The 132,471-nt window shown below is 41.3% G+C and overlaps 1 protein-coding gene, 1 long non-coding RNA gene and 1 pseudogene across 4 annotated transcripts; 2 read left to right on the top strand and 1 right to left on the bottom strand.

Annotated features, from left to right (window-relative positions):
* The first annotated feature begins 62,470 nt into the window (after nt 1-62,470).
* LOC100453506 (WD repeat-containing protein 82-like) lies at nt 62,471-70,760 on the top strand (annotated as a pseudogene).
* Nucleotides 70,761-72,431: 1,671 nt separating this feature from the next.
* On the bottom strand, nt 72,432-96,830 carry CDC7 (cell division cycle 7). 3 transcript variants are annotated; one of them, XM_003775644.5, is made up of 11 exons: nt 96,708-96,830; nt 90,300-90,383; nt 89,841-89,976; nt 86,533-86,626; nt 86,300-86,442; nt 84,913-85,162; nt 84,177-84,272; nt 83,217-83,395; nt 82,338-82,420; nt 77,912-78,061; nt 72,432-74,156 (listed from the first exon to the last, which is right to left on the bottom strand). In XM_003775644.5, the coding sequence occupies exons 1-11, from the start codon at nt 96,820-96,822 to the stop codon at nt 73,762-73,764; spliced, it is 1,725 nt and encodes a 574-aa protein (XP_003775692.2). In that variant the 5' UTR covers nt 96,823-96,830; the 3' UTR covers nt 72,432-73,761. The 3 variants fall into 3 exon arrangements, with proteins under 3 accessions (XP_003775692.2, XP_054387259.1, XP_054387266.1); XM_054531284.2 differs by lacking the exon at nt 84,177-84,272; XM_054531291.2 differs by lacking the exon at nt 77,912-78,061.
* An 867-nt stretch (nt 96,831-97,697) lies between these two features.
* LOC129050002 (uncharacterized) lies at nt 97,698-109,660 on the top strand. The gene is made up of 3 exons (XR_008513488.1): nt 97,698-97,931; nt 107,466-107,599; nt 109,366-109,660. It is a non-coding gene; the product is annotated as an uncharacterized LOC129050002 (long non-coding RNA).
* Nucleotides 109,661-132,471: the final 22,811 nt, after the last annotated feature.

Here is a 132,471-nt window from a genome sequence, read left to right on the forward strand (position 1 = left end):
TTTGAGGGGTTCGAGAAGTCAGTGGAGGAAGTCACTGCAGATGTGGTAGAAATAGCAAAAGAACTGGAGTTAGAAGCAGAGCCTGAAGGTGTGACTGAATTCCTGCAATCTCATGATCATAGTTGAACAGATGAGAAGTTACTTCTTAGGGATGAGTAAAAAAGTGATTTCTTGAGATAGAACCTATTCCTGTTGAAGATGGCATGAACATTGTTAAAATGAGAACAAAAAATTTAGAATATTCTATCAACTTAGTTGATAAAACAGTGGCAGGGTTTGAGAGGATTGACCCCAATTTTGAAAGAAGTTCTACTGTGAGTAAAATGCTATCAAACAGCATCTAATGCTGCAGGGAAGATGTTCATGAAAGGAAGAGTCAATAGATGTGGGAAACTTCATTTTTATCTTTAAGAAATTGCCACAGCCACTCCAACTTTCAGCAACCACTCCCCTGATGAGTCAGCAGCCATCAACACTGAGGCAAGACACTCCACCAGCAAAAAGATGATAACTTGCTGAAGGCTTGGGTGACTGTTAGCATTTTTCAGCAATAAAGTATTTTAAAATTAAGATACATACATTTTTTAAGACATAATGCTATCGTACACTTAGTAGACTACATTATAGAGTAAACCTAACTTTTATATGCTCTGCGAAACCAAAAAACTTCATGTGACTTATCTTTTTTTGTGATATTCGCTTTGTCCTGGTGGCAACTGAACTCTGCATATCTCTGAGGTGTGCCTGTATTGTAATTTTTAATTTTAGCTATTCTGTGTGTGGTGGAATGTCATTGTGGCCTTAACTTGCATTTCCTTAATGACTAATGATATCGAGCATCTTTTCATGTGTTTATTTGCCATCTTTATATCTCTTGGTGAAGGATCTGTTCAAATCCACTGAAGTGACATGATCACAGTTCCATGTTAGGAGATTATCCTGGCAGTGGTGCCCTGCCTTGATACTCAAGCTATCGAATGAGGACCGACAGCATCTGCATCTCCTAGGGGCTTGGTAAAAATGCAGCACTTTGGCCTCATCCCAGTCCAGTCCAATCAGACTCAGCATTTGAACAAGATCCCCAGGTGATTTGTGTGCATGTTAAACTTTGAGAAGCACTGGTGTTCAGAAGAAATTAGAGGAGAGGGGAAAAATGTAAGGGACAAATTTAGGAAGCTATTGCCATATGGAGAACTTAGGAAGGCTGAACAGTTAGAAGGCAAAGGAAGTAAGAATCCACACATCTACTGGCGCAGTCTGGAAAGTTGGCTTAGGGTTTGAGTCCCTATATGTTCCCTTACTTGTGTCCTGCTGCTGGATAAAGGCCCATGTGGTAACAAAAAGGGTCTTTGGAGGAAATCCCATTACCTAGAACAGCAGACACATCTGTCCAGGCCTCTAGTTACAACCTGAGGGATGGTAGTGTGGGGAGGCTTGTGGGGTCCCCAAGGCAGGACAGGGATAGGATTCCGTTTAATCAATTACTTTAGCCAATACTGGCAGTGCCTCTGACACCATGCTGGATACACATGAGTAAGGTCCAGCCCTCAGATGAAAGTCATGATCTAGTGGAAGAGACAGAGAGACGTAATTACAATTCAAAGGATCAGTGTCATAGCAGAGATCTCTCTCTCTCTCTTTCTCTAAAATACTGTATAAGCCCAGAACTTAGAGAAGGGGCAGAGGGATTCAGAAAAAAGTTAAGAGTTGACTTCGGTTTTAGAATTTTAATAATAGCTAACATTGATGGAGCACCATCATGGAGCTATGTGCCAGACCCGTATTTTAGATTACACATTACTATGTTTATTCCTCACAATGGCCTTCTGAGATAGGAACTGTTGTTAGCCCCATTTTACAGAAAAGGTAACCATGGGCACGCCCCAGGCCTCTTAGCTAGATTCTCACTCAGTCTGTCTGGCACCAATGTTTGCATTCTTAACTGAGCTTGCACTGTGAGCCAGGGGTGTCCGAGAGAACCCCAGGAAGAACAGATGGAGAAACCAGTGTCCATGGCCCAAGGAGCTCCCAGACCTTGCCTCTGCCCCTTCACCCAGAGTGACTGAAGAGAATGACAGATGTCTAGGCAAAGCCTTCAAGCTGCCTGGGGGAGGTCAGGCATTGCCGGGGGCACCTGGCTGTCTTGTTTGCTGCTGAGCAGCCTTCGGTCAAGCTTCCGTGGTCAGCCTTTGCTCCGGCCACTGCCTTTCTCTGCAAGCAGAGCTGGACAGTGTCAAAGCTTGGCTCTCCTTCGATCTCACATAACTGTGGATTTCTCCTCTATCTAAGGAGATAAAGCCAAAGACAGGGTTTTGCTATTTCTCAGCCGCCTCTGACAGCATAGAGGTCTGTACATTGTAAAGATTTCCAAAAAGGAACTCTGTTATGGTTTTTAGAAGTAAACCTGGAGATCAGGGTAGACATGCCCCTCAGCATGCCTTTGTAAAGGCCTCTTGCCACCCCCACAACTGCCACCCCTGCTCCCGACATGTCAGTTGGACTTTGTAAGCTCCTTGAGTTCAAGGACATGTATGCACTTTACATTCTTCTTGCAGTGCCTTTGCACTGTGCCTACCCAAGGGAGGCGCTCCAGAAGTGTTGGTTGTGCCGACACCTCAGGAGGCTGAAGCATGGGGAGTTTGTGCCTCACAGGAGTGAGGAGCACAGCCTCTGGATCTAGGTTGCCAGGCTGATCCTGTCCCAGCCCCTTAACAGCTGTGTGACATTAAGCAAGTTGCTTAAACTCTCTGGGCCTTAGATTTTCCTCTGGAAGACGGAGATAATTGTTCCTCTTTCCTACAAATGTTGTGAGGTTTAAGTGAGTTATAAATACTGCTGGTCCCGACTTAAAATATTTTGGCTCTGTGATGGTGCAAAAGTGACACTCATTCAGTAGAAACTGAACTTTAAATTCTGAATTTTTGATTTTTAATGATTATAAAATTTTTATTTTAATGATTATAAAAGATGCTTTGTATTCCATAATTGTGCCCAATTGTAGGCTAATGTAAGTATTCTGAGCATGTTTAAGGTAGGCTAGGCTAAGCTGTGATGTCAGTAGGTTAGGTGTACATGCATTTTTGACTTACTACAGGTTTATTGGAACACCCCATTGTAGGTCCCAGCCTGTAAAGTGCTTAGAAGAGTATCTAACCCATATTAAGCACAATGTAATGATTAGCATACTAGAAGAGAGCAGTTTTTGGAATCAGACCTGGATTGGACTGGGTTAGAATCCCAGTCCCAGCCCCCTCTAGCTATGACCTTGGGCAAGTTACTGAGCCTCTCTAAGTGTCAGCTTCCACATCTGAAAAATGGGGATGATAACACCTTCATTGGAGGATGAGGGAGAGGAGGAGAAGCAGTAACAAGGCCAGGCGCGGTGACTCACACCTATAATCCCGGCACTTTGGAAGGCCGAGGCAGGCAGATCACTTGAAGCCAGGAGTTCGAGACCAGCCTGGCCAACATGGTAAAACCCGTTTCTACTAAAAATACCAAATATATTAGCTAGGCATGGTAGTGGATGCCTGTAGTCCCAGCTACTCAGGAGGCTGAGGCAGGAGAATTGCTTGAATCGTGAGGCAGAGGCTGTAGTGAGCCGAGGTCGCACCACTGCACTACAGCCTGGGAGACAGAGGAAGACTCTGTCCCCCATCCCACCCCCCAACTCCACTCCCCAAAAAAGGCAGTAACAAAAGTAAAAGGCTGGCCTGGTGCCTGCTCAGAGTAAGACTGCTGTAGTCATATGGTTTCTTGATTCACTTGTCCACCTGATCTGAGGGGAAGGCAGACATGGCTGCTCTTTGGTTGACCTGATAAGGTGCCTTCACCCCATCTAGGGCAAGTGGAAGTCATGGGCAATTGGAGGTCAAAGGCAACAGGACAGCTGAGTTATGTTCATGGTGAACCTAACACTTAAAAAGGCAGAACCAGCAAGATGAATTCAATAGGCGCGCTGAGGTAAGACAGCAAAATGGCCCCAGTTCAGAAAGCAAACACTAGAAAATGTGGTGGCTGCAGGGGCCGAGGACAGGGACGCAGAACTGGAGCCACCTCCAAGCCGTGGTTACCCAGAACCTCTGTATTTCTGCCCTCGGCAATCTGCCTGCAGCCTGGGTCTCTGTCTCATTTCATAGCTCACTACCTGTTTCTAGGTATTTCAAGCTCTGTACAGATGAGTCTGTGCCATTTGGTGTTGCTGGGACTGGAGTTCTCAGTAAACCTTGCTGACAGATAATGTGCAACATCAGAGTACTTCCAGCAAACCTTGGGTCAAGAACAGGGAGGGGGAGGAGAGATGAAGAGCAAACATCCACAGAAGATCAGTGGAGAAATCCTGACTCTTAGTAGAACTCCTGTACAGGGTGGCCAAGGACACGGTCTTCTGAGTTTCTTCGAAGGTGGCCTTGGGTGGATGGTCTCAGGAAGCTTTTTATCACCTCTGTCTTCTGATGCATCTTCAATGTGACCATGGCAGTGGGGCCCCTCCCATCCCTTTGAGTACAGCCTTCGGGAGCTCCTGGGGAGGAGGTGCATGGAAGGTGGGCAAGGGTTGACACTAGAGAGGTAGGGAGCACCGGATCACAAGGGCTTTGGCTGCAGAGCCAAGGAATCCAAATCGCATTGTGTAAGCAACAGGCAGCCAGTGAGGGACTTTAATCAGGGAAGCAGAATTATTTGATGGGTGTTTCAGAAACTTTGTTCTCCACTGTGTGGAAGATAAGCATCTTGGGAAGATAAAGGAAATACTGTCTAATTTTTTTTTAATGTACTATATTTTCCAAGTGAAGCCTACATCACTGTTATCACTTTCCTCTAGTTACGTATTTTTATTGATGCAATCTCTTTAAAAGGTCAAGGAAAACTTTATTATCTTAAGCCTTTGATGATGCCCTAGTTTGTCCTTTCCCCGCCATGTAAAGTAGGGCACAGAGAAATCAGGCAACTTTCCCAAACTCCTGCAGTGGGTTTTTAGCACAGCCAGAAAGGACTTCACAGAGTCTGGATTCTCAGAACTGTGCTCAAATTAGATCCTGCTGCAATCCACCCACACAACCAGGTTTGCACTTACCTCCTAAAAAGTTACTTTCAACTTCGAAAAAGAGAATATCCAGGTTTTCGAAACCTGCCTGAGATTGAGTTCCATGTTAGATTTTTGCAGAACACTGCCTTAGTTTTCTTCTGCAATACCAGCCTTGAATCATGAATGTTTCTCAGTGGTTTTCCTGCCAGTCCCTTCACTGTATTCCAAGTGTAAACACAGTGTCAATGTTGACCTCTAGCCCGGCGGGGCTACCAGGCCCAAAAGAACCTCACCTCGGGAAATGTGAAGGGGGGGTCAACACTGGATAGAGAAGTCAATATTGCCTGCCTTCTAATGTTTCCAATGCGCCTCTTCCTTTGCTGCAGAAACTTGCCTCAGACTTTTGCATGAGTCAGCAGTTTCTTCTAATTGGCTGGGGTTGTGGTGGCTGCTCCGCAGCCCATCCCACTGTACTATGTCTCTAGACCACACCTGGCAGGAAGGGACTGTGTGCAGAAAGGACATTCAGATGTTCATGAGGCTGCATTTATAGTGCACTATGAATTTCATGTAAGTTCTTCTGCAATTTGAAGTCGAAAGTGGTGCACTATATATCACTGCAATTTATTTCAAATTCTATCTATGCTATTCCCAAATGCAACATAAATGCATTGCTGTCCTTTGTACAAACGACTTCCAAATGGTACTGTGACAAACAGGTATGTTTCCACATAGTTTTGCTCTTTTCAAAATACTGCATAGTACTTTGATTCTGGTCCATGTCTGACACACTTACCCTTGAGTCTTCTAAGGAAAAACCAACAGCAGGTGAAAAACCCTAGATCACTCAAGAAAACAAAATTCGAGCTTTTAAAATTCCATATTGTTGGACTCAATTGGACTTTGGGCTCTGGGGAATGAACAATGGCTTTGTCCATAAATGTACGTTTCCAAAGAAAAGTATGGCAGGCTTCAAGGGAATCAAGCCAGCAGACAAGTTAGGACTTTTACAAATAAAATAGAAAATATAAATCTTGTGCTTTTTAAGCATCTACTCGTAAGATATTTTCAGCCAGAGAGTAAAAGCACGCATTTTCTAGCAAGGATGCCTTACAAACCTGTCTCTGCAAACAGGTGTAAGCATGCATGTAAAAGGAGGGGGTGGCCACTTTATTGTCCCTCAGAGAATAAAGTGTTGTTCCAACAGGATACAACACTCACCTTGCTCTGAACAAAGCCCTGAGTGGAGTCTGTGCTGTATTTCACTGTGACACCATCTGGCCCCTATTCTTGAAGCTCTACATCCTCATTTTCTCTCAATGAAGCACTAACTCAGAACAAGCTTGTGCTTATAAGAAGACTTGCATCCAGCTCAGTCTTCCGTGGAAAGGGATGGCAAATAGTGACCATGGCTGGCAAAAATCCACACAGGAGAAAGACCTCCGCGTGTGCCTTTCAGAAGTCTGAGGTGTCCGGTCTATATTGTGCTACAAGCCTCTCCTCCACCTTTCTTGATTTTTAAAAAATCCTGGGCGGGCACGGTGGTTCACGCCTGTAATGTCAGCACTCTGGGAGGCCTAGGCGGTGGATCACAAGATCAGGAGATGAAGACCATCCTGGCCAACATGGTGAAACTCCATCTCTACCAGAAATACAAAAATTAGCTTGGCATGGTTGCCTGTGCCTGTAATCCAGCTACTCGGGAGGCTGAGGCAGGAGAATCCCTTGAACCTGGGAGGCAGAGGTTGCAGTGAGCCGAGATCGTGTCACTGCACTCCAGCCAGGCGATAGAGCGAGACTCCAAAAAAAAAAAAAAATCTCACCGGTCTTCTTTGTATTCCCAGTCATTTGTGTGTTCTATTTCACTGTGTGATGCGTTTCTATCATTCAAGGATAATTTCAGAGCTTCATTTAATTTTTGTCCTCTACCCCCAAGTCCAAATGGGGACCCCAAAACACAATGACCATCCATTATTATACCAAGGAGTTCAGGAAACGCTGAGAATAATGTCCCTCAGGGTTGCTTTCTAGAATTAGCATTTAACTGTGAGCCTGAATTTCTTCCTTTTGCCACAAGGAAAAAACAATCCACTGGAGAAATTGTGTTACTGATGAAACTGAAACAAGAGCATAAAGTCAAATGTCTTCCACAAATCTTCCAGCTGGGAAAAATGAGAGCAGCTTCCCTAAAAAGGGATAAGATTCAAGAGAATTGTGTTATCATCCTGAGCCATGTTTACAAGATTCAAGCTTAGGGGAGCACAGTGCTATCAGGACAAAACTAGCTTGCTAATCTTGTTTTCAAATGTATTTGGAAAAGTCAACTAAAGTTGAAACTAAAAATCTCCGGCTGGAAGAGTTTTTTTTAAAAAAGGTCTAAGCCTATTTGCCCAAATTCCCAAGTTAATATTTAGTATTTATTAAAATGTGAAATTGTGACATTTAAAAAGCCACATAATTAGTTTAAGCCAGGCTTGATTTGTCTTTACCAACTTTCCTCCTACATTATATCAATAATTACATGTACTGCTTTTTTTCCCACTTATAAGCATTTTTTCATGTTATAGTCTTCATAATTATCTTTTCATTTGTACCTTAATATTTGAACCACTAAATGCACCATAAATACATTTATCATTCCTCTTTTGTTTTTTTAGGTTGCTTCCAATTTTTCACATTGTAAATAATACTGCAATCAGCATTTTGAGTACTTTAGTTATATTTCAGCATTTGAATTACTTCGTTAGGATAGATCTCCAGAAGTAGAAATAATGAGTTAAATAGTATGTACATTTTTATGCCCCTGGATAGTTTGCTAAATTGTTTTTCCAAGGAATTATACCAAGTTACTTACTCATTAGCAATGAATGAGAAGCTTGTTCTCACCAGCACTGGGTATTAATATGTAAAATGTGTTCATTAATTTAACAGGAAAATAATGTATTTACCTGGAAGCTTTAAAATTTTTAAGTAGGCAAATATGTCCACCTTCTCCTCTGAGCTTTCTTAACTTGCTTGAGACTTATTAAGTTGTCCCTTCTCCCATCAAGAGCATTGGATTTGCAAGTATGTGGGAGGGCAGGATCCCCCTGGCCTAGGACACACTCTCCGGCAACTCCACCAAAACATCTGGAAGTGGGTCCTGGCTCCAGGGAATTCCCATGTGCAGCCAAGCCTGAGAACCTCTGGCATAGAAGGTAGGGATTCAGGCAGTGGGAAGATAAAGGCAACAGTTTCCCTTTAAGGAAGTTTGAAGGAAGGCAGAGATATGATGGAAGTTTGAAGGAAGGCAGAGATATGATGGAAGTTTGAAGGAGTAACGGTCAAAGAAAGGTACTCTTAAAAATAAAATACATGGGCTGGGTGCGGTGGCTCACACCTGTAATCCCAGCACTTTGGGAGGCTGAGGTGGGTGGATCACCTGAGGTCAGGAGTTCGAGACCAGCCTGCCCAACATGGCGAAACCCCATCTCTGCTGAAAATACAAAATATTAGTCAGGCTTGATGATGGGTACCTGTAATCCCAGCTACGCAGGAGGCTGAGGCAGGAGAATCGCTTGAACCTGGCAGGTGGAGGTTGCAGTGAGCCAAGATCGTGCCACTGCACTCCAGCCCGGGCAACAACAGCAAAACTCTGTCTCAAAAAAAAAAATAAATAAATAAAATAAATGACCTCAATATGTTTGAAGGCAGAGGGAAAGATTCTTTGGAAAGCAAGAGAATAAAGTAAGAGAAAGAAAAATGAAGAAAACAGGAATGAGGGAGAGGAGTTGGGCCAATGTCCCAGGGAGAGGGGTGAGCATGGGAAAGGGAAAATCATTTCTGCTTAGATGTGTGAAGGAAAGAATATGGGTGAAAACGCAAGGACGTTTTGAGGTATAGGAGTTTGCATGGGTTGGCCTTGATCTCAGGGCAGTGGAAATTATGTGGAATACCGACGGTGGAGAAGGGGAGAAGAGGAAGTAAAAGGATAGTTTACTAAAAGTAGTCAATTTATCAACTGGTCAACAGCACTCTTCCAGAAAGCCTCCATTGAGAAATGGACAACAATCTAATGACTAAAATTGGGGTTGGACATGATTAGCTGTCACTTACTCACATTATCCTTCCAAGTCTATCATGGTGGCCTGGCTGTATACATTGTATGAGGCAGGGCTCAATCAGAAAAGTGGAATCATCATGCATGAAACAGAGTAAGAGAATTTTTTTAAAATGTGGATTAGGCCTTAAGCAATTGTGGGTCCTGATGGAGACATCAATGCCAGACTGTTGTCTCTGCATCTGGTGTTGGGACTGAAGTTGCTGTAGGCCAGAGGGAAAGGAGAACTGAATGTGCAATGAGGGACAGCAATTAAGAACAAGTGGTACTCCCATCTGTTTCACCATCTCCAGCCTTGAGGATGTGGGTGACTTGCAGAAACAGCTGGTACCTTTTATCACAGGTGCACACATACCCGGCCCCGGACTCGGAGGGGCTGAAGGAGGGAACTGGCAGGAGCTGGAGTCCCACGCTAACAAGGTAGGCTAGGAGATACTTAACAACGTTCATGAGCTGCCACGGTACCTGGTACCTATACCCGCCTTCCGAACACAAAAATGGCTGCTGCCTCAACTTTGCCTTCCAAATCTCACTTGCAGAACTGTAGAGGAAAGGGAATTCTGAGATTTGGCTTCATTGTGGTCCAGTTGACACCTTACAAAGCCACCACACTGTTTGAAAACAGTCTGTGTTTGAAGACTGTATTTGACTGTTGGAAAACAGTGTCTATTTTCAAAAGTGCTTTGAAGTAGCCAGACGCGGTGGCTCATGCCTGTAATCCCAGCACTTTGGGAGGCCAAGGTGGGCGGCTTACCTGAGGTCGGGAGTTCGAGACCAGCCTGACCAACATGGAGAAACCCCGTCTCTACTAAAAATACAAAATTAGCCTGGCATGGTGGCGCATGCCTGTAATCCCAGCTACTCAGGAGGCTGAGGCAGAAGAATCGCTTGAACCCGGGAGGCGGAAGTTGCAGTGAGCCAAGATCGCACCACTGCACTCCAGCCTGGGCAACAAGAGTGAAAAACTCTGTCTCAAAAAAAAAAAAAAAAAAAAAGTGCTTTGAAGCACTCTACAGACTCATGCAAGAATCCAGCACATCAAGTAGGCTGCAAGCAATGGTTGAGTTTTATAAGAGGAGAAATGTCAGCCCAAAGGCTCCAGTTTGGGCCCAAAGTCACATCTTGTATTCCTGTTGGAATGATGGCATTTAAAACTAGTTTTCTGGTCCTATAAACGAGAACAGAGACTCCCTCTCTCTGTTGGTGGTGTGCTTAGGGAGGAAACTCCCTATGCCACTGTTTCATAACTGTCACCACAGCAAGAAGTTTGGGGCAAAATAGCCCCCAGAATTTTTGGAAAGGTAGCCCTAACTGAGCTTTTCCTTGTCTCAGCACACCCTCACAACTTAGACGTGACTGGGGATTGGGAATCATTTCCACAGCCAGCGCTGCAAACAGTGCCTGGTATGAGTAATTAACTCTCACGTGGGGGCAGCTCGCTGTGAATTTGAAGACTCTGCAATGTCCCAGATCCTCATAAAGCAGCTCAAATATTTGCCGTCCAATAAAGCATGGCTGAAATAACACAGTCTCCTTGTTGCAGGTTTTGGGAATGTAGCTTCAGCTAGACCCTGGGGCTCTGTGGCTTCCGTCCTCTCCTGGAGAGGTGACCAGCTGAGGAGTCAGGCCCCCTTGGCTCCGAGGAACGGGGAACATCTGCTGTGGCATGTGCCCTGCCTGCTTCATCTCTCACCTGGCTTTAAACACACAGGGAATCAACACCAAGCTAGAAGCTAGACAGCAGGCCCTCCTCCCTGTGTTTAAGCTCACACAGCCTCATCTGATGCTGTGCAGAGGGCTAGTGTCAATCAGACTCAGACCCTCATTTAGTTTTCCTGCGCATGTGTGATGAAGCCAAACCATTTACTAGGACCTGGGTTTGAAGGATTTTGGAAAACATTCTTGGAACCTTGAAAGGCTGGCTTCCCAAAGAGTCTCTCAACCCCTCTCTTCTTTTTCTTTCTTCTGTGGTTTCCTTTTCCTTCTTCCCCTTCGTCTTTTTCTCTGCCCTTTGTTCTCACTCCAGAAACACATAACCAAACATTTACTGGGATCATGCCCGTGATGTAGGTAGGGGACAGGAGAATGGAAGGCACTGTGCCTGCCTTCAGGGGACCGACTGGTCAGCATGGGGGGAACACGGGGCGGTGAAGGCATAAGAGAGGGCAGATGTCAGTTGAGCCAAGTCTTGAAGAAAAGGTAAGAATTACCGGTGGTCTCCTCTGTGCTTCGGTTGTCATTTATCTGCCCCAACACCCTCCTTTCATACCCTTTGCCATCCACTAGGCTCTCACTGGAGAAAGAACCTGGCAGCCAACAGTAAACTCTGACATCTTCTTATGGCCATCTCTGGGCTCATCTCCTGGGTAAAGAAATCACTCTCGAATGCAAACCGTCCTAACTTCCTGACTCTCCAGAAGTACCCAAAGTAAAGTTTCAAACACCCCATCACCAGCCCACTTTTCATTAGAGCTGGCAAGTCCTCTCAGCTATGGTGGCCACTTAACATTTCTGCAATTCTCTTAGAACACGAACAGACTTTCAAATCTCTTTCCTGTTGTTCCCAGTGTTCCTGGCTGCTATGGTAGATTTTGCTGTTGCCTCTATTTTCACTCATGCCCCAGCCACACCAAAGCTTGTAAGGGGACCAGAAACAGTTTTAAACATAATTTGGCTTCCAGCCTAGAGCCGAATTTATCATCCATTCTTTCCCTGGCATCACACTTGTCCTGCCAACCTCTGGTGCCTGGCTCAACTATAGCCTGAAAGAGTTAACAGCCAAGAAGCCAGAACCAACTCTTAAGGGAGGAGCTTTAGAATGCTGACATGGCAGTCACCAGATCTGCAAAATGGTATTCAGCAAAGTGTGAGATTGTTATGAGACCAAATGCTAAACTTAATATATGAGACCTTGACACTAGGTACCAGATAGATCTGCTTTCAGGTCCACTTTTTGCAGAATCCTTAGGAGCAGCATGTCATCTACCCACATTGCTTTACAAATGCTGCATCTGGAGTCAAGAAGGCAATCTGAGGGGTTTGGAGGTTGCTGTCTGCCTGGTGATCAGAATGCTACCCTTATGTCGTATAGCAAATCAGAGGGAGGTCATTGGACCGCATCACCTGCGTCTCCTGGGAGCTTGTTAGAAATGCTGAATCTTGGGCTCACACTTGACCTGCAGAAACAGAATCTGCATGTTGACAAGATCACCAGGTGATCTGTATGCACCTTACTGTTTGAGGAGCTCTGCTATAGAGTTTTACGGCAACAAAACACTTTTACGTACATAAAATCCTCCTCTGAGGAAGGCAGAGGAAACTGAGGATTTGAGAAGGTGAGTGATTCTTTCAGGTCACGTGGTTGGCGCCAGACATTTCTTAACTCCTATTTATTTGGCGCTCTTTCCACTGAACCACTTTGCCTCCTGCCAACAGTCAGGAGAGAATGACAGTGGCCACGGAGGCTTTCATTGAGCTCTCACCACACGCCACACATTGTTCTGATTAAGTTATTTAATATCACTGGATCTATGAGGTGGGGGTCTTTATTTTTCTCATTTTTCTATTAGGTAAGTGGTGAAGCACCAGAATCAACTAGTGTATTCCAGACTCCATTTAGGTTGCCCACACTGAAAGTTGAATTTTGAATTTCCCAGTAGTAACTGGGAAGCAGTAAGGAAACAAGGGAATAAACAGAAACCTAGCTGTGTGACACTGGGCATGCCACATCACCCCACGTTACTTATCCAAGAAATGAGGTTGAACTGGATGATCTTTAAGGCAATTTCCAGCACTGACATTTTAGCATTCTAAATATTTCTAAATCCTTTGCTTGATATCTACTGATGGCTTTTCTTCTGAGCATCTTTGATTTAGGATCAGAAACTGTCAACCAAGGCCAGAGGATGGGGGAAGGAGATTGGAGGCAGAGGCACATTTCACATGAATGGGACAGATGACAAGCCCCAGGACCACATCCTGCACCTGCCTGCCGGCCAGCCACAACCCAGTCTACTGTGTGGCATCGTGGGATAACTCCCAATACGGCTGTCCTGCAGAAGTTTATGAGACTAATTTAACACCAGTCCTTGCAGCTGCACCACACCCAGTTCAGCTGGCAAGAGGATGCTTTTAAAGAAGAAAAGGTGATCAGGCCTGGAGTGTTTCCCACAAGCCCCACGTCACAGAATGAGTTAACTGCCAATGAATCAGAAACATATGGTGCTCAACAAGCTTCTCTCAGATTACGCACTGTTTAATAATCTAGGGAATCGTTATTTGTCAAAACAGTTGGAACTTGTTACCAAATGCAGGACCTCTGAGACCCAATTTGAAATGTATTGTCAAACACACCACAGTCTCCAGGGCCAGATTAACGCATCTTAGCTCCATCCATGGGAGATTATTTTCCGAGTGTACCATTTGGTGATTGTAACTCAGAATGGGGTCTGACGAGAACTGAGGTTTAAAAGACACCTGACCAATTATGCCTAAGTAAATATAGCTTAAAACAAATCACAAGTAAGCACTACTTTAGCCACAGTGCAAAAGAACACACACTTGCTGCTTCTATTTTCAGAAAATTAATGAACGATTTTAGTTATGGCAAAACAACCCTGCAGAACAAGGGTCAGTTTGCTCTTTAATCAAGAAGCTTTGCCAAATATTTACTAAAATAGGGCAGACTCCTTGTAAAAGTATAAATAGTTTTGTTTCTTATTTAAAATAAAAAGGTCTCTAGCACCTTATATGGTCTGATCCTTTGATAGCACTCAAGTGTTTCTATAGTAGGATTTCCATTGTGGTCTCTGCTAAGGAAAAAAGAAACAAAATTGCAGCACGAGGTCAGAGAAAAATGATGCTTCCCATAAAAATCCAATCGAAATGGCAGAGTAAACTGTGAGGAATGTTGTCTCATAGGATAAAGCATGTGGGGATGCTGTATTCAGACTCAGTGAGGACCAGGATTCCCGTGGCCGACTCATGATTCATCCCTTCACCTTCTTCCCCACTTCCTGATAGCCCCAGATTCTGTGTCTCTCCCCAGTGTGGTCCGGGGGATGAGCTCCATGCTCAGCTCCAGGGGCAAGTTCTGCTTAAGCCAACAATGGGAGTCCCCTGATTGGTTTAGGAACAGGCATGTGACCCAGTTCTGCCCCATGAAAAGTAGGAAGTCTGCTGTGGGGAGGTTTTGGGAAACAGTTTCTTGCTCCTAAGAAAGAGGAACAGGAAGAGACAGATCTTCTTCTTACAGGTGTTGCCATGTTTGGATATGATGCTCCAGAGTGGCAGCCATGTTGTTTTCAGGTGACGGTAAACCTGACACACTGTTGGGCAAGATGAGGAGAATCAGTGAGAGACGGAACATAGCCCTGACACATCACATCTGGAGCCCACCTGCCTTTGGATTTCCCGTTATGTGAAACAATACACTTCCTTGTTGCTTAAATCAGTTTGAGTTGGTATTTCCAGTATTTGCTGCCCAAAGGATCCAAACAGATCTACTATAGCTTTCAAATTCACATACCACAGACTAGCCACCCCCCTTTTCCATTACTGTCCTGAAAACTTTGCCTCACCCATTGTTTTGCCAAAAGTCTTCTGAAAGGGTAAAATTTCCCCAGATACCATAACATAATGCTATAGATTAATCAATATGTCTACATGGCGATCCTCAACTGATTACAACTAATTTCATTGTCATTTCTCAAGACAGGCAAATCAGAGTGGTTTTCTAAAGGGCCCTTTCTATAGTAAAAATAACACTGGGTCAGTCACACGTTCATTTCCAGGACTGGTTGAGTGGATCCATCCACCTTCTCTCATGGATACCCCTTGTGACAAAGCTGAGAATGTCAAGACAGCTGATGGGACTCAGGTTAGACAACAGAGGGTCTGAAACAGCAAATCTTACCGGTTCAACCAAGAGCCAAGGGAGTTGACATAAAAAACAGACACATTCTATATTTTGCAATCAGAATGTCTTTTTTTTCTTTTTATAACCTTCATCAGAGATTTTTATATACGCACATTCCAAAATGGAATAATGCAGCAAAGAGTCAAGGGGAATTCTAAAAGCATTCTCTGCCTACATCTGATGAATGAAAGGGTTGGATTTTTCATCTTTATTTATTTGGCCTCAATGTTCAGCTTTCTTGTATCTACAAAGACCTAATTTAGCACACTTCAAATCCCTTGAGGGAGGTAGTTATTGAATGTGCTACCAGCTCTAAGAAGGAGAGCTGGATGCTTTACTCCATGAGGGCCTCTGGCACTTAGATTACAGATTGGAGGAATGGTGGGTAATTCCCAATCAAAACTGAATCTGAAAATTATTTTTAAGACCACTTAACATGCTATTTATCTTCTTAACAAATTTTAAGTATACATTACTGTTGACTAGAGCTTACTCATGTTGCCAGCTGAAACTTTATATCTATTGATTACTAGCTCTCCATTTACCCCTCTCCCACTAGTCCCTGGTAACCACTATTCCGGTCTTTGATTTTATGAATTTGACTATTTTAGATACTTCATACAAGTGGAACCATGCAGTATTTATCTTTCTGTGTCTGGCTTATTACATTTAGCATAATGTCCTCAAGGTCTATCCATATGGTCACACAGTACAGAATTTCCTTCATTTTAAAGGCTGGATAGTATTCCATTGTATAAATATATCACATTTTAAAAAATCCATTCATCTGTCAATGGACATTTAAGTAGTTTCCTTGTCTTAGCTATTGTGATTAGTGCTGCAGTGAACACAAGAATGCTAATATACCTTAGAGATCCTCATTTCAATTCTTCTGGATATATACCCACAAATGGTATTGCTGGATCCTACGGTGGTTGTATTTTTAAATTTTTGAGGAACTTCCATGCTGTTTTCCATGGCAGCTGCATCATTTTGCATTCTTGCAAACAATGTATAAGGGTTCCAATTTCCTCACATCCTCACCAACACTTGTTGTCTTTTTTTTTTTTTTTGATAATAGCCATCCTAATAGGTGTAAGGTGATTTCTCATTGTGATTTTGACCTGCAGTTCTCTGATTATAGTGATGATAAGCTTTTTTTCATATTCCTATTAGCCATTAGTATTTCTTTTTTGGAGAAATGTCTGTTCAAGTCCTTAGCCACTTTTTAAATTGGCTTCTCAGTTTTCTTGCTATTGAGTTGTTTGAGTTCCTTATGTATTTTGGAGATTAATCCCTTGTCAGATAATGGCTTACATATATTTTCTCCCATTCCGTAGGTTGTCTTTTCACTCTGTTGATTGTTTCCTTTCCTGTGCAGAAGATTTTCTGTTTGATGTAGTCCCACTTGTTTATTTTTGTTGCCTGTGCTTTTGGTGTCATATTCATTCCCAAAACCAAGATCACAAAGCTTTTCCCTTGTGTTTCCTGATAAGAATTACACAGTTTCAGATCTTATGCTTAGAAATGTTTTTTGCTGGATGCTAGAATGCTAATCTTTGCTCCTATATTCACTCAAAATTATAAAATGAAAAAGAGGTTGTGAGAATCTGAGCAAAATTCACAAATTATAAATCAAATGTCAGTTATACTTTCTATATTCATGCATTCCTATAATGGCAAGAATATCTCTGGTTGCACTGACATTTTGGCACACATCATCATGCTCTTCAAAGACTGTAAACTGTGGTGTGACCTCTGTTCAGAAAGAATTACTGCCCTATAAACTTATAGAGGCACTGAGAGTCTTTTACTTTCTCTTCTTTGGAAAGGTGCAGTGTGTTCCTTGCAGACATTGCTCTGAGTAGTATGTTGCACAGACTCAAACACTGTACCTTTTTAACACTCACAGCTTGAACCCAGATTCACAACCTTTGGGACTCCTTCCTTTGATATGAAATCCAGCCACAAGGCTCATGAACTATTAACACAGGCCTTTATCTGTTGCACTTGTTACAATTCGAGCAGAAAGAAACTCACTGCAATACTATTATGGGACAATGGGCTTCAGTGATAATAATCCAGGGCACACCTCAGTTTGCAAAATGCTCTTCCTTATGTTATCTCATGTCAGCCTCCCAAGAATCCTGATGGGATTTTATAGACAGGAAAAACAGAGACGAAATCAAAAGGCTCAAAGTACTTGACCAAGTTCAGAGGCAGAAGAAGAGCTAGCACTTGAGCCTAGCTTTCTTACTCCAACTCCAGTGTTTCTTCCATGATAATATTTTGTCTTGATGAAGGTGGCATGAGGGCAGTGTTATGTGATGGTTAAGAGCACAGTAGTTCTGGGTTCAAATTCCAGTTCTGCTACTTATCAGCCAGGTGAACTGGGGAAACTTGCTAAGCCTCAGGGCCCTGCCTTGGTTTTCCCACCTATAAAATAGAAATAATAACATGTACACCATTGGGTTTTGGAGCTTAATGCATTAATGCAAGAAGAGCACTAAGCATAGTGCTTCACACAAAGTGCAGTACTCAGCAAGTCCTCAATGAATAATAGCTCTTAAAAAACCAAAGGGAAGTGAGCCTTGGTTGAACACTTTGCATGTGAATCCCATTTCTCTGGGTTTTCACTGTTATTGACTGTTAGTCAAAGGTGTCCTGTGAGCTCCAGTTTCCTGTTTGGCCAAATGAAGGCAATGGGACTTGATAAGAACAGTCACAAGAACCCCTCTATCTGGCCTCCATTTTTAACACTGGCTCTCCATTGTCTGTGGGGTGTTTGTGTTCACCCTAGGTGTCTGGGGAGAAAGGAGGCAGAAGGGAGTGAAGGACCCTGGTATCAAATTTACCACCTTTCCCTTCATGTTAACACTCCCTGCCGCACCCAGCCAAGATGTTTACAGGGCAGGAGATTAAGATGCAAAGGAAAGTGGTGACGCCTGGGAACGGCCTTGGCTGTTTTGGAAAATACGCACCAACACACAGACACAGCTGCTATTGACTTCAAAGACATAATGATTCTAGGATGGCAACATTATGATTTGGTAGTTAGATCTCGTAAATTTACGTCATTTGTTTAAAGCACTACAGGGCACAAACAAGTAGAGTAAACTGCAATAGTCACATCACCTGACAAAAGTAATCATAAGATGAGAAGGCCAGCACCAAGGAGAGACTGTTTCTTATTACTACACTAAATGAACTGGACAATTCAACTGGGAATGTTTACTTTGTGTCATACAAGCCACTCTAACCAAGGCCCAGGGGATGGAGGAAGTTCCAGAGAGGCATGGTCCTCTCTCCAACCCTTTTGAAGTTGACCAACTATTTGCTGGAATGCGCCACACAAAAAGAAAACAAACAAGAATTAGTACAGATTCCAGTGCAGCATTAAAAATGATTCTTCAAGAGTGTCAATGCTCCCTAGGGCTGTACTTGGCCAAGGGGATCAAGCGCCCAAAGTTCTAGCTCTTTACAGTCAATGCTTACTTTCCCTCTTCCAATAGCTCAGGCCCTAGAATGGAGTCTAGGACCCAACCCCTGACTCCCCATCTCCTCCCCATGAGTTCACCCTTGGAACCCAGGGTGTACTTTCCCAAAAGCCGACCTTGGTTTGGACCCTCTCGACCCTCAGAGTTCTAGTAACGTGAAGCCCTGCGTAACTCCTGTATGGGAGGGCAGCGTTGTAAAGCCTTGAAATGTTTCTGTTACCTCCCTCCCCTGGGCAATGAGTGCCCATGGCCTTTAAGACACTTAAGTAAAAAGGAGCAAAGAAGGACCACTCGAACGAGTCTACTCAGAATGCAGATTTATTCCAAGGCAGTTTACTGTCCTTCCTAGATGGAGCACTGCTTGACCACTTTTAAACACATAGCCTTGATAAAACAAATGTCAAGTTCTGCCTAACCAGTTCTGCCCACTGTATTAAAAATACTGGACACTTATGGTCTCTTTTTGTTGGTATGAGTTAATAGATTTTTGTCTTCAGTAATGTTTCAGGAAGTCTGGTCTGTTGACTGCTTTAGAATCACCTGAGATGCTTGTGAAAATGCAGAATCCTGGACCCCATCTCTGGCCTAATAAAGCAAAGTTTCTGGGAATGGGCCAAGAAATGAGCATCCCACGTGATTCTGATGCACACCAGAGCTTGTGCTGATCAATGAGAAGTCACCTTGTCTGGCATTTACTCCTTCAGTTCATGAATATGTATTGAGCACCTATGATGTGTCAGGCATGGTTCTAAGCTCTGGGAATACAGCAGGAAATAAAGTAGGCACTGCCAGAGGAAGCTTACCTTCTAGAGGGGAACACAAACAAATAAATACATAAATGAGCCTATTTTAATGCCACCTAGTAGTATCAGGGGAAGACGACAAGGGCAAGGGGATAGAGAGTAGAGGTGTTATTTTTAGCTAAGGCAATGGGGAAGGCCTTTCTGAAAAGGCATTTGATTTGAGCAGAGCCCTGAATGCAGTGAGGGTGCAAGCCAGCAGATAACTGAAGAAGGAGTGTTCCAGGCAAAGGGAACAGCAGGTGTAAAGGCCCCAAGACAGAAAGGATGCTGGGCATGTTCGAGGAACAGTGAAGAGAGAAATGAAGCTAGGGCAGAGGGAGTGACGGGGACAGGAGTGGAAGGACTTGTGATCAGAGAGGTTGGGGAGGGGTGCAGGTCATGAAACGATTTGAGGACTTTGCTTTTACTTTGGGTATGATGGGAAGCCACTGTGTGTTCTGGACAGGACAGTGACATGCCCTGCCTCTGGGTTTGAAAGGGCTCTTCTAGCTGCTGCTTCTGTCTCTATCTAAATCTTCTCTCTAGGTGTTCCCAGCCAGTTCTATGGCTATTAAGTGAAGAACTGATTGAGGGGAACAAGAGTAACTTCTAGTCACACTCGTACATCTATCATTCATAGTATTCTTCTGTGTGTCAGGCGTTTAAATAAATCACCATCTCATTTAATTCTATGAGATAGGCACAGGATTAGCACCCCTATTTTATTGATGAGGAAATTCAAGCTCACAGAGATTATACAACTTGAAATGTGATGGAAGTGGGTTTTCTAACTTAGGCTGCTGATTTTAACCAATGTGCCCCACTGCCTCCCCTGATAGAACCACTGAGCTTTGCTGCACCTGCATGGGCAAAACGAAGCATAACAATTGTGAAGATTTAACAAAGAAAAGAAAAGGGGTCTAGATTCATGACCAGTGGGGGAAATGTTGAAGCCAACACATGCATATGAACCTTGAAATTTCAGCTTTATTATTTTCAGTTTGTGCTTTAGCAACTCCTTCTTCTGTATACTTAATAGCGAGTCATGTAAATTCAAAGTCACAGCCCTAAAAAGCCACCTAACCATAGGGAGTTTTATTTAGCAGCAATTTCAGACTGCCTTCTTTCTCCTCCTTTGCTCCATCGAACCACAGCTGCATCCTGCTCTATTAAACACAACTCAAAGTAGCTTCTAAAGTCTGTTTATTTTCCTTTTTTCAAACTGGTCTTTCTTTTTAGAGAATTATCTCCATACTTAGCACATCAAGATAGGAAATGAACTTCTCGACTCTGTTAGAATTACCCCCTCAGTTAGCAAAGTTGAATAGAGCCCTAACCCAAGGCAGCCCACCTAATCTAAGAAGATGTCATCTCATAAACATATCAAATGATGGTCCCCTTGTGCCAGGGAGAGATCTACTTTTTATACAGTATTTTTGTAGGTAGTCTTGGCAGACTAGGAGCTGTCTAATTGAAAGGCATGGAGTATGAGTTAATTGCTGCCGTTGTTTTTCAAGCTTAAACTATTAATTTGTAGCTTCTTGTATAACTGACAGAAAAGCAACCAGAAAGTATTATCCATTAATAATGCAGTAAAGTTCTAATTACTCAGGCGGCTGGAGCAGGAGGATTGCTTGAGTCTAGGAGTTTGAGGCTGCAATGAGCTATGCTTATGCCACTGCACTGCAGTCTGGGCAACAGAGCGAGAGACTATGTCTCTAAAAAAAAAAAAAGAAATTAATATAAAAAATACAAGTAAAATTAAATGCCCCCCAGCCACTCCTGCAAATTCTGAATCAAATGAACTGCAGATATTCATATGTTTAATTCAGTTGTCAATAAGCATTTATATTTGCCTAACAGTTGAGCTGAGAGCAAAACTTTTTGTTTTTTTAAGTCTAAGAAGAAAAAAAAGGTAAGGACAGAGAGGGTGGGGTTCAAAACTAACTTAGAGCCAGCTGTGTTTCTTCTTCAAGAGGGACCACTGAGGAGGCGATGGCTTGTTTAATTTCAGAAACGTAAACAGAAGAAAGCCTGTCACAATTAAGTTAGAATTTAAGTACTAATTAAGTCTGATGCAGTATAATGGAGATTTAGATTTAGTAAATATTGATCCCAAGTGGCTTTACTTTCTTTATACATCTCAAATTAATCTTAATGTAAACAAAGGGCATGTGTTCTTTTCAAAGTAAAATTTGCTCCTATCTGTATTCCAAGAGAAATGAGATTGGAAACCACAAGGATTACATTTCCCAGGAATGTATATGAAAGACCACAGCCTTGGAGCAGTGCTATCTGTATTTCTGCAGTACAGCTTGGGGCCTGTTAGTCCACACAGAGCAGCAGCAGATCACTAAGGAATCCTGGGCAAGATTAAACACACACACACACACACACACACGCTTATATAAACTGACCGAAAGTGTTATAGACTCCAAGATTTTAAGATCTACTTCTTAAGATCAATTGCATAACTGGAAAAGTGAGTTTAAAATATTTGAAAAAAATTATAATTAATCTACCAGTGACTCCAGCTCCCATTTCAGTCCATCTCTGCGAGGGCTAACTGAAAATCCAGATTGCCTATGAGGGCATGGAGAAATAAACAGTTCCTGATACTTCACAGAAGAGGAATTTATTTAATGCTGTTAAGGGAGTTAGTGATTGCCCAGTTTACTCTGAAACCATCTTTGTCATCTAAAAAAATAAGAAATTCTTGTCAAATGAGTTAACTGTTCATTTTGTTTTTATGTAAACACAATATACCTATATTGTTTTCCTAAAGTTTTAGTATTTTCTCAAGCAGTTGGCATGACTGACAAGAAGAATAATTGTGCACTTGAAATGGGCAAGACATTTTCTCAAGACGGGGATTTTGTCATACTAAATTGGTAGATAGACCGAGAAATATTTTGGTAATAAAATGTATGGTGTCTTAAATTTTACATCAGAATTATAGTCCTAGAAAGAACTATCCCCCTCTTTTGGGCATGACTGTCCCCAAAAAACATTAGCATTTCTCTGAGCAGTTTTATCACCAAACTAGAGATCAAGAAAGTGAAATAGCTGGGTTACTCATTTTATAGGTGGGAGGACTGAGGCTTCTTCCATGAACCCTCTAAAGAGACGATAGCTGAGATGAAATCCAGGATGTATGTTAGAGGAGGAATAAACAGCAATTGGCAATGGATCGGATTTGAAGGGTGAGAAAAAGGAATCAGGTACGTGTCAGGCCTCTGAGCCCAAGCTAAGCCATCATATCCCCAGTGACCTGCAGGTATATATCCAGATGACCTGAAGCAACTGAAGATCCACAGAAGTGAAAATAGCCTTAACTGATGACATTCCACCATTGTGATTTGTTTCTGCCCCACCTAACTGATCGATGTACTTTGTATTCTCCCCCACCCTTAAGAAGATTCTTTATAATCTCCCCCACCCTTAAGAAGTTTCTTTGTAATTCTCCCCACCCTTGAGAATGTATTTTGTGAGATCCACCCCCTGCCCCCAAAACATTGCTCTTAACTCCACCGTCTATCCCAAAACCTATAAGAACTAATGAAAATCCCACCACCCTTTGCTGACTGTCTTTTCAGACTCAGCCCGCCTGCACCCAGGTGAAATAAACAGCCTTGTTGCTCACACAAAGCCTGTTTGGGGGTCTCTTTACAGGGACACGTGAGACAGTATGCCTCCCAGGTTTTGGGTTTGAGCAGTTGACTGGATGCTGATATGACTTCCTGAGATGGTAAAGCCTGGAAGAAGAACAGCTGTGAAGGTAATAGGACAAAGCGTTCTTCTGTGCATGACGTCCGAGGCGTTAACTATCCACATGGCAATGTTAAATAAGCAGTTGAATATGTGAGTCTGGAGGCTCAGGGGAGCTCAGGGCTAGACATAGAAAAGGGGAAAGAATTCAGATGGAGAAGAGAAGCAGGCCCCAGGCTGAGCTCTGTGCATGGAGTAGTTCTAGTAGGAAAATCAAAGTAAGGAAACTCCTAATTTTGAGATCCTGTACAGAGTATTTTTATTACCTTGTTTAGAGTTATGAATTCCTAGAATAGCAAACATACACATATTTAAATATGTGTACAAAAACATTTCAAGGTCAAAAATTGATGAATTTTGGATTAATTGCTTTGGAATTATTTTTAATCATTGCAAGTCAAGCGTTGATTATATTCTGGAATACTATGCAGCCATAAAAAAGAATGAGATCATGTCCCTTGCAGGAACATGGATGGAGCTGGAGGCCGTTATCCATAGCAAACTAATGCAGGAACACAAAACCAAGTACTGCATGTTCTCACTTGTAAGTGGGAGCTAAATGATAAGAACTCATCGACACATAGAGGAGAACAATAGACACTGGGGTCTATTGGGAGAGGATCAGGAAAAACAGCTCATGGGTACTGGGCTTAATACCCGGGTAATGAAATAATCTGTACAACAAACCCCCATGACACAAGTTTACTTACGTCACAAATCTGCACATATACCCATGAAATTAAAATAAAAGTTAAAAAAAGTTAATTATATGCTTATTTTCACATCCAGTAGGAACTAGTTCAATGAATTTGACAAACCTTTAGTAAATGGCTTTGGAGTCAGACATTCTGGGCTTGCATGCTAGTTATACCTACCTAGCTAGCCATGAGATCTCAGGCAAATAAATTAGGATCTAAGCATTGAGTTCATGAGGTAAAAAATTGCACTGGGAGAAGTAAGTGAGACAATTTAAGGTAAAATACCTGGAACAATTCCCAGCACACAGTAAGAGTTCAGTAAGAGGAAGCGATTATTAATTAGATAAGGCATGTTCTCCCAGAGACCTTCAAGTCTGTTGAGAAGAGGCAGACACAACCAGGAAATGCCAGCAAGAAGTTTCCAAAGTGAGGAGATTTGATATGAGCAGAGAACCTCCTGAAAACACTTTTGTTGTCTTCCAGTCAAAAGGTGTCAGAGGGATGGTCCTGGCTGCCCTTGCTCTCCTGGGCGGGTTGAGGCAGCCCAGCTTCAATCCTTAAAGAACTGTCTGTGCACAGAAGAGAGGCAGCCTCCTCAGGACTCAGAGCCAAGGGCAGCTGGCTGCCCTGTCTCGGTCCTTTCCTTCCCTTGGGTGCGTCCGCCTGTCCCACCGCCCTCCCCTTACCCGCCCGAGTCTCCTCCCAACCGGAACTTTACCCCTCCCAGGGTCACACTTGGTTTCCTGACATGTGGGTATGTCACTAATTAAACAGTTTCAGTTCCCTCTCTGGCCTGGGGTTTCCAATAACAAAGCCTGTGGCATCCAAAGGACACTTTCTTTTGGACCCAGGTCTTGCTGCTGGGTTGGAGCCCTTGTTTTCGAGGCCCACTCTGGTCCGAGGCACTGCCTTGGGTTTGCAGACATGGGTTTTGCAGACATGGGTTCCATCCCCTGTGAGGCAGGGGGCTGTATGTCCCTGCTTGACATGGTTACTTGGCTCACTGGTCTAATTCACTATGGATTTTGAGATGTCTCTTTCTTCTATTCATTATATCACAGCAGCTTGAGCAGCCAAAGGATCAAATCTAAGCAGGACGTGAGACGTACTTCCTGCCTTAGACTTGCCCTTGTTGGCAGCCAGGCCTGCTGTAGAGGCAAAAGGCAGAACATTTTACTGAGTTTGGTGCTTAGCTGAGTAATAGATCCATTTTTAGGGTGTTGGGTCCGAAGGCAGTGGTTGAGCTGTGTCTCCAGGGATTTACAGGATTGAAGAACAACAGCAACAAAAACAAAAATCGATAAATGTAAAATGCTATGGGCTGGTGAACAATATCCCGTAAGTTCATTTAAAACAGCAAATAGTCTGTATAATAACAATTTCGAAAATGATCTTTCAAAATGATTACTTTAGAATTGATTAACCCAGTGCTTCAAACTATGAATAGTCCTCAGTATTGCTGAGTTTGTTTTACCTCTCATCCTGATCGTTTTGCTTTCTACTCTGAGCTTGAAATCAACAATTAAGCATCTCTGTGTGCCAAGGAAATTAGGTCAAGCCTGCCGCCATGGATCCTGCCAGCCATGCCAGGCCCAGAGGCTTCCTGCCACCCGAGAGGAGCCATTGAAGACCTCCTTGGGTGGTCAGAGCTTAGGGAAAGGCAGAAGTGGGTTGATTTCAAAGGTAGGCTTACGCTTTGGGGCCTTTTTCTTGTACTGGCCTCTCCCCAGGCCCTGTACCTCACTTTCAGTTTGTAATTTTGTGTTCCTTTTCTTTAAAAGGGCAGAAATTATATGGGCTTGAGGGCTCACTAAACCTGGGTCTACCCTTATGAGGGGTGAACTCACTTGAGGGCCAGCCAAGAGATCCTGCCAGCTCTGGGCTCCTTTTGGGCAGCCTGCCCTGAGTGGGCAGGGGCTGACCTGTAAAACCGTATTGGGCGTAGTTGCCATGTCAACAGGCCCAGGGCAGTGACCAAGGACCATACTGGGAAAAATATCCCAGGGCCCAGGTTACTGCAGGAGAAATTTGAAAGGCCAGAGGCAATCCACATTTTTTCTTCTTTTTTCAGAGAGAAAGTCTCACTATGTGTCCCAGGCTGGACTCGAATTCCTAGTCTCAAGCAGTCCTCCCACTCAACCTCCTGAGTAGCTGGGATTACAGTCACATGCCACTGTATCAGCCCACAATGGACATTTATGCCCCTCACTGAGTAACCAAAGGGAGGTGCTTTTTGATGGAGTATTAGAAAAACAGATTCACATAAACCATGGGCTGTGAGGTAGGGCTGATCATCCATCTGGTCACTTGGAGGAGCCTACCAAGGACTCCTGTCTCCCTGAGTTTGCCCACATGTGACCGGATCCTCCTGATTTGGAGGACTTGTCTTTGGGGCTCCCTGTCCTTTACACATCTCATTCGGGGTTCTTGTTGCTAGTTTTTGTGGTTTCTTGAGTCTTAGCTGTTTCTCCAGGACTCTGGCCAAGTTCCTCGATTCATTGTACCTGCACGGAGGGCAGGGAATGTAAATAGTATATAGATTTTGAACAATATTGTAAATGTTTTATGGATTGTGTGTTACAGAGAGTAGCTGAGCTGTAAAATTGGGATTAAACCAATGTGTTTACAGAAATGTTCTGACTGTAAAATTTCTGTGCTTTCTTAATACAGCCTTTGTGATGCAGAGCTTTGAGTACTTGGAGGGTGCTTCAGAACTGGGGACTCCGAGACCATCTCTGGCAGCCTCTTGTGAGCATCTGAGCCAACATCTTGGTTGCATTTTCTCCACGTTGGAGTGACTCTTCTTGGGCATGCCAGCTTCTTCTTTGAGTCTGTAATGCATTCCTGACCAAATACCCCTCACATGTGCCCTTCCATGTGAACAGAAACGCCTCTCCCTCTGAGGTGAAAATGGTGCTGTCAACACCCTCCTCAGAGGGCACATGCCTTGTGAGTGAGAGTGATGGAGCTCCGCCAGCAGCCATGCTCTCCACCCTCCTCACGGGGAAAGGCTGCTCTTCACTGGCCAGCCTGCTGGAAATGTCCCTCTGAGTCACTCTTACCAAGGCAGGAGAAAGCACTTTCCTGCTTTCACGCCTTCCCTTTTTTCTTTTCTCTTCCTTCCTTCTTCCGTTCCTCTTCCTTCCCTCCCTCTCTCCCTCCCTTCTTTCCTTCCTTCCTGTGGCTGTCCTTTGTGAGTGACCTACCTCCCTTCCTACTCTGGGACTTCGCACATTCGGTCATTGCCTGGCTCCACCAGCAGTACATAAGGTGAAAGAGGATCCTGCCAGCCATTCTAGGCCCAGAGGACACCTCTCTCTCTCTCTCTCTGTCACACACACACACACACACACACACTCTCTCTCTCTCTCTCACACACACACACTCACACTCTCTCTCTCTCTCTGTCACACACACACACACACTCTCTCTCTCTCTGTCACACACACACACACACACTCTCTCTCTCTCTCTGTCACACACACACTCTCTCTCTCTCTGTCACACACACACACACTCTCTCTCTCTCTCTCTGTCTCACACACACACACACACTCTCTCTCTCTCTCTGTCACACACACACACACACTCTCTCTCTCTCTGTCACACACACACACACACACACACACACTCTCTCTCTCTCTCTGTCACACACACACACTCTCTCTCTCTCTCTGTCACACACACACACTCTCTCTCTCTCTCTCTGTCTCACACACACACACACACTCGTCGATGGGGTAATAGGATCAAGAGGTAGCTTTGCATCATCAAAAAGAAGTCAGCCATTCTAGCCTGGAGCTTTAGAAGACGAAGTAAAAAAGAAGTCAGACAGTCCTAGCTTTGAATCCCGGCCCAGCCACTTACTAGGTGGGAGACCTTGGGCAAGTCACTTAACCTCTCTGAGCTTCTGTTTCCTTCCTTGGGTGTAGAATGGGGATAAGAAGCCTGTAACAGCAGAATAAGGATTCAAATCTATATAGTAGGTGCTCACTAAATAGTAGATATTTGTACGATTTGAAACTGTCCATAATTGTTCCTGTAGGCTTTAAGAAGAAAACACCCAGAAATGAGTTGTATCATCTGAGTTTGTGATGAATGCATATTGGTAGGAAATAAGTGAGACAATATTTCAGAAATTGGCATAAGGCCATGGGAGGTCCAGCTCAGAGACCACTTTGGACTGGTCTTGGCTTACAACCCACTGAAAACCAACTCACTGAGGTTCATTTATTGGGAGGCTTATTATAGTTAATTAATAAGCTAGGATTGAAATAGGCAATGGTTGGGCCTATTTTTAGTACCTCTATTTTTTTTTTTTTTTTTTTTGAGATGGAGTCTTACTCCGTCACCCAGGCTGGAGTACAGTGGCACAATCTTGGCTCACCACAACCTCTGCCTCCCAGGTACAAGCGATTCTCCTGCCTCAACCTCCCGAGTAGCTGGGACTACAGGTGTGTGCCACCACACCTGGCTAATTTTGTAATTTTTAGTAGAGATGGGGTTTTACCATGTTGGCCAGGCTGGTCTCAAACTCCGGACCTCATGATCCGCCCGCCTCGGCCTCCAATTTTTTTTGAGACAGTCTTGCACTGTTGCCCAGGCTGGAGTGCAGTGGCACGAATATGGCTCACTGCAGCCTTGACATCCCCAGGCTCAAGCAATCCTCTCGCCTCAGCCTTCCGAGTAGCTGGGACCACAGGCACGACCACCACAGCCGGCTCATTTTTAAATTTTTTGTAGAGACGGGGTTTCGCCATGTTGTCCAGGCTGGTCTCAAACTCCTGGGCTCAAGCAGTCCTCCTGCCTCGGCCTCCCAAAGTGCTGGAATCCCAGGCATGAGCCACTGTGCCCGGCCAAGTTTTGGCACCACCAGACTCCAGACTGCTGTCCAGCACTTGTGCTCTGCATTTTTTCCCAGCCTTGTCTGCCATCATAATGCTCATTTCCACATTCCATTTGCTCTCAGCTGACTGTAAATAACGCCAAGAAGCAACCTGGCATATAAACCCCTCTGAAGGGATTAATAACTGTTAATAATAATACCAGAAAGCACTTTACAGAATATATTATTCCTAATTCATATCATAATTCTACATGATAGTTTTCTTTATACTTTCATACAGATGAGGAAACTGAGGCTGAAACAGGCAATTAATTTGTGCAGGTGGCACGTTTATTACATGGTGGAACCAGGATCTGAACTCCAATTTGTCTGTGAATGTTTTCAGAATATTCACCTACATGTTGCCCAAAGTCAAGGCTGCCCTGGGGCGGTGTGTATACCTGAATGACAATCAGTGCAGGCACTGAGGGAAGGGAGAACCGATGCTGGAGAGGCAAGCATAACTGCCACTGTTAACTTTGTGACAAACCTTCATGTCTTGTGGCCTAAAGGACAATCGTACCCCTTCTGGGGGAATTTCCCCACCTCCATGTTGAAGCCAAGGATGATTAGTACTCCATCGAAAAGAGGTCAACATGATCACCAGGAGATGTGGTCATGGGGCATTGAAAGGTTTGAAGCTGTTCCAGAAAGGATGTCATTGATGGGAATACAGATGAGCCACTCGATCCTCAAGGGAGTGCCAGGGATGACAGTAAAGACCACATGGCAGGCCAGTTGTGGTGACTCACTCCTGTAATCCCAGCACTTTGGGAGGCTGAGGTGGGTGGATCACCTGAGGTCAGGAGTTTGAGACCAGCCTGGCCAACATGGAGAAACCCTGTCTCCACTAAAAATACAAAATTATCCAGGTGTGGTGGTGCGTGCCTGTAGTCCTAGCTGCTTGGGAGGCTGAGGCACAAGGATTGCTTGAACCCAAGAGGTGGAGGTTGCAGTGAGCCAAGATCATGCCACTGCACTCCAGCCGAAACAAAACAAACAAAAGGCCACATGGCAGTGAGGAGGCTCCCATAGTGATCCCAAGCAATGTGTGTTCCAACCCCGTGGCCTGCTAAGTGAGGTTTCCAGCAATTCAGTTGAGACTGCTGGCCAGCCGGGGGCTTCTGTTATTGGTGCCCACACCATTTGGTTGGCCCCTCCAGGAGAGAGGCCTGAGGAGCCTGGGGACTTGTACGATATAGCTTGGTGGCTAGGAGGGTGGGTGCCTGTGTCAGAGCACTTGAGCCAGATCCTGAATCTGCTCCTCAGGAGGAGTGTGAGTCTGGATACATCGATAAACCCTTCTGTAAGTGCAAATAATTTCTTAACCTGTCAAATGTGAATCGTAATTGTACCTATACTTTATTGGAGTGTGGGAAGATTAAAAGGGTTAATATATGGAAACACTTAATACAAAGCCTATACGTAATAAACACCCAATAAATGTAAGCTTGTAATATGTTTTTGGTTTCTTTATATATTAAAGTATAGTGGTTTTCAGCTGGGGACAATTTTGCCCCCCACACCGCTGTCACCCCCACATTTGGTTGTTATAACTGGGGTGTGAGTGCTACTGGTTTCTAATGGGTAGAGGCCAGAAATGTTGCTAAACATCCTCAATGCACAGGACAGCCTCCCGTCGAAAGGAATTACCTGGTTTAAAATGTCGGTAGTGATAAGGTTCATAAAAACCAAACCATGTGGATCTTCCATTGTTCACCAAGAAGTTGGTGAGATATTTGATCCAACCACGAGACTGGGAAGAGATTCAAGAGGTTAGTAAAAAGCGTCTTTGGTATAAATAAGTGGGGCTGTACCCCACATCATTTTGACCCATTTCTCAAATTCCACTTTCAGGATTGGTTAATTTGTTCCATGTATTATCAAGCAATAGGTGACAACTTGGAGATCACTAGCATTCTGGGAAACTAATGAACAGCAACAAGGAAATAAAATAAACCATATTAGTTCCTAAGGTTCAGCTTTGCTCCTTGCATGTATGGACACCTCCACCACTGATGGGTTTACTCATTATACTTGCAGAAAACTTTATAAAATTCTATTTGCATGACTTTGTCCAAGATATTTTCTCTACCTGAAATTCTCTGTTCTCCTTGCACCCTCACCCAACCCTAACTCCCCACACCTTGACTACTGAAATTGACATTTTTTTTTTTTTTTGAGACAGAGTCTGACTCTGTTGCCTAGGCTGGAGTGCAGTGGCGTGATCTCGGCTCACTGCATCCTCTGCCTCCTGAGTTCAAGTGATTCTCCCACCTCAGCCTCCCAAGTAGCTGGGATTACAGGCACCCGCCACCATGCCTGGCTAAGTTTTTGTGTGTTTTTAGTAAAGACGGGGTTTCAGCATATTGGCCAGGCTGGTCTCGAATTCTTGACCTCAGGTGATCCACCCACCTTGGCCTCCCAAAGTGTTAGGATTACAGGCATGAGCCACTGAGCCCAGCCTAAAATTGACATTTTATTCAGCTTTTAACATCTGCTTCCCGCTTCACCTCCTCCAACTTTACTGCAGTTGGGAATTTTCTCTCCTTTTCTGAACTCCTCAGTCAGGGTCTGATCACACCTTGCCTTAAATTGAAGTTATTTGTGAACATGTCTTTCTCCCCGACCTACCTGAGAGCCTTTCCATGCAAAGACTTTGTCTTTTTCTTCTTTGTATCTTCCAGAGCTTCTAATGTTGAGGCTCAGCATGTGCTTGAGTAAATGAGTGAATGAATGGGTCCCCACAGAAATACTCCCTCATTGCAAGCCAAATTCAAGTCAAGTGCAAGCCAGGGAGACCTGTGCCCAGGCCCAGGCCCTGGTTAGGCATTTCTATAGTACCACACATCTCTGATGAAGCCATCTGTCTTGGATTCCCTGGGAAAACATCCCAGGCATGTACAATAAAGGTCACCCCTCTGGGCAGTGGAGTGTCTAGCTGAATTTATGTTTCTACTCTCAAATGCCACAAAGCTAAAGTATAAATAGGGTGGGGCCTAGAAATAAGAGAAGATTGTGGTGTGAATGCCAGCAATTTAGAGCATTGAGCCCCCTGCCCTTGATGCAGCCAAAGGGCACTGCCCACTCTCTATAGGACTGTTGTTAAGGGCCAAAGGGTGTCATGTGAGTGTCAAAGGAAAGTTCACATTTCCATGGAAGGCCCAGGGGCCAAGAGAGAGGTCAGGAGCATCTGTAGGGCTTTTGTCTGACTGTTCTTTGTTCAAACCCACATGTGGCCTTATGTTGATCTCACAGCTCTCTGCATGTGTTGCTGGGTGGATGAGAATGCTGTGCAGCTGGACCCTGAGTAATGGTTCCGGCCTTCAACAAGCTCTGCAGAGAAGCTAGTTTAGACAGGGTTGCATTCTCCTCTCAATTTCCAATTTGGCAAAGGAAACTGCATATTCATCAAGTCAGAGGAGAGTCAAGGGCGTTGCCACCAAGTTCCTCTCCCTTCCCACATGTGTAAGTCATGAAGGAAAAGTTCTGACAGTGTTTTTCTGTGATGCCAATTCATGGCTTAGGTGTGTCAATGCCAGCCTAGTTCCTGGTACAGGGTTGGTATTATTTTTAAACTTTGTATTATGGAAAATTCTAAGTATGTACACAGGTAGATGAATACGCAAGATTTCAAACATCTAAAACAGTGCTTATCATTCAACTTCAACAGTTATGAACTCATGGTTAACATTGTTTTACACACACCCCCACTCACTTCTGTCACCTCATTTGCATTATTTGGAAGCAAATTTCAGACATCATATAATTTTCTCTGTAAGCAGTTATGTATGACCATCTAAAAGAGAACTAATTTTTTTAAAGGCACAATACCATAATCACATTTAAAAAATAACAACAAATCCTTAATCTCATCAAATATCCAGCCAGTGTTCAATTATTAAATTCTCATAAATGTCATAATTCCTTTTAAAAAGTGTCCTTATTTGATTCAGGATCCAAATAAGGCCCACACGTTGTGATTGGTTGCTATGTCTCATTATGTTTCTTTTGATCTATAGATTCCGCTCTCTCTCCCACTCTCTCTCTTTCTCTCTCTTAGTACCCTTGAAGAAACCAGACTGTTGGTCACGTAGCTTTCTCACAGTCTGGAGTTTTCTGACTGCAACCCTGTGGTGTCATTTTACTTGTTGCTCTGTTCTCTGTTCTTTCTGTAAATTGTTAGTTGGATCTTGGGCTTGATATGCTTCAGGTTGGGTCTTTAAAAAAATTTTTGGTAAGATTGCTTCATAGGTGGTGGCATATTCTTCCATCAGGAAGTATGTAATATTTGGTTTCTCTCTTTTTGTGATACTAGCAGCTGTTAATGATCAATTCCTAGATCCATTAATTCATTAGAAATTGCAAAATGGTAATGATGATATTCTAATTCAACCATTCCTTTTTCATTTTTAGCTGTAATACTTTCATAAAGAGAAGAAGAAGTTCTCCTTTTCTGTTACTTGGTTACCCAGTATAACTGTTCATATAGAAAAGGCAGGACAAATGCTCAATTTTTTTTTCTTATTTACCAGTATTTTTTAAAAAAGGATTCACTAGCCACCTTCAAGGGTGGCCAATTATTATCTTTTAGAATCATCATGAACTCACGATTTAAACGTATTTGATGCATTTTAATCTGTTGCAATTATTGTCATTGATTTTCAAATTACCTCATCTTTGGCCAGTGGGAATTGTATCTTTTGATACAATTCTGATAGTTTTTGATAGCTTCCTTGTTATCTATTATGACAAGGTATTCCAGGCACATCTTGTACATTTCCTGTTCTAAATGTGTAACCAACCATCTATCCAAAGAATCCTTGTTCCTTTTAGTGAGAAATGGCATTTCCGGAGCTCACTCTGGGCCCTGGGGGTGCTGTATGCTAACTAGGTGGCCATTGGTGCTAGGCCTTTTTGGTAGACAGAACTAGGAAATATGTTTATGTCTTAAGATAACATCCAACATCGGTTCATATTGATATTTCCAATTCAAATTCAGAATTGCAGGGATTTTGCTTAATGTCTTCAATCCTATATTTTCTTTCTCTCCAAGTTGAGAAACTTGATTTTTAAAGACACTGGGAATTATAGATTATTACATAATTATGCATTTATTCTATCATAAAACACACACACATGTGCGTCTCAGAAAAACTACCAACATTTTCCCCAACAATATAATTCCTGAAAAGAGTTTAAGTGGTTTTTGTTTATGTAGTTATTGTCCCTATGGTATATAGGGACTCACAGTCAAGTTGAAGTTTTAAGTCTCATGGAATAATTCCCCTCTGTGTGGCTATGCAAACTATATTCATGTTTAGGATAATTTATTTCATTTTATTTTCTGGAATTCCCTTTTTAAAATATATTTTTTTGGTAATTACAAAAAGTATTTACATGGTTCCAAAGTCAAATCTACCAAAGTACATTTAGTGTGGCTTCTATTGAAATCTCCTCCATTATTTCCTCCTATCTCTTAAAAGTAATCATTTACTTTAAAATTTTATTATTTATTCTTCTTTTTGTTTTTTTAAATGCACTACACACATACATTTCCTTTTCTCAGGTATATATATATATATATATACACAATTTTCTCTACTTTATTTATTTGTTTAGTTTATTATATCTTGAAAATCATTCCATAGTGGTATATAGAGATACTTCTTATTCCCTTTTCTAATGTGTGTATATAATGGGACTCAACCAGTCCCTTAATGGTGAGCATTGGAGTTATTTCACCTTTGCTGGCAAAAAATAATACTAGTCATGTACCTTTTATTCCAATATGTTTGGATTAGATTCCTGAAAATTAGATTGTTGGATTCAGAGTAGCTTGTTGTTGTTTTAAGACAATCTCAAATTTAAACTATAGTACAAAGAACATATTTTTTCTATACCATTTGAGAGCAAGCTGCTCTCAAATGTCCCATCACCAGTGGATATGTTAGTGTGTATTCCCATAAACAATGACATTCGCCCATGTAACCGCAATACAACTATCAAAATGAGGAAGTTAATGTTGGTACAATTCTACCTTTTAATCTTTGGACCCCATTCAACCTTTACTGATAATGTCCTTTAAAGCAAAAGTATCTATTTTAGATTCATGCATTGCATTTTTGTTTGACAGAGACATCTCTAGTCTCTGTCATTTTGAAACAACTCTCTCTTTCCTTTACTTTCATGATGTTTATGTGTTTGATGATTACAAATCAGTTATTTATTGCATGTTCCTCAGTTTGGGTTCATAGTGGTTTGTTTTTTTTTTAAAGTTGTGTAGGATTAATGTTGATCATGTTCTACTTAAATTAGTCTCAGGACCTTGGCTGAAGGGGTGGACCAGGATAAAGGGAGAGAACTATCTCCACAAGACAGGGGCCCATCGCCTTTGGAAATGTGTTTATCTTCCTGTACACAAAGGATCGGGGTCTTTTTCAAGGAGAGTGCGAGTGTGGGGAAGGAAGCTGATTCCCCAGGAAGTTCTGTCAGATAAGAAATCTGTGACTCTGTAAATTCATCTGCTTCTGTGTTTTTGTATGGTTCCTCCTTAGCTTCCTCCTTAATTTCAGTACAATTATTTGAGGGGGAAAAAATCCCAGCTTTATTTCAGCTGAAATAAAGGGAAAGGAATTGGTCAAGAGGGCTGGTTAAGAGAGGGCTGCCCAAGGCCAAATGGGGTGAGTCCATAGCAAGCACTGGATGGGTAGCTACTAAGTAGACAGAGTTGAGAGCTCCTCTTTCTCCCCTCATACGCTCGTCCCTCTGCTATGGGACGTACCCTATTGAAACTGTTAGTATTTTTCTTCTCCGAGGAACTGTGGATGCCTCCTGAATGGGAGCTGCAAACGATTATCAGAGTCAAGCAAGAGGAATGGCAAGGCGTGTGCTGAATAACATCACATTAATATGGCTCTTAGCCACCTAACCCATTAGGAGCCATAATTAGGAGAGTTGGAAACAGACTGCAAGCATCTTCTCCAGAAAGAAGCTAGGTAAGGGCACACATTGATATGGAAGGAAAGGGGTGGGAATATCTTTAAGAAGGACCTGGTGAGGGGTGTTTCTACTTGATGGGTTTTTTTTTGTTTGTTTGTTTGTTTGGTTGTTTTTTTTTTTTTTTTGAGACGGAGTCTCGCTCTGTCACCCAGTCTGGAGTGCAGTGGCGCGATCTCGGCTCACTGCAAGCTCCGCCTCCCGGGTTCACGCCATTCTCCTGCCTCAGCCTCCTGAGTGGCTGGGACTACAGGCGCCCGCCATCACGCCCGGCTAATTTTTTGTATTTTTAGTAGAGACGGGGTTTCACCGTGTTAGCCAGGATGGTCTCGATCTCCTGACCTCGTGATCCACCTGCCTCGGCCTCCCAAAGTGCTGGGATTACAGGCGTGAGCCACCGTGCCCGGCCTTTTTTTTTTTTTTTTTTTTTTTTTTTTGATAACAGATCTCGCTCTGTCACCCAGGCTGGAGTGCAGAGCTGTGATCATGGCTCACTGAAGCCTTGACCTCTCAGGCTCAAGTGATCCCCCCTCCTCAGACTCTCATGTAGCTGGGAATACAGGCATGTGCCACCACACCCAGCTAATTTTTAAATTTTTTGTAGAGATAGAGTCTCCCTATGTTGTCCAGGCAGGTCTCAAACTCCTGGCCTCAAGTGATCCTCCTGCGCTGGCCTCCCAAAGTGCTGGGATTACAGGCATGAGCCACTGTGCCCAGCCTGATGCTTTTTTTTTGTCTGTTTTTTTTTTTTTTTTTAAAGATCCCTCAGCAGAGTAATTTTATTTAAACTGAACTTGAAGAGAGAAGGAAGAGAAGGAAAAGCAGGAAGTTAAAGGTTTGTGACTGATTTCAAGTACAGGATGCAGGAGCCCTCAGAGGGGCCTAGTTAGCCAGTACTCCCAGGAGCCTCTGCAGCCCAAATCTAGCCAGGCTTAACCCTGGGACTATAACCTGAGCCTACCTGACAGGTTGACATTTTGGTGAGGCAGGGAGCAATTTACTTTAGCTGCATTGGTTTTCTTTTCTGGGGGCCTGGTGGGGAGGGGTGGGGGCGGGTAGTGGTGGTGAGGAGGAGTAAAACCACACATCCTTAATTTAATCAAGGTGTTTGTACTACTAAAGATAGAGCAGACATGATTTCCCCTAAGGAGGAATGGTGGTAGTTTGGGGGATGCTGTCTGTGTGTGTCTGAATTGGGCCAGAGCCCTCAAATAGACTGAGTCCTTTTGTTACTTGGCAGGAACTCCAATCCACTCATCAAGGAAAAACCAAGGTGAACCTTCAAACAACAGCTTTGAGATAATCTCAAAGATTTAAAAGTCAATATTTGCTTATAGGAACTCTATGTACATTCCAGACACTTCATACTTGGGCCTTTTAAAATACCTTCTTTCCGATAGGGTCTAGCTTGGAGATCACCACTAACCAGAAGGTCTCCATTTTTCCATCCTCCATCCCGTTGTTTGGACTAAGCATTATTATATTTAGCCCTCTAATGATTGGTATCAGGCTATAGTTGGAGCTGTCTTGATGAGAGAGTTTCTTGGCATGATTCTGTTTATTGGCTTATCATTTTATGAACTGGGGAGAAACAGCACAATTAGACAGTGGAACTTCTAGATAAAAAAGATTTTGTTAAAACACTTGAAATTTAAAAGCCCTTTTTGCCTTGTAATGAGTTCTTTTGAGAGATAATCTGTTTGGAGCCCTATGGGGTTTCCGAAGAAACATGCAGCTTTGAGGGGAAATGGTCTCTCTCTCCTGGTCCCACGAGCGCACATTCTCAGCCTGCACTCTAGCTGGACTGCTCTGCTTCCTAATGCAGTAATCAGATATTTTGGTGGAGGAAATTTTAAAGTCTAATCATGCTGTAGTGAGGAAGGTGGGATTTCTTTCATTGCCTGCAACTCAAGGGCACATTTTCCTCAAAAACCATGTATTACATTTTGGCTTCTCACAAGATGCCCAGCCCATTGCTGTGAAAGGGCCCCCAGTCTCTGCCCTTGGGGAGGTTACCATCCAGAGCAGAGGAGAGGCAGCCAGCCAATTAATTCACATGTGTGGTAATTGCAGTAAACTTTTACTAGTGTTGTCAGTACATTCAACACATTTATTACATTTATTGAGCTCAGTGACTGGGAACACAAAGACAAATACCAACGTGTATCCAGTCTATGCCATATGCTCTCATTGTGCCATTAGTTTTTTAGTTTGGTCTCACCAAGCAAGGAAAAAGAAAAAAACAAAAACAAAGACAAAAAAACACCGCCAATTGTAACATAAATGCACCCTGATTTCAGAGACATTAAAAAGTGCAAATTCTGTATCTTTGAATGAGATATAGCAATCCCTTCCAGATTCATCCTGGAAGACAGGTAGGGAAACAATCACAAAGCAAGGTAAGAAGCCCTGTTACAGAGGTCTGAACAAAGTTAGGAGTTGGTCCAGAGCCAGGAACACCTGATGCTTCCTAAGAAGGAAGGTGGTAGGCTTCACAGAGGAGGCGACATTTGGACAAGATCTTAAAGAATGAATAAGGGGAAGGGAAGGGTGGGAGGGAAGACAGCCAAAGATTGGTTAATGGATACAAAAATACAGCTAGATAGGAGGAATAAGTTCTAGTTTCTAATAGCAATATAGGGTGAGTATAATTAACAACTATTTATTGTATATGTTTAAGTAGCTAGAAGAGCAGATTTTGAATGTTCTCAACACAAAGAAGTGATAAATGTTTGAGGTGATGGATATGCTAATTATCCCGATTCGATCATTACACATTGCATGCATGTATCTAAATTTCACACTGCACCCCATAAATACATACAACTATTATGTATCAATAATAATAAAAGCAAAAAAAAAGTAGATTAGTGATGCCTAGGATTGGGGAGGGGGAAGGGGGATGGAGAGTGACAAAAATGTTTTGAACTTAGACTATAGTGATGACTGTATAACCCTGTGAGTATACCAAAGCCATTGAATTGGACACTTTAATGGGTGATTTTTATGGTAGGTGATTTATATTTCAATAAAAATGTTCTTTGCAAAGTTGAAATTAAATAAAAAGAATGAATAAGGATTTGCAGGTGGAGAAGATAGGGCGTTCCAGGCTGAGGAAATTACATGTGCAAAGGCAAAGGGAAGCAATAATCTTATTCAGGACTTCAGCTGTATCTCTCAGTTTAGTGTTCACAACAATATAAGTTAGGTTGTATTATTACTTCTCTTTTGTAGAGAAGGAAACTGTAGGCACAGGGTTAGTAATTTGCCCAAGGTCTCTTGGCTGGTAGTCAAGAAATATTAGCTATTGTTATCATTTCAGTACGGTCATTTGGGCCATTGTACTAGAGCTGTGCTATTCAATATGGCAGCTTAAAATGTGGCTAGTACAAATTGAGGTATATAGTAAGAAAAAAAATACACACCAGATTTTAAAGACTTAGTACTCAAAAAGAAGATGTAAAATATCTCACTAATTTTTAAAAATGTTAAGTACATGTTAAAATGACAATATTTTGGATATATTTAGTTAACACGTATATTATTAAAGTTAATTTCGTGCTACTCTTTACAACGTTTTCTGGGAAAAGAGTTAATTCCAAGTGTTTCTTTCCATTTTTTTTTTTTTTGTAATTGAGTTACCAGAAAGATGTTAAATTACATACATGGTTTATGTTATATTTCTGTTGGTCAACACTGTTCTAGAGCATTCTGCTATGAATTGGCTTGGTGAGGGTAAAAGGTGTGTGAGGGCAAAGGAATGTATTTGCACCCACGTTCTCTGCACTCTGCTACTGGCATCTCTATGTGCCTCACCTCACATGTGGGTGCCTCGCTGTCACCTGGCCTCTGAGGTTAAGTAGATTGCCCCAGGCTCCATGGCTGCAAGTGGTAGAGCTGAGCTTTGAACGCAGGTAGCCTTGCTCCAGAGCCTGCCTTTGAGTTCCAGAAATGTGAGTGATTTTAGGTAGTGACATTCAGCACATGGAGAGTGGGGTCAGCTTGTGAACGTATTACCCCTTCAGGAAGCATGCATGTGCACATTTCCAGAGGCCTCTGAGGAGTGAGTGAAATGCTGGGAATTTCTGGCATCAGTGGCAAGGTCTCCAGGAAATACCTTCCATCCTAAAGCAGTCTCCTGTGAGATCTGAGCTGCTTGCACATTGCATTCCAGGGCCACCAGCTTTTGGCCTGTACTAGTGAAATTCTGCCTGAAGCCTAAGTCCCGAGCAAGGATCCAAGCCCCTTTGTACCCCAAACCTGCCTGCCTATTAGAACATCACTGTTCTAACATCTGCCTCACCCTCCATCCAGCCACACGCATCCTGGCTCTCATTCTACCCCATGCACTTCTATGAACCCTAGCCTTTGCTCTATGCTCCCACTGAGCTTATTTGATATTTCTTGTCTTGCCCACAAGGCCAACTCATCCTTGAAGACCCAGCTCACACATCACCCTCTCTACAGCCTTCCCTAACTCCTTTAAGATAAAATCTATCACTCGCTCCTCTGTTCCACATTGTAGTTGCAGATAACTATTTGTCTAGGTCTCTGTGGCCCCTGCTTGATGATGTGCTCCACCCGGGCAGTGGCAGCATCCTGCCTGTCCTTGTCTATCCTAGCAGTGCCTAGTAAGTGTCTGCACACATAAGATGCTCAACACCTGCTCTGGAACTGAATTAGATGGAATCACATTTAAACAACTGAAGGAGAATGATGACAGCTCGCTCACAATTGGAATTCCCCTTTGCAAATCCTCAGGGAGACTAATTGCTCCTGCTCTTGGCCTGTCTGTTAAAATGCAGGATTAAAAAGAGAAACAGGTAGCAGGTTTTTTGTTGTGTTTTGTTTTGTTGCTGTTTTTTTTTTTAACTTCTGAAATGAGTATTACAGAAGAAAATCATGCAAGAGGAAAACCGTGATAACTCACCAGCATGACTCAGCAATGGGGCACACTTCAGAGGAAAGGAAGATTGGTTTTGCTCATAGGCTCTTTATCTGTGAAACTCAATCACTCTCCCTCACTGGTGTTTCATGCTGTGATGTCTTATGGTTTGAGGCACGATCAGGGGCCTATTTCTGTGACACCTGAAGGCTTTACACTTGCTTCATTTGCTTCTCACAGCAGCCTCATAGAGCGCAGTGAATTTTTCCAATATTTTCATTGGTCTTACAGTTTTGTCTTATAGATTTGCAACTTGTGACAACTTTTCCCACCTTCACATGGTTTGATGATTTCCTTTCACACCTACTACTAATGGTTACAATGCTCTGGATCACGCCTTGTGAATCATCGGTGTCTGTCCTCCCCTACCACAGCCAGGTGCTGACAGTAACAACTAGGTGCCGGCAGTATTTTAAAGATGGCAGTATGGCCTGGAGGACATGCCACAGGCCCTGAAAAGGAACCTTGAGTTGGACCCAAGAGCCAGTCCACTACAGGTCAGGTGCACCAGAGGTCAGGATCCCTCCCTTGCCTTACAGGGATACCCTGACCACTCTGCTCCCACTCCCCATCTCTCAGTGAAGGATTCATGTCTGGTATATGTGGATGAGTTATCCTCCCACCGGTGATCCTGCCCCACCAAAATCAAAGTGACTCTTATTCTAAGAAGCAAAAATTTGACCTCACAAACACACTGCTGTTTCATCCTAGGAGCCTACCCCATCCCCTGAAATAATATTTTGCACAAAACTTTCAATTAATTTACTACAAAGTCCAGCAAAGATCCAGCACTTTGAAGCTGGATGACTCTACAGGAAGAGCTTTCAGTTTTCTTCCTGATTGTAAGTTTGTAGCCTAAATTTTTGAGTAGGTACAATTTAGAGAAGGAAGGCTGCCTTCTGCTCAGGATAAACAGGAAATTTGCCTATACAGTCAGTGTGAAGAGCTGTGTAATAGAATGATCTGCTGATATTTAGCTTCTATTATAGTGTTCTCCTCATTCTTCGTTCTCCATCTCCCCCTCCAGCTTCTCTTCTCTACTAAAAAAGGTGTCAGAAAGTCTGGGAATACAGACTGTCCTAAAGCACTGCAAGTAGTTCCCTCCTCCTGAAGGCAATAGAGCCCCCTAGAGACCATCTGGGTGACCAGTATGAAGAAGTGGGTGGGTAGCCCTATTTGTTGGAAGTGAGAAATAATGAGGACTTTTTATGTTTCAAAGATGGAATAGGAAAAGTTGTCAGACCTGCAATGTAATAGTCCCAGGGGATGAAGAGTATACAGAAGTTTGGGGTCTATAGGGCTGGACAGCCTGATACAATCTGATGCAGCCCCTTTGGATGACTGGATCTTTGCAGAAAGGTCACATAAGGGACTGAAAGTTAGCACTAAGAGCTAACTTTCTGCAGTTCTGGGAACTTAAGCAAGGGGCCATCTTGGCCAAGCTGAACACAAGGTTGATCATTTTCCTGAGGAGACCTTGCTGTGGTTTGAACGCGTTCCCTACAAAATTCATGTGTTGAAGTTTAATCCCCACGTGATGGTATTGAGTGGTGGGGCCTTTTGGGAAGTGATTAAGTCAGGAGAGCTCCGCCCTCATGAATGGATTAGTGCCTTGTAAAATAGAGTGTGAGGAACTAGCTTCGGTCCATGTTGCTCTTCCACTCTTCTCCCATGGGAAGACACACTGTTCCTCCCCTTCAGAGGATAAAGCAAGAAGGTGCCATCTTGGAACCAGACATTGAACCTGCCAGTGCCTTGATCTTGGACTCCCAGCCTCTAGAACTGTGAGAAAGAAATTTCTGTTGATAATAAACTACCCAGGCTCAGGCATTTTCTTACTGTAGCACAAACAGACTCAGATAGACCTTCAATTGCCTGTGCAAAGCCTTGAACTAACATCATCTGAAGGTTCAAGTGGGCACTTTCCACAGCCATGTGGCAATGCTCAGCAACATTTTCCCCCCTGGAGTGTGAAAGTCAGGCTGACCCTTCTTTTTGAATTATGTAAACCTCTGGGATTTTGGAAAAGTTATGGGGAGACAGAGGGCCCCAAGACAGAGAGGCTAGACTTTCTGCTAATCCCACAGTCTGAAAAACCAGGGGAACTTAGGCTACTTCTTTTGTGTAAAGAAACTAAATGTGACAGTATTTGCCCCCTGGGTTTGTGGAGCAGTCCTGTTGATTACACTCAGGATACATGTATACATAAAGCAATTTGAAAACAAGAGGTTTCACCACCAGCCCAAAGTTGAAAGCTGGTGAAGGGGCTGATCCCCAGCCTCTGTCTTGATGGTTCTGGGATTCACTGAGTCAAAAACACACAGCAGAAGCCACTTGATATGTATTTTATATTTATAACAAGAAGCAGAAATGATCACTCTTGGGGGAAACGATGCTAAAACAAAACAAAATAAGAGCTTGAGCTTTGAGACAAGGTTTGCCACAGTCATTCTGCATGTAAATAAATATTTCCCTAGAACTTACTCTCTGCCATGCACTGTGCCAAGTACTAGGGAATAAAATGAAAAACAAAGCAGACATAGTCCTTGCTCTCTAGTATTAAGGTAAAGAAATACATTAATCAAATAATCACTCAAATAAATAAATAACTGCAGTTAGCATTGAAGACTAATTATTATCTATTTTCAGCCCAATTAATTTCCAGCTAAGAAACAAGACAGATCAGCCTCTATGTATAAAGCTCAAGATAGAAAAGAGTTAAGCCCTACATGTGGCCCTGTTAAGGCTGTCCCAGGGGGAAAAGAGGGACCCATTCATCAGTCCTGGGGCAATGGGTTTGTTCTTCCTCTACTGTCATTTCAGGGAATGTGCATTCCCTCTGGCATCCTGGCTGGCCCGGAAGGTCGCTGCAGGCTCAGGATGCCACAAATACAGGATTGTTCACTTTCTTTGGCTGGGGAACTGGGCTGGGGACCAAGCTGGCCCACAAATGCAGGTTTTCCCACTTTATTTCAAGGGCAGCCAACTTCAGGGCCTTAAAAACGGGCTAATGGCAACAATGAGAGTGATGGTGAGGGGAGCCAAAGTCAATGCCATCAACAGGCCATGTTGCCTTCAGAAAATTTCCCAATCTTTGAAATAACTACAGAGTGATTGCCAGAGTGACTCAGAGGGGAGGAGAGTTGGAGTGACTTTGGCTACTAAGGTTGTGTGTTGAAATAATAAAAGGAATTTCCTAGGGATCCCCAATCTATTCTATTTTTTAACAGTGTGGTTTCAATTTCTTCCTATAATTCTCAGGCATACCTTGAATGAATAGGGAATTTTCTGTTAATTAACCAGTTCAATACAGATTAATTCTAGTTCACTCTTTTAATACATGTAAGGTCTTAGGTTACAATTAATCTATCTCTCATTTCATCTAACCAACAAACATATTTAGTGCCTATTATATATCAGACTGTGCTACAATTGAAGAGGAGCACCTAACCCAGACTGAAGAGGAGAATAACAGAGAAGGGTGGCTTCCTATAGCAGAGATAAAGCTTTGGGGGTCACCAAATTTCATGCCATCTATCGCTTCCCAAGCACATGTGAAAACTACACTTCCCAGACACCCTTAGGAGTCCTTAGGTTGGGGCCACATGACCGGATATCCAATAGGATAGAGCAGAAATGATGTATGCTACTCTCAGGCCTGGTCATAAAATTCACTGTGCAACTGTGCATGTTCCCACTTTCTTTCCCTTCTGTTGTAACCTCTGAATTCAGATGGCAGCAATATAAGATGAAAACAATACGGATCTCTAAGTCACTGCTTAGAGGAGAGCCACAGAACGACTATGGGGCTTATTTGCTGTAACCTAGCCTTGCTTACCCTAATATGTACTCTGTAAAGGTGGGGACATCTAAGTTTAGTACTGAAGAAGAAAATATCTAGGCTATGTCAGGTAAGAGGACCAACTTTGATGATCTTATTCCAGCTAGATGGGGAAAATAAAACTATATCAAAAAATAGCCAGCTTACCAAGCAAAATATCTTGATCAAATACTAAAGTCTTGAATGAACCCCAGTTTTTTGCTTGAGAACAACTGAGTATTGTGGTTGTAGTCACCAAAGTAAAGACTGTAGAAGTTTCCTGGAAAAGTCTGATTCACAGCTGAGAAAGTTCTAACAAGAATGTAGGAAGTAGTAGGTTCATTGAAGGAATCACTTTCTAATCATAAAAATGGATCATCCAGTTCTTGACCCTCTGAAGTTCACAATTTAATGAGGTAGAATTGAGGAGATCAGAGGCAGAATGTCAAGTTTATTCAAGTCCTAGAACCTTGGATCCAGAATTTTTCCTCTTCCAGGAAGCCTCTTCTGCTCAAATGTTAAATATGTCTCTGCTTAAATGTTGCTTCCTTAGAGAACCTTTCTGACAGCTTGATATAAAGAAGTCATCCAGTTACTCTCTGTTGAATCTCCCTATTCTAATTCTCTGTGTAGTGCTTCCCACTCTCTGATACTTTTCTTGTTTATGAATTTTGTTTGTTTGATTATTGGCCATCTCCCTTCACTAGAATAGGGGAAGGAATACTTTGTTCACCTGTCTCCCTACCATGTTGCCAAGTGGCTAGCACATAGTAGGAGCTCCATAAATGTTTATTGAATAAATAAATAATCCCAGGAGGCCAAAAAAGAATAAAAAAGCAAACGTTTTGTTTTGAGATAGATTTGTAAATATACTGAATGGCCAAGTTGGGATGCATCTCAAATGAGAACTACAAGATGGCATATTTGTCATTCTGCATCAAAGAAAAACCAATGTCAATTGGCATCAATATCTTGACTCTTTTAAAATTAAATTTTCTCAAGTGGTCACATGGGAGCAGGTCTATTTCTGGAGAATACATTTTTTAGACTCAACAAAATCCCAGGGATGAACACAGTTTTGATATAATGGAATTTGTATACACTAAACCCCTTTATTGCAATATGTCTCCAATGGTTTGATGCCCTAGATGCAATTATTGCTTTAGAAGCTAAAGTAAGCAAATTCTCTTTTCAAAAGGAATATGAATTCTTGGGCTTGGGCCTCCACTACCTGATCTAACTTCTCTGGACCCTGAGGCGTGGGCATTTTAGAACTGAGTTATCAGATTTTAGGAGCATGTAGGGGGTCTGTTTCATGACTTAGTATTATCTTCAGAAAATCAACTAAAATCTGTTTAAATATCATGTCTGAAATAAGTGTAAAGACTAAACGGATGTGGTTACAATCTTGAAACTAGAAGCTATAGCCAGAAAATAGGTCAAGAAAAAAATAGACACAAATTGCCTGGATCTTGGCCATAAAGGTCAAGGATTGCTGGTCACAAAACAAGGAGGATTCTTCAGAGAAACTGAGGGACTCACATAATAGTTCTAGTAACAATTACAACAACTAACATTTATTTAGTGCTTACTATGTGCCAGGCACTCTGCCAAGTGCTTATCATATATCATCTCATTTAATTCCTTGGAACATGTGACACTGGGGGCCATATTAGTAATTTCTATCTACCTGTCAGGAAACTGAGGTTAATTACTGCATTAGTCCATTCTAATATTGCTATAAAGAAATATCTGAGACTGGGTAATATTTATAAAGAAAAAATGTTTAATTGGCTCTTGGTTCTGCAGGCTGTACAGGAAGCATGATGCTGGCATCTGCTCGGCTTCTGGGGAGGCCTCAGGTAACTTACAGTCATGGCTGAAGGAAAAGGGGAAGCAGACCTGTCTTACATGGTGGGAGCAGGAGCGAGAGAGAGAAGGGGGCAGATGCTGTACACTTGTAAACAACCAGAACTTGTGAGAACTCACTCACTATCATGAGAACAGCACCAGGAGATTGTGCTAAATCATTCATGAAGGACCACCCCCATGATCCAATCACCCCCCACCAGGCCCCACTTCCAACGTCTCGACATGATGAGATTTGCTGGGGGACAGATCCAAACCATATCAATTACCTTGCCTGAGTACAGACAGGTTTTCCTGACTCTAAAATTCAAGCTATTAACCACAATCTCTCCAGCTTTAACATTCAAACTTCCCATTGTGAATGTCTGAAAAATGCTTACAGTTCTTTTTTTTTTTTTTTTAATTATACTTTAAGTTTTAGGGTACATGTGCACAACGTGCAGGTTTGTTACATATATATACATGTGTCATGTTGGTGTGCTGCACCCATTAACTTGTCATTTAACATTAGGTATATCTCCTGATGCTATCCTTTCCCCGGTACCCCCAATGCTTACAGTTCTAGAGTGACCTAAAAAAAAAAAAAAAAGTGTGAAATAAGAAAACATATAGATATATTTTATATGAATCATTTTATAATAAAGAAGATCAAAATGTTCAATTCAGGAGACAGTATGTGGTATAGTGGAAAGAGAAAAGCGTGCTAAAGTCTCTGTGCCCTATATCCTGCCATAACCATTCGTGTGATTCCAATTCCCTCACTCACCTTCTGTCTCAGTTTGCTGATCTATAAAATGGAATTAATCCCTACCATATATTTTGCAGTCCTGAGAAAGCTTTCTGAAAGGCCTAACAAATGAAGGATTCTAATTCAGGTGGTCTAAACAGTTTTAATACATTCTAGGACTTTATTTCACTGTGGCCCACCCAGTCACAGAAAAGAGAAATGCCACAGTATAATCCTCATCTGCGCCACAAGAAACTGAAGTCAGTGTCTGTGGCCTATATTATACTTTTTCTCTTAAGAGGAATAGAAAATGGAAAATCTTATATTTATGCTGAGGAGGCAGTGTGAAGTAGCTTGGAAGAAGGGTGTGTTCTCACCTCACAGCCATTGTGGGAGGCAGCTGGTATAGGGTGGCAGTCTGTAACACATCAGGAGAGCTGAGGTTGTGCCACATCCATCTACTTATATTCCTTCAACGTTTTTATTACTGCTGTGTAAATTATAAAGCTTCAGGATGTGTGTGTGTGTGTGTTTTCTAGGTAGAAAGCTTGGATCAACTTTATATGTATTATACTCAGACAAGATGAAGAAGGGATTCTTGGTCTGGCTGGCTGCCCCTAAGAGGCAGGGATAAATTAGGGAGGGCCTCAGATGTAGGGTGGGGGCTGGGGGGTCTGTGAGGAAGGAAGATGTGGTGCCCAGAGGTACTGAGAAACCTCAAGGCTGGGTTTGAGGTGGCTCTATGGTTGAAGGATGGAGCCCAAGAGACGGCTCAAAAAAATATCCTTCCTTCCTTCCACAAATGTTGATTGTGTGATACATACCAGGCACTGTCCTGGGCATTGGAGATACAGTGATGAAGAACAGTCTTTTACAGAGTGGTTTAAGACATTTTTGAGGCAATCAGACTTAAGCTTAAATCCTCCTGCCTGTGCCACCAATTAGCTATGACCTTGGGAAAATTATTTAAGTCTTTGAGCCATGGCTTCTTCATCTATGTAGTGGGGACAACCTGACAGTTATGACTGAGAAAAGTGAGATTATATAAGTGAAGCATTTAGTGCCGTCTCTGGTGCAGTGAGGACTCAGTGAATGATGGATGTCCACACAATGCTGTAAACCCCATGACGCAGGGATTGTGTCTTGGGTTCACCTTGAATCTTCAGCACTTACTGGTGTGCACAGCAGATGCTAAAAGAATTATCCGTTGAAGGTTTGACAGTTAATGGAAGAGTCAGATTAGAGGCTAGGGAGCAGGCTAGGGGTCTGGAACAGGATGCAAAGTCAAAAGCAGAAACAGGATGTAGCAACGGAATATTCGGAATATTCGTAGTAAGTAAGTTACTGGGCAGGGGGCCGGGGGAAGCCTCTTCAGGGGGTGGAGGGTGTGTAGAGGATCATGCAATAAAGGCACAGAATTGTGGTAGGTACAGGGATCTCCCCATCACTCCAGACCCATGAGCTCATTAACACTCCCCCCTGCTCACCTAAACACACCCTACCCCGCTTCCAGCAACCACTAATGATTATGATAATAACAAAGGCAACTAGCAGGCAGAACAGACAGTTCAATTATTAGAAAGCTGTCTACGGTGAAAACTGGGGACAGAAAGATAGGCTCTTGAGACCATATTTCTAAATCAGGGCCCAGTTTGGGAGGGAGAGGACCCCAGATCTGTGGCTGCTCAGATTTCCTCTCACCCTCTCCCTAGCCCACCATTTACCATCTATCTCCCTCATAGGATGGGTGAACATAGGTCCAGGTTGCCCAAGTTTAAGCTTGTTCCCAGAGCAGTCATTACTAAAGCAGGGATTCTTACACTTTTGTGTATATACCAATCGCCTAGAGATCTTGTTAAAATGCAGACTCCTATTCAGTAGGTCTGGCTGGGTCCTGAGATTCTGCATTTCTTTTTTTTTTTTCTTTGTTTATTTTTATTTATTTATTTATTTATTTATTTATATAAAGTATTTGTTGATCATTCTTGGGTGTTTCTCGGAGAGGGGGATATGGCAGGGTCATAGGATAATAGTGGAGAGAAGGTCAGGAGATAAACACATGAACAAAGGTCTCTGGTTTTCTAGGCAGAGGTCCCTGCGGCCTTCCGCAGTGTTTGTGTCCCTGGGTACTTGAGATTAGGGAGTGGTGATGACTCTTAAAGAGCATGCTGCTTTCAAGCATCTGTTTAACAAAGCACATCTTGCACCGCCCTTAATCCATTTAACCCTGAGTTGACACAGCACATGTTTCAGAGAGCACCGGGCTGGGGGAAAGGCCATAGATCAACAGCATCCCAAGGCAGAAGAATTTCTCCTAGTCAGAACAAAATGGAGTCTCCTATGCCCACCTCTTTCTACACAGACACAGCAACAATCTGATCTCTCCTTCCTTTCCCCACACTTACCCCCCTTCTTTTCAACAAAACCGCCATCGTCCTCATGGCCCGCTCCCGATGGCCGCTGTCTCTTCGGAGCTGTTGGGGTACACCTCCCAGACAGGGCGGCGGGACAGACGCGCTCCTCACTTCCCAGACGGGGCGGCCGGGCAGAGGCGCTCCTCACTTCCCAGACGGGGCGGCCGGGCAGAGGCGCTCCTCACTTCCCAGAGGGGGCGGCCGGGCAGAGGCGCTCCTCACTTCCCAGACGGGGCGGCCGGGCAGAGGCGCTCCTCACTTCCCAGAGGGGGCGGCCGGGCAGAGGCGCTCCTCACCTCCCAGACGGGGCGGCTGGGCAGAGGCGCTCCTCACTTCTTCGCAGACGGGGTGGCAGCCAGGCAGAGGCGCTCCTCACCACCCAGACGATGGGCGGCTGGGCAGAGGCTCTCCTCACTTCCCAGACGGGGCGGCCGGGCAGGGGCGCTCCTCACTTCCCAGAGGGGGCGGCCGGGCAGAGGTGCTCCTCACTTCCTCCCAGATGGGGTGGCGGCCGGGCAGAGGCACTCCTCACCTCCCAGACGGGGCGGCCGGGCAGAGGTGCTCCTCACTTCCCAGACGGGGCAGCCGGGCAGAGGCGCAGATTCTGCATTTCTTAAAAACTCCCAGGTGAGGCTGATGCTGTTTGCTTGAGGACTAGAGTAGCAAAGATCTACCTACCACTGGTCCTCAAATGTAACTATATCAGCATCATCTGGATTGACTCTGGGGTCCCCGACACACACACACACACACACACACACACACACACACACACACGGTGTGCTTCAAGGGGGCTCAGAAAGCCCTGCTCTGAAGTGGCCCCCTTCAAGAACTTCCATCTGCCTTTTCCACCAAATCTTTTTTTTTTTTTTTTTTTGGTTAAGGGAACACAAACAGAAAATCACCGTGTTACCCTTAATGAATACATCTCAGTCTACACACAAGAGAAGGCATCATGGGACCTGGCAGCCTCAGAGGGTATTGGGAGTGTAGCAGCTCTTCCTGCTCCAAAGAGCCACCCTAGAGTTTTTCCTTCAGACGTCCTGGTGTTTAGTTGTGTGGCATACATAAGGCTTTGTGGCAGTTGGTTAATATACTGTGGGACAAGAACTGAACCAGGCACTGTGTGGGACAGGGAAAGATGCACTCTGTAGCTTTAGGGGATTTGAAATTAAAATATAAGATTTCAGATTCTTTCAAAGCCCGAGCTAAACACATGAAAAAAAAAAAAAAATCAAACAGCACACCAGAGTGCTGAAAACAGAAGAACTGCAGTGGATGGGGCTGGAAAAGAAAGGCTTCCAGTTAGAAGTCAATTTCATACCGTGTTTTGCAGGAGCGAATCCAGCGGATTCGTGGAAATGGATGGAGGCTGCTGAGTTGAGAGACTGAGAAGTGGAGGTACCTAGGAAGGTCCTCCCTGAAAATACATCGGGTTGTAAAACCTGGAAAGAAATACCTTCATTTGTCAGGCACTCACAGGGCGCTCTCCTCTGGCAGCTCCCATGTTGAGCGCCCAGGGCAGCGACTAGACCGCGTCCTGTCCTCCTGCACGGGGCCAGCACTGGATGGTCCCGCGACACATCGTGCCTGGAGCTTTAGAGGCCTCCCCAGGAGTGCTACCGCGGTCATTTCTGCCCAGTAGTAAAATAACACCCAATCAGCCAGCCGCCAGCTGCAAACTGTTCCGACCTACTCCTGCCTCCCCGGCTTCATTCCCACCTATACCAAAGTGGCCCCACGCGGGCAGAAGCGAAAGACGGAAATGAGGGGAGGCCAACTACTCGAGATCTGCGCCCGAAGCAGATTTTCCACGCGCTCAGAGCAGGGTCGGGGAAAGGCCCACTTGGGGCTTCTGAGAGAGAAGGGAAGGGCAGGCAAAGGGCTGTCCCCCAAGCAAGACACAGTTGGGTGAACAACTGAGTCTTTGCCTCGTTGACAAAGGAGAATGAGGGACTCGCGCCAGGCTGGCTTGAATTGACTGGAGAAAAGCGACTTCTGTAATTCAGGGCCCTCCGCGTGCGAAGGAAACTTTGGCAAAGCAGAAAGACAGGCATGCAGTCTCCAGGCGGAAAAACGTGAACCGTCGGACATGATGGGCTCCAGGGCCGTGGATGCGGTTGCCCGAGGCCCGAGGGCCGCCCCCCGAAGGCCGGGACTGCCAGGGACGCGCCGTGGGTGTGCTGACTGCCGCTCCGGGCCTCGGGATTCACGCGCTCCGGCAGCACCCGCTCACCACGCTCCCCGCCCACTTCCATGATCACGAGGGGACAAGGCTAGCCAATCCGGGGTGGCCACTGCCCGGCCCTGCGAGGAGTCGAGGAGCACTGGGAAACTGCGCGGTGCCGAGAGGTACAAAGAACAGGTCCTGGGAGGGTAGTAGGAGGGGACTCAGCACAGCCTATGTCAGTTTGTCAACAAGGATTTGCTGAGAAGTCGCACTGTGCTCAGCATAGCGGCACTGCCTACCTAATGGGCTTTGGGGCATAGACAGTGAATAACCTGGCAGTGATAATAGTGTGCTGAAAGAAAGGCCAGCCCCAACAGCCACTACAGGAACCTCAGAAAGGACGGGGCGTCCCTGTTAGTGGCTGATAACTGGATTTTTCATTGTGTTTGTGGCTGGCGCCAAGCCAGAGATCATAATGTAGAACAAATAAATGTGAAGCTTCTTACATCCAAGTGGCCAGGGAAAACCTATACTAATTACATGGTACAAGCCCGCTGTGATCATGTGCTAAATTGGGTGGCAGTCAGAGTACAGCTGTAGAGATATCTCTGATGGCCAGAGTGATCAGGAAAAGCTTTGTGGAAGAGGAAGAACTGGAGTTAGGTGCTGAATGACGGGCAGGATATGGACAAGCAGAGGAAAGTGGAAAGGCGTTCCAGGAGGGAAGGGACAGCATAGCCAAAGCTGGGGGGATGAGCATGGTGGGTTTATGGGGTTTTAGAGGGATTAGCCTGTTTGGAGTGTAGCAGGTGCTCTGAAGAGCATGGGAAAGAAGAGAGCACAGGCAGCTGGAGTGTAGAGATGGGGGCTAATTGCAGAACCCCACAGTGCCTAGGAAGGTCTCAGCTGTCAGGGTCTTCTACTGAAACTCATTCTCAGCTCCTTTTGGGGTTTAGGAAGATCTTTCATGAGAGTTCCAAACATTTTAGTTAATGTTTAATTCCTTCTCACTGAATCCCCATGGAAGGGGCCAAAAAGCAAGTGCTACTCCTCCGAGGTACTAAAACTCTGGTGCTGAGGATGAGGCTGCTCCAGAGGGACCTCTGAGAGAGAGAGAGAGATGGTATCTTATGAGTTTCATAAGTCTTTTAGGCAAGAAAGCAGGAGGAGATACTGAAGGGACCCCCTGAGGAAGCAGAAAAGCTTTACCTTCTCCTCTGCAAAAGGCATCAGGATTCCCTTTGAAAACAGAGCAAAGGACAGCGCAGAAAAAGTCAAGAATGTTTGCTCTCACCATTTCTATTTAGCTTTATACAGGAGATCCTAGCCAGTGCAAAAGGGCAAGAAAAGACATTAAAGACATGCAGACTGAAGCAGGAAGAAGTAAAACTCTCCTTATTACAGGTGGCATGATTTTGTATGTAGAAAAGCCTAAGAAATCTATAAAAATATACTAGAACAAATAAGCAAACTTAGTAAGGTTGCAGGATACACTATAACAAACTGTCCAAAAATGAAGTTAAGAAAACAATCCCACTCATAATAGCATAAAAAGAATAAAATACTTAGGAATAATTTTAACAAAAGAAGTGTAAGACCTATGTACTGAAAACCTCAAAACATTGCTGAGAAAAATTTTAAAAAATCTAAACAAATGGAAAGACACACAATGTTCATGGATCGGAAGATTCAATATTGTTAAGATAGTAATTGTCCCCAAATTAAACTATAGTTTCAGCTCAACCCATATCAAAATAGGTTGTTTTTTGTAGGACTTGACAAGCTGATACTAAAATTTATATGAAAATGCAAAGGATCTAGAGAAATCAAAACAACTTTGAAAAAGAACAAAGTTGGAGGATTTAAAAAATAAAGCTACAGTGATCAAAAGAGTGTGGTATTGACTTAAAGGTAGGCATACATCCATAGAACAGAGTATATGCCAGAAATAAACTCTTACATTTGTGGTCTATTGATTTTTGACAAGGGTGTCAAGGTAATTCAATAGTCATCAATAAATGATGCTGGAGCAATGGATATTCCTGTGCAAAAAAAAAAAAAAAAATTTAACTTACATTCTTACCTCACGACAACCATATGCAAAAATTAACTAAAAATGAATCACAGCCTAAATGTAAGAGTTAAACTATAAAATTCCTAGAAGAAATCTTAGGAGAAACATGGATTAGGGCAAAGATTTCTTAGATGTGATACCAAAAACATGATCCTTAAAAAAATTAATAAATTCAACTTTATCAAAATTTAAAACTTCTGTTTTTCAGAAGATACCATTGAGAAAATGGAAAGGCAAGCCACAGACTTGAATAAAATATTTGCAAATCATATACCTGATAAGGTATTTATATTCAGAAAATATAAAGAATTCAATAAGACAAACTGATTTTTTTAATGAGCAAGACTTGAATATATATTGCACCAAAGCAGACATATGAATGGTGAATAAGCATATAAAAAGATGTTCAACATCATTACTCATTAGAGAAATTCAAATTAAAACTATAATGAACTATTAATACCCACTGACAATATCAAGTGTCAGCAAGGATGTGGCAAAATTGAAACCATAGAATGGTGCAGCTAATTTAGATAATTGTTTGGAAGTTTCTCAAAATGTTAAATAATATTTGCTATATGACCCAGCAATTAAACTCCTAAGTATCTACCCAAGAGAAATGAAGGCACAGATTCACACAAAGACTTATATGCAAATGTTCATAGCCATGTTATACATACTAGCCCAAGCTGGAAATAATCCAAATGTCCTTTAGCTGGTGTATAAACAAAATGTGGTATATTCATACAATGGACTACTACTTGGCAATAAAAAGGAATGAACTACTGATACATGCAGCAATATGGATGAATTTCAAAAACATGCTAAGTAGAAAAAGTCAGATGAAAAATGTTTTGTATAATTTCACTTACGTGAAATTTCTAGAAAAGGCAAAATATAGAAGTATTCTAAAGTTGAATTATTATTATAATTGTGATTATTGTACAAGTGTATAAATTTACTTAAAATCAAACTGTACCCTTATAATAGGTAAATTTTATGGTATATAAATTATACTTCAATAAAGCTGTTAAAACAAAGGACAGAGAGACTGCTAGATAGGTCCTTGGGGAGAGGGTGGGGGGTGTGTGTGTGTTTGTGTGTATGTGTGTGTGTGTGGTTACAGGAGGACAGAAAACACCTATGGGAGATAGTAATGAATTTAAGTGCAATGAAAAAACATAGGGGCTCTGGAGCCAGCATGCTAGGTTTGAATCTTGGTTCTACTACTTACTAACTGTACGAACTTGAGACAAATTACTTACCCTCTTCAAGCCTCAGTTTTTCCCTCTGAAATGAGGCTAATGGTAAATCTCAAGATAGTTGTACCACTAAAAATAATATATATATTGGCTGGGTGCAGTGGCTCATGCCTGTAATCCCAGCACTTTGGGAGACCTAGGTAGGAGGATTGCTTGAGGCCAGGAATTGAAGACCAGCCTGGGCCACATAGCAAGACCCTGACTCTAGAAAAAATAAAAAATTAGCCAGGCATGGTGGCATCTATAGTTCTAGCTATTTGGGATGCTGAGGTGGGAGGATCAGTTCAAAACAGGAGTTTGAGGCTGCAGTGAACTATGATTGCGCCACTGCACTCCAGCCTGGGTGACAAAGCAAGACCTTGTCTCTAAGAAAAAAAAAGAAAAATCAATTAAAAATATAAAAATAATGTATATTGAAGGTAATGTATGGGATGTGAGGGAAAATTCTGAAACCAATTACTTCTACAGAAAATTCAGAGCTTTGTTGTAACTGAAGAATTGTGGGTTCTCTGGGTATATTATAGCAGAATTATAAGCCTCTCACTGAACTGAATAAGCGGACTTATCAGTGAAGAAGGCTGGGACCATGGCCAAAAGCCTTGGTTTCCAGTACTGGTTCTGCCACCATTACACCGTGTGACTATAAAAGGGTTCCATATCTAGGGGTTCCTAGATATGTCCCCCTCCCAAAAGGGGCTGTTGGGATGCTTCAGAAGTCAGAGCTTATTACCAACAAAAAATGCCGGGTATAAGCTAATGATGGCACAGAGGACAGGGTGGTGGCTGGGGCCCAGCATGAGAGATCAACATCTCTGCGCCTGTGAACTGGGATATGAGAAGAGTAGCTTAGCAGGGGGCCATGGAAATTTTCACAAACCAAAATTGGCATTTGGAGGTGAGCTGGAAAGTTGTGAACACAGGATGTTGCTGAAAATGGTGCCCGACAGAGCTGCTACCTGAGGTTCTGGCAAGCTTCACCCCCTGCTAGTTGATTGCAGGAGGATGTTGGGTCATCCGGAAATGGGGGTTTGAAATGATCCCACAGGAAGGTGTGAACAAAAACAGAAGCAACAACAAAAAAACAGCCCAGTCAGGTTAGCTGGGGGGATGGTGGGTGTTGGATGGGAGACAAGTGAGTTCTCACTTTCTTCAACACGTTAGAAACTTCTGAGGAGGAGCCCTGCTGGCATTCAAGGATGGCACTGTGAGAGATCCCCATTTATCCCTCCATCCTCCATGAACACCTCCTGGGGGTGGACAGGGAAAGCAGCAGCTTGCCAGGGGGACTCATTTCTGGTTCAGGATGTTGGAAGTCTCCATGTAGCAGTTCATAGTGGACACTGCTATTTTTTCGGATGCCTAGCACACAGTCCCACTTTTTTCTGGTAAGATCACTTGGATTATTTGGGGGGAATTTCTTCTTCCCCATTACATACAGTCTTGGTGGGGCTGTCAATAAGGCATTCTGCCCTCCTTTAGCCAATTAAATTCTCTCTCCTGGACTCTAAATTGAGCTGAGTGATGAGAAAGAATGGAAAAAAACCTTTGGAGAAGACCTAATTCCATGGACCTCACTCAACATTTACTCACTCCTGATCCTGAAATCTCAGCTCTGCCCCAGTTTCTTAACAGTTCTTCCGTTTTGTGAATCCCTGATATCATCCATTAAACTGTTTTGCTTAAGTTAGCTGTGGCCCATTTCTGTTACAAAGAACAAACACAGAACATGACTGTGACACTGCATGGGAGAGTTTTCATGAGGGACTTGCAGAGGGATCGAAGGAGCCTGGCTTCAGGTACCCACTTTCAGTCTTCTGATTTTTCAACTTTCTAGCCATGTGACCACAGGCAAGTTAATATATCCTTCTGAGCCTCAATTTCTGTAAAGTTGAGATATTGTTACTTTGCAGCACTGTCAAGATTAATTTGTCAGGATGTGTTTATTCAATCATTCATGTAATACTTACCCAGCCACCACCATTTGCCTGGAACTCTGGGAGGAACCAGAATAGAGATGTAAATAAGACAGACATTGTATAGTCTCTGTCTCCATGGAGCATACATTCTAACAGGAAGAGAGATATTGAATATGTTTACAACACTGATGATGTTAAAATTGAAGTTCAAGGCACTATGGGAGTGGTTAACAAGAGGACCCAGGAAATCTAGTAGAGGGCCATGTATGGAAAACCCTTAAAAACTGTGACTTCCTTTCCCCCTTCCTTCTCCTGACTGTTTTCTTCTTCATCATACCACTTTACATTTTGCATGCATGTTTTCTTTGCCATTTATGGACCACTCATATCCACTTCTTGTAGTAGAATTAGGATACTCCAAAGAAGTCCTGAATTGGTTCAGTGATTGACATCTGCCTGTTGTGTTTGAAACATAAATTGGAACCTACTCACCCCAATAGATAAGCCAACTTGGTGGGGGTTCCTTGTGTTGGGCATAAGGAAAGAACAAGGTTAAGAGGATGGGGAAAGAATAGAGAAACTTTAATACCTTTAGAATTAATTGTTTCTTAGGTTAACAAGGTTTAGTAAGAGTCAAGATGAAAGAGGTTGCCTGCCTAAACTTGATATTGACAAAACAAGGGTAGGCAATTTCCTTGATCTGCTAGATAGCTCTAGGTACCTTTCTAGCATTACAAAATCTCAGAAATTATTTACAGAATTTTAGCACTAGAAAAGATCTTAGAGAACATTCAGAAAGGGTTTTATTTAGTATGAGGAAATCATGGCTCACTAGAGCTAAGTCTCATCCATGTCCTGAGTGTGTAAACTTGTGACATCTTTAGACCCCAGGCTGGCAGTCAGAATGCCCAGAGTGGTTCCTGTCTCATGTGGACAAATTCTGGTAGATATGCCCCCTGAGAAACAGCCTGTGCTAGCCTTGTGAAGGAACATGGCAAGGACCAGAGGAATGAGGCACTGCACTAGGTATGAGGGAGGGACAAAGACAATAAGATACAAGTCCTTTGAGGTTCTTCTGACAGTTTGGGGAGGCAAGACACATACAATGCCAGATAATCACACAAGCAACATTACACGAGAACTCCTGTTGGACATGGTTGCATCAACATCTCTGAAGCACAACTCATCATTTCTGCCCACTTATCTCTTAAGTTTCCTGTTAGAGATGTCTTCTTCTCAGACACCTGTATCTATTAATAGCAGCACTATCCTACAGTTACAAAGGCTTGAAATATTGAAGTTGGTTTTTATTCCTATCTTTCCCTCAACCCCACATCCAGTATTTACTCGGATCTGTTGATCTGGTCCTTAAAGCTACCCCATCCTGTCCAAAGACATCAAAGTAGTATTCCTAATATACAGCTCTTATATTATTCCTCTGCTCAGAATCCTTCAGGGTATACAGAACATTATTTGCAGAATGAAAACCAAACTCCTTAGTTTAACATTTGTGGTCCCTTACGGTCTAGACTCAGCTTTCATTTCCTCCGTCTAGTGTGCTACTTTCCTACAGGGATGTATTAACCATGTTATTTATTTTTTGTATTTTAACGCTTTGACATCTGGGGCCTTGCAGACCCTGGAGGTGCTGCCCCTTCCAGGGCTAGCCAATTCCTAGAGACTGTAAACAACTTGCCCTTGAGCATACCTTTCAAAGGCAAACCACCCAATCCAGAGCCCATACCTGCAAATACCTTCTCTACTGGGCTGTCATACTTAGGACCATAATCCCCCGCCCTAATCACTCCAGGGCCAGTTACCAGACAACTAAGAGTAGTCCCTATGCCCCTGAACTAGCTGAAATTATTCAAACTAGTCAATCCTTAATCTGCTTAATCTGCCTTGCCCATTCTTTCCCATGGAAACCACCATAAAGGCTCTTGCTCATGTTTTCTCCTTTCCTTCTGCCTCCTGACAGACTCTGGTGCTTCCCCGAGTGGCCCCCTGTGGTGTGGCATGTCCGCTTCTCTTGGCATCTGTGAGTATAACTATCTTTTTGATAACAGTCATCTAGTCTGCTGGCCTTGCTATACCTAAATAATAATAATAAAACCACTAACTACATTTTGAAACAAGAAACCCTATGCTCCAGAGGGGTTCCTTCTGCTTCCTAAACAGGTCCCTGCTTTCCTATGCCCATGTCTTTTCCTGTGCCATTCCTCGTTCCCAGAATAAACTTTCTCTGCTACATCTGCATCTTACAATTCTATCCATCTTTCAATATATTCTTGCTGGCATTGTCTAGAATCTCTGGTAATAATATAGACTTGAAGATGAGAGTGTGAGGTTCAGATTGGTTTGTGACTTATACTATATCACACAGCAAGTTGAAGGCGGCACCAGGCTCGAAGCCCAGCAGGCTTTCTTTGTGCCCCTTCCAATCATTCTATTGGCTTAGGTCAACTGAGTGTGTGTAACAGAAATGGATCTTAGTCAACTTGAGAACAAAAGGGATTTTCCAGAAAGATGCTGGGGCAGCTCAAAGGATTTAAGGAGGAGCAGAAAGACCAGATCTCAGGTGAAGTGGGAACAAGGGCAGCCCTAGTGATAAGCCTTTGAATCTTCCCTCAGGATCCAAGTCTTTACTAGAACTCAGCTCAAACCCACTCCCTTAAGGTTTTAAATATCTGAAAGTGACAATTTGAGGGACCCCTCCTGTTAGGTATATCCCCTGGATCAATCAGCTATGGTAGGATGTGTTTGGGAGACAAGGTAGGGTCTCCGAACACTGACGTGATCACTGGGGACCACTACTTTGTATTAAGAGTTTCTCAAAGAAAATGCAACCATTGAGACCTGCCAATTTGAATCCCTTGTAGTCATCTTTCTAATATATTAAATCCTAAGTCCTTCTAAATAAAATGGAGCAGTGGAAGGGTTAGATAAAAACAGCTCCAAAGCAAAGCAACTTCAATAGTTCAATAAATAGTCACTGCATGCTAACTCTGCGCATTCAAAGGACTTGTGCTAGACATTGGGTGGGTAAACGGATGAGGGTGGAATGAGAAAACCGGTAAGACCTGGCAGCTGCTCAAAGATAAGACAGGCATACAAATCATGACACTGAGAGGCAGGATAAAGGAAATGATGCTCCACAACAGATACAAAGTGCTATAAGGTTTTACAGCATGGAGAGATTCTCTAAAATTTATATCCAGAGGAAAACCAAAAAGCTAAAGTGCAGATTTTCCTTCTTATTGCAACTTCATCATATGCTGGAAAAACTATACATGACTTCACATGCAAAGGAACACAATGTTCTTATTTCCACCTACTGCAGTCCAGCTGCCAATTCAAATGTCTGCCGCCTCTTAATTGTGCAATTAGGGAAGCATTAGGTTCAGTGGACTCAAGTGCCACTGCTAAGCTCCTGCTTGGATGGATTGTATAAACATGGTATCCGGGAAGGAAAAAAGGAATTGCTGGAGGAGTCTTGCCTATGCTTCTATGAAGATTTCAGATGCTGGTTCCATCAGGGAAAAACTTCTGAAAATCTGTGAGCATGGCAAAGAGAAAGTACTCTAGAATTCTTGCTGATAGGGTTAAGGATGGAGTTCTTGGGTGATAACATTGCTATGCAAGGAGAGTTTGCTGCAACATTTTATAACTCAAGAGCTGCTGGCCCAAGGCTATGCTGTTGCAACATATTTAGATCCATCTCACATTGCGGTGATGAGAGTGAGAAGAAGAATTTAAACATCTTAGTCTCACTGGGCTTATTAAAACAACTTTGGTTTATTGAGAGCACAAAGGTGCACCTCATGCCCTCTCAAGGTCAGGGAAGATGAGCTTAGGATATGATGTGGGGATAGGGGAATAAACTGGCTTCTTCATTGACTACCCAGTGGTTACCAGAGGCACAGGAGGAGGCAGAGGCAAAAAGGCTGTAGAGAAAGGGAAGGCTGGAGAAGCAAGCGGGCAAGGAAATTAAGGAGGGAGGATGGTGTATGTTTGAGAGCAGAGTGAAAGGGAAAGGAAAGACCCTGGAGTTGTTTAACAGTTTTCACTGTTGAAGGTGGGGAGAATGAGTAAAACAGAACCGGTCTCATCTTTAGCAGTAGAGAGTGAGGACAAAATCAGTTGAGTGAAGGAGAAAATGAGCCAGTTAGTTAATACTTCTGTAGGCCCACTAGGCATCAGGCACTGCTGCATTTCCTTCTTGAGAACTTAGGAACAGAGAAGCCTCCAGCATTTGTACTTGGAAAACTTACAAAGATATATCAGACATCTGCTTGTCCTTAATATATACTATAGGCTCACCTAGAATTTAGAATTCTAGATTTTAGTTTTCTTTTAGCCCAGTATTCAGTCTCCACTGTTTGGTCAGAGGGCTTAGACCCCTTTTGTTTAGAGGCTGAACATTCACATACACAGATGGGATGCCCTCAGCCTTAAGGCTATAATCAATATTGGGAGAGTTGGGATGGGCAGCAGTGCACTTAGCTAGGGCCTCATAGTCACTAAAGGCAGGGCCTCAAATATAGACTCCTAACATTTATCTCAAAATGAGGTTGTATTAGGTTGAACTACATGACATTATTGATTTTCTAGGTTAAAAAAATGATTGAATATCAACAATTTCATGTGGCTCAACTTAATACCTAAATTCATTGTAAATTATGTATGTGTTAAAGGTATTAATTTGTTAAATGAAAATATTTAAAAACTATCATTTTCAAAAACCTGCTTTGTCTTTTTTTTTTTTTTTTTTTTTTGAGACGGAGTTTTGCTCATGTTGCTCAGGCTGGAGTGCCTTGGCACGATCTCCGCTCACTACAACCTCTGCCTTCCGATTTCAAGCGATTCTCCTGCCTCACCTTCCCAAGTAGCTGGGATTACAGGCGCCTGCCACCACGCCCGGCTAATTTTTGTATTTTTAGTAGAGACGGGGTTTCACCATATTGGCCAGGTTTTCTTGAACTCCTGACCTTGTGATCCGCCCGCCTCGGCCTCCCAAAGTGCTGGGATTACAGGCGTGAGCCACCGTGTCCGGCCTGTCATTTAAAAAAAAATAACAGAGCTGGGTATGGTGGCATGTACCTGTAATCCCAGGTACTAGGGAGGCTGAGGCAGGGGGATGAAAATATTTAAAAACTATCATTTTCGAAAACCTGCTTTGTCATTTAAAAAAAAATAACAGAGCTGGGCATAGTGGCATGTACCTGTAATCTCAGGTACTAGGGAGGCTGAGGCAGAGGGATCACCTGAGCCCAGGAGTTTGAATCCAGCCTGGGCAACATAGCAAGACCCTGTCTCTAAAAAAAAATACTTTAAAAAAGAAACGCTGGGATCCGCTCGGCTTCTGCCTGTTGCCCCAAGATGGCAGACACAATGAGCCGGCGCCGCGCTGGTTGCCCATGGGGTGGCTGTGAGGACGAACGGTCGGCGAGGCTCCACAGTCCAGGCGGAAGACCGTCGTCCAAGCAGGAGGAAGAGGAGGAGGCGGCCCAACTGTTGGCCAACATCCCCCTAGCCGCCGGCGCGGCGCCCGCCTCGCGCAGGTTGGCCCTTAGGCAGCCCGCCCGCTCGCCGCCGCCTGGCCGTGCGCCGCCGCTGCCTTCCCCAGACGCAGCCATGAAGCTGACCCGCCGCGTGCTGCTGCGGAGCTTCTGTATCGCCAACGTGTTCCGCGAAAACTCGGACAAGATTAACTGCTTCAATTTCAGCCCTAACAGCGAGGTGATCACCTCGAGCAGCAACGACGACTCCATCGTGCTCTATGACTGCCAGGAGGGCAAACCAAAACCCTGTTCAGTAAGAAATACGGTGTGGCCTCATTAGATACACTCCTGCGGCAAACACGGTTGTTTACAGCTGTAACAAAATAGACGATACTATTCGTTACTTGTCCTTGCATGACAACAAATACATCAGATACTTTCCTGGACATAGCAAAAGGGTGGTGGTCTTGTCCATGTCACCTGTGGATGACACTTTCATTTCTGGGTCTCTTGAATGAGACCATTCGACTCTGGGATCTCCGGTCTCCCAACTGCCAGGGCCTCATGCATATAAAGGGGAAGCCAGTTTGTTCTTTTGATCCAGAAGGGTGAATTTTTGCTGCTGGTGTCAACTCTGAAACGGTCAAACTTTATGACCTTTGTTCTTTTGATAAGGGGCCATTTGCTACCTTTAAGATGCAGTATGATCGAACTTGTGAGTGGACAGCACTTAAAATCAGCAACAGTGGCAAGGTCATCCTCATTTCCACCAACGTCAGCTTCATTCGTCTCATTGGTGCATTCAAAGGAGTGGTGATACACACATTTGGCCGTTATGCCAACAGCAAAGCTGTCACACTGGAGGCTTCATTTACTGCAGACTCTCAGTTTGTTATGGTTGGTTCAGAGGATGGCAAGATCCATTTCTGGAATGGAGAGAGCGGTATAAAAGTAGTTGTGTTGGATGGTAAACACACAGGCCCAATTACCTGTTTGCAATTCAACCCCAAGTTTGTGACTTTTGCCAGCGGGTGTACCAACACGGCCTTCTGGTTGCCCACCATTGATGACTGACCCTGATGCTGCTTGGCTATTTCTGTACCGTGAGGGCCGCCATAGGAAGAAACTCAGAGGGGACTGAGATGATAGTGGGACTGGATCATCTGACTGTGCTGGAGAACATCCTTTTACATGGCCTTCCCATGGATGTGCTGTACATCTGCTCAAAAGAAAATAATTACTTTGCTGAGCATCTTCAAAAGGACTCTTGGTGCAACAGACTCAATTGGAACTCATCTTTTCTAGCTGTCACTGCACCAAGCTCTGCTAGAGGAGTGACCAGACTCCTAACTTGGGTATAGTGGGGCTCTCAAGCATCTTCAATTTGAATGTACATGCTGCTGAGGTGTCAGTGAACTCTTTAGCTCCGCACATCCCTTCTCCTATCCCCCTAAATGTATGGGAAGCCACAGTCCTGGTTTTGAAATGCTGGGGCAGTTCAGTGCCCCTTGCCCTCACACTGCATGTCTTGTTACTGGGTCTCCCTGTGTACTTGTGGCATTATCCACAACCGTCATGTTTCTTAGGTGCCAAACATTTACAGAAATGTTTTCTTATATCTTGGGGTTAGAGAAAGGGACAAATACAGAAGGACCTTGCTTGCAGGAAGCTGTGCAGTTAGTCACTGCAGTTAGTTGTGTGAGGCTAGGTGGTCGGGCAGGCCTCAGGCTGTAAGTGTTGGGTGGGAAAAGGGCCTGAAAGGGAAAGAAGGGGGAGGGTAGCAGGTGAGTTCCTAGGGCTGGAAGGTTTAGCAGCAGCCTGGTGCAGTGCCCTGTCATCAAGACAAACTCACGGTCCTCCTGGATGCCTACCAAGCTTGGTTTGTACAAAAGCAAGGTGGGAGTCTATTTTTGTACATGAGATACATCATCCTTTGCTGTGGGCTAGTATTGTGAAGTGAGTCTGAGTTGTTTACACTGATGCCTTCCCTGCCCGCCACAAATTGTGTATGTAATTTTTAGATGATACCACCCCTTTCCCCAGCTCCCGACCAAGAGCTGGTTCTAGGCCTGCGTTATATGTTATATTTGGCCTTTTTGCATATGATCTTTGATTTCTGTTGTTTGTATTTTAGCACCGTGTATGCACCTTCATTTAAATACATCTGTGTGCATACAGATATGCATACATGTGTGTGCGTATGCATGTATTGCTCTCATCTGTAGTTTCTGAGAGTTCAGCTGAAGCAGATGGAGTCCCGCAGCCCAAGAGACAGACTGCATTCTTGCTAATAGTGTTTGCCACAAGTGTTAGTGAGTCTTCCCTATTAATGTTTTCATTTCGGAAGACTGAATGAAGCAAAGCTTATAGTGTTTGCTGTTTCCATGGCAGCTAAGTGAGGGCCTTGGGATGACTTCCTGTGTTCCTCAAGCCGCACTTTGGGGTCCTCTCTGCAGTATTATCCCCCTTTTTGCTTGGTGGTACTCTGTGCCTGTGGTGTGTGTGATAGTCACTCTTGCATGGCTTTTGTGTCTGGCTTGTGGCATTTGGGGATAGGGTGCTGGAGCCAGAGCATTTTCAGTTCGTTTGAGGCCTCGTTGCCAACGATAGATCACTCCCATTTACCTGATAAGTCTGCTTGCTTGCTGCTTTTCCTTGCTTTCTCTTGGAAGAGGAAGGGACTCTGGTCAGGCCCAGGCTGAGTGAGACGAGCTGCAGCTGGCTGATGGCTCTCTTAGAGCAGAGAGAGTGGTATGTCATTTTACTAAATTCCTAAACAAACACTTATGCAGGCAATACTCCTTGCAGATCCAGAAACTGAGGCACAGTAAGGTTATGACTTGCTCAAGAATACATAGCTGCTAGGGAGTAAATTAAGGCATCACAACTACTGTTCAGAGGCAGGAATAGGCTGTGAATTGCTAGCACTTTTTTTTTTTAAAGCAATTACTTTTTGACTTGTTCCTTAAACTGAAAGTGCAAGAGGTGTATACCTTTCCCAAATGTAGACTAGAATCTGCAGGATGCCACCCACTGTATAGCTCTGCTTTCCCAGAGAGGATGGACTTTTAGAAACCAAATGATCTTAATTGTTAGTACCCACCCCTGGCTTTTTAGGGTAGAAAGTTCATGACAGAAATAATTGTTAAGAAAGAGTGCTTGGAACCGTGGGTTAACAGGAAAGGGTATATAAGTTCACGTATCTGCAACCAGAGCAGCCACCAAGCATGACTTACCCAGCAGCAGGAAAATGATTTGTATTTGAGTTCCTGTGTGTCCCAAACTGAGGCAGCACGTTCTTTGAAAACATGCCACCTCATGGCCTCTATTTTTGGGTCCTGCAGTTGCAAACCTGCCTCCTGAGTTAAGAAAGAAAGGGAAAAAATATAGCTGGAAGTGAGTGGAGATGATGTGGTGGGGGGATAACGCAGAATAAGAGATTTTGAGGGCTGGGGCTGCAAAGATTCTCTCAGCGGAGCCAGAGGTGCTCAAGCTCTCTTGGGGGTGGTTAGGGAGTGGGGCAGCGGCATTTGGCATCCTCTTAGGAGTCACGGCCAAAACCACTGATGTGTATTTGATAGTGACACTGCACTGCTCAGCCAGAGGGGTACTTAAAAAATTATTTCCAGTTGCAATTATAATTACTGCTTATTAAGGAAAATATGGAAATTTTAGAAATAATCAGTTTGCCACCCAAATGCTACCACTGTTAATCTTTTGGTGTTAAATGTTCCCCTACACATTTCTGTGCATAGATTTTTGGTGTGTTTACATAGTCGTTATTCTACTGTCTATACAATTTTATGTCCCTTTTGTGCTTAACATACAAACATTTTTTCCATGTTACAGTCTTAAACAGAAAAAAAATATTGGGATCCAAAAAATGGAAGTGACCCTAGGCCCTTCTTGACTCTGAGAGACTCTGGCTGGAGCCATGTTCTACTTTTTTCCCGGGCCCTTCACAGAGGAGGCCTCAAATATGAACAGCATTTGCTACCTAAGACCCAGAGCAAAAATTAGCCGGGTGTGGTGGTGCATGCCGTAATCCCAGCTACTTGGGAGGCTGAGGCAGGAGAATCACTTGAACCTGGGAGGCGGAGGTTGCAGTGAGCCAAGATTGTGCCATTGCATTCCAGCCTGGGTGATAAGAGTGAAACTCTGTCACAAACAAACAAACAAACAAGCAAACAAAAAGACCCAGAGCATATCTTGTGAAGTGTTCTTGTGTTCAAATCTGAGTATTTTTCTAACTGTTATATTTCAGCCCATTTCTTATAGCTATCCAAATCCATATAGGTTATTCTGTTGCATATTTTTATATCACTATATCTGTTTGGTCACCAGGTGACTGCTCAAAAACATCTATTTTATCTCTTCAAACCTTCTGTGGCCTCCCAAATTCTTGCTCTGCAAGCCATGTTCAACTTCCTACAAAGTTTGACATTAATTCTAAATTCATTCATTGAAAATTCAGGTCAACATAAAACCCACTTAGTGGGCCAGGTGCAGTGGCTCATGCCTATAATCCCAGCACTTTGGAAGGCCAAGGCAGGCGGATCACCTGAGGTCAGAAGTTCGAGACCAGCCTGGCTAACATGGCGAAACCCTGTCTCTACTAAAAATCCAAAAATTAGCTGGGCATGGTGTTGGGCACCTGTAATCCCAGCTACTCGGGAGGCTGAGGCAGGAAAATCGCTTGAACCTGGGAGGCAGAGGTTGCAGTGAGCCGAGATGGTGCGCCATTGCACTCCAGCCAGGGCGAAAGAGTGAGACTCATCTTGAAACGAAAACAAAAACCAAAACCTACTTAGTGTAACTGCTATCAAAAGCCCACCTGGCTGACTCTGAATATGGATGCTGTCATAGCAAAGGAAGCCTGGTATAGGTCCCTGCTACCATTTCTCCTCCTCTGCTTCACTGACCTCCTCAAAAAACAAACAAAAAAATTTTGCTTCACTGTAGTTATACTGTGTGCATATATGTATACTATATGTGTGCTCACTTTTCAACAAATAATGATTGAGGCCTGATTCTGTGCCAGGCACTGGAGATGCAATGGTGCATGAAATAGACCTGATTGTTGTTGTCCTGGCGCTCACAATCTAGTGGTGTTATAGAATAGAGGACTGATAATGTAGTGCTATAAGTGCCACAACAGGAATGATTGGAAGCTACAAAGTATTGGGGGAGCAAAGGCATTTTTTACCATAGGGTTGAATGTCTACTTGTCCCAAGCACTATTCTACATGTCAGAAAAAGAGACACTAAGTAAGAGTAAACCGGGATGCCTGTGTGAGGAGGCAGCATTTGAGCAGGGTACTACTATATGATGAGCAGGGTACTATACAATGAGCAGGATGGGGTGGAGGAAGGATATGGTATCCTGAACTCAGAATGAGAGGTAAAATAAGTCTTCCTAATGGCAGTGATGCTGAACTGAGACCTGAAAGATGAAGAGGAGTTAGCTAGGTGAAGGAAGCTGGGGTTTGGTGGAGAAGTGCTCCAGGCAGAGGAAACAGGAAATGCAAAAGCCCAGAAGAGAAGGAATAGAAAATACAAGAAATCTGTGACTAGAAAAGATGGGGGGGGTAATAGGTTATTAGTAGCTCTCCCTTTGTCTGGTAAAATTGTTTTACTTATATAAGAGCCAGTTTATTTTGTATACCTTGTTTTCTCTTTTAGTAGCCTTACTGATACACAAGTCCAAACGTGTTTGGGCAGCTTCCTCACAGAGCATGGCCAAAGGAACTCCTGCCATCGAATGGACAGAGAGATCATGATTTGCAGAAAATTAGCATTACTACAGTGTTAGGCTCACAGTATCTCAAATAACAGCAATTTTCCACTCAATGGTTTAAAAGCCCTTATGTACTAAAACAGGCTAAGGAAGAAATATGTAAGAATATCCTCAGACAATATTCCCCTGTATGGGGAGATGAAAGGAAACCAGGGAAAGAAAGGAAGGAGGGAAGGTTAACAATTAGGTACTTGTGTCAGCATTGTACTTAGTGAGCATACTCTCATTCCTCCAATCAATGAGGTAGGCAACATAAACCCCATTTCCAGATGAGGAAACTGCAACTCACAATACAGGGAAAAGCTGGCCTTAGCTATCTCCTTTATGTTATGCTGCCTCCCATCAGGATTTATTTCTAAATCAACAAATGGTAAGGAGGCATTAAAATGTCGCCCAGTTGTGACATCCATACATTTATATTTAAGACCTCAATGAAAGTGCTTAAGATCCCATTTTGTTCTCAAAAGACATTGGAAGAATCTCTATTTCACTAAATAATATACACATCAGCTGGTGCCCAAAGCAGAGAGAGCCTCCGATACCACATATATTAGAATGGACATATTTTCAAAGCTAAAAACTGGAATGCCTTTCTAACAATTTCATACTACTTCTAGTTGAGAGAGACATTCTTAAAAATGCGATTTGGATGCAGAAACATTGGCATTCTTAGAACACATCGAGTTTTTGGGATTGAAGCCGTCTCAGAAAAATCCAGATTAATAGGGTTCCACATGTATGAAGATGAATCGCATTAGCAAAGCATAATCAAATGTGTATATTATGCTTTCCCATAGTATTTTATACATACAAGACCTTAAAACAAATTGATTTTTTAAATTGTTATGGTGCTTGGTACACATTAGGAGCTAAAAACATGACTATAATAGAGAATTGTAAAATTTTTGCTTACCCACCTCTTATACAAGGTTGTAAAAAGTTGTTAGCGATTAAATGTCCACCAGCTGTTCTGTCTTCACTGCGGTCAAAGCGATGGGAATGGAGCACCAGCAAATTGGAGTGGAGAGAAATTAGAACTAAGATGGATGGGATGGGGGTTGCGGGGCTGAGAAGCCTTAGGACAGATGACCAAGGGAAAAACAGTATAATCCTTTAGATGTTTTAAGAATGACAGGAGCTGTCCTTAGAATGGGATTATCCTGGTGGAGCTTGGAAAACCCCATGGTGTCAGATTCCTGGTCAACTCCCCAGTTTTGACTGAAGACCCGAGTTTCTAAATGCAGCAATGGAAAATGTGGGGGGATATATAATACAGTCTCTACTTTCAAGAAGCTTATAAACTGTGTATAGGGAATCAAGGAAATGATCATTTGGACTGATCAGTGAAGGCTTTGTAGAGGGAAGTGGGATACATAGATTAGAGGGAAAGGCATTCCAGGTAATGGCAACTACAAAATCCAAAGGCGCCTTTGGGGCCACTCTGAATCTAAAGCATGGCATTAGAATCTTGGCTTCATTTAATTACATTTTGTGGGGAAGTTGGGTGGTCTACTGTTAAGAGATTATGTAAGAGGAATGAGGCATTTCATTTTTCTTACCATTTGGTGTCACTCTCAATCAAATAAATTGTACTAAACTTAGGAAAATAAGCCCCCTTGTTAAAAGAGCTTTTGGCTTTTGTCAAGAAAGCAAATTAATTTTTTTAAACATAAAAGTGATAGTGAGATTCCTTTTTATGAGGAGTACACATGTGGTATGACCATTTACCTATGGAGTTTCAAAATAAAAAATTAAAATGACAGAAAGGACACTCACAGAACACCAGGCATTCATTTCACAAACTACGGGGAAAAGTATATTTTAAAGATACATTGCTAATACTTGCCTAAAGATTACTCTTACACATACACAGTGTGACTGTTTTTTGTTTTTGTAAATCAGAGCTTTGGGTATAGAGAGACAATGGCAACACACCAGAATAAATAAATTTCTACCAGGTAAAAAAGCATGAAGATGAGTGTCTAGAGAGATTTGGAGGTGGCTGGGTTCCCCTGGCCCTGCTCCTTTTTCTTAAGGACAGAGCTAAAATAACAACGTGAGGCTACAGATCATCTGTTTCTTATTTACTTTCTTGGTCTTGTCCTAGCTAAAGTCATTTCTAGATCATGTGCTACAGTCTTCAGAGAAGTTATGGAAGGAATTTACACAAAGGGCAAATACATAATTGAATACATGTATAAAAACACATCAATAGAATGTGGATAAAGAACATAGGCAAAAATTCTGATTAGAAGGAAATCAATGGATCTTTCATTTTCTGATTTGTACTACTCACTCCACAGCTGACAGTGTTCAATTTCTTCAGGATGTCTGTCAGAAGCCCATTCCTTGATCCATCTTCTTGGTTACCTGCTGGAGTAACACTGGCATTCTCTAAATCTGGAACTAGAGATGTATCTATGTATTTATTCCCTATTTTCCTTCATATGTTAAGTTTTCTAGTGCTAAGCCTGTTATTTTCCTTAAAGAATTGCTTCAGTAGGGTCCAAGATGGAATCAGCTAATGGCTAACACATGATGTGTTAAATTCGGGTAATTTTGCACATGGTTTATGCTTAAATAGAAATTCTAAACCATTTACGTCTGTTTTCTGGTCATCGTTCTTGCTTTGTAAAAGCTACGCGTATGCTCTCCAAATAAGTTTTTATTTTGCCCATTTTGAACTCTTCCATATATTAATTTTTTAAAGCACTCAAAACAGAGATCGAGAACAATTGTGTCCTTTTAGTTCATTGTCTTCTACAGAGGAAAAAATCAGGTCAGATTAAGCTCTTGAACTGTTGCAATTACTTTTGTTTTCCAAACTTCAGTTTTTTAATTTTCTCTTTTAATTTGCAATCACTTTCCTAAGATCATGCCTTTTTACTTTAGATAGCTAAAACATCGTTTACTAAATATTTGCCTTAGCACTGACCTTTGTGGTTACTTTGTTGAAAACTGTGCTGTAACTTGACACAATATTAACGACTTCTGATTACTTATCTGGTACACGTTTGGTAATATCTACCTTTCAAGAAAGGAACACAGTTCAGACACATAATTTGACAAAATTAGGAAACAGCAACATCAGTTCTTCGAACATAGGAAAAAATCTGACAGAGTTGACATTTCTGTCTGGTGTTAGATAGTGTTCTTTAAAGACCACAGACAACATGCACAAATGTAGGCGGAAACAATACATCTGCAGATACTGGCAGACAGCATTACCCGCCAAATTTGGCCAGTTTGTTAAGATAAATAACTTTTCAGTGACGTGCAGGGCTGAAATTACATAAACAACACAAATTACTAAGACCTAAGCCTACGAGTTTTGTGGGTTTCAAGATTTTATGCAATCAATATTCTGACATCTGTAACACCATTTTGTCCCTGAAATGCTGATGCCAGGAAGAGTAAGATATTAACGTTTTACTTGATGACTTGTTCATTATCTTGAAATAAACTATGATTAATTCTTTGGAATAACCATTATTGAGCCACATATTTAGGTCATTAAGACAACTATAATCATCTCCTTATAAGGAAGTTTCATTAAAAATGCCAGAGAGCTCAGCCTGTTTCAAAAACCAATACTTGTAGCTTGTTATATTAATAGTTCTAAATGTCTAAGGCTTTTTAAATGAAAATACCCTTAAGTTTTATCGAGCCTGAGCACTAGGAATTTTTAAAAACTGACAGTGAAAAATAGCTGATTAAGAGGAAATGGCATTAACTAGTTACCTTCTTAGTCTATCCTTAGAAATGACTATTCTGCCTAATTCAAGTATTTTAGAGACATTTCCCATTATTTAAAATGGTCTTCAGAAGGCTTAAAAACCTAAAGAATATGCATATAGAAGCTCCCTGCCAATTCTGATTTAGCACATTGGGAATATTTGTCCAAAATTGAGGCAATATTCTTCAGTGGGACTGAAATTCCCTGAGAACTAATTTGTAACACTGGATATCTTTAAAAACACTAGCTCCCTTTTACTTCCCCCTCAATATCAACCAAGTTCTTTGCCATTAATGGAAAGTTAAAACAACAGCCCTGAATTTTAAACTTTCTTAGAGAATGTCTCCCTATCTACCTTTTTGGTAAATTTTTCCTCTTGAATTTCTGAATGTATGTTAACATGACTGTTTCATTAACATACTACCTATTTGCTGAAGGAATATCACCATTCACCCATCTCAAAAGAAAAATATTCCCAGTGGTCAATTAAAAAAAAAAAACTATTTTTTCAAATGAGTAGTCTGACATAAAAAATATAAAAGGATAACTTTATTAAATATACAAATTCAAGCATTCAATTTTTAAGATTATGGCATAAGACAGAGCAGATCAATGGTAATGGTTTATACAGATATATCCTATCCTTACCAAACAGATTAGGTAGATATACTGACCTATCAATGCTCAAAATAACAAAATGAATATATGTCCCTAAACTATTTCTGTATCCTATGACTACTAAATGGGAAATGTGTCAGCTGACCCACCCACCAGACTTTTTCCCATAGGAAGTTTGATATGTTGTCATTGATATATATCATTTCTGAATATAAACCTCTATCTTGGGTCCTTTTCTCTTTGCCTACTGCATTATCTGTCTTCCCAACCCACCTAAGACTTAGTCAAAACAGGATACAGAGATCTGGATGGCTCTATGCAGAGGAAAAATCTCCAATAATACTGTCAATTCTGTATTCACTTTTCCTTTCAGCAGCTACCTAATTATATCTAAGATGGTGTGAAAAAATATACAACTCAAAAAAGAAAAGCATTTGGACTATCAATCTTCACCTTGGTCCTGCAGCTTCCCTTTATCAACCAGTGTATGTATTATTTTAAATTCCCAACTGTAAACACATGCAATATTTAATAAAACATCCAGAAACTTTGTGGTCAGCACCATGTAATTTCCGAGGAGAATGTTTTAGGTAGGGGCAGAGAAGGAAGAAAATCGAGAAGCCATTAAGAAAAAATGGCAATTCACACTAAAATGCTTTCATGAAGTATTTTAAAAAAATGGATAAATTCAATTTTAAGTGATACTTTGCCCCATGACCAACATTTCCTCATTGTTTTAGTGTTCATAAAAGGCCTAATATGTACCCCTAGAAAAGGAAATTATCTTCTTTACTTACAAAATTGTTAGAACACCAGCACCAGGTTGAGTTTCCCCAAACTATACCTAGCTCATAACTCTAAAAGAATCTACAAATTAAGTCTTTTGATTCATTTAATCCTCATCACATCTGTTAATTTTAATTAATTAAAACTAAAACTGTTCCTTTTTCTCCATATGTCAGTGAAAGGTAATTAGGGAAACTAAAAATCTGACCTAATAGGAACCCACCTAAAATCTACTTAGGTAGGTTTAACTCAAAGAAGATCATGTTGTTAGTCCCAAGAACTATCCCAGGCATTTTAAGTATTCTTAATCTACATTTTAGAATGTGCCACCAAACACTAAATGTTAAAATAAATTATTAATCCTGCTCTGGTCTCTAAACAAGAACTTATGGCTATTACAAAGTATTCTTTTTTATTCTACCTCATAACAGTAAACATTAAATGAAGACCCATTATCACAAGCTCATATCTTTAAAAAATGGATGCCACAAAGCTTCTTCTGCTGTTATTCTTGAAGCTGGATTTAGATCTAGAAGTTTATCAAGCAGGTCATAAGCTTCATCGGGTACCTCATTCCAGCCTTCTAAATTGGTATTATACTCATCAAAACAATGCTCACAGCTATTACTATCCCCCTTTTTAAGTGAATTCCCTGAGTATTGTCCTGGAGGTGTCTGTATGAGGTGAGAAGCTTTATGGTCAGTCTTCTCTGAAATAGCTGGTTGATGAGAAGCATGCCCTTGTACATCACTTGTTAACTTGGGAGTGTTAGAATCCATACCCCTGAGTCTCTCACAGAGTTTTCTCAAGTCTTGTGCTGGAACTTCTTTGCTACATAATATTGATTTCCCTAAAAGCAAAAGAAGAAAAAACAACAGAAAAAACCATTTTATTATTTGAATATATCAGAAGCCTCTCTCATGAGAAACATGAAAGTTCAAACATATGCTTTATAGACACGGACACACACACACACACACACACACACACACACACACAGAGTATGAGATAGAGCACCACATGCTATATTTAAGTTGTATTTGAATTGCATAGTGGGAGATATTAAGTAGAAAGCAGTGACTTACTAAGCTATGCCAGGCACTCACTTGACTCTGCCAATTTCTCAAGCTTCATCTTACCCTTCTATAATCTTTAACTAGCTGCAGCTCCCACACCCCCACTCTACTTCCTTTCCATGCTTCTATGTCTTTGACTACATGACTCCTATCTTTGCCTAGGATGCCCTGCACCCCTTGTGTGCCCAGGACACTTTCACTGACATCACCACTCAGATCAAGAATCACCTCTGACACTTGACACCCTCAGAGAGAATTGATCAATTTCAGCTTCTATTGTATCTTGAGAGGAGTTCTATTATTACTTTTGCTATCCTATATATGTCTGTCCCACCTAGTAGACCGTGAGCTCTTTTAAAGTAGGAACTGTCTTATTTATCTTTGAACCCCCCAAATCCAGCCTATGCCTGGTACATATTAGGTAGTCAGTTAATGTCTGCTGGACTAGATAAAAAGGCATTATTCTTTTCAACGACTCTGTTCAAATGACACATACAACCTTAGAGATGCTGTTCTTGACCAACCTATCCTAAATGAGCCTCTTCCCTCCCCTTTTCCTTTTATCTCAGTACCACTCATTTCTCATAGTATTTATTTATGTTCTCTCCCTCACTAGAATTTAAGCTCTGTGAAAGCAGAGACTCGCAATAGTACTAGGCACACATAAAACCCCCAATAAATGTTTCTGAATGAACAAATAAACAAACTAGATCTGTTTTTAAAAATATAAATGTCTTTGAAATAACTTCCTGATGGGTTTATTATCAGATGTGCAAAAAAAAGTTAATCACACAAATGGCAATCATGTATTATTTTTACCTTGCATTTCCTTATTAAACAGAAATGTACTAAATGTACGAAACAAGTACCCCAACATTTAGATGCCTTTCTGAGAATGTAGATTGTCAACAAAGTCATTAATCTGGCTGTGGATGATAAAAAGTTACCTTCACATATTCTGAACTAACTACTGGACCGGTATACTAAGCCAGGGAAAAAAACAGGGGAGGGAAAGGGAGGAAACAAACAATTACCAAAAGCCAAATTCTTTGAGAGTACAATATGCCAATCCTTTTTTACTTTTAAACTGATTCTATCATTCCTCTTCTCTCTAGAAAATTATAGCCAGAGGGGAATACTCATATAGTTTTATTCCTTTATTAGCTTGTTCTGAAGTCATAAAATAACTAATAGTATATGTTATAGCATGTGCCCGTTATACAATATGCTTTTTTTATATGACCAAAAAAGAGGGTTCATTTACAATATTCAGGAAAAATAACTTCAAGTAACACAATCAGTCAGCATATTTTGTTACAGACTACTATGTGTCAGGAATTTGTTTCAGCTCAAGACTTTTCTTTTTAATTTATTCAACACAATTCACTGAGTACTTAATGACAACCCACAATGGAGCCAGGTTTAAGGGTTGAGGACAGATAAGAGAAGTAAAGGTGCTCTCACTGCTAATCTTAGCCAAGTCATTTCTTTAGGTTACAAAGGGGAATGCAGTTGTGTTTGTTGAAATTTTGAGGCTTTTATACTCAGTCCAAAGTTATAGTAAGATCAGACTAAAATAACTACAGATGTCATACTAATACAACTGAGACAAGTCCTATGGCATTATTTTTATTATTTGTTTTTTTGAGACAGAGTTGCTCTGTCGTCAGGCTGGAGTGCAGTGGTGCAATCTTGGCTCACTGCAACCTCCATCTCCCAGGTTCAACTGGTTCTCCTGCTTCAGCCTCCCAAGTAGCTGGGACTACAAGTGCATGCTGCCATGCCCAGCTAATTTTTGTGATTTTAGTAGATGGGGTTTCACCACATTGGCCAGGATGGTCTCGATCTCTTGACTTCATGATCTGCCCACCTAAGCCTCTCAAAGTGCTGGGATTACAGGTGTGAGCCACCACACCTGGCCCTATTTGTTTTTAAATATGAGAAGTATTACAATGATAAATCTCTAAAAGCTCTTGCTTGCTATCATGGCACTTGATCTGGAGTATTTTTGTGTCAGATGTTGTATTTCCATTGTTGGCCCTGATTATAACTTGGATTACCAATGGGGGCGATTCAAGCTCTTCAATAAAATATTTTGGTGTTGGCTGATAAACTTCATGTTCATAAACCTCTCACGAAGTTATTCAATAGTAGATGAAAGTTTTCTCAGTTGAGAATAAACATACTTGTTATATTTATTATTATGTAAGAATGCCATTTCTAAGCTATCAATCTTGCTTTCCACTCATGGTCACTTTTTTTCCCTTGTATATATTATTTCATCTTATTATCTTCAAATAAAATTTTCTTACAATAAGTAGATAGTTACAAATCGTGGACTGACTTTGCTGTAGAAACATATTTTGGCAAGCCTCTATTAAGATGAGGCTTTCTTCACAACCATCACTAAGTTTTTCTTGTAGATTAGACTATAGCACTAGTGCATAAGCAAGGGCAGTAATTTTTGCAGTGGTTCTTAAACACCCATAGTTTCTTAGTCAGAATCACTTGTTTTTTCAAACTAACAAGTCTGGAGCCTTCCTAAGTATCTTGTTTTTCTGAATCATATTTTCCAAGAATAGGCTGAATGGGCAGGCATATGTATTTCTTAAAAGATTCTCAGATAATTCTGACATGCAACTCTGGTTAAGACCCACTGATCCTGGGGTTGAGCAAAAGGCAGCCCAGCTACTCTTGAGGTAGGCTGGCTGAAACTTTGTCTCCTGGGGTGTTCTGTATTGTATGGTAGTAAGCTGACTCAATCCCACTTATTCCTTGGAAAGTATTAACTGAGCTTGGAAAATAAACATTAAATGGGCACTTGAGTTCAGATTGTTGGCCAGAGCAAGGCTGAGATAATTCTCACGTGCCCTATGAAGCACACTGCACATCCCAGTCTTGAAGAACTTGCATGGCTAAGAAGATGACATCCAAGTCCAATATATGCTTACAATAATATCCCATCAGTTAAGGCCTTCTATGCATTCTGCTTCTCTGCTACCGTAAACCTACACAACCTGACAACACACATTTCTATTCTCTTCCCTAGTCCTTATTACACTGTATTAATAATTAACTATTTACTTGTTAGTATAGTCTAAGATCATTTAAAGCAAGGACACTCTAAGTACCAAGACATATTGCATCTGATGTTTAAAATACAATAAAAAAGTAAAACATATTAAAAAGTAAAACATACCTTTAATAAAAGGTAAATTTATGTAATAAAAGTCAAACCATACTAAAAGGAGTTAAGATTTTACTCCTTATTCTTATAAAATTATAAAGGTAAAGTTTAAATACTGCAACAGTGTATTACTTTGTGCTTAATAAGATTAAATGATTATATGTATAGAGGAGAGGTGATAAATTTATTTTCAAGCAACTGAAGAATTTTCTACTTAATATTAGAGAACTTTATCAAGACTGAATGTTTATTTGTAAAGAAAATTTCATAATAATTTATTAAGTGATTTGTAGGAGATAATCAAAGGCATTTTGTTTTGTTCTATAATACAAAACTGCTTACCAAAAGTTTTAGCAGCTTGGATAGTTTCTCTGGATCCCCTAATTGTCATAATTTGGGCCAAAGCAGTTAAATCATCACTTGCTTTATAAAATGGATATCGTCCACTAAGCAAAGAAAGAAATATGACACCTGCAGACCACATGTCAATTGCTGCAACAGAAGACAAATTTTAAAAATAAATTTCAAATCTATAATTTTATCATCTATATCAACAGTCTTCAACATTTATTATGCATTAGAATCACCTTGGGAGCCTTAAAAATTTCAGATGCCCAGACCCAAAGATTTTGATTGAACAGTTCTGAAGTAGGGCTCAGGCATCAATGTTTTAAAAAAGTTCCTCAGGTGATTTTAATGTACAACCAGGACTGAGAATCCTCACTGCAAAATATGTTTTCTTTCTTGAGCAACGTGTTGGTAAATTTAAAAGGATATTTAATCACTAGGAAACACTAAGTAAATGCACAATTTTATAGGATCAAAAGGAATCCAAAAATAGCTATGTGGGAAAAAATCTGAATGATCCTTGAGAATTACATACCATACTGGTCAAAGTGCTTTCATTTTAGTGAAAAGTAATGAACATTAGAAGCTCTTCTTCAGCTGATACTAGCGCCAACTACTGCTATAGAAACTTTTAAAAAATTACTTTATTCTTATTTTTTGGTGACTGTGAAGACTTTAATTTTTCTGAGTACACAGTAGGTGTATATATTGATGGGGTATATAAGATGTTTTGATACAGGCATGCAATGTGTAATAATCACATCCTGGAAAATAGGGTATCCATTCCCTCAAGCATTTATCCTTTGTGTTACAAACCAATTATATTCTTTTCTTTTTTTCTTTTTCTTTTTTTTTGAGACAAGGTCTCCCTCTGTGGCCCAGGCTAGAGGGCAGTGGCACAGTCTCAGCTCACTGCAATCTCTGCCTCCCAGGTTCAAGCAATTCTCATGCTTCAGCCTCTTGAGTAGCTGGGATTTCAGGCGTGCCACCATGCCCAGCTCTTTTTTTTTTTTTTTTTTTTTTGTATTTTTAGTAGAGACGAGGTTTTGCCACATTGGCCAGGCTGGTCTCAAGCTCCTGGGCTCAAGTGATCTGCCTGCCTCAGCCCCTCAATGTACTCTTAGTTATTTTAAAATGTACAATTAAATTATTGACTATAATCCTCCTGCTGTGCTATCAAATACCAGGTCTTAATTCATTCTTTTTTTTTTTTTCGAGATGGGGTCTGGCTCTGTTACCCAGGCTAGAGTGTGGTAGTGTGATCTCGGCTCACTGCAACCTCCGCCTCCCAGGCTCAAGTGATCCTCCCACCTCAGCCTCCTGAGTAGCTGGGACCACGGATGCACACTACCACATCCAGCTACTTTTTTGTATTTTTGGTAGAAATAGGGTTCTACCATGTTGCCCAAGCTGGTCTCAAGCTCCTGAGCTCAAGCAATCCACCTGCCTTGGCCTCCCAAAGTGCTGGATAATTCATTCTTTGTAACTATTTTTTGTACCCATTAGCTGTCCCCACGCCCCCCACACCCTCCCACCACCCTTCTCAGCCTCTGGTAACCATCTTTCCACTCTCTATGGGTTCAACTGTTTTAATTTTTAGATCCCACAAATAAGTGAGAACATGCAATGCTTGTCTTTCGGTGCCTGGCTTATTTCACTTGACATAATGATCTCCAGTTCCATCCATGTTGTTGCAAATGACAAGATCTTCTTTTTCATGGCTGAATAGTACTCCATTGTGTGTAAGTACCACATTTTCTTTATCCATTCATCTGTTGACGGACACTTAGGTTGCTTCCAAATTTTGGCTATTATGAATAGTGCTTCAACAAACATGGGAGTGCAGATACCTCTTCGGCACATTGATTTCCTTTCTTTTGGGTATATATCCAGCAGTGGGATTTTTGGATCATGTAGTAGCTCTATTTTTAGTTTTTTGAGGAATGTCCAAATTGTTTTCCATAGTGGTTGTACTAATTTACATTCCCACTATAGAAACTTTAATCTTCTGAATTCTGGTAGTTAAAGATTACGACTAGCTCAACTTGATGTTAAAAAGCTCTTTTTTTTTTTTTCTTAAAGTGACACCTCTTTTAATTGTTGACCTCCTAGTATCACCAGGTTATTTGCTCTCTGCTCTCTGTTCCTTGGGCTACTGTATCACCTTTTTTTTGTTTTGTTTTTGTTTTTTTTTGAGACTGAGTCTCACTCTGTTTCTCAGGCTGGAGTGCAATGGTGCGATCTTGGCTCACGGTAACCTCTGCCTCCCGGGTTCAATTCTCCTGCCTCAGCCTCCCCAGTAGCTGGAACTACAGGTGCGTGCCACCACGCCCAGCTAATTTTTTGTACCTTTTAGTAGAGATGGGATTTCACCATATTGGCCAGGCTGATCTCGAACTCCTGACCTAGTGATCTGCTTGCCTTGGCCTCCCAAAGTGCTGGTATTACAGGCATAAGCCACTGTGCCCGGCCCCACTTGCCTTTCTTAGCTCCTTTGGTACCTCTGCCTGCTCCTTCAATGTTTTCTCCAAGCCTTAAGTGCTGACGGATGTTCCTCAGAGTTTTAACTTCTCCTTCTGTATACTCTCCCTGATTGATCCATCCACTTCATGGCTTCAACTGTTATTTATATAATGATGACCTTCAACTTTATTTCTAGCCCAGCTCCTTCGCTGAGCATCAGACTTAACTTTGATTCTGTTGGACATCTCTATTTGGATGTCCCACAAATACCTCAAACCAATTATATCCCAAACTAACCTTACCTTCCCCTATAAACCAGTTACTTCTCCTTTACTCTCCACCTTGGTTACTGGTACACATCCAAGTCTCCCAAGCTAGGAATCTGGTAAACATCCTGAATGCCTTTTTCCCTCACCATACCACACCCTAATTCTACATCCAATTATCCACCAAGCTCTGCCTTTCCAACCCTTCACTTTTTTTTTCATCCATATTACCAATACTCTCATTCACATTTTCATCCTCTCATCTGGACAAATTCATGGCACCACTCTCCAAAAGCTAATCTGTTTGCACGCCTGCCAGAATGATCCATCTAGAATATCCCATTGTCACTTCTTTCACTTAACTTTCCAATAGCTACAGTATATAGTCCAAACTGTAACAACTGTGGTCTGACCTTGTCTACTTCATTCCAGGTTTATTTCTCACCATTCCTCAACTTGCATCTTAATAGTCTAGCAAAATTGGACTTTTTTTTGAGATGAAGTCTTGCTCTGTCGCCCAGGTTGGAGTGCAATGGTGCGATCTCGGCTCACTGCAACTTCCGCCTCCTGGGTTCAAGTGATTCTCTTGCCTCAGCCTCCTGAGTAGCTGGGATTACAGGCGCGCATCACTACACCCAGCTGATTTTTGTATTTTTAGTAGAGATGGGGTTTCACCATGTTGGTCAGGCTGGTTTCAAACTCCTGATCTCAGGTGATCCGCCCATCTCAGCCTCCGAAAGTGCTGGGATTACAGGCATGAGCCACTGCATCCGGCCAAAATGAAACTTTTTTAGTTTCCTGTATGCTGTTTCTTGAGTTCCTTGGCTCATGACTCTATGCTAACCTCTCAGCCCAATTTACATTCTAAGAGGTTATTTCTTTCATGAATTGCCTTTCATAATCTCTTTGGGTTAGGATAGTTAGATACTCCTTAAATACCTTGAATAAGTTTTATTACCATACTCAACAGGTTATTTTATAATTATTTGATGGTGTGTCCTGACTAGAGTGTGAACAGATGGTCTCATTTATTTATTTATGTTATCATTAGCAAGCAAGAACAGACATTCAACGAATGAATGCATTTCTTCAAAGCCCATAATCCAAGTGAATAGCAGGACTCATCTATTCATTCAAGATGTTTCCTGGATTCCAGCTCCATGGTAACTTTTTAGATTATGGAAGACATTTTTCTTTTTCAAAACCTTCTAACTGCTATTATATTGTTTATATAATAACAAAAATAATTTTAATCAAACACAATTATATCTACATCACAGGAAACTTTTGAGGTATTAAGCAAGCAAATAAAATGCTTTAAGTCTTTGGTTGGCAAAAACTATTAAACATAATTTTTTCCCCCACAAAGGTGATGTCAACAAAATTCCACAGATTACATCTTGCATATTTATTTACAAGATGGTAAGATCATCTTGTAAATAAATACGCAAAATGTAATCTATGGAATAAACTGTTTAAACAAAAAAAGAGAGGCAACATTAGGATTAAAAACTTTCATAAAGAATAGCATTAGCTCAAAAATAGGAATGCCACACTGCAAGAACTGCTTACATAACTTAATTAAAAGCAGAAGAGCTCAAATATTAGTTATAAATAGACAAAGATCATAAAATAAAATATGTCTGGGACAATCCATTTTAACTGGGTTCTGTATTTCCAGTACAACATACCTGTAGTTTGATTGGGGCACTTTGTCAAGACCTCTGGTGCTCTGAATCCTGGTGTACCTGCCCTCGGGGCAACCTGCTGACGCCTTATGATGAAATAAGATTTCTCTAGTTATGTTAAAGTTGAACTATGTAAGTCTAAAAAATAACATTCATCAATTTAGTTCACAGTAAATTTTGCCTTGATACCTATATAATAAGCGTTACTATAAAGTAAATGATAATCTAGTGTGATAAAAATCCTAGATTTTTCTTCTACTGTTTTTTACCCCCTCTACTAGTTCCCCGGACTTACTACAGAAAGGTTTTAAAATAACCTCCAAGAATAAAAAGCAGTAGTGGATAATAAGAGCCATAATAGAAAAATAGAACCCAATAGCAATTCACAGGTATAAAAATTCATTTGTTTGGAGTAACTGATCACAGATACACTTATATATTTGAGTTAATCAAGAAAGGCTTTATGAAAGCCAAGCCTTAAAGGAAAGGGAGAAATTTATGAGTCAAAGAGTTGGAGGTGGGAGTAAGAGAGGAGCTCTACTATTTGGTTCTGGTTACTCCACATAAGTGGGAATAAAAAGAGAAAACAGAAAAGATTACATCAGCAATCAAAATGTGTGATTCTAAGATTCTAAAAGCCACCCCGTCCCACTTATTTGCATATAAAAGCAAATGTGTTTTCCAGAGTATATCCATATTAAATAAATAATATATGAAAACTGTTATCATTTGCTCTTCAACATACTACTGCTCTGCATCAAGGCCCATTATAGTTCACTGATCTGAATTGATCCCTTGCACTCACAAAATTATCCACCCAAATCAATGCAATTTCTAATGGCTGCATGCTGGTGATTTTATAACACCATCAAAACACATTACCTTGAAAGGCAAATACTACAAACTTTATCTGTTGCATAGCAGTCACAGGTCAGGCTAGCTGGGCAAGAACTGGCAGTTTTCCTCATCACACCACTATTCATAACTTTTGTAGAAATAGCCTTCTTTTTTGTTGCTAACTTTCTAGACAGTACATCCACAGTCTTTGACTGCTTCATGAGCTGTAAAAGAAAAGTCATATTTTTCTATTTTCATGACATTTAACATGATGTCCTAAAATGCTAGTATGGCAAAAAGCAATAGCGGAAACATAACTTTAAAAACTGCTGAATGGCCACTGGACTGTAAATAAACAGTTGTCTATTAAAATGTTTAAGGTCTTCTTGGGTTTTTCTGTAAAGTCACCTTATATTAAAATTTACTAATTAGTCCTAGCTTGGCCAATATTTGAGTTATACTTTATTAGAACTTTTCCTGATATATTACAAAAGTATAAAACAGTTATGTTCTAGTGTCTAACTCCATTTCAGAACTGTAAACTGCACAAGTACATTGGCTAAAATCACAGTTTTAATTTGTTGCTCATGCTGTCTAGCTGTCACAAGATATCATAAGTCAATCTGAAATCATCTACGTTGATGATGATTTTGTTAACTTTACAAACATCTTTACACTGTCAACTATGTGTCAGAATAGTTAGCTAACTGTATGGAGCTCACACTCTAGCAATGACAGAAAAGCCCTTAATGTTCTAAATGTTCCTCTAGAGAAAGAGCAGTAATAGTCAGCTAACCAAAAATAAGAAAAAATTCCACCAGAAAAGTTCAGAAAAAAACTGGAGAAAACAAGTTTTGACTAAATGCTTAAAGCAGTAATACCTTCTGCCAAAGCCAAACTCTAGTTTAAAAAAATTTCTGATAATAAATGTTAATCTAGTTATTACCTAAATTCTCTTCAGTGTATGACTGACTGACCATTACACTATTAAGCTACATTACTTACTTTCACTGCAGGGCTCTCATGTGAAATGGAGCTGTGTATATTGAAATTTCTTTCTCCAAAAACAGAGCGCTGGACAGAAAGGCCTACAGATCCCTCCTACAATACCAACAAAAACAAGGAAAATAAGGATTATATCTGTAACACTTTCTGCCAGCTGTACTCTGCCATAGTTTTGAAAGAGTTAAGTGAGATGAAACAAAAACAGCTGCATCCAAGTCATTCTCAGGCACCAAACCACTTCTGTGAAAGGAGAAAATAGTCTAGACAGAACTCAACACCCATACAATGTTATCATAGTCCACAAATATATATAACTAAAAAAAATTCAAAAACCACCTGCAAGGATGTTACATTTTGCTGTGCAGCTAAAATGGAGATAGACACTTCAGAATTCCTCCCCTATAACTAATGCTTTCTTTTAAAAACGATAATTAGTCTGAACTTTTTAACATGCAGGGAAAATTTAATATTTTCCATTTTTGTCATAAAATATGATTTCATAATAGTTAATGACAGATGTTATAAACTGACAAAGTAAATTTTAGTTTTAAAATACTAACCAAAATGATTCAGTACAAATCTTAGTGAAAATTGAATCAACTGAATACATATAACAAATGCAAAAAAAAAGTTTTTTAAATTACAAGTACCATCCTAGTATTCTATCTCCCTCTGTTGGTTGAAGGAGTACATTTCCAAAACAGTGTCAGTACTTAAGAAATAAGAGAGAGAGAACCTTTCCGTCTTTTCCTTGTTTAATCTGAATTTGTGCATTTGTGTAGGGTCTTTTAACAGAAGCTTTTGTGGTGGACTGCTGATCCAGCTCCTTAGGTACTGGGCCACTCAATGGAATCTTGTTTCCTGTGATTATGTGGGATTTGTTTTGTGAACACCTTTCCTGCTGAGCTTCAGACTGGACAAATTTAAGAAGCTCTATTTTCGTATCATGGGTTCCTTGGGCCAAACCAAAGTCTACCAAGGCATACCTAAGAGACAAAATTAAGCATTTTTACTTATCTATAGCAATTAAAGCTTAGTAACATTGTAATACTCTCAAACCATCCTCATAAAAACTGTAATTCTTTTGGGGATCAATTAGGAATTTATAACATTCTGGAAAAAAGAAAAAAAAAGTTTTCCAGACAAAGTAAGAATTTAACAGCTAACTAGGATTGAAAATTAAGAGGTGTCCCACAATCAATCAAATTTTCTTTTTCCAGTGGTCTGTGTTAATAAGGCAGAAGAGGAATACATAACATAAATACAGTCCATTGTTCTCTGATGGTGGCAGAGATGGCATCATAGCAGATAATTTCTAGTTAAGCAAGCTTAAAAAAATTAAAATCATGGTTTTAAAATCTGATCCAATTAAAGAAAATTAAAAAGTCAGGCATATAAAAGCTCAAAAAAGAAGTTATAATATTATTATGTTTAATATGATCCATTATATAGAGGTATTTATGTTATTTTCAGCTTATAATTTCTCTATAATTATAATCAGCATTAAAAAGTATACATAAAAATAAAACTTTTGTGTTAAAACAGGAAATTGGCTATCATGTGGTCCAATCCCCTCACTTACTAGAAAAGAAAAATGAAGTCCAGAGATAAGAGACATGTCTAAGGTCAAAAATTATTAGCCTCTAAGTCTGTTAGTTCATGCTATTTCCACTGAACCAGGGTACATCTAATAATGTACATTATTCCACTAATACAATTTTATCTTCTTCGTCACCAAATTTCCCTTTCCAATCACAAAGAAACTGAAACAGAAATAATCTGTGCATGGCTGCTGCAGTATGTTATATTATATCTAAGAGATATAGGTCAGAGGATACAATGTAGCAGACATGTAGGATAAATCTAGACCTAATGCACACTCTGAAGATTACATGTAATAAAACTGTACTGTATATGAGATTCATACTAAATGAGTAAATTTTAGCTGCTCTTGCCATAAAAACAAAAATAAAATGGGTAACTGAGATAAATATTTGCTTCACAATAGTAACTTTTGTACTATCTATATATAACATCATGTTCAATACCTTAAATATAGACAATAAAATTGTTTTTTAAAAGAGAAATAGGGTAAATATTTTCTAGTAACTCTTCATACTTACTTTTTCAAGCGCCTATTATATAAAAAATTGCTGGGCTTAACATCACGGTGAACAATACCAAACTGATGAATGCGTTTCAAAGCTTTGAACAGATTAAACATATATTCCCGTACTTCTTGAAAGGAAAGAGAATTCAAAATGTCCTAAAATAAAGTTACAAATGAAATGAGTTACAAATATTGTTTGCAATTAAATATTTAGCTAATAAAAATTCAAGAAATATTAAAACCTACCAAAAACGACTCATGCTCCAGATATGGCATAGCAATAACTACATGATCATTCTTCCTAAAGCAGTATTTAACTCCCATGACATTATCTTGCCCCCTAGTGGAAAAATGCACAATGAACCTTTAGAAGAAAGGTCAGAGGGACTGAAACTTTATGCCTAATTTTAAAAACCGCAATTTTAGCAATGCATACATATTGCTAGAAAACTGACTTAAAATCATCATCACATAATATAAACACAAGCGACTTGTGTTCTTGTGTTAAAGTTTTCTTTTAAAACAAAAATGGCACCAGTTTTGAGGTTACTATAATAATTCAAACAAGGTAATTATAGTTGTAACTGGGGAAGTAGCAGAATGAGAAAAAAGGGAAAAGATTAATAAGACTTAGCAGATAAGATGGTAACAGTAATAAATAAATTAAGGTCACTAAACTAATAGATCAATGAGCCAGGATTTGAACCCAGGCATTTTGCTCCAGATATATGCTCTTAATCACTATGCTACACTGCTTCATAAAAGAAGAAAATAGGACAAAGGTGATTTCTATGATTTTGAGCCTGAGTAAGAAAACAATAGAGATACCAAAAAATAAGTAGAGAAGCCAGTAAAAGAAGCATCTAAAACCAGACCTCATCATTTTGATAGAGATATCTAGATAAGGGACTAAGCCTTAAGTGAGAAGACAAGTGAGAAGTCAGTGAGAGTACTTGCAGAGAAGTGATACCTACAGACATGAAAATTAATAGCAAGAAAAGAAAACAGCTTGGAAGAAGTCAAGTTAGACAGCCAAATTAAGAAAGGAATTTTGAAGGAAGAGTTATTAGCATGGAAGTCAAAGAGAATAACAACTGAGGGAAGGCTTTTAGTTTGGCAAAGAATAATTAACTGGTAATTTTTAAGACAGCAATTTAAGTGGAAAGGAAGAAACAAAACAGAAGGAAGGAAAATATAACACAATGGAAGCTGAGCCTAAAGACAATTTGCCTAACTGCATTGTAAGATCAGATGAAGGCATTTTTAGCACGTACTTTTTTAAGCACAGAAAAAGAAAAAGCGGTAGAGGGAGACAGTTAAAAGTATAGAAAAAGGAATGATCACATTTAGGGTACAAGAATGTATGCAAGCATTCTTTATAGAGGTCATCTCATTTTCTTGTCTTCTATAATACACAGAGGGCTGAAACAAACAGGCTTACTTATTCATTCATTCAGTATTTAGTGGGCACTGTTATTTGCTGTTAGGGATTACAGACATTAGTGATGCAATAGTGAATAAAATTTACAGAATTTCTGTCCTCATGGAGTTTACTATCTAGTGGACAATACAGATAACAACAAGTTAACTTATAATGACAGATTATGATAAGGGCTTTCAAAGAAATCTAAAGATGCTATGACAATAAAAAAAATAAGAGAATTTAATTTAATTCAGAGAAGACTTCTTTCAAGCAGTGTCACTCTTTTTTTTTTTTCTTAGAGGCAGGGTCTTGTTTTGTTGACCAGGCTGGATGGAGTGCAATGGAGTGATCGCAGGTCATTACAGCCTCAAACTCCTGGGCTCAAGTGATCCTCCTACCTCAGCCTCCCAAGTAGCTGGGACTACAGATGTGTGCCACCCTGCCTGGCTAATTTTTAAGTTTTTTGTAAAGATGGGTTCTTGCTAGGTTGCCCAGGCAGGTCTCAAACTCCCAGCCTCAAGCCATCCTCCCAAAGTGCTGGGATTACAAGCATGAACTACTGCGTCCAGTTTCACTCTTGCTCAGATCAGAAGATGAAGGGTCAGCAAGCAATGACTGGGAGAGGTCTTCCTGAATGGGGAAACGGTCTGGGCAGTGGCCCTGAGTTAAGAAAGCTCTTGAGACAAATTTGATAAACTAAAGAAATGGAGCACAGTGAGGGAGGTGGGAAGAAAGGCATGAGAAGGTTGATTTTTTTTTCAAAGTACATAGGGAAACCATTGAAAAGATTTTAAGTGGTGGAACTAATGACCCAATTTAAGTTATATACATACATATTTTATATTTTAAAGATCATTCTGGCTGCTGTGTAAAGACAGAATTAAGGGGAGAAGGAAGAAGCAGGCTACAAGTCATAGTCTAGGCTTCACCTGAGGTAGTGGCAGAGAAGATAGAAAGACATGGATGAACTTCTAGATATATTTTAGAGCCCAAACGGCTAGGACTTAGTGATTAATGTGGTTTAGGAGAGAAATAGAGAAAATGAGGATGATTTCTAGGTTTCTGGCCCAAACAAGTGTGTAGATGGGCCATTTGCAGAGATGGGTAGATAAGAACATTTGTTGTTGTGGTTTTGTTTTTGTTTTTGTTTTTTTTGGCATGTTAAGGTTTAGTTTTGTCATATTAGGTTTGAGATATTTATCAGGCACCAAGTGGAAATGTTAAATAGGCAGGTGGATATACACAAACCTGTAGTTAAGATAAAAGGTCTGAGATTAACTATATACTTTTGGGAACCATTACTTTAGATCATGTGGAAATGGAGGACACCAAGGAGAATACAGAGAAACCCAAGAGCAAGCACGAGGAACTCCAACATTTAGGGGTCAGATAGAAGTGGAAGAGCTAGCAGACACTGAAAATGAAAGGCCAAATGAGGGAAGAAGAAAACAAGGAGGGTGTGGCAGGACAGAAGTCAAGACAAGGGTTCAAGTCAATTGTGTTAAATGATGCCTACAGTAACGGGTGACTCTACAGTTTCCAGTTTAGCATAGAGGAGAACAGCCGCAATAGGTATTTAGTGAAAGAGAGGTGTGGAATGAAAACAATGTATGCAGATAATTTTTGAGAAGTCTGGCTGTAAGGGGGAACAAAGAAATGATGGAGCAGGTGGAAAAAGGAGGGCAGTTTAGGAGGATAAGATTCTAAATCACGTCCATATGTTGCCAGAAATGACCTAACAGACAGAAACCATACCAGATGATTCTGTTATTCTAAATAAAATATTAGATGAGGTCGTCAATAGCTGGGGAAATGTGAAATGTGAGTTCCCTACATTTACAAAATAATGTAAACCATGAAAGCCAAGGTTTATGATTTGGCAGGAAGGTTACAAAAAGCAGTGATAAAAGACAGGAAATCAAGCCGAGCCTCAAGGGAAATCCAGTCTAAAAGAATTACTATAAATTTAACTAACTATTGCAAGGTTAGGAGGAAAGTGCTAGCAAATTGCAAACACTTGACTGAAAAATGTATTTAATTCACATATAATCTCCTCATCCCTGCTAAATATCTACTTTAAAATCTTATAAATTATATACAAGTTCAATTAAAATATGTTTAAATTGCCTACCCAGCCACTGTTAGGCACTGAAGTTCAGCTGCAATTCTTATAGGATGACTTGTTGGAATCAAGTGTTTTAGAGCAATTTTCTCTTCAGGTCCTACTTGTAACTGTGCTGTGGCCAAATAAACAGAGCTGAAAGTGCCTGTAAAACAATTTATTACATTTTTCAATATCTGGTTTTTAAAAATGTTAATGAAACAATTCTAAGATAGATTGTAAAAACTGTTTCAATGGCATAACAGATTAAAACAGGACTTCATTTTACTGTAAATATTTATTATTTATTCTTTCTTTGAGATTGAAAAAGAAAAGCTGTTACCATAATTAGTAATAAAACTATGGTCTTAATAGTCTAAAAAGTGGTATATTTTCCAATAAGAAATAGTAATGAAAACCAAGACTACAAAAGGAAAATAGAAGGGAAAAAAGACCTTGTAAAAATAGTAAAGCATATCCCCAGATTACCTTCTCCAATTTTGTCCTTAATCTTAAACACATTACTAAGCTGTGGTACAGCTTCATAAAGCTTCTCAATATCTTTTTTAACACCTTTCAAGGAAACAAAAATTTAGAGTTTTAATCAATGACAGTATATTTTATAGTTTCTTAACATTTAAAAAGCTCAATGAAATAAATTATAAAATATGAGCAATTAATTATACATAAAAGTTTTAATAAAATTGTGATAAGATTAAAACCCTATCAAGTTGCTATAACTCACACACACCTCTTGAATAGACAAAAATGACAGTCCCAGAATTAAATACACCAAATTTCTACTATACTGGAATTATATACTAATAGATACATTGTTACTGTAGAGATTACAACATGAAAAGGCACCAAATTTTTAAAATAACTAAACAATTTGTGCTGTGATCACTAGATGGCATGACAAGGACACATTGCAATGTTTTTGAAAACTATTTCCTGTAAAGATACAAAATCTTAAAGGCTTGGTAAAATTTTATGTATTAAATATTCACACTATATTTTCAGAGAGGCCTACTAAAGCTCTCAAGCATGTAAAAAAGTATTTTTAAAAATTTGTCCCAATTACCAGTAGTATCCTTTATCCTTGACTGCAGATAAATTGCTACTTTTAAATAAGTATCAGTTCTTTATAAAAATGTACATAGTTAAAACAAGGGGAGCCAATAATACAAAACCCAGTAAACTACTGGATACAGAAGAGAACTAGATAAGTCTTCAGATTTTATTACAGGATCTAGGCTCTACTAGCCCTACATAGCATAAGTTTAAGACATTTTCAAAGCACCTGCACATGCATTATCTTTTGAGATCTTCCTAACAGTACTGTGAACTTGGCAGAGCAGGAATGATTATCCTGATTTTTCAGATAAGGAAATTCAATTCAGGGAGGTTAAATCATTTGCCCAATTTCACAGAGGTGTTGCTGATGTCTACAGGACTTATTCCTTTATTTATATTATACATATTTTTTAATTTTCCTTCTTTTTTGAGATGGAGTCTCACTCTGTTGCCCAGGTTGGAGTACAGTGATGTAATCTCCACTCACTGCAAACTCTGCCTCCTGGGTTCAAGAGATTCTCGTGCCTCAGCCTCGTGGGCAGCTGGAATTACAGGCACGCACCACCACGCCCAGCTAATTTTTGTATTTTTAGTAGAGACAGGGTTTCACCACATTGGCCAGGCTGGTCTCGAACTCCTGACCTCCAGTGATCTGCCCACCTGGGCCTCCCAAAGTGCTGGGATTACAGGTGTGAGCCGCCGCACCTGGCTAGAACTAATTCATTTAAATAAACACTGTCTTAAAAAATGCTCAGCAATGGGCATGTAAAAAAAAAACCAATAAATTTGGTGCAGCCACTAGGAGCTTGGTCTAGTAGAGGAAACATGTTATCATTCTTAATACAAGGTGACACCTGTAATAAAAGAACGCATATACTACTAGGTTGGGGAGGATTTCTGAAGGTGATAGGAAGCCTTCAGTTGACAGCTAAGTTTTGTTCTGAAGCATTCACCAAGTAGTGAAAGTGGAAGAAAACATTTTAGGAAAAATTAACTATGTCTGTAAAGCCAGGAACAAGAAAAAAAAAAAAAAAAGGCTTGGATGATTAGGGTAGAGGGAGGGCTGAGAGACAATGAAAATACAATGTGGCCTGGGGCAGTGACTCAGGCCTGTAATCCCAGCACTTTAGGAGACCAAGGCAAGAAGACTGCTTGAGGCCAGGTATTTGAGACCCCATCTCTTAAAAAAGTTAAAAAACAAACAAACAAAAATTAGCTGGGCTTTGTAACACAGGCCTGTAGTCTCAGCTACAGAGACTGAGGCAGAAGGATACCTTGAGCCCAGAAGTTTGAGTTACTAAACTATGATCGTGCCACTGTACTCCAGCCTGGGTGGTGGAAGAGGGAGACCCTGTCTCAATAATCATCATCATCATCATAATAGAAATAGAATGTGGCTGAGGAAGACAAGAGAGAATGCACATGAAAGCTACAGAAAGTTTTTAAGCAGAAAAATGACAAGTGGAGAACAGATGTAAAAGGGAGGAGAAACATTAAGGGTACTTCCACACCACTACTCACTTATTATGCACCTACTCCTCTTTACAAAAATCAAAATGTTTATTAAGGTTTCCTGTCACTTCAGAACAACTTCAACAATTTTAAACAACAGTAAAACTTCCTGGCAACCAAAGTGAATGCAATATCCTCAAATTCTGAAGTGGGAAATGAGAGCAGAAAGCAGAAAAGTGCATTCATGTCAAAAGCTGGAAAACAGCCGGGCGCGGTGGCTCACGCCTGTAATCCCAGCACTTTGGGAGGCCAAGGCAGGCAGATCACGAGGTCAGGAGATCGAGACCGTCCTGGCCAACATGGTGAAACCCCGTCTCTACTAAAAATACAAAAATTAGCTGGGTGTGGTGGCGCGTGCCTGTAATCCCAGCTACTCAGGAGGCTGAGGCAGGAGAATCACTTGAGCCTGGGAGGCGGAAGTTGCAGTGAGCCGAGATCGTGCCACTGCACTCCAGCCTGGCAAGAGCTAGACTCCGTCTAAAAAAAAAAAAAGCTGGAAAACAGTACTAAAGACAGACAAATGAAACAGACTTTGAGGACTGGAGGAGGATCCTGAAAAGCCTATAACATGCTAAAAATTACATGGCTCTATTTTATACCTGAAGGTCTAGGCTTCTATTTTGACATTTTAAGTAACTTTTGTTTTCTGCTGCATAATATATCCAAGTTGGTTTTAATATACCAATAGTCTCCTTAACTACACTCCTTGCCAGCCTGTAGTCTATCTGTAACATAGTAGTCAGTCGGCTTGCAACACAGCAAACAGAGTTTAAACAGAGTATTCTGATAAAGCTAAGTCACCTTGTCACTATTTTGCTCAAAACCTCTAATGGTTTCACATCTCACTCCATTAGAAAGCCTCTTTACATCCCTCTTTTACTTCACTCCAATTACCTTCCCCATTCTAGCCACAATGACCTCCTTGCTATTCTTGAATGCTAGGCACACTCCCATCTCAGGGTCTTTGTACTTGCTGTTTCCTCTGTTTGGAATGCTCTTCCCCAAATATCTGCACAGCTCACTCCTTCACCACCTTGAAGTCTTAGCTCAAATGTTACAGAAGGCTATGACCGACTATACTTACTAAAATTACAATCTCCTTCCCCAATACTTCCTATCTCCCCTTCCCTTTTACATTTTCTTTGTAACATTAATCACTTTTGAACACGGTATTTATTTCTTTTGTTTACTCTCTGTCTACTGTCTAACTACCATGGTGTTAATTTCTGTTTTATGCTTTGATTTATCCCTAGCACCTAAAAAAGTACATGTATATAATAGACAATAAATATTCATCACATAAATGAAACGTTTTCAATATCTTGTCATGGAGTAAAACTGACACTCTAGGAATATAGTCATGGTTATTCTGGGGCTTCATGTACTCTCTGGTTTATACCTCCTGTAACTAGGGGATAATATATAATGTAAGCCCAAACTGGGACACTCTTGAGTGAAAAGGCGGCAGGAATAATAATTACACTGTGACAATCGCTGTAAGCTAGATCTGTCCCAGGCAAACAAAGACAGTACCCATAGCCCATTTTAGAAGCATGGGCTAAGGGTGTCGTCATTGTAGCAAACAGAATGAAGCAAGCCTTCCTTCCAGTAGAGTTCACTAGTATGGAGGAGACTTTCAATATAGAGTTTATACATCATTCTTTCACTGAACAGATCTTTCTCACTTATTAAAACTTGGCATATAGTAGACACTTAAAAAAAAAATAAAAGCTTACTGGCCAGGCATGGTGGCTCACACCTGTAATCCCAGTGCTTTGGGAGGCCAAGATGGCAGGATTGCTTGAGGCCAGGAGTTTGAGACCAGCCTGGGCAACATAGCAAGATCCTGTTTCTAAAAAAAAATATTTAAAATTAGCTGAGTGTAGCGGCACACACCTGTAATCCAAGCCACTCAGGAGGCTGAGGGGGTAGGACTGCTTGAGTGCAGGAGTTAAGGCCGCAGTGAGCTGTAATTGCGCCACTGCACTCCAGTGACAGTGGCGTGACAGAGAGACCATGTCTCAAAAAAAAAAAAAAAAGCTTGCCAAAACAGTGAAAGAATAAACATTGACCAATATTATGCCAGATAGTTTGTGCATTACAGCATTTTTCTTAATAGGAAAAAACAGAAACAATCTATAGGGTCAACAGTAAAAGGTGATTAAATATATTATAATATAATATGCAATGGACCTTAAATCCAGTTGTAGAATATTTACTACATGAGCAATATTCAAGATATATATTAAAAAAAAAAAATGGAGATCAGAAATAAGATCCCGTACTCCGGTTCTCTTTTCAAAAACAAAAACAAAACAAGATCCCAATTTAGTTTCTAAAAAATGTACCTATGTATGCCTAGGAAGGCTAAAGGAATACAACAAAATGTCAACAGTGGCAATATTTCAATAATGGGAAAAGACTTTATTTTGGCCTTCTTTACTTCAAAAATTTCAATAATCATGTTTATCAGAAAAATGCTATAAAAATCTGACAAATATCTCAAAATAAAGAGACATGCTATTCATCCATTACACTAAGTATTTTACTTTATATCCTTACATTAAATCATTCATTCAAATATTTTCAAGCACCTACTATGTGCTGGACACTGTTAAGCGCTGGGAATGCAAAGATATATAAAACATCCAATCAAAAATATAACTTCAATAAGGAGTAAAGCTGATGAGGTACAGGCATATACCTGTCTCATGATCTAATTTGATTTACTTTCCCAATTATTCCGAGACTGTTATGTGCCTGGACCTCATCAGCTTTGCTCCCTATTGAAGTTATGTTTATATAACTTTAGCTGTTATTAAGGATCATATTTAAAAAAGAACCATAAGAGTAAAGTTTTAGCATGTTTTATAATTTATCGTATTATTTATAATGTCCAATGTTCTGTTACATAAACACTACAAAACTTTTGAAATCTGGAATAAAATTCACCCCATTCATTACTTCCCAGCAGATTTTCAAAATATTAGAATAGTGGCATTCTCCTAAACATGATGCTAGAACCAATTCAGAGTCATCCATTCAGATACTCTGCTGAAGTCACAACATACTTCAGAAACCAGAGGAGATACTGCCACCAAGGGGCTTACAGTAGAGACAAAAATGCAGAGTTCTAAGAAATAGAAAAAGACTACAATGACTGTGTTACTGTGTTATGTGTCCAACGACTAGTAAGGGAAAGATGAACTAAAAAAACAGCTAACTGCTGGAAAAATGGAAAGGAAGAGGAACAGTATCCATGAAACTGGATGAAAGTGGCATTTTAAGATTATTCTAGCACCAACGTACAAGATGAACTGAAGGATGGAAAAGGGCAAGCAGGCAGCATAGGTGAGAAACTGTTGTAAATCAGGAACAAAGTGTAAGGAAATGAATTAATGGGTGGAAATGGGAATGAAAAGAAGACACAATGCCGTACTTATTAAAAAGAAATAAAGCTAGGTGACGATATGGGGAATAAATAAAAAGCATCAGCTGAAGATTAAAGTTTCAAGTTTAGGTAACTGGGATAACTGACTTCCATCAAAGCAGAAAGTATGTGATGTCATTTTTCTAGGGTGGGGTTAAAAAGAATATATGGACAAAAGGTCAAAATAAGTATCTTCTGGACAAGCACAGAATTCACTTAAGACAAAGATGGGAAAGATGATCTGGCTACCCTTCCAGAAAAAAAAAATACAGTCAGCTAGAATTCCTCTATTTAACAAATATTTATTATTAATAAATACCTACTATGTCCCAGGTCCTGTGCCAGAGCAGAAATGAAGGTACACATGCGAGTGTACAAAAGCAGGCACTGCTTGACCCTGTCTTCTTCACCCCGAGGTCTGGTTTACGGTCAAAGAACATTTCACGCTATACACTGAGATATGGTGCTTTATTATTGCTACAAACATTTCATATTTTTTTTGTCTGTGAGTTCTGCTTTTGAATACTTAAGTGATGATCTCCAGTGTCAATTTCTAAATTTAAGCTTAAGGCAATGTGGTGAGTAGAGATAAGAACACAGGTACAAAAGAGAAATTTAATTTTGGCATCATCAAATTTCTGCATTCTTAATTACCAATACTGAGGCCATAGCAACTTCAACCGTAAAACAGGTTGTATTAGTCTTCCAAATCGCAATTCAGTCCTACATTTAGATCATACGAAGCTCTGTTTTAACACTGTTCTATAGAAACATACAACTCACTTTAAGATTCAATCTTATTTTTTGAGAGCAATTGAAAACAGAATTGTTGCCTGAAAAATCTTTATAACTGTACATCTTTGGATTTAAACACATACCTGCAAGTTTAAAATTCTGCTCGTTTTTTTTTGAAGAGCCTTCAGCCTGAAACCGGTCACGCTGGGGAGAAAAAGCCATTGGCTCATCCATCTGAATCCCCAAAGACGCCTCCATCACAAGCCAATTGGCATGCAAAATGCCAGTTAAGGGGTTACATCCACAGGGGGAGCAAAGCAGCTGTGAAAATTAGAACACTGGAGAAGTTTAGATCACTGGCTAAACGACGCACTAAAAACATGCTACTGCCCCCAAAGGGGTAAACATTTTCAAACGCACGATGTGTCCAAACCTCCACAGTAGGGCATACTGCGGCCTTGTCTAAGGAATTCCATGTGCTTTATCTTCACCTATCAGAAACACCGGCAGGGGGCTGCAGGAAGAATTTCCCGGCTTGGGCACCCGCGCAGCAGCAGGCGCAGTGGGAAACGGAGAGGCTGCGAGTCCGGTGCAGCCAGCGGGACCGCGTGGGGGAGGGGCCGAGCGCCCGGGGCGGTTTGAAGTCAGGAAAAGAATTGAGGGAGAAAACCGTTTCGCCACTGACAGGAAGCGCCAGGAGGCTCGTCCAAGGCCCCAAGCAAGTTGACGGAGAACTGATACGACCCTGGCCACAAGTACTGGGCGGAGGAGCAGAAGGGTGAATGAATGGGAATCCTCCGGCCAGCGCTGGCCGCGAGCTCAGCCGGGAAGGACCGGCTTCCCTCGGGCCAGAGACCGAACCAGATACTTAGTGCGCAGGCGCGCGACTTTCCCGCCGCAGCTCGGAGGGATCCGAAGGGGGGCGGGGAAAGGAACTGCACAGCGAGGAAATCGAAGTCACGATCCAGAATTCGTTCCTAATCCCTCACAATCCCGCGCCATGGGACAAACCGTCGGAAACTCACGGTTTAAGGGAGTACGACTTCTGTGGCTCCCCAGATGCCTGGGTCGCCGTCTCCAAGAGCTCCCCACCTACCGAGTCGATCGGATGCGCCTGCGCAACACTTCCAGCCGCCGCTCTGATTGCACATGCGCACACTAATGCTCTCGACCCCGCGGATTCCGCTACTGGGCGCTTGCGCAAGAGGGTGGGGTTTCTTCCCGTCGCCTTGGCCAGCTAGAAGAGCGGTTACGGGAATGAAGCCCAGAGATGATCTTAAAAAACAGGGTGAACCATAAGACTAAGGGCCCAACGGCCCAACATGATTTCCAGGAAAGAAGCTAGCTCAGAGAAGGAAAAACCTCAGGTGCTGACACATCCCTATATACCGTGGCCGCACAACACATTGGGCACTCCATGGATAAAAGCCACTTTCCTGACTCTGCTTTTATTTCCTTTTCGTTGAGTGCCCTACTTCCCCGTTAAAAACAAGCAGAAAATGTAATTGCTGATTGTTTGTGGCTGTGTTAGTAGAAATTAGCGCAGTGGCAGGAAGGCAGTGTATACTATTTACTGAGCCCTGGGCTATGAGGTAGGTAGGTTTTTCTAGGGGCTGGAATCATAGTGAGCAAGATAAACACCATCCCTGTAGGAAGCTAAATTCCAATGAAGCGATGACAATAGCGGATGAAAAAATGAACAGTATTCGTTCCGGTATTGATTACTATTTGAGGGAAATAAAATGAAAAGATGTGATACTGACCAGGAAGGTGGCATCTAGATGGTCAGGGAAGCCCTCTCAAAGAGACCTGGATGAGAAAGAGCTGGTAGGGAGACTGTTGTCCTGGCAAAGAAAGGACAGGGCAAATGCAGAGAGAAAGAGGAACTTGGTATGTTGCAGGGGCAGGGCAGGAAAGGCCAGGGTGGGGGAAGCATAGTGAGTGAGCGGCAAGATAGTCCCAGATAGATGAGGGTGGAAAGTTAGGCAGAAGCCAGACCATGGTCCTTGAAAGCCAGGGTAAGAAGTTTAGCTTTTGTTCTGAGTACAATTGGAAGCTATTTGAAAGTTTTAAAGCAAGGGAGTGATATGATCTATGTGTTATGAACAGAATGGATTGTAGAGGGGCAAGTGTGGAAGCAGAAGAAATAGGATGCACTTTAGGAGGAAGATAATGGTAGTTTGAACCAGAACAGTGGCGGAAGAAATAAAAGAAGACAATGGGATTTGGTGATTGGCTATGGAAAATGAAGAAAAGGGCATCATCAACAGTGAATCTTAGGTTTGGGGGCTAGCATATGTGTCGGTGGTAGTGCCACGTAGAAGGGAAGTCTGTGAGGTAATGGTTTTTGATTGAGTGAGGTGGAAGAGAGTAAATCAAGAATTCTAGTGTGGATACTGAGAAAGAGAAAAGCGGACCAGGACATCCAGGAGATGGCCTGATACTACCAGCTTGCCTTGCTGTTGCTTTGAACTGGCCTGGCAATCACAGCTAAGTATTGGTATTCTTCTGTTGAACATAAACAATTTCACAGAACATCAGACAAGACAGAGTTGTGACCATGATAGATCAAAAGTAAGATCACTCTGTAATCATATCTGAACACAGACACAACATCAACATTGCCCAAGCCATAAAAATGATCAAATATCTCCTTATCCTGGCTAATACGAGTGCCTGCTGCTTCTTTACCAATTATAGTTTTAGCCTCAGTCTAGTCTTCCTTCCTTCTACATAATACTTATTAAAATACCCAATTATAGAATTATCCTTGCTTCCTTACAGCTTCCAGTCCAGGCCAAAGTCCCTCTTTCTTGAACCCTTCCATAAATCTCCTAACACAAACTCAAATTCTATAACAAGTCCTTTTTAACACCCTTTTCCTAAGATATCCCACGGTTCCCCATGGTGTGCATTCTTACGTACTGAAACAAGCAATACATCCAAGTTGCTCAGCTATAGCTGTGTTCCTGGTGGTCATTATCTGGAGGTCGTTAACAATAATCAAGTCGAAGATATGCAAATGATGATGTCAAAGAAACAGATGAATATATTGGTCTGGGGTATATTTCAGGGTGAAGAAATAAACTTGGCAGTTATGAATTTATAGATGAAACCTAGTCTTGGGCTGTACGATATTAAGCAAAGATTGTAGATGGAGAGTTGGGCTATGATAACTTCCAACATTTCATAGTTGAGCAGAGGAGGAGGAAGAACCAGCAAGAGACTGAGAAGTAGTAGTCTGTGAGGTAAGAAGGCGATGACATAGAAGTCAAGAGCAGAAAGTTTTACAATTAGAAGAAAGTGGTCAGCTATAGCAAATGCTTCACAAAAGTAGTGAGGATCCAGAATTGATCAGAGATAGTCATTAGAGCCTTTAGAAAGAGCAGCTTTGGAGTGAGACAGAAAGACTATTGAATTTATTGACGAACAAAAGATCTACAAATGGAGACAACTCTTGAGGTTTGGTTTGTTTCTTAGTTTGGTTTCTTGTCTTTATTGGGGGGGTAGGGCGCACAAATAGAATGGTGGCTACAGTGTCAATTTGTTTATAAACGTTATACTAGCCGTGTAACTTGGGCAAGTTATTCAATATCTGTGACGCTCCTATTTCAAAAATGTAAAACGGATAAAATACTTGCTTGGTTTTGCTATAGGGATTAAATTAGATAAAGTGACATAATACATATAAAGTGCTTGGTCCCATAGGCCTGGACGTTGTTAGCTTGTATTAGTTAATTTATAGTAGGTACTTTTTCCCTCTCTGTCAATGATCCTATCCCGAATACCTAGCACATGGCTGTTCACATAGTACAGATTTAATAAATGGCTATGGAATTAATGTACAATGAGAAGTTAGGTTTTATTTATTTATTTTCATTATTCATTCATTTATGTATTTACTTAGGAGAGACAGGGTCTTGCTCTGTTGCCCAGGCTAAAATGCAGTGGCATGATCATGAATCACTGTAGCTCCGAGGCTCAAGCAATTCTCCTGCCGCAGCCTCCCAAGTAGCAAGGATTACAGGTGTATGCCACCGTGCTCAGCTAGAAATTAGGTTTCAAGTGGTTGGTTGCACTTACGTCTCCTGTAAGCAGATTGGAGGTGGAGATAGATTGTTTAATAAAAATTATTATTTAGAGATGTTGATAACTACATACACAGTTTTCTTTAGAGTCAGACCAGTGCCTTTACCATTTTTCCTTCATAACATGTTTATTCTGCCTCCAGGTCTGTTTGTGCTGCGTGTGTGTGTGTGTTTGTGGGTGTGCGTGTGTGTGTCTTTTTATCTTTTGTTTCTATCTCTGCATCCTCCAAAGTCAGTGAAGTTTTCTTTAGATAGCCTAGCCCAGGATCTGCCTCTTCCCTAACTCATGGCTGATCCATTATGGGCTGGAAGAAGTTACTAACTCAGAGTTAGCAAGAGAAGCCATGGACCTGTTTGTGCCAGTGAGATTGTGGATGTGTGCTGTTGCAAAGGGATCCTGCCCTTCTAAGTGTCCTCATGTCTTAGAGGGAGCACATGAGAACAATCTTATTAGTAGACTTCAAACTACTTAGGCACCAGGTAATCTGCATTTAGAAGCCAAGTGATTCTAAGAGTTGTCTGGGAAAACCAGATGCCCAGCTACTGGAGACCTTGAGGCCTGTGGAAATTTGAGTTGGGTGCAACTTCTCACTCTGGGAGAAATGGGGAGTCTCTGGTCAGTTGTATGGTGAACTCAGAATTAAGTTCCCAGAACAACTTTCAAATAATTCTGCTCATCCCTCTCTCCATGAACGTCCCTACTAAAGGACACACACACACACACACACACACACACACACACACACACACACACACACACGCGCGCGCGCGCACACACACACACACACACACACGCACACACACACACACACCAAAAAAGAAAAAAGAAAAAAAAATGACTAGGAAAGAAAGAAATGACAAAGGAAAAGTTACTGGAAATGGAAGTCTTATCCCCCTTTCCACTATTATATTTATAAATAGCTGACACACTCTTCTTAGAACCTCCTATCTTTGAGGAATTTATTAACCTAGGATAGAAATAAAGCAGACTGGGTGTGGTGGCTCATGCCTGTAATCCCAGCACTTTGGGAGGTTGAGGCGGGCAGATAGCTTAAGTCCGGGAGTTTGAGACCAGCCTGGGCAACATGGTGAAACACTGTCTCTACAAAAAAACACCAAAAAATAAAAATAAAAAGGATTAGCTCAGCATGTTGGCACATACCTGTAATCCCAGCTAATTGGGAGGCTGAGGTGGGAGGATTGCTTGAGCCTTGGGGGTTTAGTCCACAGTGAGCTGTGATGGCACCACTGCACTCTAGCCTTGGTGACAAAGCAAGACCTTGTCTTAAAAAAAAAAAGATAAAGTAAAGCAAATACTTAGCTTTTGAAACTGAACAGAAATTATTTCTTAGGGCAATGCCAAGTAAACAAAGAAATTCCTAGGTTATAAAATGAAATTCTAGCCAGTCATTATAAAGTATACCAGGATGAAACACTTAGAATTTAATGGGGAAAATTTTTATTTCAAAAATAAAATTGAAAATTATTTAAAAATCTAAAAGCTATGAATCAATTCTGAAACTACAATGAAACAGCAAGAAAATTTGAAATACACAAAGGTCCACAAATTTACCAAAGTTTGATCTCTCAATTAGTAACGTAGAACAGAAAAAAACTGCCTTACAGGATTGTTACACAAACCAAACAATATTTAAAGTTTCTAGGAGAGTTCATGGAAGACACCTAACATTTGAATTTATTTTTTCATTCAATGAACACCTTCTCACACTTGCTGTGCCCAGCAACACAATAGGTACTTGTAATATGCAAATGACTAAAAAGAGGACTCCACTCTTAAGTAGCTTGATATACATCTAATGGCTGAATTGGACAGTTTTCATATTTATCTTTTATGACCCAGCATGGAGCATGTCTTTCTCAGGGAAGCCTCACCAACTGAACAGGTTGAGTTCCTGGGTGCATGCTTCCCTAGCAACCTGTACTCTAGCTTTTATCACAGTAACATGAATAGCACTTATTCCATGTTATTCATTTATTTGACAAATTCAACAATGTTGGAAAAATATTCACTGACCACATATATGTCAATTACTGTGTAAGGGAATCTTATCATCGTCATTGTCATCATGGCTAACAGTGACATAGAACTCACCACATGCCAAGCACTCTTCTAAACAATACACATTTATTAAGTACTTGACTTGAGCAACAACTCTATGAGGGGGTGATTAACTTTGGGTCAGAAAGTTTTTCTGGAAAAGGGAAGTCCGCGCTGGGTTTTGAAAAATTGATAGGAGCTTACCAGGTCAACAGGGTAAGGAAGAGATACTCTGCTAGGCATTCTAAGAAGATTGAAACAGACAAATGTTTTCAGGGAACTGTAAGGTGTTTGGTATTACTTTAGCCCAAACAGCAAGAAAAAGACTGGTAGGAGTTGAGCTAGAGAGTAGACAGGGACATATCATGAAGTTTCTTGTGTGCTGTTCTCAAAATGAGGGCTATAGAGAACTAATGAATGGTATTAAATAGGAGAGAGAGAAATAGACTTGATTTATTGAGATTACTTTAGTGTAGGAAATAAACTATAGGAGGAAGAGGCTATAAGCTGAGTGACCTATTCAATAAATGTTTAGAGATGGAGAGTGACATATTCTCACTTAGTGGGAGCCAAATAATCTGTACGCATGGACGTACAGTGTGGAATGATAGACACTGGAGATTCAGGAGAATGGGAAGGTGAGAGGGGTGTGATGGTTGACAAATTTCTTCATGGGTACAATGTACACTATATGGGTCCTGGATACACTAAAAGTCCAGACTTTACCGCTATGCAATATATCCATGTACCAACTCTGCACTTGTATCCCTTAAATTTATACAAATATAAAAAGAGAGAGAAAGAGAGAGAGAGAACTTAAAATAGATGACCTGAAATGGTCTCTTTTGGAAAAGCTTCCATTTTTTTAGTCTCCTCTACATGAGGCCTTATGCTGCATATAGGACTTTTCTATTCTGTGTTTATTTCTCCTTAAGAGATGATAAAAAGAGACTAAGCACCTAGTTTGATTAAGTACAAAGCTTACAAGAAAGCAAAAGTAGCAACCCTGATCTCATCATTGCTGGTTGACAAGAATGTTGTTTCTAGCATTACCAAATGTGGTCTCCTTTGCAAGAGAAAGCAGTTGAAGTAATAATAACCAGGTCAGTGATTCTAACAAGTGGATCATAGGAACAAATTAGCCAATGAAAATACATCCCTTTCTCTCTGATGTAGCTTTTTGGAGGAGGTGGATTAGTGAGCAGTGGGTCCCTGTTGGATGAGGGGTTAGGGAAGGGATGGCCTGAGCTCTAAACATAGGAAGGGCTTCCATGCATATCCTGCATGTCTGGATGATGGATTGAGACTTGAGTCTGCCATTTGAGTCTGACTTCCTCCTGAAGATGATAGGCAGTAGCAGTCAAAGTCATGGTCCAAGAAGGGTCACTAACATAGCACTTTCCTCTAGACATACCTCTCATTAGAAAAACACCCAAAACAGAGTATTCTGCTTTGGAGTCAACAGTGGGAGAGTATGAACAAATAGAATAGATACTCCCTGCACACAAGGTATGGGCTTACAACAAGAGCTAGGCAGCTGGTGGCAGCACTTTCTTTGTGGCCCACTGCTCCTCTAAAATAGGCCTGTTTGTTTATAAGAACCTGCTGAATTATTGAGAGGGAACTGGGATAAGCTGTTCTGCCCTCCACCGCTTTCCTCAGGGTACATCTGGAATTGAGGTAAGTACATAATATCTAAGTTTAGGCCTATATTAGAATAATGAGGGAAATGGACACTTTTGGCCACTTAATGAGGTAAATGGACACTGAATGAGGTAAAAGGACATATACTGGCATCGAGGGACATAAATTCTAGCAACCAAACTGGGAGAATTCTCTCTCATCCAGGCATCCCAAACAAAAATGAGAAAAGTTCAATAGCAGTGCTATAAGGGAAAACCTCCACAATTCCTTCTTGATCCCATTTGATATATATTTGAATTATTGACATAACGAATGTAAGGCAAGGGGATGCATTTGATGCACACTGTCATAGGCACTGAGTTGGGCACTGTAGTAAGATCTTTTTATGTGTTATCTTATTGATTCTTTAATTATTGGACCTATTTTATAGATCAGAAATATTAGCTTTAGAAAAGACTGGCCAGGCGCAGTGGCTCACTTCTGTAATCCCAGCACTTTTGGGAGGCTGAGGTGGGTGGATTGCATGAGCCTAGGAGTTTGAGACCAGCCTGGGCAACAGGGCGAAACCTCATCTCTACTGAAAATACAAAAATTAGCCAGACATGGTGGTGTGCACCTCCAGTCCCAGCTACTTGGGAGGTGAAGGTGGGAGGATCACCTGAGCCTGAGAGGTTGAGGCTGCAGTGAGCTGAGATCATCAGGCCACTGCACTCCAGCCTGGGAGGCAGAGCAATCCTGTCTTTAAAAAAAAAAAAAAAAAAAAAAAAAAGACTAAGTAAATACTGATGACAACAAGCCAGTAAGTGGCAGAGCTGAAACTGGAATCTAGGATTCTTTGAACACAAAGGTCTTCATTTGGATTAGACCTCAACTATATATTTTTTCCTTTTTATTGTGGTAAAATACGTATAACATACAGTTTACCATCTTAACCATCATTGAGCATACAGTTCAGTGGTATTAAGTACATTTACGTAGTTGTGCAACCATCACCACCATCCATCTCCAGATTGCTTTTCACCTGGTAAAACTGAAACTCTACACCTATTGAACAATAACCATTCCCTAGTCCCCCAGACCCTGGCAACTACCATTCTACTTTCTGTCTCTATGAATTTGACTACTCTAAGTAACTCTGGCAGAATCATACAGATTTGTCATTTTGTGACAAGCGCATTTCACTCAGCATAATGTCCTCAAGGTTCATCTGTGTTGTAGCATATGTCAGAATTTCCTTCCTGTTTAAGGCTACATAATATTCCATTGTATGTAGATGCATTGTGTGCATATACAACCTCTGTGTCTGTGGGTTTCACATCTGTGGGTTCAACCAACTGAGATTGAAAATATTCAGGGGGAACAATAGATGTTTGCATCTGGACTGAACATATACAGACATTTTTTCTTGCCATGATTCCCTAAACAATACAGTATAACAACTATTTGCATAGCATTTACATTGTATTAGGTATTATAAGTAATCTAGAATGATTTAAAATATATGGGAGAATTGGATAGATTATGTGAAAATACTACACCATTTTATATAAGGGACTTGAGGATCTGTGGATTTTGGTATCTGTGGGGGTCTGGTAACCAATCCCCCATGGATACCAAGGGATGACTGTATCACATTTTGCTTATCCATTCATCTGTCAATGAACAGTTGGGTTGCTTCCATGTTTTAGCTATTGTCAATAATGCTGCTATAAACATTGGTATACATGGGAGACCCTTTTGGTTCTTTTGAGTATGTACCTAGCGGTGGAATTGCTAGATCATCTGGTAATTCTATTTTTAGCTTTTTGGTGAACTGCCATACTGTTTTCCACAGCAGCTGCACCATTTTACATTTCTACCAGCAGTGCACAGAGTTCTAATTTCCCCACATTTTTGCCAACACTTCTTTTTTTAATGGTGACCATCCTAATGGATGTGAGGTGGAATCTCACTGTGGTTATGACTTGCATTTCCCAAGTAATTATTGATGTTGAGCATCTTTTCATGTGTTTGTGACCATTTGTATATCTTCTATGGAGAAAACTATATTCAAGGCTTTTGCCAATTTTTTGAGTTTTTTTTAATTGTTGAATTTTAGGAGTTCTCTTATATTCAGGGTATTAATCCCTTATCAGATGTCTAACTTGCCAATATTTTCTCCCACTGTGTGGGTTGACTTTTTACTTTATTAATAGTGTCTTTTGATGCACAAAGATTTTGTTTTGTTTTTACTCCCCAAAGGAAATGATCTCCAAAGCTTAAATTTTCATAAAGTACAGTTTGTCTATTTTTTTCTTTTGTTGCCTGTGTTTTTGGTGTCATATTCAATAAATCATTGTCAAATCTAATGTTGAGAAAATTTGGCCCTTTGTTTTCTTCTAAGAGTTTTATGGTTTTAGCTCTTTGTTTAGATCTTTGATCTATTTTGAGTTAATTTTTGTAGATGGTGTTAGGTAAGGGTCCAACTTCATTCTTTTTTTTTTTTTGAGATGGAGTCTCGCTCTTTTCACCCAGGCTGGAGTGCAGTGGCACGATCTCGGCTCACTGTAACCTCCGCCTTCCAGGTTCAAGTGATTCTCCTGCCTCAGCCTCCTGAGTAGCTGGGATTACAGGCGCCTGCCATCACGCTCGGCTAATTTTTGTACTTTTAGTAGGGATGGGTTTCACCATTTTGGCCAGGCTGGTCTCGAATTCCTGACCTCAGGTGATCTGCCCGCCTGGGCCTCCCAAAGTCCTGGGATTACAGGTGTGAGCCACTGTGCCTGGCCTCAACTTTATTCATTTGCATGTGGATATCCAGTTTTCCAGGAGACCTCAACTATATATTTTTTAAAGTTTTTTCAACTTGGCTAGCAAATAACTTACTCAGACTGACTTCAATTTGAAATTCGATTTTCAAGTACAGGTAACTTCATGCTCTATTATTGAGAAAAGATACTAATTTTTGTCCTATTGTCCTGTAGCACAGTTTAAAGAGATACAAATCTCTCAGGAGTAGACTAAAAACAATTTTTTTAAAAGGAACCCAAGCAGTTGAGTATAATAATTATTTATCTATCTAGTGTTGTTTTATATCTATTCATTTATCTTTTTTTTTTTTTTTTTGGTAGTACCTGTTGATAGTTGCAACCCAATTTCAAAAACTAAAAACGTGAAGAATGGGAACTTGGTAAAAAAAATACCTGCAAATCTACCAAGGGAGAAAAAGTATTTATAGTATGAAATAAATATGTTGCACCTGAAGGTAATTACAGCATGCAAAGAAAACAAATAACACATATTTTCCTCCTAAAACATACAGATTTCAAGCACTCTGGAGAAAAAAAATCCTGTTATTATTACTAAAATTCAGACAGACTCACAGGACCAAATCCATATTTTAAAAATTTAAATGCAAATTCATGAAAATTGAGATTTCTGTACATTCCCAGGGCTCCAATATATAGTCAAATACTATTAAGACTGGGAGGTCAAGGAGCAAGTACTGTGATATGTCAAGTTTCATCTCCAGGGACTGAAACTTGCTAGCATCTGGTACTACTCTGAAATGTGCTGATTATTTCAGTTCAGCTATTAATGGGAAAAATACCCAGTATGATGAAATCTTAATGGCTTGACTTCCAGTTGTTTGTTATCTTTAAAGAAGATGATTTAAGATTTTGAAAAATCCCTAGAAATGTCAAGTTCAGGCCCTTTGTGTTGGTGCCTTTTTGCTGGAAAAGAAATATGCTTAAGAGCACATTTTAAAAATGATATATCAATACTGTGCAAAACTTTTCATATTCTTATGTGTTTTAAAATTACAGAATAAGATTGTAATTAGCCAATATTTATTTTTTAAAAATATAAAGTTGTGACTGTCCATTATTTAAGACAGTTTACTAAGATATAACTTAATACAGCAATATTAATTGGGGTTTAGTACTAGTGGTTTTTCAGATTTAGAACAATTATCTTCTTAGTTTAAGTTTTAAATATAAAATTTTATCCCAATGAAGAATTTTCCAGTTAGGCTATCCATCACTGCCCCTTCTCCAAAATACTAAAATAAATTTATTTTATTTTATTTTATTTTTGAGATGGAGTCTTGCTCTGTCTCCCAGGCTGGAGTGCAGTGGTGCTGTCTCAGGTCACTGCAACCTCTGCCTCCCAGGTTCAGGTGATTCTCCTGCCTCAGCCTCCTGAGTAGCTGGGACTATAGGCATGTGCCACCATGCCCGGCCAATGTTTGTATTTTTAGTAGAGACGGGTTTCATTGTGTTGGCCAGGTTGGTCTCAAACTCCTGACCTCAGGTGATCTGCCCACCTTGGCCTCCCAAAGTGCTGGGATTACAGGCATAAGCCACCATGCCTGACCCTAAAATAAATTTAAAATGTAGGCATAGGCACAATTAACTTTGAAGCTTTAAATATAGTGATAAACTTAACTCTCGTAAGTTTGAGGTTGGAGCATCACAGTAGTCTGAGAACTATAGACCAAATCCCCTGTGGGACCAATCCAGCCTGTCACCTGTTTTTGTACACACTGCAAGCTAAGAATGGATTTTACACTTCTAAGTTATTGAAAAAAATGTGTAAAAGAATATTTGGGACACATGAAAATTATATAAAAATCAAATTCTAGTGTTCTTAAATAAAGTTTTATTGGAACACAGCCATGCTCATTTGTTTAGTATTGTCTATGGCTGCTTTCACTCTACAATGGCAGAGGTGAGTTGAGTAGCTGCCATAGAGATGTGTGGCCCACAAAATCGAAAATATTTACTAGCTGGCCCTTTATGCGAAAAGTTTGCCAACTTCTGAGCATCATAATTGCAGCTTGCATTGTGAAGTCAACATACAAATAAACCAAATGTCACTAAGGCGTGCAGAAGAAATTTTTACCATACAATACATCAGTTGTTTAATATGAAGAAACAAAGCACACAAATATTTACTTAGTATTTGTTAATTACAACAGCTCAGAATTGTGACTAGTGCTTTCTAATGGTAGTTTCTTTTTCTTGATAGGAGAGCACCAGCTTAATCTTTCCGTGTGAAAAAATACACTTATTCCATGATCCTCCACAAGGCAGGAGATGGAGGAAATATTGCGGGATTCTCTATGCTGAAGTCTTTGTTAACAGCATGACTATGGCTGGACAGTGACTGGCGTTTAATTTTGACAAGAGGAGGGAGGAGAAACCAGCAATACTCAGTGCCTCTATTAAAGTGAAGGGAAAGACACACAGGGTCTTTTCTTGCTGCCACTTGTGTAGCTGGGAATGGGTTGTGGTAAAGTCAATAAAATTCTTCAACATCCTTCAATAACAATGATTCTAGTCCTTCCAAATGGTTCAAATTCTATGTTGATACTTACGTTTTCTAGTACATTATTCTCTCTCTAGCCACATGAAAAGGCTAGAGTACCACAAATGTCTCAAAATTTAGAGCTCCAAATTATGACACCTCTTGAGAAAGCTGGCAGGTCCTCTGAGTATTACAAAACTAGGGTTATATCCTCACTACCTAGAAATATCCGCCTGTGGTCATCTCTCAAAAAGGGTAACAGTGATCTCAGAGAATATGCTATAGGGAGCTAAAAAGGATCCCTTGCCTTCTAAGCACCCTGGGATCGTGAGCTGTATGTTTTAAGAATATATAGCTGGCCAGGTACAGTGGCTGACATCTGTAACCTCAGCATTTTGGGAACCCAGAGCAGATGGATCACTTCAGGTCAGGAGTTGGAGACCAGACTGAACAACACATCAAAACCCCGTATCTACTGAAAATACAAATATTAGCTGGGTAAGGTGGTGAGAGCCTGTAATCCCTGCTACTGGGGAAGCTGAGGCCTGAGAATCACTTGAACCCAAGAGGCGAGGTTGCACTCCAGCCTGGGTGACAGAGTGAGACTCTGTCTCGAAAAAGAAAAAAAAAAAAAAAAAAATATATATATATATAGCCAGTTTCTTCCAACCGTCACATAGCTAAGAAAGTGGCTGAATGTGGCTACCAACAAATAGAAGGGAAAACAGAGGCCCAGGAATGAGAATGAACAGTGTCTTCTAGCATGTGATGTATAAAGCATATCACCCCAAATAAATAGCAGTCTTACCAATAAAAATTAAAATTAAAAACACAATTATATTCAATTTTTAGATCCTGTAAGCAGACAAAATTATATTCAATTTTTAGATCCTGTATTTAGATGAGTATTATTTAAACACTCATCTTCTATATTGCAAGAAATCACATCTCTGTGATCTATACTATGTTCCTGTGTTTCAATATTTCTGGTATGAAGCACATCTGGAACTTGTCAAAGAAAGTTAACTTTACAAGATAGTTCCTTGTAGCAAGACCCCTGGCCGATGAGTTCTTTCTACCACATTTCCACTGTAGTTCACTCATGAGTAGTTACCATGAATATTAAAAGTGAAGGATAAGTTCTCTTAAAGTTGACATTTTGCTGGAACAAATTGAGCACTTTATCATAAAATTGGTCTCACAACAAGCATTCCAAAATTTCCTTTTTTTCTTGTAAACCTTGAATAGACAGTTTTAGAAATGAATGTGATCACGTGATATGCCCGCTTCCCTCTTTCGTGCCATTTTGTGGTTATGATTTTATATTTGATCTTTTTCAATATGAGGTTAGGAAGTCCTATGAAAGAAATTAATAAAGGACTAATAATAAGGACTGATATAGTTTGGATGTTGTCCCCTCTAAGTGTCATGTGGAATTGTAATCCCCAGTGTTAGAAGTGGGGCTCGGTGGGAGGTGATTGGATCATGTGGGTGGGTTTCTCATGAACGGTTTAGCCTCATCCCCTAGGTGCTGTCCTCCTCGTGATAGCGAGTTCTCAAGAGATCTGGCTCTTTACAAGTGTGCGGCATCTTCCCTCTGGCTCTCGCTTGCTCCTGCTTTTGCCATGTGACATGCCTGCTCCTGTTTCACCTTCCACCATGAGTAAAAGCTCCCTGAGGCCTCCCCAGAAGCTGAGCAGATGCTGGCACCACACTTGTACAGCCTGCACAACTGTGAACCAATTAAATTTCTTTTCTTTATAAATTACCAAGTCTCAGGTATTCCTTTATAGCAATACAAGAATCTCCTATAACATAGGGACTACACATTCTTCTTAAAGCACCTGAGATGTTTTGGGATTCTGTCAAAACTCAGCATCCCAGACTTTTGGTACTATTCAGTTTTGGTACATCCGGCACTGATGCAGTAATAACTCTTCAAATATTCAGAATGTTAACTTACACTAAAATATGAATTGCTAAAGCTAGGACATATAAGATAGTGTCTGTCTGGGTTCCCCCGAAGCCCAGCAACATTTATTAAACAATGTGATTCCAGGGAGCAGGCATACAAAACAGGAAGGAGGAGAAGCCAAGATGAGTACGTATTAAATATTAAGGGGTTAGCCACTCCTGTGGATGACTGGCACACAATGCTGCAGCGTCTTCTGAGGAGGCTTTTGAAATGTACTGTAGAATTTTTCACCTCAGTTTAAAAGGGGAAGCAAATATTTATCCATTAGTGTCTGTCCCTCATGGGTCAACTCCCTACCCCTTGCCAGAATGCTGAGTGGGTTCCTATGGGTGTTCCACACAGGGGTACCAGAGGTTCCCCAGGGCAGACAGCTAGAGGAACACTTCACAGGTTGAAGCAAGAATACTAACAAATCACTTCTGCACAAACTTAGCTGAGGTCTTCAGGAAACAAGCAGCAGTAGCAGTGGCTGAAGTGAGAGGTCTGGCTGGTAGGATTGAAGTGGTGCACTGTCCAGAGCTGGGAAGGGTTTGAATTTTACCCTACTTGCAAGCTAACAAGTTTGCCTGTCACAGTTTCATGGGCACTGGCAGAAGCCATGAGACTGCTGAATCAGACAAAGGACTTTATTCCATACGATACAGCAGGCAGCCTGAATTTCATGTTCATGTTAGCACCTCTTTCCTCCAACTTCCACTAGGACAACACAGAGGGGAGTCCAAGTGGATGTGGCACATACAGCGTGAGGAATACCTGAGAAATTCCACGCTTAACAATCCTCAATCTTTTGTATGACGGCCCCCAGCAAACCTGCCCAGCCTTTTCTCTGGTAGAAAGTTGGCCTTCATTTTACTGGTGCTATGGTTTAAATGTGTCCCCTGCAAAATTCAGATATTGCCAATGTGATATTATTAGGAGGTGAGGCCATTAAGAGGTGATTAAGTCATGAGTGCTCCTCTCTCATGAATGGGATTAGGTACCCTGATAAAAGAGTCTGATTAGAGAGCTTGTCCCTTTTGCCCTTCCACGTTATGTCATGTGAAAACACTGCATCCCTCCTCTCTGGAAGATGAAACCCTCACCAGACACCTAAGGTTGGTGCCTTTCTTGATCATAAACTTTCAGCCTCTAGAACTGAGAGAAATTTCTGTTCCTTATAAGTTACCCAGTTTGTGGTATTCTGTTATAGCAGCACAAGCAGACTAAGACAACTGGCCAGCAAAAAAATCTGTCCTCTGAGGCAGAGAGATATATTATCTTATATTTCCAAAGCTGTCTGCTATACAAACATCTTCAAAAAATAGCCTGGAACAAAAGCTACTTGGAAGACATGCATAAATGTGAGAGATCAATAGAGAATCATCTCCCAAGATGCAAAAGAAGTGTTCAATACTAGTGATGTTTAACTGGTTTAAGTAATAGAGACGTTTAGCCTTCTGACACTGGTCACCTTGCTTAATTAGATAATCTTTGCAGAGCCTCTTGTTTCCAGGTGTGGAGAATTCACACCGTAATCTGAGCTATCCTAAACTGTGAAAAAATGTAGAAGTTCTATGGGTCTGTCTTGACTCTCATCCATTCTCCATACTATTGTCATGATTAACTACATATACTTATGTCATACTGCCAACTTGTCTCAAGCATATTGTATAAAATTGAGTTTATAGAGATTTATGTTTGACATGAAAGTGGGGAATTTTTAATGTTTGAGTGGCAGTAAGGAAAAGAAGATATGTAAATTTTAGCAACTTTGTCTCACTGATAAAAGTATTTGAATTACTTATCCTATACTATCTATAGGCTGTAACTAATTTTACTTTTGGAGTAACTTGAAGAAAGGAATAATATCTTGTTCATTTTTCACTGTCATCTAGCACAATACCTGGCATATGATAGATACTCAAAAAGATATTTGTTGAATAGATTATTAAAGGAAAACACAAAAGACTAAAGTCATCTACAAGATAAGATAAAGATCAAAAAGAATTGTAAATACCAATATTGAAATATAGTGTTGCGGGAAGTCAGGGACCCCGAACGGAGGGACCGGCTGAAGCCATGGCAGAAGAACATAAATTGTGAAGATTTCATGGACATTTATTAGTTCCCCAAATTAATACTTTTATAATTTCTTATGCCTGTCTTTACTGCAGTCTCTGAACATAAATTGTGAAGACTTCATGGACGCTTATCACTTCCCCAATCAATACCCTTGTGATTTCCTATGCCTGTCTTTACTTTAGTCTCTTAATCCCATCGTCTTCGTAAGCTGAGGAGGATGTATGTCGCCTCAGGACCCTGCGGTGATTGCATCAACTGCACAAATTGTTTGTAGAGCATGTGCGTTTGAACAATATGAAATCTGGGCACCCTGAAAAAAGAACAGGATAACAGCAATGTTCAGGGAACAAGGGAGATAATCTTAAACTCTGACTGCCGATGAGTGGGGTGGAACAGAGCCATATTTCTCTTCTTTCAAAAGCAAATGGGAGAAATATCACTGAATTCTTTTTCTCAGCAAGGAATATCACTGAGAAAGAGACTACGTCCCTGAGGGTAGGCCTCTAAAATGGCCGCTTTGGGGGCAGCTGTCTTTTATGGTCGCAACTGTAGGGATGAAATAAGCCCCAGTCTCCCGCAGTGCTCCCAGACTTTTAGGATGAGGAAATTCCTGCCTAATAAATTTTGGTCAGACTGATTGTCTGCTCTCAAACCCTGTCTCCTGATAAGATGTTATCAATGACAATGCGTGCCCGAAACTTCATTAGCAATTTTAATTTCGCCCCGGTCCTGTGGTCCTGTGATCTCGCCCTGCCTCCATTTGCCTTGTGATATTCTATTACCTGGTGAAGTATGTGATCTCTGTGACCCACGCCCTATTCCTATACTCCCTCCCGTTTTGAAATCACCAATAAAAACTTGCTGGTTTTATGGCTCGGGGGGCATCACGGAAACTGCCAACATGTGATGTCTCCCCAGGACACCCAGCTTTAAAATTTCTCTCTTTTGTACTCTGTCCCTTTATTTCTCAGACCAGCCGACACTTAGGGAAAATAGAAAAGAACCTATGTAAAATATCGGGGCTGAATTTCGCCCAATAATATAGCACTCCATGGTATATTTGTTAGGGATATTGCTATTTTTTTTTTCTACTTGCTGTGGTTTGAATATTCCCTTCAAAACTCATCTTGAAATCTAATTGCCATTGTAACAGTATTAAGAGGTGGGGCCTTTAAGAAACGATTAGGTCATGGGGGCTCCACCTTCATAAATGGATTAATGCTATTATCATGGAAGTAGGTTAGTTATCACAGTAAGGCTTCTTTATAAAAGTGAACTCTCCCTCACATGTGCTGTCTTGCCCTTCTGCCTATCTGCCATGTGATGTTGTACAGAAAGGCCATCACAAGATGTGAGCACCGTGCTCTTGAACTTCCCAGCCTCTAGAACCGTGAGCTTAATAAACCATTCTTTATAAATTATCCAGTCTGTGGTATTCTGTTATAGCAATAGAAAATAGACTAAACACTACTTAAACCCTCCTGTCCATATCAAGCAGACAGTAAATATTTATGAGCACTTATATGGTAAAATTATTTTACCTTTATGGATAAAAGAAGATCCCTTGACTTTTTTCAATGTCACATTCTCTATAAAGAGCCATAATTTGGCCAGGCATGGTGGCTCATGCCTGTAATCCCAGCACTTTGGGATGCAGAGGCAGGTGGATCACCTGAGGTTGGGAGTTTTAGACAAACCTGGCCAAAATGGTGAAACCCCATCTCAACTAAAAATACAAAAATTAGCCGGGCATGGTGGTGCGCACCTGTAATCCCAGCTACTCGGGAGGCTGAGGCAGCAGAATTGCTTGAACCCAGGAGGCAGAGGTTGCAGTGAGCTGAGATCGTGCCACTGCACTCCAGCCTGGGTGACAGAGCAATACTCTGTCTAAAAAAAAAAAAAAAAAGAGAGAGAGAGAGACATAATTTATTTGGCAGGTAGCACATTACAGTAGATAGCTCATATGAACTTTATGATCAGACTAATTTAGTTTAGTTTTAATCTCAGCTCTACCACTCATTAACCTAGTGATGGTGGGTAAGTTTCTCATCTAAAGATGAGCATCTAAATAATACTGCCTTACCAAGTACTTCTGAGGGCTAAATGAAACAACATGTTTGAAGCTCCTAGAAGAGTGCTAGAATCCAATAAATGTTAGTTTCTATATTAGTTTCCTGTGGTTTCCATAACAAATGACCACAAATTTGGTGGATTACAACAATAGAAATTTATTTTCTCACAGTTCTAGAGGCCAAAAGTCTGAACTCAAGGTGTTGGCAGAACTGTGCTCCCTTTGAAGACTCTAGGGGGAATCCTTTCTTGCCTATTCCACAGCTTCTGGGGGCTCCAGGTATTTCTTGCCTTGTGGCAGCATAACTCCAATCTCTGCCTCCATTTTCACGTGGCCCCTCCTTTTCTCTCACTGTCTCTACTCTGTGTATCTCTTATAAAGACATTTGTCATTGGATTTAGGGCCCACCTAGGCAATTCAGAATGATCTTATCTTGAGATCCTAGGCGTAGTAACATCTGCAAAGACCCTTTTCCAAATAAGGTCACATTTTCAAGTTGCAGGGGTGACGGCCTAGACATATATTTTTTGGGTACCATTCAACCCACTACAGTTCTCCCATTTCGTCCTCTCCATTTAAATTATAGAGCACAAAAATCTAAGTATGTTAAAAAGATTTTAGCAAATTATTCCTGGGGGTTGAAGTAAAATCTCAACAACAAGAAAAAATATTCAAAATATTCAAGCAGTCAAGTGATGAAAAACAACTTGTTATAATTGATAAAAAGAGGTTTCATGCAGACAATCCAGGAAGCAGATAATATGAAAAAGAAGCAAGAAAACACCTATGCCTAGTTATGAACCAGACACAGTGCTTTGTTGTGTGTGTGTGTGTGTGTGTGTGTGTGTGTTTTGTTTTGTTTTTGTTTTTGTTTTTGTTTGAGACAGAGTCTCATTCTGTCGCCCAGGCTGGAGTGCAGAGGCACAATCTTGGCTCACTGCAACCTCCGCCTCCTGGGTTCAAACGATTCTCCTGCCTAAGCCTCCCGAGTAGCTGGGATTACAGATGTGCACCATCACGCCTGACTAATTTTTTTGTATTTTTAGTAGAGATGGGGTCTCACCAGGTTGGCCAGCCTGATTTCAAACTCCTGACTTCAGGTGATCCGCCCACTTCAGCCTCCCAAAGTGCTGGGATTACAGGCATGAGCCACCACACCCAGCTTGTGCTTTGTTTTTTAAATACACCTTTTAAAGAAAAATATTCCAATAATCCTATTAGGCAGAGTAAAACAGATTTACAAAATATATATTTACAAAAATTCAGTTCAGAAGGGTTATGTGTCTGGCCTAATATCATATAGCTATCAGGTACAGTGCCAGAATTTTAAAAAACTGTACCTTCATTGCACCAAATTTAATTATAATTGATTCATAGACACACCGTTATCACTAGGCTGTACATTATCTATTTTTATTGTTTTTACTGCAACTGGCGGTTCACTGCAACCACCCACAAACCTATCACTCAAGATAGCTCAAAAACCAGAACCTTAACAATTTACATCTGCTTGTATATTCCTCCCCTATCCCATTCCCCCAAATCCTAGAGGTTTGCTCTTTTCATTACATCACAATGTCTGAAAGAAGTGGGAAAAGACTTGGCTTGAAATTAGAAAGCCCATGTTCACATCTCAAGTCAACCACACAGGAGGGGTAACTTTATGCCAATGCTTCTCTATTTCTGCCCTTTCCAATCTGTTTCAAGTGTTAAAGACAAACTGTCTGCAGGCTCAGCCCACCTGGTCCACTGACAGCCCAGCTTGGCCGCATATTAAGAATATCCCACCTTGTTTCTGATCATTTAGGTGAACTGTTGTGATTTAAAATAAATTGCTTCAAATATTTTCCTTTTAAAATTTAAATGAAAGTAATTATATTACCTAGGGGTAGAAAGAATAATTTATATCCATGTAGCATATCTTTTTCTGCAAAAATCTTTGAATAGTAACATATTGGTGAGATCAGTATGTTGAACTGACCAGCCCATAGGAACAAAATTAATCTTTAAGAGTGACTGGGTATGGTGGCTCACCCCTGTAATTCCAACATTTTGGAAGGCTGAAATAGGTGGATTGTTGGGTCCAGGAGTCTGAGACCAGCCTGGGCAACACGGTAAAACCCTGTCTTTACAAAAACATACAAAAATTAGTCCAGCGTGGTGGCGTTTCCCTGTAATCCTAGCTACTTGGGGGGCTGAGGGAGGAGGATGGCTTTGAGCCAGGGAGATTGAGGCTGCAGTGAGCCATGATGTCACTACTGCATACCAGCCTGGTCTATGTGTCTGTTTTTATGCCAGTACCATGATGTTTTGGTTACTATAGCTCTGTAGTATAATTTGAAGTCAGATAATGTGATTCCTCCAGTTTTGTTATTTTTGCTTAGGATAGCTTTGGCTATTCTGGGTCTTTTGTGGTTCCATATAAATTTTACAATGGTTTTTTCTATTTCTCTGATACAACAGGATTACTTCTGGAAAGAGTACTGGGTAGCAGAAAATAGAGTAGAAAGGAAAATTTACCTTTGATTGTATGCATGTTTGAATCTTGTTCCACATAATCATATTTTTCTATTCAAAAGAATAAGTGAAAATTAAAACAAACTATTTAAATAATGTTTCTGATTTCCAATTGTGTGGAACTCTGTGTGTATGTATATTGAAGGCTAGGAAGAAAATATTACTAATAATAGTGGTTATTTCTAGAAGATGAGATTACTGATAATTTTTAAAAATTCTTATCTTCATTTTCCAAAACTTACATTAAAACCATGTAAACAGTTAATTTTTTTAAAAGAAAAAAATTATTTATAAATGAAAAGCTGTGAAGAGAAGCCAGTGGCTACTTGCTTAGGGTAACAGTTTGTGAGGAGGGTAGGTCAGGCTTGAAGGGATCACCCATGCTCTCCAAGAAAGCACTATGCAAGTTACAAGGGCAATGAGGGTACTGCTGGGGACCCATCTTTGTGGATCATGTTTACTTAGTAGTAACAACAGCTCTCAGGATCAAATGGATCACATTTAGTCATGGAGACCCCTGACATAAAGAAGTGGAAGCTCCCAGAAGGAATTCTCCTTTTATTATTATTATTACTATTATTATTTTGAGACAGAATCTCACTGTGTCGTCCAGGCTGGAGTGCAGTGGTGTTATCTCAGCTCACTGCAATCTCTGCCTCCTGAGTTCAAGTGATTCTCCTGCCTCAGCCTCCCAAGTAGCTGGGATTACAGGCATGCACTACCATGTCTGGCTAATTTTTGTATTTTTAGTAGAGATGGGGTTTCACCATATTGACCAGACTGGTCTCGAACTCCGACTTCAGGTGATCCACCCACATTGGCCTCCCAAAGTGCTGGGATTACAGGCATGAGCCACTGTGCCTGGCTGGAATTCCCCTTTTAATCCCCAATACTTGATGCCAGTCATCTCTCAATAGATGTTGAGTAAGTAAGTGAGAGGGCCAGGGAGGAAATAGAAAGCACTGGTCTTGTGGCATCAGAGGACATGGACTTAATTCCCTATCCTATAATTTAAAAAATGTTCAGTGTTGTACCCTAAAGTTACTTAAAATGGTGGGTCTCAGTTTCTTCAGTCTTAAAAATGAAAGGTTTGAACTTGATCAATGATTAGCAACCAAAAGTTTACAAATCAAGTGACTTTTCTATTAACATCTGGCTGTTAAGATCTTCCCTCCAAACCTATCCACTTTTCTATAATTCCATCTCTTCCATAAGGTTGCATCTAAGTTCATGGGACCAAGATTTGCTGACTTATCAAGATGTGCCTGTCTGTGTGCACATGTGCAGTTGGTAACATCGTCTACACATGCTGGCATCCACCGGGAAGCGCAGCCTCCCATTCTGCCCTTGGCCAGTAGCCCAGGCAAGACCCTATGAGTCATTCTTCGTTCCCATCCACAGGGTTTCTTTAGGTCCAATAGCTCTTTGTTTCCACAACTATGTCACTTTGGGGTGCAAAAAGACAATATGCAGCTTCCCCTGACACCTTGGAGAGCAGGGAAACTCAGTAAACCTGTCTCAGGACCACTAGTCTAGACACTACACAGCTGATTCTTCTGCCCCCAAAGGGTCTGGTCACTAACCTGGTTTCTCCTTGAGAAAGGAGACCATAGGCACGCCTTGCTCCTAAATCTCTGAACCTATTTGCCTTAGATTTCTCCTGTTCCCTCCCTCCCTTTCCTATTTCTTGGCTTGGAAGAGGGGTTCCTGGCCCCTCTTCTCAGACTATACTTCCGTCTAGAACTCTTCGGTTCCAACTTTTCTTCCTCCTGGTCCCAGAGTAACCTTTTTACTCATTCCTCTGAATCTCTCGCTTTATGTGACAGAGCAATACAGTGTAGTGAGTAATCACTCAGGCTGCCACACTTATGTTCTATGACAATAGCAAAGCTGCATAATATAGTGGGCCTCAGTTTTATTATATGTAAAATGGGGTTCATAACAGCACTCACCTGTATTAGTTTTTTTGTTTTGTTTTTGTTTTTTGAGATGGAGTCTGGCTCTGTCACCCAGGCTGGATGCTGTAGCACAAGCTCAGCTCACTGCAACCTCCTCTTCCCGGATTCAAGTGATTCTCCTGCCTCAGCCTCCCAAGTAACTGGGACTACAGGTGTGTGCTGCCATGCCCGGCTAATTTTTGTATGTTTAGTAAAGGCGGGGTTTCACTGGCCAGGCTGGTTTCGAACTCCTGACCTCAGGTGATCCTTGGCCTTCCAAAGTGCTGGGATTACAGGTGTGAGCCACCATGCCCAGCCAGTTTTCTATTGCTGCTCTAACAAATTACCACAAAACTGGTGGCTTAAAACAACACAAATTTATCTTACAGTTCTGGAAGTCACAGAGTCTTCAATGTTGATAAGACTGTTCCTTCTGAAGTCTCTAGAGGAGGATCTGTTTATTCACCTTTTCCAGCTTCTAGAGGCCACCTGCATTCGTTGGCTTGTGATTCCTTCCTCCCCCTCCAAAGCCAGTAGCAGAGCATCTTGAAATCGAGCATTTGTGCACACTCTGAGGCCATCATCAGTCATCATATCTCTTTTTCTCACCCTGGCTCTTCTCTTGTGATTACATCGGACCTAGCTTGGATAACGCAGGCAAGTTTCCCCAACTCAAGCACCTTAATTTAACCACACCTGCAAAACTTCTTTTGCAATATAAGGTAATATATTCACAGGTTTTGGAATTAGGATATGGATATCTCTGGGGGCCATTATTCTGTCTATCACACCATCCAATATGATTATTGTGAGGATTAAATAAGATAATGCATGTAAAATGCTTAGTTTGATACAATATTATTGTTAAGCCTAGGCCTAGTCTTTTGAAATTCCTAAGCTGAGAATTATGATCTTCAGCCCGTTGTGTTAACTTTTCTTTGAGGCAATGCATGCTTCATGCTCCATCCACCACCTGAATAAAGAGGACAGTTGTAGGGTATGAGGAAATGTGGCATAAAAAATGTTCATTAAGTTGCAAATATCCATTCCTGCCACATCTGTAAGCATTTTCATGTTTCCTGAATTGGCCCACATGTAAAGAAGTTTACTCACCAGTGAACTAGATGGTCTCCAAAGTCCATTCCTACTCTATTATTTAGGTCTTCTTTTCTGAGCAAGTATGAACTTGTCTCGGACCCCCTCCTGGCTTTTCTTTTCACTCTGCTTTCCTCTCTGTCTCTTCCTTCACAACTGAAATCCCCGAGGAGTCGCGTAAGTGCCAGGAGGGGAAGTGTGTAGTCAAGGTGGGGCATAGGTGGTACCAGCACCCTAGGAAGGACTGCCTATTTGTGTTGGGCAATGGAAGCCCCACCCCACAGAGGGAAGCAAATATTTTATGGTACTTTATTAGCATCATAGAGCATGAGCATTTCCAGGTGACAGTTGAGAAAAGCTGGAACATGAAATTGAGTTTGAGGGAGTCTTGCTTGGTTCATTTGAGTAGAACCATCTGGTCTTTCACAGGCCTCAATAGCTGTGCTAGCTTGACTGTGCTCAGGCAAGGCTGCAACCCATCAACTCTAAAAATGACAAGAAACGGGCAACATTCAGTTCCTTAAGGCCAGGAAGGAAATTCTTTTAAAATGCTGGGAAAAATGTAAGAATGTATTCCCCAAAGTGGGGTCAGGAAGTCCCAGAGGAGAGTTATATCTCATTTTGTGAAATGACCTCCAGAAATTAGAAGCATGGATTTTGTGGGAATCGAGGGATTGCACCAAGGATTAGAATGAACATTGAAGAAAGGAAGTAATTGTCTTCTTCTAGGAAAAGAAGACAAGTCATTGATTTATAAGTATGAGCAGGTGTGGTGCACCTGGACCGGAACTGACATATAGTCAGGAAACACTAATAAACCCTGGCACTTATCACTGATCGATAATTGTAAGGATCACCTGTTAGTTATTGCTATGTTAGGGATTCAGTACTTGTACTTATTTATATTATCTTTCATTTTCAAAAAACCCTGCAAGATAATTTATTATCTTGTTTTATTCTCATGCACTCTCAGCTTTAGTTTTCTTTATCTTTAAAACTGGAATGATAATGTATATCTTACAATATTACTAGGAGAACTGCATTTAAAAGTCTATATAGGCTGGGCATAGTGGCTCATGCCTGTAATCCCAGCACTTTAGGAGGCCAAGGTGAGCAGATCACTTGAGCCCAGGAGCGTGAGACCAAGCCTGGGCAATATGATGAAACCCCGTCTCTACAAAAATTAGCTGGGCGTAGTGGTGCATGCCTGTAGTTCCAGCTACTTGGGAGGCTGAGGTGGGAGGATCACCTGAGCCCTGTGGAGGTCGAGGCTGCAGTAAGCTGTAGGCGCCACTGCACTGCAACCTGGATGACAGAGTGAGACCCTATCTCAAAAAAAAAAAAAAAAAAAAGGCCAGGTGTGGTGGCTCACATCTGTAATCCCAGCACTTTGGGAGGCTGAGGCAGGTGGATCACCTGAGGTCAGGGGTTCTAGACCAGCCTGGCCAACATGGTGAAACCCCATCTCTACTAAAAATACAAAAATTAGGCGGGTGTGGTGGCAAGCGCCTATAATCCCGGCTACTTGGGAGGCTGAGGCAGGAGAATCACTTGAACCCAGGAGGCGGAGTTTGCAGTGAGCCGAGATAACACCACTGCACTCCAGCCTGGGCGACAAGAGTGAAACTCCATTTCAAAAAAAAAAAAGTCTACATCAAACTGGCATTTAGCAGATGCTTATTTATACTTATGAATATGAAATTATTGTTGAAACAGGCAAAAAAGATATGAAAGATTTTTTTTTTTTTTTTTGAGACGGAGTTTGGCTCTGTCACCCAGGCTGGAGTGCAGTGGTGTTATCTCGGCTCACTGCAAGCTCCGCCTCCTGGGTTCAGGTGATTCTCCTGCCTCAGCCTCCCGAGTAGCTGGGATTACAGGCAACTGCCACCACACCTGGCTAATATTTGTATTTTTAGTGGAGATGGGGTTTCACCATCTTGGCCAGAGGCTAGTGTTGAACTCCTGACCTCATGATCCACCTGCCTCGGCCTCTCAAATTGCTGGGAATACAGGCGTGAGCCACCGCGCCCGGCCATGAAAGGTATTTTGATCGATTATTTTATTTGGCAATTCTACAAGGTGCCTGCTACGTTTCAGGCCCCAAACAAACAGTATTCAAATATAGCCCTGACTTTAGGATGCTCACAGTGTGGTGAGGAAGACAGACCCAAAAACCCTGATCAAACAAGAAAGCTATTAATTAGAATTTAATAGAATATATTTTAGGATAGGGTGCTAGAAAAACTGCTTCTAAAACCAGGATGAACGTTAAGTGGACTCTTAAAAGTAATGAGTGGGAATCAGGGTGAATGAGAGAGACAGAGAGAGAGAGAGAGTGTGTGTGTGTGTGTGTGTGTTGTGTAGTGTCCTATCCACTCATTTAGGGCAGGAGAATAACTGCCACTAGTTTTATACTGCTGGGGAAAAAATATGCCTGTGGAATAGGACCGAACAAGTAGGCAGGAGTTGAATCACACCTGCTTTTCTGCACCTTTCCAAGAAGTTTAAATTTTAGGCTAAAAGTGATGGGGAGCAATTGAAGGATTTTATGAAAGGTATGCTGTGTTCAGACTTATGGTTTAGAAAGATTATTTAGGTAATAGTGTGGAAGGGAGTGACCCAGGATGCAGGAAGAGTCAGGAAACTAAAAAGAGGCAGTAGAGTATAGCGGTTTAAAGTATGAATTCCAGAGATGCACAGCCCATCCCAGGTTTTCTGGCTTCACCATTTTCTGGCAGTACGGTCATGGACAATTTAACTTTTTTTGTGACTCAGTTTTCTCATCTGTGAAAGGAAGATAAAAATACTACCTACCTCTTAGGACTGATGTGACAATTAAAAGAGTTAATAGAATACAATAAACAGTACAATGTCTCCCACATAACGAGGCCCAAATAAATGTTAACCTGTTGTTATTATTATTATTAATACGCTAGTGCAAAAGAGGAATGAGACGGGCCGGGGCTAAGTCAGTGGCACAGTGGAGATGAAAGGAAGGGGAGGGTGTCAAGGAAATGGAATTGGAAGGACTTGGTAAGTGTATTAAGGTGGCTTTAAAAAGAATGGAGGCACAGGGGAGCTTTTTGAATTCCCTGAGTGAGTGGAGGAGTCTGAATTCAAAGCTGTTCTGGTGGATATGCTTTCCCCACTGTTCTTTTTCAGTAGGTTGCACTATGATTCTGTCATCCTGCATGTCCTTGTCTCTGTGTACTGGGTTCAAATCTCATCCACAAACACAGATGTAGAAGAACTATAAATGTCCTTCTTTTTCTGTAGCTCAACTTAAATTCTGTTTTGAGCCTTCCTCTTGGATGGCAGGAACACAATTTCAGTTAAATTGGGGTCTTCCTTCCATTTTCCCATGGGCTTACCCATGTTCCAGGAGTGCCAGGGTTTGAGGTTGGGCCTGGACATTAGGTCTTTGGTGTCATCTGGCCAAGCTGACATCCCCTGGGGCTACTATTGCCTCATTGGGTCCTCAGCCATGTTCCACTCAGGCTGTCCTCAGGTCACCCTTCAAACTCATTCATAAAGCTCCTTTAGGTTCAGGCCCCTCCTCTTGGGAATGCAGCGATTGTTCTGCTTCTCACTCAGGTGCTCCCATGATACGTGGGCAGGTCTTCATTTCTGTCCCTTCTTGGACACATAAAAGTGAGTCCATGGTTTCTGTACCACCCTGACATGTGGGTAAAGCTGTCTAAGATGTCGGTTCTTCTCCAGGGTCTTGCCACCTGCAGGACGTTATCTGTGTTCTTGGATCTCCTAAACCTAGCCAGGGTTTCTGCAGACTCCCTTGGGTCGCAACTCAACCTGAAGGATGGGGTGAGGAAGCCAAGATGCCCTTTTCTCAAGGACCCCAAGCATCGAAGCTCTCCTTGCATCACCTTGACTCTTCTTTCACCCTTCAGGCCTGAAGCCTGGTTCTTATCCTATCTTTTCTTCTTTTTTTAAAAAAAAAAATTGCCCGGAGTCTTTTCAGTTTCCTTAAGGGCCTAGGTTTTGAAACTTAAAAGCTAGGAAGAGACTCTTTTTAAATCTGCTTTCTTCTGTAACAACCCTTCCCTGAGGCAATTAAAGAGGGGAAGTGCTAAAAGATGAGAAAGTGTCAAAGAAAGATAAATCCATTCATACTTCATAGACATTATCCCACTACATTTTAAATAGAGTCATCAGGCAATAACCTACAATCTCTTTTGTCTTTAGTCTTTGAATGTCTTTGATCTTGTCCCTAGTTGACAGATATGATGTGTAACTCTGATAGTCATTTGACTTATTGATGTTGGACATGTAGGCGGAGCTGAATTTTACTAATAAAGAAATCTCTTAAAGACAAGATAAAGCCAGCCTCTTTGAATTAGGGGGAAAACTAGGGTAGAAGTGAAAGAGGAACTTCTCTCTCAATACTACCTTAGCGCCATGGGGATGGGACAGGGCTGAAAATGGGAAATACCTGGGAAAAACTGAGATAGGAGAAAGAATTTATCTCTGGCTAGATGTGGAGAATCATAAACATTGGTTTGCCTGGGATGGCACTAGTTTATTCCACTTTTCCTCATGTGCCACCTGGTTAGTGCCCACTATCTCTCTAAAACCTATCACATCTTGGACAGTAAAGTTATCCCATTTCTGGTTTATATAAGCCTGTTCGAATGTTCCAATTTGGAACTAGGATGGAGACATTGAAAGCCTTAATTACCAACATTTCTCTTTATGCAATGAGGTCAGTAAAATCACCCGAGAGCCTGAGATAGAGGAGGGTCTTTGTTTTTAACTCTAGGACTACATAAGTAAATAGCTACTTTGATATAAAAATCATAATTTCAGTATAAATAAATAAGGGTATACTATTTAGCCATTTATCCTTTGTTTCATTATTCATGTATATTATTATGGTTTTATAAGCCTTTTTTGCCCATTCAATTTGTAGTAGCAAGGAGAATCTCAAATCATATGCTATTCTATGTTTCATTCCAACATTTTTAGAGTTCTTAGTTATCCATGAGTAAAATCACAATACACGCTGCCTAGATAAAATCATCATTTTCTATCATTGATGTGATCTTGCATTAAGATAGTTTCCAGCAAAATGGTCAAATTTGTATATTTTACCCATAGATGAAGTTGATTAGATTCTGAAGGCCAAAAGTAAAAGGCCTGAAGCCATGTTGATTTCCAGTAAATTCCCTGCTGCAGTCCACTATTCTGATCCCCTGAAGCCCTCCTTGTCTTCTTAGGAGTTAGATCAGATTTTCCAAGAACAGCAGCTGGGTCAACCAGGCGTCCTAGAACTGGATAAACAAACTAGAGTCCAGAACAACTCCCTATCTTTTCATCCTTTCCTGTTACTAGAATGCCTTAGTCCATTTGTGTGCTATAACAAAATACCTTAAACTGGGTAATTTATAAAGATCAGAAATTTTATTCCTCATAATTTTGGAGGCTGTAAGTCCAAGATCAAGGTGCCAGCATGTTCAGTGTCTGTTGAGGGCCCTGTCTCTCTGCTTCCTTGTCACTGTATCCTCTAGAGGGGATAAACTCTGAGTCCTCACATGGAAAAAGGGACAGAAAGGACAAAAAAGGCCTAAGCTAGTTTCTTCCAGCCCTTTTATAAGGCACTAATTCATCCATGAGGGTGGAGCCCTCATGACTTAATCACTTTCCAAAGGCCCCACCTCTTGGTATCACCACAAGGGGAATTAAGTTTCAACGTGAATTTTGGAGGGAACACATCCAAACTGTAGCATTGTACCCATGGTCTACCAAAATTCATGTCCTACTCACATACAAAATACATTAATTCCATCCCATAGCCACAGATGTCTGGTTCCAGCATCAATCTTAAGGTCTAAGTCCAAAGTCTCATCTATATATTATTTAAATCAGATATGGGTGAGATTCTAGGCACAATTCATCCTGAGACAAATTCCTCCTCCAGCTGTGAACTTGTGACATCCAACAAGTTATGTGCTTCCAATGTACAAAGGTAGGGCAGGCATAGGATAGACATTCCCGTTTCAAAAGGGAGCAACAGAAAAGAAGAAACGGACAACAGTTCTCAAATAACTCGAAAACCCAACAAGGCAAACAACATTAAATCTTGAGGCTTTAAAATAATCTTCGACTCCATGTCCTGCCTTTCAGATACTCTGGGCTGGGGCTGGATCACCAAGGCTCCAGGGACTCTGCCTCCATGGCCTCACTGGGCACAGCTCGCATGGCAGTTCTCAAGGGTTAAAGTCTTGTGCCTGTGGCTCTCCCAGGCTAGAGTTGCATGTCGGTGGGTCTACAGGTTTGGTGTCTCAGGGGTGACCCCATTCCCATGGCTCCACTAGACACTGCTGTACTGTGGGATTCTCTGTGGTGACCCTGACCCCGTGGCTCCACTGGGCATTGCCCTAGTAGGGGACCTCTGCAGCAGCCCCACCCCAATGCAGTTCTCTGCCTGGCACCCAAGGCTCTCGGATGCATCCTGTGAAATCTAGGTGGAGATAGCATACCTCCATGGCTCTAGTGCTCTGTGTGCCTGCAGAGGTAGCACCATGTGGACTCTGCCAAAGCTTATAGCCTGTACCTTCCAGAGGGGCCATCTGAGGCACATCTGGGCCTGCTTGAACCACAGCTAGGACAGCCAAGAAGCACTGTGCCTGATGTGAGGAGCAGAGATGAGGTGGTGCAGGGCAGTGAATACTAAGATCCCGAGGGCCCCTGAGGTTCTCTACTTCCCTTTTAATTGTGAATTCCATCTTTAAATCATTTCTGTCTTTACTAGAAGCAATGAAGAGATGCTATGCAGCCCGTTCAATATTTTGCTTAGATATTTCTCCCATGAGATATCTTAGTTCATTGTTCTTAAATTCTGTCTTCCACAAAGCCCTGGAGTATGGACACAATTCAGCCAAGTTCTTTGCCACTTTGTAACAAGGATGGCCTTTCCTCCAACTACCAATGAGATAGTCCTCATTTCCATCTAAGACCTTATCAGAATAGCCTTTACTCTTTATATTTCTACCAGCATTCTGATCACAAACATTTAGATAACTTCTGAGAAGACTGAAGCCCTTTCTATAGCTCTCCCCTTCTTTTGTGTTTATCTTAGTCCATTTCCTGCTTATTATAACAAAATGCCTGAAACTGGGTAATTTATAAAGAAAAGGAATTTATTTATTACAGTTATTGAGTCTGAAAAGTCCAAGATGGAGAGGTGCCATCTAGTGAGGGTCTTCTTGCTGCTGAGGATTTTCTGCAGAGTCCCAAGGCAGTGCAGGGCCTCACATGGTGGGAGGGCTAAGTGTATTATATTAGGTCTCTCTTCCTCTTCTTATAAAGCCACCAGTTCCACTCCCATGATAACCCATTAATCCATTAGCCTATTAACCCATTAATCCATTAATCCATTAATAATGTATTTATGAGTGCAAAGCCCTCATGACCCAATCACCTCTTAAAATTTCGCAGCACTGCCACATTGGGGATTAAATTTCAACCTGAGTTTTAGAGGGGACAAATATTCATACCATAGCAGAACCCCACCAGAATTGCCCTTAATGGTCCATTCATAGCAATATGGGATTTTTTTAGCCTGCTCCTCCAAACTCTTCCAGCCTCTGCCCATTACTCAGTTCCAAAACTGCTTCCACATTTTTAGGTATTTGTTAGAAAATACCCACCTTCTTGGTACAATTTCTGTCTTAGTCTGTTTATGCTGCTATAATAAAATAGCAGCCTGGGTTATTAATAAACAATAGAAATGTATTTATCATAGTTCTGGAGGATGGGAAGTCCAAGATTGAGGCTCTGGAAAGATCAAGGTACCCATAGATTCAGTGTCTGGTGAGGGCCTGGTCTGTCTGATTCTAAGATGGTGTTTTATTTCTTTATTTACTTAAGATGGAGCTTTATTGCTGTGTCATTCAGAGGTGTGATGGTTAATACTGGGTGTCAACTTGATTGAGTTGAAGGATGCAAAGTATTGATCCTAGGTGTGTCTGTGAGGGTGCTGCCAAAGGAGATTAACATTTGAGTCAGTGGGCTGGGAAAGGCAGACCCACCCTTAATCTGGGTGGGCACCATCTAATCAGCTGCCAGTGCAGCTATAATATAAAGCAGGCAGAAAAATGTGAAGAGATGAGACTGGCCTAGCCTCCCAGCCTATGTCTTTCTCCCATGCTGGACCCTTCCTGCCCTTGAACTTCGGACTCCAAGTTCTTCAGTTTTGAGACTCAGACTGGCTTTCCTTTCTCCTCAGCTTGCAGATGACCTATTGTGGGACCTTGTGATTGTGTGAGTTAGTACTTAAAAATTCCCCTTCATATATATATATATCCTATTAGTTCTGTCCCTCTAGGGAACCCTAAACTAATACAGATTTTGGTACCAGGAGTGGTTCTAGAGGAACAGAATATTAAGGATGGAGTTCTTTCATTGGTTTTGGGGTTTCTGGAGTTGGCTACTTAATATGATTAGACCCAAAAATGCTAAGGACTCTCTTATTTATTTATTTATGTATTTATTTATTTGAGATAGAGTCTCACTCTGTCACCCAGGCCGGAGTGCAATGGCGTGATCTCAGCTCACTGCAACCTCTGCCTCCTGGGTTCAAGCAATTCTCCTGCTTCAGCCTCCCAAATAGGTGGGATTACAGGTGCCCACCACCAACCGTGGCTACTTTTTGCATTTTTAGTAGAGACGAGGTTTCGCCATGTTAGCCAGGCTGGTCTTGAACCTGACTTTAGGTGATCCACCTGCCTTGGCCTCCCAAAGTGCTGGGATTACAGGTGGGAGCCACCATGCCCATCCAGGACTCTACTTCTAATAGTATGGAGAACACTGTTAGTCTTGTACAGGGGTCTGACCCTCAGACCCTGACCCAGCAATGGATGACAGACGTACACTGACACCTATATTTTTGCCTGTCAGTCCAGCTAAGGAGCTCTGCTCTGAGTCTGGAGCATTACCTCAATAAGCCAGTGAAGTTTGCATTTATTTAGTACATATTAAATGACAAAAGTCTCGAGTAAATACCACTAGAGGGTAATTGACATTGCTGACCCCTGAGTAGAAAGCAATTATGTGCCTGCGGTTGATCAAAGGTTGGTCTTAGGACCACATGAGTAAACAAGCTATTTAGATAAACTCCCCACATTTCCTTGTTGTTTGCTTTTTTGCTGTGAACTATAGGTAAAGAGGATTAGGCTGCCTTCAGCCAAATCTGTTACTGAAGCTATGCAACCCCCTCCCTGGGCTTCCAAAAAAGTTTGTGACTATTTTCTACAACTATCTTTATAATTTTTCCCACCACCCTGACTGAACTCCCACAGTCTTGGTGTGAACTGTTTAGAGAGCTATACAAAATAAGTGCATTTTACACTCCTGATTCACTGCTTATGAGAGGCAGGGAGTTTAGTGACTCTATATGTAATGCCTTTGACCACATGTGGAGAATCAAGGAACATAATGAAGCTGGTTGGTTGCTCCTAAGTTCAGTGGATGAAGTGATGAAAGAAAATGATAAACTCAGGGATTCTGTCTTCCAGCTTCAGAGGCAGATATTGAGCCTCAAATCTGCTGAGATTGCCCCAAGTGAGAGTCTTAGCTCCTGTAGAGAAAGAGCTGAAATTGTGGAAAAACAGACACAAGCTCTTATGTGAGTGGCTGACCTGCATTGAAAGATGCATGCACAGCCTCACCAGGTGTCTACTATCCAAGTAGACAGGTGTCTACAGGTCCAAGTGAGGGCATTGATTGGAAAAGAATGATACCCTGCTATTGCGGGATCTGGCCAGCAGCCCACAGTGCAATGGGGCTCTCTCCTTGTTCCCAGGTGGATCGACAGGTTGGGAAATAATAGACACACAGAAGATAGTGAAAGCTGGGTCCAGGGGGGTCACCACCTTCTGGTCCCATGGTGCCAACAATGCACTGGTTATACCAGCATTTATTATTAAGTTTAGTAAGGGCGGGGGTAGGTTAGTGAGGGATTTAGGGTCATTTGATTATGAAGTGAGATGGTCACATGGGGATGAAGTAATTCTTTAACATAACATCTGTATGCAGAAGTACAGTATACAGGGATAAGAATTTACAATATGGTGTGTGCATCAGTAATTTCTAATAGAGCCTTAAAACAGAAACACAGTCTTTCCATAACCTATGATTAGCAAGATATTAATCAGCAGTAACAGTTGCAGCAAAAGCTGGTTACAAACAATCCATAGAAAGAGGACGTGAAGCTAGACAACCAGTTAGACCAGAAATTCTCAGAAGGGAGTATGCCTTAACCCTAAAGAGGCCTAGAAGAGAGGTGGCAAGATGAGGACATTTATAACCCTATCTTATCCATATGGACAGGCGCCACCCCACCATGCATCCGTTTATAGGCTCTCCATAAGGGTCAAATTCCATTCCCAGAGTTATGAACATCTGCTTTTCTGGGATAGGAATCTTGGTGATGTGAAACCTCCCTTACTGCACATCCATTCATAGGCTCTCTGCAGGGGGAAGCACATCACACGCTGTTGGCTCATTCTGGCAGTCCAACCTGGCATTACACAATCCTGCATGCAATTTTGTATTTACAATAATCAGGAGCATTTCATCTTTTATTCCATAGCAATAGTTTCAGGGGGTCTCCCTATACCCTGCAACTTGGAATGGGGATGTGTGGGAGGACCCTGATGAAGCTGGGGACACTGAGTTTGTAAACTATGATGAACCTTTTTTTCCAGAAGAAACAGCTTCCCCATTCCCAGTAGTGGCAACATCCCCTCCCTGACCCGTGCTGCCATCAGCCTTTCCACCTTTGTCTGAGGAAATGAACCCTGCACTGCCTAAGGCAACAGTGATGGCCTCCCCTGAGGCAGTTGCCAGGCAAGATAATGTTGATTCTCCTCAGGAGCCACCCCCAACACCCCTGTTTGCTTCTAGACCTATAATTAGACTAAAGTCCCAGCAGGTCCCTAGAGGGTGAGGTTGAGAGTGTGACCCATGAGGAGGTGTGCTATACTCAAAAAGAACTGCTTGAGTTTTCTAATTTATGTAAACAGAAATCTGGAGAACAGGCATGGGAATGGATATTAAGAGGTGGGGGTGGGATAATGGTGGAAGGAAAGTAGAGTTGGATCAGGCTGAATGTATTGATTTGGGCCCACTAAGTAGGGACTCTGCATTTAATG

The sequence above is a fragment of the Pongo abelii genome, chromosome 1, assembly GCF_028885655.2.
Source record: "Pongo abelii isolate AG06213 chromosome 1, NHGRI_mPonAbe1-v2.0_pri, whole genome shotgun sequence".
Taxonomy (NCBI): Eukaryota; Metazoa; Chordata; class Mammalia; order Primates; family Hominidae; genus Pongo; species Pongo abelii.

Coding starts and splice junctions, on each gene's coding strand:
- CDC7 (XM_003775644.5), bottom strand. CDS start 96,822: ATGGAGGCGTCTTTGGGGATTCAGATGGATGAGCCAATGGCTTTTTCT. Junction 89,977..90,299: donor TAAGGACAAAATTGGAGAAG/GTAATCTGGGGA, acceptor ATTGTTTTACAG/GCACTTTCAGCTCTGTTTAT. Junction 85,163..86,299: donor TATAATAGGCGCTTGAAAAA/GTAAGTATGAAG, acceptor TTTGTCTCTTAG/GTATGCCTTGGTAGACTTTG.